We start from the raw sequence: 110,092 nt of genomic DNA on the forward strand, positions 1-110,092 counted from the left end.
ACACACACACACACACACACACAGAGTTATCTGGAGTTAAATGAAGCGTATGTGGTAATGTGGGGTGTATCATACAGGTGTATGTGGTTGTTTGAAGTTACATGGGAGATATATGGTGACTTGAAGCCTGAAGTGGATGTGGGAGGTGGGCAGAAAGGAAGGCAGAAATGTGCCAGCATGTTTCAAAGCTGAATGGATATAACAGCCTTTGGCCATCTCAGTGGGGGGGCCTTTTTGATTAATGGTATTTTAATGCTAATTTAGCTTTTTAGCACTCCAGCTCCCAAAGGCTCTGGTTGTTCTGATAGAAGCAAGACTCCCTCTCCACAAAAACAAATCAATGATTTTACAGATTCCAACTGGTGTCTTTCAGGGCAGGAAGTTAAAAGCCAGGTGTGTGCATCTGGGCCGGCTGCAGAGGGGGCTAACCTGCAGAGCAAGGTGCCAGTGCTGGGAGAGGCCTCTAGATGGTGCAGGTGAGTCTGCAGCGAGGGAAAGCCCCTCCGTAAGGCTGTTTCCAAACTCGCAAACAGGACGGGAGCAGTCAAGGAAGAGTTCCCGGGAAGCCCTTTGGAACAGAAGGAAAGTGGGACTGATAGCAGAGAGGTGCCTCGCTCCAGGCAGCTCTGCCGGCCTCCAGCATCTGCTTCTGAGAACCCTGCCGAGTGGCCACCTGTGAAACCTGGTGGCCCAAAACAGGACCGTGCCTGGCTCTCTTCTCAGACCATCTTCCATCTCCTGCTTGGATTAGAAACTTTCCCTCCAACAGGGTCCAGGTAAGCCTTGATCCTTCTCTTTGGTTTTCTAAACTCTTAGGCTGTGGATGAGACTGAGGTGTCAGGGGCTGCAAAACAGCCTGGGTACATTTTTGAAATGCGTGTCATATTTGGGTTGCGTTTGAACAAGCTTTTCCGATTACTGTACGTCTGTGCTACCAGTTTTAAGACCTGAGGTTCTTCCTTTGTTTTCAGGAAAACATAAGAAAACCCATTTCGCTATTTGGCTAGTGAGCCAAACTCTGTATGCGCTTAGCAAGATTTAAGATTTGGCTATAGGACAAATGGGTGTCTCCAAGAGAGCACGAAAGTGTGTTTCTCCGGTTTTCCCCCAAGCCTGGTCACAGGACGGCAAGCAGCAGCTGGGACTTTGGCTGGGCTCTGTACCTGCGTCCCATCCCGAGTTCTCACAGTGCCCTAAGAAACCTTTCAGGTGTGGTTTTGAATCAAGTCTGAGGCCCGATGTCATGACCCCTCAGTTGGGGATGTGTGAGGGGGTGTGTATGCATTCGACGATCAAGCCTTTCATTTCCAGCCAAGAAGTTCTTCTCAATGCACCGACAGATCCCAGAATAGTTTGGACTCCTACACGAGGCCTGGTTCTGATTTCCCAACATCCTACAGCAGTTGCTCTTACACTGCGGAGCTAGAGGTATCAGGGGAAGGAGAAAGCGGGCAGAGGGCAGCGGGCAGCGGGGCAGAGAGGACAGTAAGCGAAGGTTTGAGAGGGAAAATTAAAGCAATAAGGGGTGGGGAATGAGATGACAAATCATCAGGGGAGAAGCCCTGTCAGTCGGAGGAACTGGACAGTTAGTGGGACACAGGGATGTGAGATGATGGGACTGAAGAACAGAGAGAAGGTGGGGAGCAGACGAAGACCAGCCCCCTTCCTCTGCTCTCCAGCTCGCCACTGTGCCGTGGCTCCGAAGTTCCACCTTTCAGATACCTCTGGCCAAGAGTAAAACTGCAACAAATTCAAAATATTAAAGAAGCGAAAAACCACAATGGATTAAAGGAGAAAAGGAATCAATTCAGGTAATTAAGATAGAGAATATTTCTCGCCTGAATTTGAGCTCTGAGATTTCTGAGCCATAGCCACTTGCAGCCTTTGAAGTTACATTTTGACAGAGTCCACCATAAACAGTTACTTATCAAAGCTGAGAAATTAGCATTTGTCCTGAGGATGGTCCATGTGTGCCCTTTGTCACTGGAGAAGATTGGGGGCCCCAGTGACAGTCAGCTGAGGTCTCTGCTCTCTCTCCACCCTTGAGTGAGCCAGGCTGTACTCTATTAACTAGTGGTGGCACCTTAGGAGGGTAATCTTGGAAGCACATGTTTTGGGGAGAAAAGAGTAAATAAGATTTCTCTGAATTGTTTGACTTTTACTCTCTGGGCACTACCAAGTTTCTAAAAGTAAACAGGGTCTTCACTTTGTTGATGACATGTGTTTACGAAGCTCAGAAGTGTCAGGAGCCCACCCTTGTCTCTTCGGTGCCGTAATGCCCCTGAACCTAGCACAGTGCTTGCCACAGGCAGCAGCCCAGGGTTTGCTTGGGGAAGTGAAGACAGACCTGGTATTACTCCCTGACTTCCTCATTTCAAGGGTGCAAAACCAGGCCGACTCTTTTAACTGAGGAGCATCTCTCGTCAAAGTTCCGTAGGTCTCAAAGGACCACAGATAGCCAGAAACCAGGTCACCTGAGTCTCCTTCCTAGGTTCAGGAGAGTGACTTTTGTGGTTTCCAAAAAATGGAATTCATTCTCAAGGGAATGCCCAGGAACCCAGCTTCAAAGACTCAAGAAAATCTGATATTCAAACACAGTAGCTGTAAACAGGATGGTGTTCTGGAAGCCAGCCCTATGATCAAACGGCTCAGCCCCTCAGGTGGGTTCCCTCCCGGCCTACTCAGTGTCCTGCCGGCCCACCTCTGTGCAGCTTTCCTCCTGGCCCTGGTTTTCTCAATTATCCCAGAGATACCTGCCTGCTCTTTCCTTTGATGCTGTTTTAGGCTCTGCCTAGGTAATTCCACCCTAGGTAATAGCATAATTAATTAACTTACATTAAGCTCACTTAGCGCATTAGATCAATTAGGAAACAAAGGCCCATCAGAACCTACTTTGCTGTCCTTGAGTTCACGTATTGTGGACAGGAGTTTTTATTCAATCCCCAATTATTATTTTCTTAAAAAATAAAGCAAGCCACACTATTCGCTGGCCTCCTGTCCTTATCAGAGGCCAGGGCTAAAGAGGAAACGTTCTGTTTCATTCTTCGTGAGCCATCCCAGTAAAGGATTGGCAATCGAAATATTGGAGTAGAAAATATGAAATTGCTGTTTGTATATAGCCTAAACATAGTCAAATATAGGTGATATCAAGTGGTTCAATCTAATATAGTCTAGTACCTAAGAGAAAATTTCGAATGGCTTTCGGAATTCAGGAATCCCAAAATAACTCCCCTGTTAGTACAAACAAATGAGCGTGAACTTAATTTTTCATGAATGTCTGTCGTAAGGTCATCACAAAGCATTGTCCAAGAGCTAGTAGAATCACAGAATCAAATCCAAGGAAAAGCCTTTGCCCTGGGTCTTGGCAGGAGGGTCGTCCTACAGTTCATCAAATAGCGTATAAAGGACTCCTATAATCCAAGGTGTCCTCTGTCCCAGCGTCCTCTCTAGCACATAGTGGGCACTCAGCAAAAATATGTCCAACGAATGAAGGGGACCCTTTGTGTCAAAAAAAGGTCACCAGCTGTTCTAATCACACAGTGGGACAATGGGCTGCCAGAACACCTAAGTACCCTAAGTCAACAAGCAAACAGATTCCAGTTAGCAAATCTACTCTCTCTGGGTGCAATGACACTTGTTATTTCTTAAAGGATGGGTACCCGAAGACGTCAAACACACTGTTTGCATACATGGTAGAACAGATACAAGCTGGTGAAGCTGGAGGCTCTTGTCCTCTGCTCAGGTCCTCCTGAAGTTCCCAGAGGCCTATGCACATAGCTACATGCTTAACTAACCAAGAGGCCTTTGTTTTCCATTTTCAACAAATCAGAAGACTGTGGAAAATGGAAAGGTGGTAATGAACCTTGTATATGGAAATGGATTTGCATGGATAGCCACAGCTGTGCCACCCAGTGAGCTCATGTCATCTCAAGTCACTTCACCAGCCAGGAAATCAGACTGCGCTCTATACACGGCAGGAAGGTGCCTTGGCTTGTGAGTCCTGATGGAATCAGTAAGCAAACCAGTCACAGCCACAGTCATGTTGTCATTACTAATAACAGTGAGGCCCGGGGTGCATGGAAGCTAAGCTGAGCTGTGGTATTTCTAGATCCCTCAAGATTAAGACTATTTAATGATACAGTTAAATGACTGGATATAAGCAACTAAAAAGTGAGCCCAAATACTGAAATAAGACATTAGTCTCTTGAGAATAATAGGGAGATAATTCTGCCAACAGCACTCTAATCCTCATGTGAAGCACTTTCTGAGGATATAAAGAAAGACACACAAATCTAGAGTGCAAATGAAAAATGCGAGGTCACAGTTTTGACAACTATCAGACCATTAACAAATCTTTTCTCTTAAAATGTCCATGTTGCCATATTTTCAATTCCATATTCCTTAAACTTCATGCACAGGAGAGAGAAGGAGGTAGAATTTCACACTGGTTTTAATATACATTCATTCATTCAACAAATCTTTTCTGAGCCTCTGCTGCGTGGCAGGCACTGTCCTGGGTTTAGTGACACAGAAGTCCCGTGGGTAGTGAGAGCAAATACCCCACTTTGTGGCGCCCACATGTTCTAGTACAGAGAGAAGCCATCGTACATAGATGTGAATGTTAATTTCAGAAAAAATCAGTGCCATGAAGAAACAAATAAGCAGAGCAAGCAGAGAGAAAGTACTTGGGGTGGGGTTAAGGGGAACCTCTCAAGAAGATGACACGTGAGCAAAACCTAATGAAGCTAGAGAATGAGCTGAGCAGAGGCTCCCCAGGTGGCAATGAATCTGAGGTGTCCCAGCACCAGCAGGAAGGCAGTGTGGCTATAGCAGAGGGAAAGGCGGGAAGAACAGGAGGAGACAAGAATGGAGAACCAGGAGCCAGGCATGCTGGGATAGAGGCCACGGTTAAGTCTGGGCTTCCATTTAGGGTGTTGGGAGGACAAATGAAACTATACATTGACTTAGGGCAGAAGTTCAACTGCAATTGTTCATGCCTCATGTCATTCTGGGACCATCGGTGCCCACAGCATGCCAGCTGTTATATTTTGAAACCCATCCTGCCTGCACCACCATGAGTCAGATGTCCAGGTAGCCTTTTCCTCAGAGGGCTAGTTTCGCAGTGGGAGAAGTTGGCAGGACAATGGAATGATCCCTTTCAATCCAACATCTGTTCCCTTTGCAGTTAACGAATGGCAAAGGGGCCCTTTCTGAGAAAAATTTTAAAGACTCCAACTTGAAACACATGCTTACATTTTTAAAAGTCTCAAACTACAAAGAAAATGCTTAACGTTCTTATAGAGTCAGACATTGTCTTCTGCCCCTTTACAGTCCTACCTAGTATTCCCACAGCCAACCCAGAGCCCACAGCCCTGGCCCGCTCCATTCACTCCCCATTTCTCACTTGTAGAGATGGAGAAGTACTTGCTGGTGTAGGGAGAGAGGTAGAGTTGGGCAGACAGAGAAGCACGGACAGGTTCAGTTAGGAAGCCTCCTCTTCCGAGAATGCCATAGGGGAACAAATTTGGAGATCGGTTTCACACCCCGTTTGGCATTCCAGAGCTGTTCCTGTCTGTGGCACATGGCCCTTGTAGAACTCCGGGGAACCCGGCTGCTCTGCCCCACCCAGCGTGTGACTGCCCAGCACCTGGCAAGTTCAATTTACTTTTAAGTTACAGGACCATGGAGATCAGTCGGGCAGGAAGTCAACTGAGGGGAAGAGACTGTGTCTCTGAGAAACCCAGGGCAGTGAGGGCACATAGGTGGGACAGGAGGGAGGAGTTGGGCATCCGGCCAGGATCCTGACCCTGTAAAAAAGGCCCAAGACCCCAGAGGGTAGTCAGATGGGATGCAAATGTCTATTGGTTTGGTTAATTTTGTTTACCTGGTAGGTATGGTTTTATGGTTTAATAGTTTGGTTGAAGCTCTGTGTTCTTGCATAACAAACATTACTTCTGGCCCAGAAAAAAACTCTAATCTTTAAAAATATTGAAAAGCACTGCACTATCTTAAAGGCATCTCAGAGGATTCTTCAAGGTTCATTTCCTTTAAGATTTAATACTTGATAATGGCTGGCGATGGCTGTTCCTAAAAGTTCCTGTCCATACTAAGGAAAATCAATCAAAATGGACACTTGGGAGATGTGGCTGTTTAAATGCACCATGAAAGGGGGCAGCAGCAGCTGGGTGCAGAGCAGCATTTGAAAGGCACAAGGCAACTGCGCATCATTAGACTTGCAGAGTGTTGTTTTCTGCTGATGGATTCCTTTATGAGCTACAAAATTTAAATTCAGCAGAACCCTTTTTAAGCTTTAGCCATTCTTAGATTTGGAGAGAGAGATCCATCGCTAAGATATGTGAATAGACCGCAGTCCTCTGATCTCTCCAGGTGGCCTCCGGCAGAGGCCAGTCCTTTTCCTACAACCACTGCGAGCTGAGCAAATGTCTTGGTCTCCCTTTAGCACTCATGTAAGCAATGTTGCTCCTCGTTTTGTGAACAGAGGAAACCAAGGCAGGGATGAGATGTTCCAGTGCCTTGAGACACTTAGTTTGAGTCAATCTGAAAACCAAGAGACCAAACTTTCAGCAAAATTGCTGCCAGTTGGTTTCCACTTGAAAAACATTATCCAAACAGACCACACACAGCTCTCTGACTTGACTTCTGAGATTGGCATATATGAGAGAAATGGAGCTTGAGAATATTATCATGATGGTTATCGCAGTTGTTGTTTTTGAAGGCAAATATTTATTTTTATGAAGATTGCAAAACTAAGAACAGTAGAATGTTGAGCTCCTCCTTATGTTTACAGAGTAAACAGATTTGAGACACTGACAAATGCAGTGTCCTTTTTTTTCTGAGGATCCGGCTGTTTGCCTCCTGCAGCGTCAATTAAATAAGAGCAGGGGCCTCTGGAGATGCATGCCCCTGTCAGCTGAGCATCCTTCCACTTGCCCAGGTTCTAGTCAGGAGGTCACAGGCTCCCTGAGCGTGGGCCGGATAGTGGGTTCGGGGGTCCATCCTTTTTGTTCACCCTGGTGGCCTGAAGAATACTTCTCCAGAGCCTCCCTGGATGTTTTCTTTGTTGAATTAAAGAGGCCACTGGATTTCCCATAGGATCATGTGCCCAAACCTTGCTCAAGTTTTTAAGAACTAAAAGAAATAGAAGGAGGCCTGGTTCCTGGTCTCATAGCCCATAGTATCAAAAGGAAGAAATAGTAAAAATAGCACATATTCACACATGAACAAAAACACGTATTCACATAAGAAATAGAAATAACAGCACTTAGCACATCGTACTGCATTATAATTAATCTCTTCAACATCTCTGTCCTCCATTATCTGAGCAGTGTTTTCTTTGAGGACAGAGAGCATGTCTCTATAGGGAGTACCCTTCTAGTCTCTAGTATCTAGCACATGCATGGCACATAGTAGGTACTCAATAAACATTTATTTAAACCAGCCATTATTGAACACTTATTACCTTCAAATGTTTTCATTTCATTTAATCTGCCTAACAATCCTGTCAAATAGAGACTATCACCACTGTTTCACAAATGTGCAATTAAGGCTTAGAAAAATGAGGTAATTTGTCCAAGAGCTCTCCCCTCGTAAATGGCAGGACTTCAACCCAGGTTCATGGACTTCAACTTGGTGTCTTTTCAATGAGCTCCTTCAGAGATCAGATCTGGGATGAGGTGTGTTGTTACAATCAGATTGAAGTTTAACTTTATGTCATGTTCATTTCAGGAACAGAGTACAATTTCTACCTAGACAGATATCTAAAACCCCAAATATCTCTGAGCTTCCCAGATACCTCAGCAGACACTCTTGAGCCTGCACAGGTGTTTTTTTTGCGGGGGGCGGGGGGGGGGCCGTCAGGTGGTGGCAGCTAGGGCACGTTCTCTTCCTGTTTTCTCAAGGCCAAGAGCAGACCCAGCGGCTTCGCAATGGTGGTGTTGGAGACTCGAGACAAGCCATATCTATTTCAACTTCAGTGGCCTTTCTTCTCTTCTGAAGTTGGGCTGGACATGTCCTATTGGGGTTGGATTAGAGTGGGCATGGCCCAGGAGGTAGGCACAGCCTCAGGAGGCAGCACAGCTTGGGAAGGGATCCTGGGGACAGAGGCAGTGTAAAGGGTGAGTAGGAGCATAGCCTCCAGCCTCCAACAGACATGGACCCAAATCCTGGCTCCTCCATTTGCTAGTGATGAGACTTTGAACAATCATTGGGTAAATTCTCTCAGTTCCCTGGGAAAGAATAATAATACTCACCTCATGGGGTTATTGTGTGGATTTAAGTGAGATGAGGCAGGCAAGAACTTCGAACACTAAGTCCTGACAATGTTCTGTATGTACTCACGGACAGAATTTAATATATCAGCTAGGCCTCTGCTTATCACTTAATCACTTTGGTTTCATGGAGATCAAGATCATCTGATGTGTCCATCTTTCCCTCAAGTAACCTATCAATTTGGCCCGGATCCCGAATACCAATAGGACCCTGCAGTTAAGGGGCAGCTACACCAAGGAGGACAGAGCAGGGTCTACAAGCCCCTTGGAGCATGGCATCTAGTAGCCACCCCCAACTAGTGATACCCCTACCACTCTGGCCACATGGCCTTCCTGATGCACCTCAGAGAAGCCACAAGGTTCTGCATCTGCTGTTCCTTCTGCCCCAAATGCTCTTGCCCAGGATTTCTGTTTGTCTCATTCATTCATTCCCATTGGGTCTCTGCTGACAAGTGACCTTATCACAGAAGCCCTACCTGGCCCCACTCATATAAAATATCAGCTCTGCTCCCCACCCCAAAGAACTTCTGTGTATAGCACTGATCACTAGAAGACGTACTATATATACAATACAACATAAGCACTATCATATGTGTGGGAGCCAACTTGGTGTGTAAACAACAAATTTTTTAAAAACATGGACTACTGCAGAGCTCCCAGGCAGGCGTGCGCAGCAGAGCTGGAGAGGGGGTTTCCTCCTACGTGCTTGAGACCCTCATGGAGGAGTTTCACTCTCCCTCCCCCGCAGAGGTTTTGGGATGTGACTCAGGAGACTTCCTGGGATTCTTTCATTGCAGACTTGTCTGAAATCAATGAAGCAAATAGATAAGAGGAGAAAATGAGCTGAGGTTAAAAAGCAACTAGGAGACATCAACACAGTTGGGTTTCAGGTTAGGAAGACAGGAAGTTGAGAGTGACTAATCCCCTCACCCCATGCCTACTCTAGGGAGTCTCCCAATGCCTGGTGTTATTAAGTGCAAGTGTCCACATCTTGCATATCACGCATACTCACAGCGAGCCTTGGAGGCTACTTACCTTGTCTCTGTCACAGGTGGTAGGGCTGCAGTCCCCGCACCACCTGCCCCCAGTTCCCACAGACCCATAGAGTTCCTGCCTCCCAATGTGCTGGAAGTCAGAGCTCAGGCATGGTCGGGGCCCATGTTGGATGTTGGATGGTCAAAATGAAGAAACTTTATTCAATGGATCAGTAATGCTAGAGGTGAGCAAGGTTCAGGGGCCACAGCTTCTCCTTCTTGAACATGCAGTAATGGCTTTTGGCCTATTGACTACTGTTGCCTAAACTCTGCAAGAGTCCTGTGGATCTTCAGTTCTTACCATCTATATTCTCCATCATTAATCTAACCCTGGATAAGAAGGCAGAGGCAGCTTTTCTTCCCCACAACCCTGTGTCTCAACAGACTTCCTCAGCTTCCTCTAGCTCCTACTGTCATCTGCCATCTTCCCACCCTAAGGAATTTCTTTCCCACCCTTCCCTCATTCATTCTCATTCATCAGGTTTTGAGTAAACATCTCTTCTGAATTATGCAGTCCCTTTTCCAGAATTCCTGGGGAGGGGGCTACTTTACAATCACTGCTCCCCACCCCCCATCCCCAGCTGCTTTGGGGTGCTGTGCAGTGTACATGCATGAGTCTGTGAAATGCGACAACCAAAATAGCTTGGAATGTGGCTGGGACCAAGCTGAGGAAGTGGGAGAAGTAAGGGGCAGAAGATATCTCAGCGTGAGTCCCAACAAAGGAGATGTTGGAAGGGGCACAGGTTCACTTAACAGAGACAGCAAATCTGGCATTGACCTGTATGATACATTCACTGCCTGCATACATGGGATCTAAGCTGCAGATTCTTTCTTAACCATCAGCAGGAAAGGTCTGTTCTTAGGCATGAGTTAAATAGTTTGGGAAAATGGTAAAGGAAAGCAATGGAAGGTAGAGAGGGGCTTTGGCATCCTCAGATGGTTCAGTGTCTCTTGAGTTTTAGGTAAATCTTGTTTTCTACACCACTGAACATTTTTGAACCCAGCATTTCTGAAGCCTTACTGAGTAGACACCTGAGCCCTCATTGGAAATGGAATGTCTGTTCCTTAGGCACCCCCTCCCCTGATGAAAACTCGAGGGTTAATCGTTTCCTTTTGGAAAGCTTTCAAATTGTATTCATTTGAGTTTACATTATCAGCTTCCTTCTCTTCTGCCTGTGGATTACTCTCCTGTTGGGTTTAATTTAACCAGATTTTCGGTTGTGCTAACAAAGTCATTGATGCCCTCCTGCTTTCAGAATGTAATTTTCTGCCTTTTCTCTGGCTTTACTGATAGACTGTCTCTATACTGAAAGTCTCCCAGCACTGGGCACTGTTTGGTATTCCTGTTGCTTCAAAACCCATTCCCTCTAACCGTACTTCACTGCATCACAGATTCTAACAAGTTAGTTCTGACATTTGAATAGTCGAAATTAACAATATATAAAATCACTGTTCAAAACAAACAAACCAACAACAAAAAATGTGCTTCCGCTGGTGCTGTCAACATCAGCATCTTTTATTGGACAAAGATGGTTGGGGTTCCTCTATTATAAATAGGCACCTTCAGGGGTGTTATCTGTATCCATAGATGCCATAAATCCTGTCCATACATAAAAATAAGCACATGCATTAACCCATTTCCCGCTTAGAAAAAAAAAATTTCAGTTCGCTGCCACCGTTAATTTAATTTTACATAAACATGCTCTTTGAGGCTGAAGCAAATCTGATTGGTTTTCAATGTGACAATAAAATATAAAAACTGTTCTTGGAGTCATTTTTAAACAGAACTTGTCTCTAATCCTAATGTAACAGAAATGTATACATAAATCAGATTCCTCAAATAAATCTTCAGTAACAACTGTTTGAGAATGATGTTAACATCTTGTGTAAGAATTCAACGTTTTCTAGGATTTGACATTTTCACAGATTGAGAATTACTATATTTTGTAAATGGAAATACCACTGCTAAAAACAAAATGCTATAAATAGAACGATGTCATTTATTTGCAGACTATCGATAGACTAGAGTCGGGGTCCCCAACCCTCAAGCCGCAGACCGGTACTGGTCCATGCCCTCTTAGTCACCTGGCCGCACAGCAGCAGGTGAGTTGCAGGCCAGCGAGAGGAGCTTCGTCTGTATTTGCAGCCGCTCCCCAGCACTAACATCACCGCCTCAGCTCCACCTCAGATTATCAGGCATTAGAGTCTTGTAGGAGCACCGGTCCCTGGTGCCAAAAAGGTTGGGGATCTCTGTATTAGAGCAATGTGAAAATAACAATAAAAGTGAGATATTTCATGGCAAACTTCGGGGTAAGTTTAGGACAATAATCTGTAAGTTATCTTGGGATAAACGCTGCAGGTGCAAGTGCCACCAGTGAGTATTCTTGGGGCAAACGGGAAATGGGTTAATAAGGGCTTAGAAAGCGATTAGTTTGTATAAATGAGAGTTGAACAAGAAAAGAAGAAAAAACGAATGAGTTTTCCCCCTCTCAGCAGGAATTATACAAAGGCCCAAAATAGCCCCGCAGGCTTTTCACACACTGAAGCCTACTGCCACTTGTTGGCTCTAAAGTCTTGTGTTCATCAGAGCCTTCCAAGCTTTCTCATCAACTAAACAACAGAGACTCTTTCAATGAGAAGGTAAATGTGTGCCTTAAAGTTGAGGAAGCAGGTGCTGGAAGAGAGGAACTTCACGTGCACCAAGCCCTTCGTAATACCTGGGATCATTTTTCTACTTAAAAAATACTAAGAAAGGGTAGGTTCTTTAAGGAGCCAAAGGTGAAAGGCCACCAGCTCTCTGAGGGAGGCCACAGGGGCAGCTCTGATGAGCCCCATACGCAGACTCTTGGCTATAAGTGCAGGGCACTTCAGACTTGTTCATTCTGGAAAAGGTGAGGGCAGCTGGTGGAGGCCTAACAGCATTGCCTGTGCACAGTCGTTAACCTGCTATCACGGCACAGCCACCTCCACAAAAGTGAGCTCCTTCGCTACACTTGGAAGTAACAGGTATTTCAGAGCACCCTCAGATAACTCTTCATCTTATCCAGAGCCCAAGCCCAGGTTTATAATGCTAGTCTCGATAAAAGAACCAGAGTTCCTTGGAGAAATGTTTATCCTGGTGTTGGGCAGGAAAAATACAAGGCGAGCCTGAGCTTCTTATTATGTCAGAAAGTAAGGAAGTACTCAAAAATAAATGGGGTATGTCAACAGGACACAGGACCACCTGAAGTCGTTAAAGCTGGAATGCTTTTAGCAATAAATAAGAAAAAACTGGATTATAATCCAAAGTTTAAAATAAATATCCATAGAGATAAATGATTGCACGAATAAATAAAAGAATGACTAAATAAGTTCATGGAGAAGAGACAAATCTTCCATACTGAAGAAATTGAAATAAATTATGTCGATAATCCCCTTTCAAGGAGGTGGAACGTAACACCCCACCCCTTGAACGTTCCTGCTTCCTTCCAAAGAGGACAGTAGGGAAATGGGACGAAAAAGCCTAGCAGGCACTGCCTCAGCCAGGTGATCAAGGTCAGTATCAGTAGTGATAAATCATGTCGATGAAATGTATATGTGATTAAAAGAGCACTTTACCTCTGTAAGGGGTAAAAGATATTTTACTTCTTTCTCCCCAAACCCATAAACCAGTCTCATCATGAGAAAAACATCAAACACAACCCAATTAAGGACATTCTACAAAACATTTGGCCAGTCCTCCTCAAACCTGTCAAGGTCATCAAAAACAAGAGCATCTGAGAAACTGTCACAGCCAAGAGAAGCCTAAAGAATCATGACAACTGAAGGTAATGTGGCCTCTGGGATGGGATCCTGGGACAGAAAAAGAACATTAGTTAAAAACTAAAAAAATCTGAACAAGGTATGGAGTTTAGTTAATAATAATGTACCAATATCAGTCCATCAACTGTGACTAATATATCATACCAATGTAAGATATTAAAAGGAAAAACTAGGTAGGAGGTATACAGGAACTTTCTGTACTATATTTGCAACTTCTCCATAAACCTAAAACTATTCTAAAGGAAATGGTTTATTTTGATAAGAATCTCTTGTTTAGACTCAGATACTTCCTCTTTGCTCCTAGCAATTTTCCTCCATCCGAACCAAAACAGCTCTGGCCAGGCCACCACCATCTTCCCCACTGGCTCCTGGGGCACATTCAGAGGTGAGAAGAGCCAAAAAGTCAGAAGGGCCCTGGAGCCAGACCACCTGCCTCTAAATCTTGGTCTTTCCGGTGGAAAACTCAGTGACCTTAGGCAAGTCGTTACTCAGTAGCACAGTTTCTTCCTCTGTAAAATGGGAATAATAATGCAAAGTCCTGCCTTCATGAGGACTATATATGATTTAACTGGTACATGGAAAATGCTGAGAACAATGTACGGCGTGTGGCACTTGCTCTGTATACGTCACTCTAATTCTCTTTTATCGCACGGCTACTTGGTAGTCTAAATAATTGCATATTACCTTCCAAGTTAAGAACAGGGTGGATGTCCTGCCATTTTGCACTACTGCCTCTGGGCGTCATCTAAAATTCTAAGGCTGGAGCAAGCAGTTTGTGTCCCCCAGGCCATTCCCACCAGCCACCACTGAGCTCTAACTGGAGGTTTTTTTGCCCAAGGCTTTTCCAAAGCTTCTTATCTCCTAGACCCCAAGCCCACACCACGCATTGCTCTCCCAGGCCTGTTGGTGCTGGCCACCCACTTCCTGCCTTAGGACTTATCATCTGGCTTCTGGTGCTGTGATGGGGGCAGGGTGAGCTGTCCTTGCATATCCACCCACGCCTCTACTTACTCCTGATCCCATCCTCTCAAACAATACTTATGAGCACCTGCTATATGTCAGGCTCAGGGTGGGGCCCCCAGGGCAAAGAAGACACAGGTCTTATCCTCACTATTCTGGTCTCTTCCATTTTTCTCCTGACCCACTCTCCAGCCCTCTCCTGGCTCTGCCCACAAGGCTGCCCTGCATGGGTTGCACCAACAGACTCCCTCACCCTCTGGCCTCCTCTGGATATCGCCAATAGAAGGCCTGGGCAGGAGGCAGAGACAGAAGGAGGCTGATGTCAGTGCGTCCATGCCTGCCTGCTCCCTGTACCTCTCTGCCTGAGGTCTAACCCTGGCTTCAGACCCACTCTCTTCTCTTGCCCTTTTAGGCTTAGTGGAGGTAACAGCTCCTGGGGTGCTGGCCCCAGGGTTCTATATCATCTCTTGCCCCCTGAACCCTGCCTAACACCTATCGGCAGTGTTCTTGCCCTCAGGGCTGACTCAAAGGAAAAGCAGATTCAGCGATGTGTGTTGGTTCTCCAGAAGAGGTGTAAAGGTGATGCCTATTGAAGGAGGCTGCGGAATAGCTGCCCGAATGGTCTAGAAAATGATTGAGTTACTGCCTCTGAGTCCTCCTAAATCCCCACCAGAATTCTGTAAGCTCCAAAAGGCTAAAGCCCCTGTGCAAACTACAGCTGCGCAGTGTGTGCCCGGTGAGGCAGTTTGGGGTGGAAAGAGTTAGAATTCCACCTTTGCCAGTTATTAGCTATGCTAAGTTCTTTCTCCCCACTGTGAGTTTCAGTTTCTTATCTGTAATATGGGAATCACATCTGCTTTTAGTATAGACTGAAACAATGCTCCAAAACATGTATTCCAGCGTCTTAACACATAATCCACAATTAATATGTAACAATTTTAATTTTAATTACTGCTTTTATTTGGAAAACAAATGGATAAGAAGGTCTTATATCTCTCAGAGGTGGAATGCTGAGACTTTTGTGAGCAAAGATGAGGCTTACAGTTCCATACTTAGTTGATAATGGGTAAGAACTTTGTGCCGAAAAACATCCTAGGGCCTGATCTTGAACCCCCAGAAGTCGTTAAATTATTTACATAAAACTAAAGGCCAATGGACATCCCCAAAAGCCCAATATTAAAGGACCTTTTAGAATTCTGATATGGTTTTTGTTCCTTTTTTTTTTTTTTTTTTTTTTTCACCATAAGATGGAAGCCAAGTTCGTGGCTCCAAACAAAACAGTTTCCAGTGTTTGCAGTCAGGGTGGCAGTACGAGCAAGGTACGTCTGCCGTGCACAGCCCTGGGCTCTGAACAGGCTTTCTGGAAAGTGCATCCTTCAGAGGCAGCTGGCGCCTTGGCAGGCAGAGGAAGACGGGCACTGGGAGTTCCGGGAGCCACCACTTGCAGGCTGGGACTGTTCCAGAGCCAAGCAGAGAGGCATGGGCATTTGCTCCTTGCCAGGAGTCAGGCCCAAAATTCCCCTGGGCACTAGAAAACGGACTGTGCCAAGTCCAGGCCTCTGCGTCTGCCTTAAGACTGAGCTGCTGTGGGGACACGGCTGATAGCCGCTGCTCTGTCAGCACCTGGGCCAGCCCTTAAGCAACCATCCCGCTTCTAATGGTCCGTTTTCGCAAAAGGCAGGGAGGTGGCCTTATAAACACCTGGCAAAGCACCTGCATAGGAAGTTCCTTGGACTTGGGACACATGTTTCTGTGTTCTGGGTATGCCAGCTCAGAAAACTAAAAGAAAATTTAAGAAAGCAAAGGGGATAATCTAGCTAGCCTGGGCAGGACAGGTGGAGCACAGCTGGAGAAAGGGACGGAGCATTCCCAAAAGAAGCTGTCCTTGCCTGATGCCACTTTTGCTCACCTCCTTTATGGGTCTCGGCATCTACTTTCTGGGCTTTGGGGCATTGTTAGGTCATTAACAAATCAACTGGATGTTGTTTATGTGTTTGTTTTTTCAAATTAGCCAGACAAGTTCTCACTCCAGTGCTATCAAAGCCATAGCTACAAGACAAACAGAGTAGGGAAAAATCCTTCGACCTTGTTCAGACACTGACTGGGCTTGCCAACCCTCGGCATGCGGGCTCAGACGTCCTGGTTACAGTCTCTCTTCTGCTAGGCTGCCTCAGCCTGACCCAACCCTGCCCCCAGCACTCCCACAGCCTGGTGAGATTGGAAAGGACAGTGTCTTGGAAGCCAGCCAGAAGGGCTACAAGAAAGAGAGAACCACAGCATGACCGCGTGTGATTGGGATGAGTGAGCACACTACCCCAGTGTCTTGCTTCCCTCCACATTTTGATTTCATTGTTACCTTCTGCATTAAGTCTTAAGTTTCTAAAGAACTAGAATCAGCATGTCTATTTAAGTTCTACGAAACAGAACTTAGTGATATGTGGATGTCTCACTGGAGTGTGGCTGAAGTAGCAGAGGACTCAAAGGCGAAACACCCAATTGCCTAACAAACAACCCAAAACTTAGCAACTTAAAACAACAGACCTTTACTGTCTCACACAGTATTTGAGAGTTAGAATCAGGGAGTGGCTCTCATGGGTGTTTCTGGCTCAGAGGGTCATGAGGTTGCAGTCAGCTGGGGCTGCACCATCTGAAGGCTCGACTGGAAGGCTGGAAGAAGACTCACTCACATGGCTGCTGGCTGGACCATCTTTCCATTTCTTCATCAATACAGTAGATGGAGCAGAAAGTTTAGGTCTTGCTATGATTTTTGGAAGTCTTTCACAAGTTTGTTTTACTGAACAGCAGTTATTTCCACAAGGAATGAAAAGGATGAGATTTGTTATTTGTATTTGTTCAGTCTTATAATATAGTCCCAAGATGAAATTTCTATTGTTTAATGAGCCTGTTTTTATTGATGCTACTAACAAAGTGTATTTTCTAGGTTTATGAAAATTCTAGCAATATTTCTTTCAATAAAAGCTGCAAGTAAACCTTATCTATTTTTTTTTTCCTTTCTCGCTAATGGTTTTGCTGTTTTCTCTGTAAGTCCCCTTCTTGTCCCCTGAATAGGGAGAAACTAGAAGATTCCCAGAACCTCTGTTCTCAGCAGAACCCCCGCCCCTCCCTGGCTATTCTCTTCCCTTAGAGCTAATCTCCTCCTGGGCTCATTGCTCCATGTGAGCCAGCCATGCTCACACCCACCTCCCAGCCCCGACCTGGCTTCCGAGGGCCCGTCTGGGTGTCTCCACATAGTGCTCTACCCTCTCTCATAAGTCAGGATATCCAAAATGACATCAGGACTATCCCAACTTCATAGCTCAACCCCTAGTTGAGTTCCTGGCTTCCAGGTTCTCTTCAGTCTAATTTTATACATCATTAACAGATTAATATCCCTGAAATATTTCCTTCACCCTGTCACTGATTACAGACACCTCCTGGTTCCTCATGTCCTCAAGAAGTGCTTCTCAGATTTTAATGTGCACCACTTGGGTGCCTGTGAAAATGCAGATTCTGATTCAGTAGGTCTGGAGTGGGGCCTGAGATTGTCCGGCTCTATCTAGCTCCCAGGATGGTGCCCGGGTGAGCTCCCCAACAGCTGACAACCGAAAGTGCCCCATAATCTGGCCACATCCCACCCATCCCACCTGTCTTCCACATGGCAGCACAAGACCTCTGTCTGAGTCAGACTCTTCACATCACCAGTAGCTGAGGCTCAACTGTGACTCAAGGTTTCATGTGCTATTCCTCCATTACTGTTTGGTCTTCCTGACCCAGATCAAATTCTAGTTCTCTTTGAAGACTTCTCTGACTGTCTTCTTTTCACCCCTCTGGGTGCTTGCAAAACTTTGTTCTCCGCTGCTCTTTTGCTCTTAATCACACTCTGCCTGGCATTATTTCTGTTTTCACATGTTTCTGTCTTTCCAACTAGATGCTGAGGCCCCAGGGATTGTGGCTTACTAATCTTTTACTTCTTTTGTATTTCTTTCAGCACTGAAATGGTGCTGTGCCTTTATTAGGCACTTAATACATATCTTTTATTAATTAAGGTAAAATCCCCTTACTTAAATAAAGGAAATAGAGATAAATTTTGTAACATTTATCAAATTGTATTATAATTGTCTGCTTTTGAGTAGACATCCCCACTGGGTCCTCAGGGCTGTGACCCATTTGTCCTTGGAGGCCTTGCACAGTCAGGGTCTGGCCCCATAAACGCTTGACAAATGGATGATTCATGAGTGAGCTAACTGCTCTCTTCTCGCTAGAGATGTAAGCCATCTGTCTTCAGCTATCACATCCACAAGTCATACAAATCAATAGCAACAAAAACAAGACCACGGGAAAAATGAGTAAATTCAAATGAGATCGTGGAAAGACGGAATTTTATTGTATATCTAAAATAGGCATGGTAGAGGTTGAGACTGAAAGCAGAGAGAAGAGCAGAATGAAAGAAGGGGAAACAGCAAACTAATTTGGGGCTCACCCATTCTCTTAAGCACATCAAACCAGAGGGGACCTTTGTCCTATGCACTTTTTTCTCAAAGACAGAGCCCAGTCTCTGAGATAAAGAGGGGCCATAAAAGCAGGTGCACATCCTCACCAGGTCTCTTAGAATCTAACTGAAAAGGAGCTGAATCATGACTCTCCTACAGCGTAACTAAGTTTGTACCAGGGATCTATTCAGCTTACTAATGGGGGACACCAAGGGGTGGCAAAGCTGTTTCCAAGAGCATCTGAGGAACCGGACATTGAGAGGCATTTTTTAAAAGAATGCCGAATAGTAAAACTGCTTATGGTCCTGCTGAGCAATGAAATCATTATCTTTTCTATGAGGCCAAAATCTGTCACTTACATGTAACTTCACAGTGATTGGGCACTGGCCACACAATCTGAGGCAGAACCACACCCGGGTAGCCTCCCTCAGAGAGTTAAGTCATCTAGGGCAGTCCAAGCTCATCAGAAGGGTGTGCTGCCCTTCTAGGTTGCCTCATTTCCAAGTGTTGAATAGTTTTTGAATCAGGGTTAAACTGTAGCTCAGGGTAACCCAGAGGGGTAAAGGGAACAAGCCCTCTGTGCCCGGTGAATGGAAGAAGGCGCCAGCTTGCTTCTGCAGCTAGAAAGAAAGCACCATGCTTATTAGCAGGACCCTGTGGACAGAGACACCTCACTTAGGCCAGAACACCGCCTTGTGGTGCTGCTGAGAGCATCCCCGACCCCGATTCCTGCCTGGGGGATGGAAGGGACTCCAGGAAGGCTATTACTGGACCCTCCCTCTTCAACCCCCAAAAAGCCACAGCAGGCTTTATGTGGTCCGTGTTCCCTCACAGCCCCTCATGTTCTCTGAGGCAGAGCTTCCCGTCACTGCCATAAAATGCCGCCACACGGTTTTCAAAGTTTAAACAATGAAAAGGATTTCGGCACCATTAGAAAATAAGCATTGCTTATTTCATCTTAAACCTCCTACTTTTTATTTTCTATATTTATATATATTTATAACATACATAACGTATTAGTATAATAGGTATAATAGGACATCATACATACGATGCTTACTCTTTCTTTTTTTTTTTAATTTTACTATTAGGGATGTGCAATCGAAAAAAAAAAAAACTTAAAGATCTATGCGCTAATCGATCCCATCTCAGGTGTCAGTGCATATCTGAATCACGTAGGAGTCTGATCGTGATGCAGGTTCTGATTCATTAGGTCTGGGAGGGGTGGAGACACCACACTTGTAATAGGCTCCCAGGTGATGGTGATGTAGCTGGTCTGTGGACCACACTTTGAGGAGAGAATGGGTTTCAGCTCCTGGTCTTTAGAGCGCTGCTGACCCAGAGGCCCACCTGTAGGTGGTGCACACCTGAACGCTGGGTGTGAGTGAAGTACTCACCACCCTGCCTGGCTTCAAGGATTGGCAGCTGCTGCTGCGGCTGGGCTGCTCTTGAAATTTCCATTTCTCTTGTATCTTGGGTTCAGTGTTCCTCCCAAAAGCTGGTACTTAGATAAATACCCAAGATATCATGCATTAGGTTTACACACCATGAGTGAAAATTCCCAATCTATTGCTTATTAGTTATTATTACCTTAGATAAATTACGTAGTTTCTCTGAGCCTCAGTTTCCTCATTTGTAAAGTGAGGTCAATAACAGCACCTCCCTCATACTGATCTGTGAAAGTCCAAAGATGTAGCCCACGGGCAGGGTTTGGCACAATACCCAATGAGGGTATTGTGAGGGCCTCTGGGATGCAGGACTCTGTCCAGGAATGGTTGGTCTCATAGTCAATGCTCAGTACCATGTCCATATGCTCTATCCATCCATCCTGTGTCCACACTTCATTCTCTAGGTGTCTCTCCACACGTGTGAGGGAACACAAGGCTCTGTTCTGTGAGCACGGGCTCGTCTCTGTGACTGGCTGCTGGGTAAGGGGGCTCTCTGTTTCCACAGAGCCGGATTTGACGGGTCTTAGACTTCCTAATCTCTTGGGTTTTCTGGCTTTTGTCTCTGTGAAGTAGCTGCTGTCAGTAATATCGTTACATGAAGAGGATTTTATCTTGATGTGGGCTCTCACTTTCCTTTTTAAAAAATCCACGTATGAAACCCTCAAACAAATACACGGTCTAGTTTTATCCAGCAGGTTGTGTTATCAGAAGCTTTGAGGGAAAGAGGGAAAGAAATTGGTTTATGAGGTAAAACTGAAGCAATTAAAAGATCAGACCTACCTTAAAGTTTTCTACAAAGACACACTTTCCATGCATGAACAGCACCTCGTTCATTTTAAGTTTTATTGCCACCTTGTTTTGGCAGAAAAAAATCAGGAAGTTGCTTATTGCACACAGGACTGTTATAAGTCTCTTTGATAATAAAAAAGGATGAAAGGACAAGCAAGAAACACGTAAACATTAACTTTAAAGACCTGCTCTCTCTCATGGCCTATAAGCCTTCAAACCGTATTTTCCACAGTATATTCACTGCAGCCTCGGGGAGAACATGAAGTGTTGAAGTAAAAGAAAATTCTCGCCTTTGATATTCTTAAATGTTTTTCTGGTTTTCTCTGTGAAATATGAACTCACAACTGATTCTCCTAGACCTCAAAAATACAAGATTGGCTGGTGTCCTGCTCTGCTCCCTTGCTCTTCTACCTACTTAGGCTTTGGTTATCATGTTTGTGGAGGTGTTTGTCTTATTTTGCTACTTAGCCAAGGACAATCCACATGGCTCCTGCGGTCGGCGCCCTCCATTCCAAGGAGGCCAGTCCTCCCCGCCCTGTTACCTTCGAGGGCTGGCTCCTGGATTTCCTTGAATGGAAACTTACAAATGGTAGCTCGGAAGAAGGGCAAGCATGAACCCTACTCCCTACTCCACAGGTAGAGCCGACACAGCTGGGGTGGGTGTTCCTGAAATTAGGTGGGCTCCCTTACTATTAGATTGAAGTAGAATCAATAGAACTCTTGTGACTGGTGGCCAGACTAGAGACAGTCTACTCCTCGTGGGCTCTTGGCATTGCCTTGAGGCAAGAGATCACAGGCTCCGCGTTCTGGCCCCACATTACCACACAGTGGCCCCATGAGACATCACATAATGGCACTTACTGTGAGCCATGAGGAATGTCATCCCAAAGGGCCTCAACCTGTAATGGGCCTCCGCTGCACTTCTTAAAGTTTCAAAGTGACTTACTGCCACTCTTAGCATAGTAAATCCTTCACCCACAGTCCATGTGTTCATTGTAAAGATAATCCAATTAAAATATTAATAACAGAAATAACCAAAACAGAACTCGAGCAGCTAAAAAAAATACTACATGATACATTTTTGAATGCTTGAAATTTAGTACATGAGATGGAATGGGGGCCAAAAAAGACCAGGAAAGGATTGCTTTAAAGTCAGTCTGATCAAAACACTTTGATATGCTAATGGCATAAACAACATTAGATCCAAGGATATGGTGATGTCAGATGCTTTAATTGTGCGCATTAAGAGCCCAGTTGGAAAGCAGAAGGTGTCACTCACAGATAAGGGAACTGGGCCTGAATTTATAACCTAATTTAATTAGCACAGATCTGAGGTTGTTAGTACCTGGTTTTTCCAGTTTTCAGGAAATATATCTTTGCCTGGGGGGTGAGGTGGGTACAGAAGGAAAAGTTGGAGGGAGCACGAATACAGGAAGAGATGGAGGAAGGTGGGCTGTGAGACATAAAAGGCCCCAATATTGAATTTTATCTGTGATGTGATAAAACCTCAGGCCTCCTTTTCTTCACCTACCAATAATGCACAGAGAGCCACACCTCTCCTACATCAAACATTCAATTACCATAAACCCAAGGAAGGGCAAAGGAGACTTAAAACTGTAGCCATAGCTAAATGGATAATGAAAGAAGTGCACAGTCTCCCAAAGATAAGAGGAAAATACCCAAATCCCTCTAAAGCCTGTTGGCACTCAGGAGGAGAAAACCCTTGCGGGCTAAAAGCCTTCTAAGGGTCTTCCTATGTTTGCCATTTCTTTCTCTTGGTAGAAGACCTATATCTGGGGACAACTGGGACATTTATGGTCATTAAAAGATATAACCCCCACCACCACCACCACCACACACACACACAAACACACACATTTTCCGATTTAGTGGGACAGTTTTTAAATGTTTGAGGGAATATTAAATAACAGTTTTTAGGACACATAAAATAGGTTGCATTATTGAAGATAAAGAGCCTTAGACTATTAAAAATATATTTTTAATTAAGCTTAACTTTATAGTATTTAATTAGAAATGCATGAATTATTTTTTATTATAAATGTACTGTTAAGTATGTCTTTATCATGCTACATGGTTGGTGGGATTTTTTTCAAACATGTCATGTCTGTAATTCTCTAGAGCCTCATTTGATGAGAAAAAACTAGGTTTCTTGGTAGAAGCCCACCTATGGGCTGGTGCCATCACTGAATGAGCAATGAGCTTAGCCGAACACAGACAGCATCAAAGCAGATATTTTGTAAGCTCTCATGGATTTATCTTCGACATTTTCTCCTAGAATTGGCTTGCTATTTGCTGTTCCATTTTGCTCACAGAAATCTGGTTCTTTAAATAGGAGTATCTTAGTTGTTAAAAAATTATCCTCATTTCAGTTACTGGTTACGATGTTTGTTTCCCCCCGCCCCACCACCCCAACACCACCACCACCCCAAAGGACCTGCCTTTATTATAGTTAAAATGAGAACTTTTTTTTTTCTTCACATATTTAGTGTTTCATATTCAGTTCAGGGGAAGAATGAACAGTTCGATGACTTGATTTATTTTCATCACAATTGAAAGTTGGAGGGATTGCTGTTGAGCTGTGGCAGAACACAAAAAGGACCGTGATTTGACCTAGAAGTCACATGACTAGGGGTGTACTTCCAGCTCTAGAAGAGATTCACTGGTGTGACCTCAGAAGAGTCCCAGGTATCTCTGAGCCTCAATTTTCTCAGAAGGAAAGCTCACTGCCTATCCCATAGGGAGGCTAGATGGCCCATCTAGACAAGGACGTTTTAATTATAATATTCAAGAGATGGGAGGGATCTGGAAAACCATCTTTGTCCTGTGTAATGGAGTAGCCACTAGCCCCTTGTGTCTTTACATTTAAATTGATTAAGGCTAATTAAAATGAAAAACTGAATTCTTCAGTCACACTAGCCATGTTTCGAGTGCTCAGCAGCCTCATGTAGATAGTAGCCATCCTATTGGATAGCGCTGGGCTCAGCTGCCTAATCTTATGAATTAGAAAAGTGATCCAAGGAATAAGGGAAGGACTGGCCAGCACTGAAGCTGGGGCTGGACACTCCTTGCCTTCTAGTCCATTGTTAGTCCAGAGGGTGTAGACATTTTTTCTGCCTGTTCTCACTTTCCTCCTTTTGCTTACGTCTTTTCAGAGAATGGTAGAATGACAGAAAGCAGGCGATCCTTATTTTCAGGTCGCAGGTCAGGTCCAGATGCACCCATGAGATTCTCATCCTGGGAATCACATCGGATTGGTCAGAACATCCAGAAGAGCCCTCGGTTCATTCTTCTGCTGAAATGGCAACTGGTTTTGAAGACGATAGAGTTTTATAAAATGGAATCTCTAAAAAGTCCTCTTGTAACTATTCTATATCCTGACTGTATGAAGGTCGACACTTGACTGAATAGGGTGATAGCATAGTATAATTTTGCAAGATGACACAGGATCTTTCTGTATTATTTCTCACAATGGCATGTGAATCTACGATTATCTCAAAACAAAAAAAGGTTAATTTTTTAAAGTGTCCTTTTATTATTCTTACAACTCAAATCTTTTTAAAGTTTATGTCTTTTATGGGCTTAGAAACAGACTATAAACAGCTTTTAAAAGCAAATTGAATTTTTTTCTCATATTTCTATGAACTTCAATTTTTCTAAATTTGGAGTTTCTGCAGATCTTTTTGCTTAAAGTAGCTATTTTACATTTACCCAGAATTTCAAATAAGAATATACAGCATAAAACTTCATAATGCAGTTTTCCACAACTCTAAAGCATCTCTATTGTTGGACTTGGGCACACGCTCAAGTGATCAAGGTTAGGGAGCACATGAGAGCTCAGAGCCTCTGATGTTCCTAGATACAGGACTGTGACAGAAATTGACCTCGACTGACATGCAGGGCCACAGAGGTAAGAAACAGCAACCACAGTGGCAAACCCTTCCCTTGGCATCTCTATGCCTGTCTGCAGTTATCCTAGGCCAATACTATGAGTGTTTGTAGATCTTTAACATAACCATTAAAGAGTGAGGATCTTATCATTTATGCTTTTAATTCAGTGTAACTCTACTCAGTCTCTCAGACAAAGTGACAATGCGTTGGCCTTGAGAAGTATGTGTGCTAAGGTCACGCTGACGGAGGAGCTGCGTCGTGGCTACTGGGAAGGACGTTAGCCTTGGGCGGGAACCTCTTGATTCGAGTTCCTTTTTCATCATTTATTGGTTGTGTGAACTTAGACAATTGATCTAACCTCTTTAATCTTCCATTTCTTTATCTGTGAGATAAGCACAACAAAACCCAGCTATTTCATAAGATTTTCATGAGCAGTAACTTCAGTTAATATGTGTGAAACGAAATGAGGGACCAAGTGACTTGTCAGAGTAGGCAGCACACTGTCACAGCTTCATGAAATGCTAAGAAAAGGCCTGGTGGGGATGCCCCGAAAGTATCCCACATGCTGGCCCCTGACAGACTTTATAATCCCACTTGGAACATGTTTGTAGATTTCTCTTCTGTGCTTTACGGATAGAGTAAAATTCCTCTAGGATTTTATCCAAACTCTTATATCCTGGGAGAGGATATTGGGAGAAACCACTCATGACACATCTCCCAGCTGCATTTCCCCTCGTACGTTTCCCTGAACACAGCTGGGCTTTTCTTACAAATATCAGCTTGGAAAAATAAGAGTTGGCCTGCCCATGCTTGACATAAATCCATTTCTTCTGTCTTCTTCCAGCACTGGGACCACTCATATGAAACAGTGGGCCCTGCGCAGTCAGACTGCAGAGGGTACAGCAGCAGGTCAGAAGACCTGATTCACTTCTGACTTTCTCAATGAAGCCCCCTAATCCTCGGCCACCCACCTAAGGCTGAGCTGGGCCCAGTGCCCCTTGCATGAGAATTGAGTTCATTTTGACCACAGAGCTTCAGAAAAGAAAATAACTATCACACCTTCTGCCAATGAACAGTCATTTAATAAAAGTATCTGTGGTTTTCAGAATCTTCATAACCAAAAAGGCAGTTCTGTCTTTATTCTTGCATTACAAATCATGCTCATTCTTCTCTCTGGGACTCCAAAATCTAGTTAGGGCCAACAAGAATCCCCAGAGATAGCCGTTCTGTAGACTCTACCCCATGCCAGCAAAGTAAGACAGGCACTGATGGAGGGACTACCAGGTGGCTGAGTTCTCCTGCATCCGTGGATCTTTGACTCAACAATTTTGCCACTAGGAATTTATTTATTCTAAGGGAAGAGTTTGATTGCTTTACACTATGTGATTTATGTACATTGTTACATTAAATATAATAGTGGAAGACATTGGAATAAATGACTGTCCATCCTTAGGAGATGGATTAAATTCTCATGGCTTATTCATGTGGCGAACTACTACTATGTAGCCATGTTCTAGAAGAATATTTCATGACAAATAGATGCTTATTAAATTATTAAGCAAAAAGGTTAAAAAAATCTATATGTGATATGATTCTCAATTATATATGTATATATATAATGGAAGGAAAACTATCAAAATCTCAATACTGTGGTAGGACTACAAGTGAGTTTTAGGTTTATTCTTTATACTTTTATGTATTTGAAAACTTTCTACAATTAGTATATACTGTTATATACTGTTTTCACAGTCAGAAAATGATGAAAAAATGTCAATAACTAAGGCTATTTTTCTATTTCGTGAGAGGGCGGTGTAGAAGTGTGTACTCCATGCTGGTTCTTCATGCTCCCACCCTTTCAAAAGTTCTAGAAAATACTTATATTTGATGATCTACTTTGGGGAAATTCTGATATCCACTATTTTGGAGGAGCGTAAAGGTTGGTCTTTAGAGGCGGCCACCATCAAGATCACCTTGTTAACTCAACCATTCTCCACTAAAATTTTAAGTGCAGATCACCTGTTCTCTGTCCAGTCTTCAAAGAAACTGTCAAATCAAGTCCTAAAAACACAGTTAGAATCTTTTGAAATCATCAATTGTGGCTCTCTCATTCACCAACAGAGAAACTGTAGCACAGAGAGACCTGCGATTGCTTAAGATGCCCAGGCTGAGCCAGAAGGAAAGCCCACCCTCCTCCTTCCCAGTCTGTCAGCTCTCCCTGTGAGCTGCCTTCAATCCTGGCTGCTGGCTGGGGGCACCCTTCCTCCCTCCCAATGTTCTCTCAAACTGCCAGTTGCTTCTCGGTAGTGTATTGTGAAATTGATTTAGTGGGTAAAGACTAGATTTTTTTAATGGAATGAAATACGTAGTATAGCACTGTATAACATGGACTAGAGTAGAAAATATCACATAGAAAGGGTTAAGTGTTGTTTTATAATCTATTTCAGGTAGATATGTATGTGATTATATGCATGTGTAAGTGTTTTAAAAAGAGGCTCAAGTTCCATGGTGTCAGACCTGTGGAAAAGTTAATGTTTCAAAAGACACATCTTCCTAATTTTCATACAGTGTTTTGTGCCAAGCTGTTGAATTAGTCGCAAACAGTTGGCTCTAGTCATGCAGACATACTCTGAGGCAAGCCTCAGCCTCAGTCGTTTCTGTGAAGCTGATTTCCCACCATGACTACCCATTGGCCCCAGTAGCCGTTCACTGAGCATCCAGGATGAGTTCTCAGGGTGCACTCCACATCCAGGTGCTGGCCTGGCTGGAGGCCCTAACTCCTCCCTCAGCCCAGCGACTGCCATGGGAAACTTGGTCTCTTGGAAACCATACAACTTGAATCATTTTGTCACAGCTTTTGAACATCACAGAAAAACAAAGCATTGGGGGATGCACTATTTTGGTCATGAAAAATCCAGGAGGACCCCAAAGTGGACCAGAGCATGGTGAATGCTGTGTTACAGTCCCCCTTCACCTGAGAACATGACACTTTAGCTTCTCCCAGCCAACATTGGCTCGCCCTCCCCCCATGCCCCACCTTCCTCTGCTCTTTCTCAACACTAGCTAAAAGACAGTTTTGTTTCCACGTTTTCAACTCACCTCCCGGCATCTGGCCCACTATATCCTCTGCATCACAAACACTGGGAAACTTTAATTTCCTTTCCATCTGTCTTGCTCTCTGGAAAAGCAAATTGCCAACTCCAGGTCACTTTGTATTTCATCCTCCAGGCTATGTGGGTTCCCTAATTCCAGGGCAAAGGGCTACAAGGAGCATCATTGGCCCCTCTACCAGAACTTTAACCTCGCAATGACCTCATTGGCTTCCCTGAAGCCTTTGCCTCCCCTGAATCGCCCCCACCTTCACCCTCCATATACACACTTCATCAGGCATTATTCCAACATGTTCTCATAGTCAGGAATTCATGAGAAGCCACAGAAAGCTTGATATTGACACAAATCATTCTCTGGCTTGACCATTTTCTAAACATGACGTTGAGAGCAGAATCCCATTCTCTGTGAGTGCCAATTCCAATTGCCTCAGCCACCAGCCACAGAGACCAATTCACTTTGGACTAGCCAAAGGAGGATGGTGTTTCATTAGGTGGCTGTAGCTCACAGATTCTCTCTCGAACTCTGTTATCATCCTGCCCCAAACCTAGTGTCTTTTCTCAGTCAGCCATGAGGCTGGAGAGCCCACTCTCCCTGTTGGTCTTTCTCATTGGCCTTAAGATCATAGCATCCCAAACTACCAGAGGCCTCACTCTTAGGCTTTCAGGTCCTCTGGACCTCCAAATATCTCAGAGCATTCCAGTAGACCGACATGCAGAGGCCTGAGAGCTAGATTTTGGCCACTTATCTACAGGAGTGAGTAGTCGGAGAAACAGGTACCAAATTCTCGGCTTTGCAATTTCTAAGTGAGCTGTCCTGGAGCAATACTGAGGTTGTGAGATGCCCTCCAGCTGCCCCTCCTGTCCCAAACAAGCCCTCCCCCGCTAGCCTTTTAACCTCAGCCCACCCGCTAGCCTTTTAACCTCAGCCCACTGAGTGCATTTGTCTGTTTTTATTTTACCTGCTGAAGGAAGGAATATTTCATGGTTGTTAATGAAAGTGATAGCAATCCCTGTGTATTTATCTTAGATTATGTGGTCGTTATAAGATGAAGCACGTCAAGCAACCAGTCTGCGGTTGATTTGAAAACAGACGAGTCTCAACAATGAGCTTAAGGAAAGGTGTCAGGTATAAATCTTGTCTTCAAACAGCCAGAGTGCATTCCAGACTTCAGAGACACTTCTTTGTACAAAGGTGCTTTTTTTTTTTTTTTATCCCGCCTTTCTTTTCCTTGGGCCTGGAGGAGGATGAAAGTGCAGGGGTGCATGCATTCGTTTGGTCTGATAATGAGGGCGAGGCTCACAGGCACGGTTATTTGGCAGCTTCCGCACTTCCTGTAACAGTTTTTTTTTTTTTTTTCATCCAAAGTCTGCTTAAAGACAAACATTTTTTGTTAAACTGCTGGTAGTTCATTTTCTGCAGGAACCGTGCAATTAATCTTGTTTATATTAAAGAGGCAGGTTGCCTTTGTCAGCTTTCCTGGGCTATAATTAATGAAGATCAAAAACATTACAAAGACATAATATTTAGCTTAATGCATATGAGGCTGGGCAGCAGCTGCATCAATTAGAGGAGCAAAAGAGAAAACAATATCCTTTCCTTTGGAAAAACTGGGATACACTAAAAAGGGAGGATCATGAGCATCTTCCTTCCACCAGCCTTCCTTGGTAGGCCTGGTGAAAGATGAGGTTTGGACATCAAATGGTTTGTAATGCCCCATCAATTATGCTTTAAATGCAGTTGAAGGCACCAAACATCTCTCCTCATTTAGCTGAAGTTTATCCAGGTACATGGCTGTGGATCAGAGACTTGGAATCTGAGAATTTCTTCATGGGGAAGGTGGTAAAGAAACCAGGACAGCAGGTAGAACATGATAGAAACATGTGGCCCACTGGGGGCACTAAACAAAGTCAGGGGCCACTTTATATAGAGCCCTCTGCTTGAAGGACTGTTATTAGGAAAATCCAGAGTTGATGAGAAATACTCAAATGGGTGACATCAGCTGACCTACCTGTGACTTCCTCACCTGGTGACTAAGACATTTGGCTTCCAAACGAGAGTTTAAAAGGGATCACCTTCTGCCTATAAACAAAAGAATGTGGGCTTTCATCTGTGTCATGAAGCCAGTGTAAACAGCCACCTGGGAACCCACCAGGAAATTCCACGGAGATCTAGAGTGTGAGGGCTGGAGCTGGCTGTTGATGGCAGCCAGGCCAGTTACCTCACTCATGGTTTGAGGCCTGGGGAAATTGTGGAAACTGGTGCAGAGCCATGCAGTTAGAGAATCATCACCTTTTCTGCTGGGCTTCACAAACTGTGATGCTAATTATAAAAATCCAAGATGAGGAGGAAAATACGAAATAAATTATAAACCAAAGATTTTCAGCAAATTCTGGTGATGCAAGATGGTAGCTAAGCCGGTAGAAGGAGCTGCCCACAATCCAATATCTAAAAGGTAAATGTTAACCAGTAAACCAGATAATCAGCCAAGAAACCAGAAAGTACCCACGGGACCCCAGGTACTAAGCTGCGTATAGTGTGGTGACTATGCAGGACCGACAGACCTTCTGATCTAAATGACTTGGTGCATGGCTGGCAGACAGTAGGCAGAAGACAAGAGGTGATCTGAGCGGCATCAGGAACACCACTATTTAAAAATAGACTGTGTTCTTACCCGAAACCAAAACAAAAGTCATGTCTGGGTTTTAAAGGGTGCCTCTACTGATGTCATTCTTATGTATCAAAATCTTACGTCTTAAAATCTCATGCCCTTTAACTTCATGTAATTGCGCATTTTGGAATTTATAAGAAGGGCATCATCAAACCAACATAAAGATGTTCCTTGCACAATATTTATAATATTGAAAATTGAGAACTGACCCAAGGGTCTGATACCAGCCATACAATGTACTAGTTTTGATCTATTAAAAGAATGTAATTTAAGAATAAGGCTATAGGAAAGGGAAAAGGTAAAGTACAAGTTGTATGTGCACTGCTATCCTAATTTCATTTAAAAGATATCTATGTCTGTACAAATAAAAAAAAAAAACTAAAAGAAAATGCATCAAAATGGATGGCTTATGATTTTTTATTTCCTCTATTTTTTATTTTCTAATTTTTTTATGATTGGAATAACTGAGAAACAGCTTGAATTCATTAGTACTTACTATGCACTAACACTGTTCTAAGCACTTTATACATATCATGCCACTTAATTCTTGCATTCCGAGATAGGTTCTATTAATATATCATAATTTTACTAATGGAGGCAACCAAGGCACAGAGATAATTAAATTATTTGCCTAAAAATCACATAGCTAGCCAATGTTCAAGTCAGAATTTAAACCCAGGAAATGTGACTTCAGGGTCCTGTGCTTGTAATCACAACTTATAACGCTATTATTAAAATTAGTCGTAGGTGCCTCCCTAGGGGAGATGTGCCAATCACTCACACCTGGTATGAATTTCTGTATAAAATTCTCTTCCCATGACAGCTGGCTTAATAAGGATCACTGAAAAAATGGTTAGAAGAAAGTAGTTAGAGAATTCAGAGGCCTAGTAAAACATCATATGAGGCACAGGCCTTTGAGGGACAGGCATTGACTAAGATGAAAGAGCAAAGCCTGTGTTTCACAATTTTGCCAAGAATTGGTGCAGAGCCTTTTTCTAAGCATAGTTTTCGGGAAGGTGACTGCTTAGCTTGAGTAGAGGCCTTGCCTACCCAAAGTTAGACAGGTCTCCAAACCTGGAAGAGAGAAGGCAGGTTGGCTTCGGAAAGTCTGTTGTATAATGAACCATCCAAAGAATAAACACATTCAGATGTGGGAAATTATAGCTCATATATCATAGGTCTTGATGTATAAGCATCTGCCTGGCATACCACTATCCTCCTGCTGGCTCTGGAACAGGAACCTTTTCTGAAGAGAAAAGGGTCCAGGACACAGAATTCATGATATAAAAATGCTTCCTGTGCTATCAGGGCTGCCATAACTGAAGGGAGATACCCAACCCTACAAGGAAGAGCAGACAAAGCCCTCTAAGATGTGTATTTCTTTTACAAGGGCTGAAGCCAATTAAGAGGAGGTCAGCCCAGCCAGGGCAAGAGTAATGAGGAAAGTGCAAGTGACTGTTTATTCTTTCACATTTCAACATAGTGTGACTGAAGGTAGGACAGTATATGACTTCATACTGCGTGCCACCAGGGTTCTGTGTCTATGTTTCTGCTGTGACATGCTGCCATCTGTCCTCACCTGACCTCTATTGGAGCTTTCCCTCAGCATTAAATCTCTGCTCCCATCTATTTTTTTTCTCCCCAAGACTCTCTCTGAACTGGAAATTTATGTGCAAGATGTTTGTTAGGGAGAGCTTTTGGGATCAACAAGCAAACTGCCTCAGCACTTCTCCACCCTTCCATGCGTAGTGCCAAAACCTAAAATTCTCTTCTCTGTCCCAGGTCCTTAAGACAATACCAAATACCACTTCGTTCATGAAACTATCCAAAGTATACCCAAACAGAAATGTGAATTTTCTCTTTTGATCTCTTATTCTCCCACTACTCTCAAAAAAACAAAGCAACAATCACAAGGGAAAAAAACCCTACGCTTGTGCTTCCTTATGGAAATATTCTCAGTCCTACTTTTAAGGTCATTTGTCTACTATCTAAGCCCTCCTGTAAGACTGACTATAAGAGCCTCCAGGGCTGGTCTATGTCTCACTCACCTTTGTATTCCATTTGATAACCAACAGCTCCTTGAAGGATTATGATGTTGGTTGAATTAATTGAGATATAACTATGAAATGATACAGGTAGTCAGTCCATAACTCAGATATTTGTGCTGGCAAGAGCTTTTGCTGCATATCATAGATCTAATCATGGATTGGTAAAAATGGAATAACCTTTAGAAAGGACCTAGTATAATACCTTCAGTTTACAACTGAAGAAATTGAAACCTCTTAGTGAAGTATCTTATCCAAGGCCCCACCTGGGTCCAGTGCTCTTTCCTCTAAAACCTCTATCTATGTGCTTAGATCTATATAAGATTATAAATAAGATTATAGGTAAAATTTGAAACAAAAAATTCAGATATACAGTTAAATTCTAAGACTGATAAGACTTATCTGCCTTCCATCAAGATGTACTTCATATTGAATTTCCTTCAATTCTCCTAAAGTTCACTATTTGTTAGTTAATAATCATGTAAGACTTCCTGCCTTTCTGGTTGAGTTCTTGTTATCCCTGACACAGTGCTGGCCAGAGAACAGAAATTACTAATAGTTCGGCTCTTTGTGATTATATGCTAAATTTAGAGTTTCTTTATTATTATACTGTGGTGTGGTCATTGAAACTAGATTTCGCTCACCTGGACATATGCAGAAATGGATGTTGAGATAATTCAACACATAGCTCCTATAGGGAAACTGAACTAGTATAAACTGGAGAATGGGAAAGAGGGGACTCCCTTATGATAAGAGCCTTCTGAGAAAGAGCTCCAAACTACATAGAATCCTTTTATGATGCAGAGAATCTCCCAGATTAGGTAGTTAGCAGCCTGGTGAGCAAGCACAAGAAATGGGGGTAGAGCACAGCCTGTGGTGTGTACCTTCCAGTTGCTGGAATGATGGATGGCAGATGGCTCATAGCTGAGTTCCCCAACTTAACTGCCCTTGGGTGGAGATTGCTGCCTCACTTGAGGTCGCACCCCTTCTTGGGGCCAGCCCACATCCAATGCCTGGCTGATGTGGGGTGTTAAGGCCTGCTCCCCTTGTTCCAATTCAGGACGACTTTGATGGGCACCCTGCCCCTTTGAGGTCTTTTCTGGGACTCCATTGCAGACCAAATTCTCACGCCCATAAGTGTTGATCCCAAAAGCTCTCCCTAACAAACATCTTGCACATAAATTTCCAGTTCAGAGAGATTCTTGGGGAGAAAAAAAATAGATGAGAGGAGAGATTTAATGCTGAGGGAAAGCTCTGATAGAGGTCAGGTGAGGACAGATGGCAGCATGTCACAGCAGAAACATAGACACAGAACCCTGGTGGCATGCAGTATGAAGTCATATACTGTCCTACCTTCAGTCACACTACGTTGAAATGTGAAAGAATAAACAGTCACTTGCACTTTCCTCATTACTCTTGCCCTGGCTGGGCTGACCTCCTCTTAAATGGCTTCAACTCTCGTAAAAGAAATACACATATTAGAGGGCTTTGTCTGCTCTGCCATGTAGGGCTGGATATCCACTTATGAGTGTTGTAGTCACCTCCCCAGGTAGGAAGCTCCTTCCTGTGGTCAGAAACCATGCCAAGAGTGCTGCCTCCCCACAGCACCATGGTCCAGGCAGAGCTCAGTGAATATGAACATCTAAAGAGTTAATTGGTCCAGTTTCCTGCACGCAATCTTCACAGTTCCAGAGAGAGGAGCTCTACCTACTCCTAGACACATTAACTTGTTCAAAAAACCTCAGGAAATGAGGGCACTGGCTTCAGTGAGCTCATAGAATCTTTAATTTGAAAGGGACATTATTTCGAGGTCATTTTCTAGTCACATCTGTTCTAAGGCAACATGAATATCTAGCCCATGATAAATCATGGGCTGTGTACATCCTTTCAACTGAGTCACTGTTTGGAGTTTGGGAAGAAATGAGAACATTCGTTTTCCATATGGCATACAGGGCTCAAGGGGTGGGGCGAAGGTCACCCAAGTGGGCTCTCTGGTTGGTGTGATTAGTTCCTGCAGCCCCAAACCAGTCCTTGAACCTCCAATGATTCTTTTCTATGGACAAGAGTAGTAATCTCATCATAATTGTTAGAAAAAAAATGTTTTTATGGTAAAATTAAACACTATACACTAGTTTTGAGGCTGGTTTCTGAGAAGCGATGGTGTCAGGAAGATGATGTTCATGCAGAGTAATTGGTTGTGTCATTTGATGTCATTCTGAACTGACGGGCTGCAAGGCCTTGGCCAAACATAGCTATTTGTAAGGATAGAATGGCCAGACTCACAGTGGCCAGGTTCTCTCCTCAACTAAAAGACAAAATCATCAGATATTTCATGTGTGTGTGAATATCAATGACATTGCTTTTTTTTCTTTATGATAATTATTTTGTTTTTTAAAAAAATAACCTATGCTCATAGAAAAAAAATGAAGCAATATAAAAAAAGTATGAAAAAGAAAGCAAGAAAAAATTTTCTAATTCTCGTACCCAGAAGCAATCATTACTGACATTAAGTGGACATTCCAAGTGCTTACGTGCAAGTGTACGTGTGTGTGTGTGTGTGTGTGTGTGTGTGTGTGTGTGTGTGAAGTCCTCAGAGTATCTCCAATAAAGAGTTTTGCTAGTTCTTACACTGAGGAAAGTAAAGAAATATATAGTATGTGAAAGAAATGTAGTAGAGAGTTCTACTTAAAAAAACTTATATTTTGAGAATAATTTACTTTAAGACAATTTTACCTTTTTAGAAGTATTTTTGAGATATAATTGACATAGAACATTGTTAATTTCAGATACACAATATAGTGGTTATGTATTTCTATATGTTGCAAAATGATCACCACAATAAATCAACATTTATCCCCATATATAGTTAGAAATTTTTTTCTCGTAATGAGAATTTTTAAGGTTTAATCTCTTAGCAACTTTCAAATGTAAAATACTGTATTTTTAGCCATAGTCACTATGCATCACTTCATATATTACATCCCCAGGACTTATTTAATTCACAACTGGAAGTCTGTACCCCTCCACCCATTTCACCACCCCATCTTCTCCTCTGGCATCCACAAATCTGTTTTCTGTTTCTATGAGTTCCATATGTCAGTGAGATCATACAGTATTTTTTTAAATTCCACATATAAATGATTATATAGTATTTGTCTGTCTCCATCTGACATTTCACTCAACATAATGTCCTCAAGGTCCATTCATGTTGTTGCAAATGGCAGGATTTCCTTCTTTTTATGGCCGAATGATATTCCATTGTGTATATATGCCACATTTTCTTTATCCATTCATCCACTGATAGACAAGTAGGTTGTTTCCATGTCTTAACTATTGTTAATAATGATTCAATGAACATGGGGGTGTAGCTATCTTTTTAAGTTAGTGTTTTCATTTCTTTCAGATAAATACCTAGAAGTGGAATTGCTAAGTTCTATTTTTAATTTTTTAAGGACTCTTCATACCGGTTGCCCAATTTACATTGCCGCCAATTTTACTTTTTAATTAATCTATAAAACTTTTTTAGTCTATAAAAACTTTAGTATAAAGTCTCTTTGGCCAGAGAGCCAGCTTTTTAAGGATCATTTGGTGCTTGCATTATTCCTGATATCAGTGCCTAAGAGGTTATCTTTATATGTGATTCAATTCAACAAGTTTTTACCCCTACTGTGTGGGAGGCCCTGTGCCAAAGGCAGTACCCTCGGTGAGTGTCATTCCAGGATCTGCCTCCTGTCACCATTACACAGAGCTGCCCAGCCCTGCAGGTGCCGAGATCAATTTGGAGCATGTCTAAAAGCCCACCATTAAGTGAAGGAGAAAGATGGGAAGACTTTCAAGGCCTTAGAATTTCAAAGCTGAGAATATCGGGTGGTGCCCAGATTCATTTTGTACCATGACTGCTTCTCACGGCCAGCATGTACTCTGAGAATATTTCACAGGAGCTGTGGAGGACTCCCAGGAGGAGGCGGCCTCCTAAATGGCTGATTCCTTCATGCCTGAAGGATTAATGCTCCCAGTAGCAATGCAGAGAAATAGAGTGAGAAAATGAAATGTAGACTGGTAATCATCAGGTTGGTTGACTTGTCTTTTACTTAGAGGAAGGGTCAAATGGAAGGATAGGATGGGATTGACATCCTCATATAAGTAAGATCCGTTAGGTCTGCACCCCTTGTGGTCTGACCGACCCCCTGCTGTGGTGTCCCCACCAATCCACTCTGGCTCTCACTGCAGTCACAGCTCCTTGCTTCCCCTCCACACAAAAACTGAAGCTAAGTAAGCCCCAAATCTGCTAATATGCAATAATTTGTTTACCTTGTATTCAAATCCATGCTTTACTTTCCTTCTGGAAAATCTTCCTGTCCTTGCCCTTTATCCACAATTCTCACCCCTCCTCTTCAGAACTTCCTCTAGTCATACCTGCCCAGGAGCTATTCACCGAGATCGTCTAGATTGCAGTCCCCTCCCTTGGTCTGTGCCTGCCCTTACCAGGAGGCTGAGCCTTAAACATGCCTATTCGTACAGCACAGCCGTAGTTTACACTTGCCAATTTCTCCTCTTTTAATTATACTTGCATACCCCTGGCCTGTGGCCCCCTTCTGAGAGCCCATAGGTGGTCAAGCAGGAGAGCAGCTTAGCTTGTAGAGCTTCGTGAATAAACTGAGTCACAAGACTGCACACCTGACCTAACGAGCCAGGTTCTCCAGACTTATTTTACAAAGCTCACCAGATTTGGAGGAGCCCAGCCAGGTTTGGAGACACTGGGGCACTTCACTCCCAGAGCTTGTCTCAGTCTCACAGGGCCCCAGAGGGCACACTTTGCATGTCCCTTCATGTGTGCATGAGTGTTACTTTCTGACTCTCTCCTGAGGGACTTTAAATTTTCCAAAGAAATAGTCCATTTTCATGGAGAGCTTTCCAACTAAAAAGCAAGGGTCAAAGTCTTCAGTAGGAATTGGGGGCTCACAGGACATGAGAGAAAGTGAGCATTAGGGGTCCGAAGTTCCAGCTTAATTAAGAAGATGGTGTAAGCTGGAAACCCTGGCCACTCTGTCTTTCGGAATGACATTTCTGGGTAAATTACCATTGCTTTTGCCATAAATGTAAGCCCACATTTGAGTTTCAGCAAGTCCTTTGCAGTTTTTGTATGCTACACTGCTTTAAAGCAATCAGGCTGAGCCCACAAAAACCATTTTGAAAATCCATTGCCAGTCTATGGCCGTGTCACCCTGAACATTCCTGATCTCGTCTGACCTCAGAAGCTATGCAGGGTCAGGCCGAGTTAGTACTTGGATGGGAGAGCACCTAGGAATACCAGGTACTATAGGCATAAAAAAAAAAAAATCCATTGCCATCCCCTCTCCCAGCACCTTTGGACTTCATCCTTTTTGAATCACTGATTGCCAAAAGCACAAACCTCTGACTTAAATTACACAACTATTCAGTCAAAGAGCATTATTAAAAATGTGGTCTTTTTAAAATAGCTGTCAACTACCCAAGTTGGAATACTTCCAGTTCCAATCTGGTTTCCAAAAAAAAGGTTCTATAGAGTTGGATACTTCCAGACAGGTGGTGGACATGTCATAGAAACTGAAACTAGAAGTTGTGCTTTTTTGAGTGATGACAAAAGCCCAAAGGAATGAATGCCCAAGGCCAGCCTGAAGAAAAATCTTCACAGGAAAAAAAGAGGACTAGAAGACATTATTTAAGAAAGAAACTAATTCCCAGCTAAAACAGAATCATTCTCATTCAATCAGAAAGTAACATTAAAAAGCAAAGGAGACACCAAGTCATGGGTCCTGTCCCTGTCAGCCTTCCTTGCATTGTTTCCACTAAGCAGCCTGAGCACCGAGGCACTCATGGCATGAACCCACTCTCAGATTGTGACAGGGTCCTGAGATCCTGGACATAATAACGTCTCCTTTAATGTCGTCAATGCACACATTTTCATGTCTTCCGTCTAGCCAGCTTTGGGTGCAAGCCAACTCAGGGTCAAGGAATAAAATGACCACTTATAAAGTTAAATCACTCTACGTTCCAATGAGAACTATGGCATTTTTTATTGTGGTAAAATATACATTAAAAAAACATTTACCAGTTTAACCCTTTTAAAATGAGCAGTTCTGAAGGAGAGAAAAATGGCGTAGATGATAGAGGCTCTGTTCATCCCTCTGGCAACAAAATCAAAGTTGTGATAGAAACAAGGAGCAGCAGCAAAGAAAAATCACCTGGGATCTAGATGAACAAGCCATAAAACTAGGGAGAAATCCCAGAAAGCACCCTGCTATGACGGAAGGTAGGACGGGGCGAGGACGTGGGGCGCGGTCTAAGTGGCTAAGTGAGACGGAGGCTGCGGCAGCAGCAGAAGGCTTCCTAAAGGGGCTACATCCACGAGCGGATTTTCGGGGTGACGGACCTGCTCACTCTGAGCACCAGTGGCTGTTCAGCTGCACGCGAAGGCATGAAGGGAGATATTGTCGGAGTGAGAGTTGAGACGAGACTCACTCAGTACAGAAGTGCTGGTGGTAGCCATTGTTCCCTGTTGAGCCCTCCCCATCCCAGTGTGCAGACACAGAGTAGCCATAGCTGTTACATCATCAAACTGGATAACAAAGGTCGCTCCACCAGAGGATTCTCTAAAAGCCTGCCTCCCCCAACCCGGGCCCCACCCAAGCCATATCCAGGTGTATCCTCAGTGAGTCAGGTCTTTCTTGCTGAGCAGCACCTAGACTCCAGCTGGCCTCGGTTTCTGGTGTGGCCTTTTGAGACAACTATAAGCACAGCGTCTGTGGATTGCTTGTTGAATTTTAACATGTGGCCCCAGAGGGGCACAGGCTTGGGCTAAATTTGACCTGCAGCTGAACCCTTCTCAGGACTGTGTCACTGGACACCTACTTCACAGATCCATACTAATAAGACTGGAAGACTTAGGAGTTTGGCTTAATATATAGAAACAGACATGGAAAGGCAGCCAAAATGGGAAGACAAAGAAGCAGAAACCATATAACAGAACAGAACAGAGATCCAGATATAATGGAGTCAAGTAATCTAACAGGCTCAGAGTTCAAAACACTGGTTATAAGATGCTCAGTGAACTTTTGGTAAGTGTAGAGAACTCCAACAAAGAGATAAAATTGGAAATGGAGATTATAAGAAGGAACCAGTCTGAAATGGAGAACACAACTATCTGAGATGAGAAGTATCTTAAATGGAATAAACAAAGGAATAAGCAAAGTGAATAAAGAAGAGGATCACATGCCCTACCTAGAGGACAGGAAAGCCAATCAGGACACTCCAACAGAATGGCAAGAAAAAAGAGGCCAAGACTATAAAGATGATTTAAGGAGGATACGGGACACTGTTAAAGCTCCAAATATTAGTCTGATCAGAGTAACAGAAGAAAATCAAGATATTGAAAAGCTGTTTGAAGAAATAATAATGGAAAACTTCCCTAACCTGGTGAAGGAAATGGACAAAAAAAACCAGGAAGCTCAGAGAACTCCAAAAATCAGGGAACCAAAGAGGCACACACCAAGACACATCATAATTTAAATGCTAAAGGTCAAATGCAAAGAAAAAAATTTTAAAGCAGCAAAAGAAAAACAAATAATTATATATAAGGGAACACCCATAAGACTGGCGGCTGATTTCTCAAGAGAGACTATGCAGGTCAGAAGGGCTTGGATAAAATATTCGACAGGATGAAGACCCAGGATCTACAACCAAGAATAATTTATCCAGCAAAGCTATCATTTAGAGTTAAAGGACAGATAAAAATAAACTAAAGGAATTATCACCACCAAGCCAGAATTACAGGAAATGTTGGAGAGATTTCTTTAAGAAGAAAAAACACATATCAAAAACAAGAATAAAGAATAATAACAACTACATTCCTATCAATAAGTACTTTAAATGTAAAAGAATTAAGTGCTCCAACCAAGGGAAGGAGTGGCTAAAAGGATAAGAAAACAAGAACCCTACATACGAAAAGGAAAGAGATGGAAAAAGATATTGCTTTGATGAACCTAGAAGGTATTTAAGTCAGATAGAAATATAAACATTACATGATTTTACTTATATGCCGAATTCAAGGACTAAAAAGAAAAAACTAATCAAAAACAGATCCACAAATATAGTGGACAACTGGTGATGAACAGAGGGGAGGGGGATTTGGGGGGCTGGGACAATGAAAGGAAAGGTTAAAGAAGTACAAGTTAGTAGCTGACAGATGGTCACGGGGATGGGGAGCACAGCACAATGGATGCTATTAACATTGATACATTGGCTAGGTCAGGGGAGGGAGGGAGCAATCGGGAGGATCATTTTACTAACAATATAGATGGATAACCAATATACTGTACGCTCGAAATAATTAAATTTTTTTTTTTAAATGTGCAGTTCATTGGCACTGATACTTTCACACTGTGGTGCAACCATTGCCACCATCCATCTCCAGAGCTCTACGTTATCTCCAACCAGAACTCTGTCCCCATTAAAAACTAACTCCCCATCTGTGCTCTGCTAGATTCACAAACACCACTCTCTATGAATTTCTGTCTCTATGAATGTGACCACTCTAGGGACCTGACCTAAGTGCAATCATACAATATCTGTTCATTTGTGACTGGCTTATTTGATTTAGTGTCATTTCTTCAAGACTCACCCCTGTTGTAGCCTATGTCAGAATGTCCTTCCTTTCTAAGGTCGAGTAGTCCATTGCATGCCTCTTGTTTATCTATTTGGGATCCATTGCATTTTAAAATAAACTATCTCAATTTTTTATTAGCTGTATTTTTATTTTCAAATCATTTTCAATCCTTTTTTCCTGGTATTCTTGGTGGTTGACATTAAAATACTGGCAGTCCAAATAAACTAAATTGTATTCATTCTACCCAGACCTCTAATTAGCACCCCTTAAAACTCAGAGACATTTTCCCCTTTTAAGAATTTAATATTTCTTTCTAATTAACAAGATTCTGTTGTTGTTTTTTTTTTAAGTTTCTGTTTGAAATGTTTTTTTTTTAATTTTTATTTTAATACACTCATACTCTAGTTCCAAATACTTTGGCATTATCTTAGGATTCTTGGCATGGGAATAAATGACATTTGAACTGATAGAGTAGTGAGATGCATAATGAAACACCTCATAAAGGTGTCTTTAAATGTTTTGCATTTGGATTCACTGGCATAGCTTTCCTTATTGGCCCCTGGAATAAACAGAGTGCTCTACTAGAGCAGGAGAACTTCGGGGAGTACCACGGGGGAGGGACCCAGCCACAAACACTGACTTGGTTTGGCTGATGGCTTGCGCCCGAGTACACCCTCTATTCCCTAGGCACAGAGGGTAAGACTGCCTCAGAAACAGGCAGCACTGCAGTTGCAGTCAGCTTTCTAGGATATTCCAGGGTCTGAAAGCTCCAAACTGCACTAGTTAGTGCAAACCGAAAAGTACGGTTACAATTTTCTGAAATCACCAAACCGGTAAAACATGGTGGTCCTGGAAACCCTCGCCTTTTTCTACCACAAGAAATGTCAGAGCTGTGAATGAGCAGGGACACTATGGGTGCTCTGCCCATAGGCTTCCCAGACGTCAGCCCCCTGAGGGCTGGAACCACATCTTTGGCCTGGGAGTTAAGAGCTTGGCCTCTGCACTAGGGTGTCTGGCTCCACCACTCTCCCTGACCCTGTGACCTCAGGAAGGTCCATACCCGCTGGGTGCTACAATTTCCACATCTGCACAGTGGAAAAAGTAGCAGGACCTCCCTCCTAGGCTGATGTAGCAACTGGGCTAGTGCCTGCACCTGGCAGTGCTCTAGGAAGGTGAGCTGGCTGTGCTCCCCCTGCCCCCAGCACCAAGCACAGCACGTCTTTATCAAGGTCTGCTGAGGAGCCCCCCAACAACCCAGGAGCCCCCACCCCACGCAGGCTGAAAATGACAGCCGTGGACTCCGTGTCAAAGGCAGCAGCATGGGGTCTATGGCCAACATCCTTGTAGTCATGGCCTGACTACTTTAAATTTTCTCAAAGAAAACATTCCTGCTGAACTGGGGGGTGTCTGCCCCTGTGTGGCTGGACAGCAGTTGCTTGCCCACACTCCTGAGTAACCGCAGTGCACATTCAAAACACTTCCACATAAATTCATCTCATCCTGCCCCTGAGAATAGGGCAAGTAGGGAACCCTGGGTCCCCATTTCAGACCCAAGATAACTGAGGCACAGTGAGCTGAAGTGGCTCACACAAGGCCACCAGTCTCAGGCCCTCTCTAGTCTTTGTGCGGCCATTGTGCAGATGAGAAGACAGGGCCCTGTGGTGGACACGGGCTGTACTGCCCGTGTTCAACCCATGGCTGGGGCGGGCCACGGCCTGCATAATGTCCACCCCCATCGCCACTCAGCCTGTGACCTGCTGTAGGGCACAGATCACAGCCACTAGGAGAAGAAGAGTGTTCAGCCTGTGGATTCGTCTGCCACAGCCTGGAGAGCAGACACCAGCACCCCCAGACAGACAGAGCCAAGTGCAGACTTAGGCTGCTACTCCACACATCGGCCAAGGAGAACAAACCACCGTCTTTGCTCTGAAAAGTTTGTTCAGAAACAGTAAGCTCGGAAGCAAGCTCTCACAGCCGTGGGGTAACTCTTCATGTTGTTTCTGGAGCATTCAGACTAGTTGCTACCTGTCTCACCTAGGGCAGTGCCACTACTTTCAATGTCTTTTAAAAAGGAGGGTATTCAAGACTTCAGAAGTGACCTTAGCTCCTTCTTCTTGAAGCAGGACACAGGGTGATAAATACGATGTAATTGCAGTATAATCTAGATCACATTAATGTATAATTTAACTACATGAAGAACAAATTAAGCCATGAATAAGAGTTTTTAATCTCAATCCAAATGATCCCCAAGCACTGAGGAGTATAAACTCTTCTTGGTTTTCCAACGGTTCATCAGAGTAGGTTCTTCTCAGGTGTTCTTGATAAACCTACAAGGCACATTTGCTAAATGCGCCCACTTCAAGGCTTTCCCGTTACTGTACTTGAACCTGAAAAATGAATCCTCTTTCAAACCAGTAAAACAAGACCCTGTGTTTGACAGGAAGGATCCAAATTTACACGTTACTTGCTTCAAGCTGGGACTTGAATTCAAGGAGAAAAAAAGAGCCTCTCTGAAAGGGACATTTAATGGTTATTTATAGCCTTGCATCATCTGGGTCACCTGCCTGATGAAATGCCATCTGCGCTGGGTATTTCCACATCAGTGAGACTGAGTCGGGAAAGGATGGTCTAATCCCAGGATTAAGAGCAGGGAGATCATCAACATGCTCATGAACAAACAAATAAACAAAACCCTGCCCACTAGAACTTCAAACACTAAGAAGCCTTTGTGGCTGCTGTTACTGTTCCTAGTGCCCCGCCTCTTGGAGTTCTCAGGGCATGAACTCTTCTCTTCACAGGAGTCCAAACTGCCACGGGTGTGCCTGGGATTTAAACATCCACGGAGCTGTCATGATGTTGAAAGGAGAGAGGAGATAACAGAAATCTGCTAGAACCAAATGGCTCCAGAAATCTTCAAAGGGTGTGGGGGGCGGTGCGACCCTGACTCCGGCCACATCTGGTTCCTTGTGGTTCACCTGGCCTTGTAAAGAACTGTACAATTCTCGTAGGTCCTCACTCAGATGAAACCAGGTCCACATTACACTGATCTGGCCTCCTTTACTGACTTGATGCTCTTACTATCTCCTCTCCCAGACATCTTTAGTCTTTGTCTGCGGCTCCTGGGACCCCTGTTTCTGAGGCTGAGTAGGATGGTAGAAAGTGGAACAGATCTGAGTTTGTGCCCAACTCTCCCTCCTCTGTGTGGCCTCAGGCAAGTCACTCAACCTCTCCAAGCCTCCAACTGGCCCACTTCCTAACCTTGGGAGGATTACACAAGCACATGTGCCCAAACAGAACTGGGCACTAGGTATATCTTCTATAGGTACTCTCAGTAGGCTGAGAGGACATCCACCCGCAGCAAACACATCAGAGGGCTCCATTCCTAAACACAGATACCTGAAGAAATCCAGTGAGGTTTCTCTCAGGAACTCACAGGTTCATCAGATAAGGGCCACAGAACCTGCACTCCCTAACTGGAAGGAAAACTCTGAGTGGAGAAACCTCTCCTTGCAGCAGAGTTTTGCCAGCTATGACCTGATAAACTCATACCTGCCATATGAGTCCTGGACACACGTTCGGTCCCAGCCTCACAGGCCCCAGAACCACAGCATCCTCAGCAGTGAGGGCCACGAGCATGCACTGTGTGTGCTTTTCCAATTCCATATAAGCATAAAACTTATTAGGATAGAAGAAGTTCGTTGAGCATGATTATTTACCAGGGTGAACAGGCTGTTATTTTCAATATACTAGCAATTTTTCTGAAGTGAGTTTTTGAAAAGCATCCACTGGGGTTAGCTCTAGGCAAATGCTATCATTTTTTCTTCCTCTTCAAACCTTTTGTTTTGGCCACACTCACTGCTCGTGTTGGGAGGGGAGGCAAATTTATTTGTGGATCCTCTAAACTTGGGATTCTAGAAACATCTCTGTGGCAACCACCAGCAGGGAAGTCAAAGTCACTGACTTGCACAATGGAAATGTGTGGATTTTGTGGTGAGTTGATTATACTTCCATAAAGCTGGTTGTTTTAAAAAAAGTATAGTCTTAGCAATAAGAACCTAAATTGTGTGCCATTAACCAGAACAATAAACTCTCAGTTCCTAGGAGACATGTAGACTCTGAGAACATCGCTGCAATCATTTTGAATTATTTCCCATTTGGATGTGCCTGTCCACGCATGCGCCATAACATGCATAGCACATTACATGTTGCAATTGTGCAATAATAGAGCTCACTGCTTCTTCCGCACATAATTCCACACTCATGTTGTGTGACGATGCTATTAGATTGTTAGCACAGAAAATGAGTCGAGGACCTGCCCGCCTTCATCTCCAGACTCTTTCTGAAGCTCCTGGCTGCCTGAGAGCCTGGAGTGCAAAGGCCACACATGGCTGCCTCTCGGCACCAAGAGCCTCTCTTCTCTCTGGCTCGAGACTTCAAAGAGAGGCATGCAGGGGTAGAGCCCACTGTGAGAGCGGGATCAGGGCTCAGGCGTTGAAGAGCTGTGTACCCTCTGCCTGCCTTCTGCATGCCCTCACTTCACCTTTCCTTTCAGACAGCTGCTCCACCCCCACCCGGCTCCCACCACCCATGCGGGAGCCACCTCAATGACTAACAGCGATGCTGCACGGAGAGCAGCAGGCCCTCTGAGGGTCCCTCAGTAACAAATAGTCATAGTGACAATTTCGAGATCCTTCTTGTTGCATCATTTGATTTAGAATCTATTAATCCCAGGTTTATTTCTTCAACTTCCTTTACTTCAAGGATATCATCACTAACAAATTAATGTCTTTTACTTAGCTGACATGGTTTGAGATTCTAGTAGTGTGTCTTACAGTGATTGTCCTTGTTTGGGTCGTGCATGTTAAGCAAAACTGGTGTAATTGAGATACATTTGTGTATCTCACCTCCCTGAATAGTGTGAATGTTTCTCTCTCTCAGTCTCTCTCTCTCTCTCTCTCTCTCTCTCTCTCTCTCTCTCTCTCTGTCTCTCTCTCTCTCCCTTTCTCTTTTTTTAATAGTGTGAATATTTTAAGGTGCTAACTCACTGTTCTCTAGTGGACTCCAGATATAAGAAACTGGATTTGGGGGTGACAGGGTGGCCCAAATGTATGACTTTCCAAACATATCTGAGCTGATAGGAACAAAGAAAACAAGAACGATGAGTTGAGGGAGAAGCCAGCAGAGTAGTCTCTTGGCAGAAAATAAGAATTTTTTTTTTTTCATCAGAATGCAGTTTAGAAAATAACTCATAAGAGAAGAGGACAGAGCAGTTACCTGGAGGGAATCCACTGCCGCTTTCGGTTGTCTAAATGGGACGTGCTCTCCCCCAAGCCTGGCCCATGCTGTTCCCTCTTCCTTTTCCTCTTCCTTTCCACCGTAACTAATGGCTAACTCCTGGCCGTCCTCCCTTCTCCGGGTCTGGGACAGTCTCCCTGACCTCCCGCAGGAAGTCGGGCTTTCCCCACTCAGGACACACGCCCATGTGCTCCCACCGCACCCATCACTCGTTGCCCCCTTCTCAGCGTTTATCTCACAATGCTGTTCGCCGTGGTTTCCACCAAACGGTGAGGCTCCACCAGGGCAGGGATTGTTTCGATTTGTTTGTTGTTCAACCTGGTCCGAAGTAAGTTTCCAATAAACATCGCGTGCATGGGTGGAAGGGCGGGCGGACAAATGGAAGGATGGCTGGCATGCACGTTACGGGGCTAAAGAGCTGCTGCCATTATGCTGCAATGGAAGTCCATGTTTATATGTTCATATGCTTTAAATTATGAAACCTGTGTTTAATAATTTAAAGCAACACATTTAGTTAAATAACTTTTCTGATCTCAACTGGAGAAGGTTTTCTCTTGATTTTAATAAGACAATACAAGAGGGATTTAAAAAAAAAAAAGCTTCATCATTCTGCAAGATGCTTTCAACTCTGAGGCATTAAATGAAATAGAGTGAAACTGAACGCATAGTTTTACGGCAGGATATTTGGATAAATGACTGCTCTCGTCTGAACTTTCTGGGTGGCTACTTGCTGTCCACTTTACTCTCATGAGCAAGGCTTCAAGACGGTAATCACATCAAAACACCACATTCTGTCCCAAATGTAGGAGAGCGCCCTCCTCTTTGGGCTCCAGCCCCAGGTCTATCACTGCACAAATGCATATGCACCTGCCTAATAACATAATTAATATTCTGAAAATCCCAAGCCTACTTTGACAAACGATAATAATTTTAGTATTTTATAAATGTTCTTAGGCCACAGCTGTCTACAACACTCCAGAAATAATTACTATCGTCACTGGTTTATTTGTAGGAAAATAAAAACTGTCAGGAAAAGCAGAGTCAAATAAAAAGACGAGAAGTGAACAGAAATGTCCAAAATACTGGTTTTCTTTGTTCTTTATTGCCTTTCTGGGTTCTTCTGCTGAAGAGCTAATAATCCATATAGAATTCGAAGTAGTTTGACATGCTCATTTGTATAAGTAGTGATGCTTCAAAAGAAAAACTGGAAGTAGTCCAAGATAAATAAATGCATGGTGTTTATTCAATGTGTGCAAGAAAAGCTATTTTCTGAGTATTATTTCAATTAAAACTAACAAATGAAACTTAAGGACTCTCGTTTTAAATCTTCAACTTAAGTCACCGAACAGTTTGTCAACATCTTCAGGGAAGGCCCCATCCAAGGGTTCAAGCCCAGTGTTTTGACCTTATGGGTGCCTCTATGATGAAAGCCCCCACTGCCTCTGCCCAGAGTAGTTCACAGCACCACAGGCTGATGTGAGAAGTAAAAGCTGGAGCTAGAATTGTCCTGAGAGTAAACTACAGGGGGTGCAGCCAGGTGGCACCAGAGCAAAGGGCCTCCAGAGGAGGTAAGATCTACGACCTTAAGAAAAATTATATACACATATATGTAATATATTTTTAATCAAAAATATATCCTTAGCGGAGTGTATGGACACTGCCCACTCCCCTTGAGATGTTGGTGGGGGTCAGTTTACCAGTCACGGCCCTGAAATCTTCACCAAGGAGTTTCTAAATGAAAGTTTCCCAGTGCGGTGCTGAAGAATGGGGACTGGTCTTTAAAACCCTCGTGTTATGTTATTTAAAGCTCTGAGATACCCCAATGTACTCCCGGTCAGTGATTTCTCTCTCAGCCTTCAGTCTCTATCCTCTGGGATTCCTCTCAAGTCTTCGGGGTAGGAGAGGCGCCTGTGGGTCTTGACAAGACTTGGAGCCTCTGCTTCTTTTTCTCAGCTCTCCCTGACCCTGGCCACAGTGCCCTGCGTGACCTTTTGTGGGGAAGGGCAGCCCAGTAGTCGGCCCGTGTAGCTGCCTCACTTGCCCAGACAGAGTGGCTGAGAACAGGATGGACTATTTAATCTGCAGGGCCCAGTGCAAAATAAAAATGGAAGGCCCCTCCTTTTAAGATTACTAAGAATTTCGAGATGACACGCTCAGGGCCTTTCCTACACAGCTAGCCTGGGCAGGAGGCAGTCCCTCCCAGGATGTCTTCCAGACTCTCACTAGTTCTCCAGTGAAAAAGATCTGACTAAAACAGAAGTGAAAGAGAATGAGTTAATCTCTTCACAATCTAGCATTAATTAGCACTATCCAACTGAGAACAAGGAAGTTTACTAGGAGCCATAAATCACATCAAATGGAAGTGTTTTCGGCTGCTCTGATAATGACCTCCACAGGTTCCTGGAGGGTAAATAAAGCTCTGTCTTAGTTGGTGGGAAGTGGGGAGTCTGAGGAGCAAAGGAATGTGTTGATGTGTGGGGAGGAGGCCACCAGCAGCCTTCCCTCAAGGCCTCCGTCTGCAGGAGGGGCACATTGTGGGAGGCCGGGTAGGAGAGGGTAGTGTTGGGGTGGACAGGGAAAGGAAGCCAGCTATATGGCCACCTCCCCAGAACACAGGCAGCTGCCAACACCTCACCTCTTTTCACAAAGAGCTTGGTGCTGAGAACCCGGGAGTGCAGGCCATAGACCTCTCTTTTCTCCCTTTCTGTGATATGGACCACCCTGGGGACAGCACTGTGCTTCCTGGGTGGCCTCTGCCCAGTCACTGCAACCAGGTGAGGATGGTTAGCACCACCTTCTGAGTACCTTCTCGCAGGTGAGCACGCTAGAAGAGGGAAGGGGCCGAAGATAGAGGGACCCCCACCTCCTTATACACTTAAGAACGTAACTCTGCAGGCCTCATTCCTGCAAAGGCCTCTCACGCTGCCTTCCCTCAGTCCCTTTCCACAGGTTGAGGATGAGCAGTACCTAAGCTGTGGCTCTACAGTTTAATCTTGCCTTCCCAGAGAGAAGAAGCCTTTCGGGGAGAGGCGGCATCTCCATATTCGAGGTGGTTAGATGGAGCCAAGGAGTGGCCCAGCTGGATCAAAGAATGTGAAGCCCCCCAAGGCCCAAGTGGTGAGTCTTCAGATTCCTGGGGCGATGACTAACACAGAGCACAGCCTCCTTCCTACCACTGTGTATGTCTGCATTCTGGAGGCAGCCACAATGACGGTGTCCACTGAGGCAGAGCCACCCCTCCCAGAGTGAAGGCTATCCCAGGAGGCAAGCTGCACTGCAGGACACTGGACCCAAGGGAGTGGGCTTAAAAACGTAGGAAGTGGCCTAAACTTTGTATAATTTTGTCTTCAGTGTCTGTTTCCTGGACAGATAATAGGGTACAGACGTTATCTGTTGTCACTGTCCCCAGGATATAGGATCGTCTATAGGACAGTAGCAGCTCTGCAAACTTTGCTGAATAAATGATTAATGAATGAACCAACAAACGACAGCAAAGAAATCAGTGTCTAGTGCACAGTACTCCATGGGGTGATGCTAAAGCTAGCATTCGTCCCTTAGGAGAGGTCAGAATTGAAGTAGGGAGAGACACGGGAAGAAATAAATCCTTGTCTGAGTTTACAAGAGGGAATTAAACAAGGCCATGAATAAGATGCTACTAGAAGGTCATCTAGATCAGGTTTTCAAACTTTCCCGTGCATACAGGGCGCCAGGGGATCTGGGTGAAGCACAGACTCTGATGAAGCTGGTCAGGAGGGACCTGAGGGTGGGCATTTCCCATAAGCTCCCAGGCGATGCTCCTGCTGCTGGACCCAGGGCCCCATGTTAGGCAGCAGCGCTGCATGGACACTGCTCTGATATTGTCTTCTGGTTTTATCTTTATTTCAGCCTTGTCTGAATATCCAGACTAACTACAGACTTAGGGAGAAAAGGTCAAGTGTGCACTCAGCTGGTGTGAAGGGAAAGCAGCTTGCTTCCCCTTCCACTCCGGTCCCTCCTGGTGTTACAGGCTCAGTCATCCAGGCAAAAGGCAGAGCTCGCAACAGCCCGAGGGTACAGACAGCCTCCTCCTTCCCCTCTGACCCTAAAGACACTGGTACCTCTCGTGTCACACATGTTACGAATTATTCAATCCTCAAAGCAAGGCTAGCACAAATAATTCTTACACACATACATGCAAGATCCTCCCACACTGCATATGTTTTTTTCAATGGGTTAGAAATATCACAGAGAGCTTCTGAGAAAACCTTCAGCAAGGCAGGAGGTTGTCTCCTGGGGAAACTGCTATGCTCTGTGGTCAAAGGAACAGCAGGCTGGGTGCTGACAACAGACTCATCATGCCTGGAGCTTGATCTTAAACAAGACACATAACCTTCCTGAGCTGCTGCCTCTTGGAACACAGACGTCCCACTATCCAACCCATCCTCCTAGGAACCCACGTAAGAGAAAGTGCATTGAAAACTGTCAGATGGTCTTGCAGAAAGTATTACTGGTTGTTTTGTTTTTTGTTTTTTGTTTTTTATTTTTCATTTTTAAGCTGCTCATGTAGATGGTAGTCACTCCCAGCTCTCTTCACAGAGCTAAGAAAGTCGACCCCTTCTTTCACAATCTGAGTTGTTGCTACACAAGAACCACTGTGACCTGTTTGCTAGAAACACTTTCACCTGTTACCTTTAGAGTGTTTCCAAGCCTGCTAAGCCCTGTCACACTGGGGGTGTCCTTGATTCCTCACAGGGATCACTCGGTCCGAGAAGGGGCTGCATCATTCCATTTTCATAGAGGAGAACGTGTGCTGCCCTTTGAGGAGGCGTGAGATCACCGAGCTGGTCAAGAAAGCAAAACCTCCTGAAACCCACCCCACTAGAACCTAAGTCATCTGTGTACTGTGACAACCACGTCTCTCCCTTGCTCAGATCTTTCTCCCAAGCTCCACTCATGTAGGCAGCCCCCTGAGCCCGCTTCCTCTTGAAGGTCCTCCAGGCCCCTCAGTCTGCCCATGGTCCACGACACCTCCCACTTGCCTCTGTTTCACGCGCACCCAACAGCCAAACGGGGACCTGGGCCAGCCTCTGTGCTCTGCCACCCCTGACACCATCACCTCCTGACAGGTTTCCACCCTCCTTTCTTCCCTTGCCTAAGTCAGTGGTTTTCGGATTACAAGTCCTATCCCAAAAATGAGTCAAGAAAGCAATTTCGTGTATTGCAACTACCACCATTTTTTTAAATAGAGTAAAAGTAATAGGACAGAATAGATTATATTACATTGCATGCAGTAAGAATAAACGTTGTTTCATGCAAGTTTTGTCTCTATTATATTGGTAATATGTACGTGCTGGGTCTCATTGTGACATAGTTCCTCTGTGTGTCTCCGCTTCTTTCACTGCAGTAGAAAATTGGTCCTGCCACTCCTTTGCTGCATCGCACGGCCTTTGTACAAGTCCAACATTCCAACTTCATCTGACCTCATGCTCAGCCCTCTGGTCCAGCCCATGACTTCACCTCTGGCCAATTGGGCCACCTGCTGCCCCTTCCTGGGGGACCTTTTTTCCATTGTTTCCCCAACTAACTCCTACCTGCCCTTCAGGACTTAGGTGAGACTCTGCCTGCCCTGATCTCCCTGAGAATAAGTTAGGGGCCTCTGAGAATGTGGGCCACCAGCTCCCAATAACTTCTTACCAGATCTACATTCAGTATCCTGGCATGGGGAGCTTTAATCAGCAGCTAAAAAATGGCCACAGGGAGAGTATTTACAGCACAGAAATAGCCAAACATGACAAATCAGGGCCTGAGCATCTTGTACCTACAGCCCCAAAACTGTGGGTGACCCTCAGTCTCCAATCACCTGGAGCTATGCCTAATTCTAGTGAAACTCACCCCTAGCCCAGAATTAGTCCAGACTGGAGATGCTTCATAAATAGTTTTTAATAGATGTAAGAAAATCGTGCAGAGTTACTGTATCTAACTACACCCCTCGAGGTTAACAAACCACAAGCTTGCTGACGACTCCCCGTCTGTGAGCGACCAGAATCTTCTTTGTGCCAAGCACCAGCCTCACCCTAAGGCAGGTTTTAGCAGATGCTTGCCTGTTGATTTGAGGACCTGGGGAGAGATTTCTAGATGGATGCCCAACTTCATATTTTAGGCCTAAGCGTATTTTGAACTTTTATCCTGATTGAGTCTTAATTGCTATAGCTTGTGAGAGAGGCTTTACGTATTAGGAAGGGGTACAGTTCCTGGATTTTGGAAGACAATTCTGTTTTACTTTTCTTCCTCAGTTCCAGAGTTTAAAAAAAAGGGCTTGGGGAGGAGAGGGCAAAGTCCCAGCTCTGCTCAGCCCCTCAGCACCCTCCAGAGCACTGGAGGACTTAGAGCCAGACACGAATGGTTGTTCCCAGAGCATCCTCCTCAGCCCAGGTCTCCAGACATCAGACTGCCTGGTGCTGGCCAAGGACTTGCCATAACGGGATATTGTTATAGCAAAATCTCATGCCAGAAAAGACCAGGCTGGGACTGAGGTGGTGGTAACAGAAGGAGAGGCCAAGTTTGAGTTCAGGAATACCTGGGCCTCCCTTCCTCCCTCATGTGAGGTAGGTATTCTTATTATGCCCATTTTATATGGGAGGAAACTGAACCACTGACAAGCTATATAACTTGCCCAAGATGTGATTCAGTTCTTGCTTTTAATCACTACACTATTTTTTTTTTTTTTTCTATTTGGTTATTAGCAGGTCTGGGACCCCTGGCTGAGGTCATAGGATGGCATGGAAACAAAACACACAAATAATTCCAGTAGCATAAATCTCTCTAAATGGGCCCATAATTCCAGCCCATTCTCCCCACTGACCCTAGATTTAGAGCTCACACGGGAGTGGTGAAGAGTGCCTGGGCAAGGGTCAGAGTTCCATAATTACAAGCTGTTATTTTTATCGCTGTGTTATTTTAGGTGGACATAGTATTGGGGAAGGAATGGCCAAAAGGAAGAGAAGTAAAGACTCTGTGGGAGGGAGGAAAAGCAATCAACTAGGACAGGGTCGGCAGAGCTTAGTCACAGGGTCTCTGTGGTAGCAGGACAGTGGCCACAGGCACTAGGACACAAGAGGTGCCGTGAAATTGTGTTTACCATGTGGTGGCCTGTTTGCAGACCCCTGAACTAGTCAATTTCACAAGTTTAGAAGCAGCCTTGTCTATCAGGTGACCGGAAGAGAGCTTTCAGCACCCTCTCTTCCTCACCCCGTCCCCTGCCCTGTTTCTCTGTCACTCTCACAGTTAGGGAGGGCTCAGAACTCATGCCAAGCTGAGAGCACCCCACTCAGGTCCTTCCACTGGCACCTCTGCCAGCTGGTGGGCAGAAGCCCTGTCTTGCCCGATGTGGGGGGTGTTGGGGATAGCCAAAGCCAAAACAACTGGGACATCACTACTGGGAAGAGCTCAGGCCCCATCAGCCGCCAGGCTGCACTTCCTCCGGAGTGCAGAACTGCTTTCTGCCAAGGCCAGGCAGACCTCGGGAATGGAATTCTAACCAGAAGGCTGCCCTCAGCTTCCTTCCCGACCCCACTTGCCATCTTAGAGAATTGATAATAATAATGGAAACCCATCCAAACATTTTGTTTGGCTTTGTATATTTATTTATTTTCTTCTGTTAGCCTGGGGACACCTTTAAGGAGCATTTCAGTAAATGCTCTTGGTTGACACTGAAGTGAGACCCAGCCCTAGTGCCTACTGGGAAGCCCTCCCAGGATCAGCTATAATTAGAAGTCAATTAAATTAGTACCCTTAGCAATGTTCTTGGAAGGCTTCCAGGCAGCTTTCCTCAGGTGAGCCTCTGGCCCAGCTCAGTGGAAACCCATCTTTGCTGCCCACCATCCTGAAGCAAAAGCCAGATTGTCAGCCAAGATGCTGGCTCCTAAGTTCCCTTTCAACCCTTTGTTTGCACCTTACCCTCCCTCTGTCTTCCACCCTGCCTACTAGGAGGAAAGCACCCAGGGTTTCACTGAGGGTAAGTTGGGTGCTCTAATTTCATCTTAGTACACTTAGTGTTTTTCAAATGTAAATGTGGTTGTGAATTGCAAGACGGTGTGCTAGAAAGTGCAAAAAGGCAGCTTTTGTATCTTTTCAAGAAATTCCTTGAAACCTTTCAAAGGCCACCTAATGGTACTCACCAGGTGAGAGACTTGTCCAATAAAACTGTGCCAACAGGGGAAAATCCTGGGAAAGATCTGGGCACCCTGTGACGTCCTTCCCCAACCCGTCCTCTGAGCAATCAGAGATGTGCTTCTTCCCAAAGGAAATGTTTTTCTTGCCTTCCCACCCCCCCCCCCCCCGAACACTGAGTTCATATGTACTCTTCTAAATCATTCTGACTACAGGAACTCTATCAAAAGGGAATGTTCCCCATAACCTCCCTTCAATCCTTAGTTACCCCACCCTATTTCAATTCCTGCCAAAAAATCTTTGTTGAAATTGTAGTGGATGTCACTCCAGATCTGCTTTTGTGTACACACACACTTTTACAAATATGAACCCAGGCCGTTCTACATGAGTATTCCTGGAGTGCCCCTGCATGGTGCTCCATTGGATTTTTTGTTAGTTATACTAATAAATAAGCAGGATAGCTAAAGGCCCATTCGATTTTACCCAGTCTCTTATGGGAAGCATGAGTACTTGCTGCTCCAGGCAAGAGGCAGGACCAAGAAGCGTTGCCACTGGACCGGTGTCCTTGGGATACGGGGAGCAGAGCTACATGCTCCCTGGAAGGCCAGCAAACCTGGGAGGCAGGCGGGCTCAACGCTCTTCTGGTCTGTCCCTCACTGGCCTCTCGCTACAAATTTATGTATGGGGCAATTCTCATATATGTGCATTCTTTTCCCAGAATCTCACAGAGCAAAGTGCTAAGTCTTAGGGTAGGGGGCGTTTAGAAAAGAAGACCGTGTCTGTATGTGTGTACTCTCGGGGAGTTTCCTTCTCCTCAGCACCAGCCCCACCCAGCCGCCCTACTAACTGGCCCCTGGCTATCCTGCCCCGACCCTTCCCAAACCCCTGAGTTACAGAGCCCTCTTCTTTCTCAAAGTTCACCTCCTTATTTCCAATAAATAATTTTTTGACTGCTTTTCTCTTTAATGCCTTTAAGATATTCTAAAGACAAAGTTCAGGGCTTTTCTCCTTAAAAGAAAAAAAAAAAAAAAGAATGGATTTCCCATTTCTCGGTCTCCTGCTTGGAGTTCTTACAGTCTTTTTGTGTGTGGTATTTGAGGATTGTGGGTTTCCATGACCAATGCTGGCTCACCAAGAACAAGAGGATTCACAGGGGGAAAGGTCAGTTTGACGCACGGTCTGAGTCAGTGGTTGATTCTGAAGGTTTCTCACACGACCCAGCTGTCAGAAGGCGGCATGCTGTTTTTTCACTAATTCATCCCCAGTGTCAAAGCAAGATGACACTGACCCAGTGTGCGGCAACTGGGGGACTTAGGCGCTCACAGGAGCACACTATCTCTCTTCGTATAGCCAGGCTCCCTGGTAAAATTGCTTTGAGTTGGAAACATGTGTTTCCCATTATGAAAGTGGAAAGGTGAAAAATAATACCTCCTCCTTTAAAATGGTGCATGACTTAGTGGTTGGGGGAAAGCATCTGAGCACCTGGGCTGTAGCCTTCCTCTGTCCATCAGCTGTGTGACCTTAGGCAAGTCGCTAACTTCTGTGGGCTTCAGTTGTCTTGTAAAGTTAAAGTTAAGTGGTTGGACTCATACACCCTCTCAGTCACTTTGACGAATGACCTATTCTTCGCAAAGACAAGGAAGAACCTTATGAAATGGGCTAGGAGAGCAGGAAGTGGGGCTGGGAAGGAGTGGGCTGGATTCTGATTCCTGGCACTGTCCCCAGGGGCACCCTGGAGTCAGGGGATCAGCAGACTCTCCCAGCAGGCAAAACACCTGGTCTTCGTGCTACGTTAGCAGTGGCCCTCAGGGTGACCTGGTTCCTCCTGCCAGGAGTTCTTTCCCAGGGATGAGGTGATGCTAGGGGGACATAAATGGAGTCAGTCTGAGGGGCTCGAGGCTCAGCTTGAATCTGCCTTTTCTTTTAGGGTGTCTCTGTTCCCATTCTGGTTGCTGGAAGGTCCCTCATTCCAAGTGGGGTACAATGAAGGCAGCTGACCCGGGGTGGGGCTGGGCCGGCCAGTCCTGGAGCAGCCTCAGGTTCTGCAGGCCCCGCTGCTGCTAACAAACTGTGTCTTTCAGGTGAACCCACAGAAGAGGATGGCCTACATGGGTGACTGCAAACAGATGCCCTGGCTCCCTGTCCTGGTGGTAAGTGGGTCAGAGCACCTGCCCCACATTGCACCCTCAGCTCAGGAAGTGCCCATGGCGGCCATGGTGGAGGTTCCAGTGGGAGCTCCCGTCCGGGCTGTGTCCTTCACTAGCCACACTGCTCTGGGCCCATTCCTTGGCCTCTAACACCTCAGTTTACAGAGCTGTAAAATGGGAACAACCATAAAAGCACCTCCTTCACTGAGTTCTGAGGGTGCAAGAAGATAATATCTGCAAAGCACCAAATAGTGCCCAGGGTTCAAATTAGACTTCCTGGTTGATGGCTCCCTTTATAAGTTTTCATAGATAGAAATGTCCTGAAGTGTGTATTTATGTTACTATATACACAATCCAATGCCTGCATGGTGAGCCACAATGGGGGCCACGCAGCTGAGAAAGCTCCAGGCCTCTACCACAGGGCTCCTCTTTGGAAGAGAAGAGGCACCGTGTGGCGGAAAGACCTTCTGCTCTAGTGGTTGGGAGAGGGCCTGCCTCATTCATGACTTTGGAAAGAATGGAAGGAGGATTCCATGGGCGAAAAGAGTTTGGATCAGGCCTTGAAGATGGATGGACGGGAGGGGAGGAGGTGGGAGCGAGGCCAGACTATGAGCAGGGCAGCCCGTTCAGTTTATTAGCTAAAGTTCCTGGGAATGTGGCACCAACTGACTGAGCAGGGCCCCCACCACCAGGCTCCTTCCTTACGCAGCCTTTGGGGCTGTCTGGGCGCCGACCCCAAGTAACTAACTATATATGTGTCTTCAGGACCTATGGAGGCTAAACGACCCCTTTCTTATGGCAGGTGTCTCTGATGTGTTCAGCCACAGCAGAATACTCCAACTGTGGTGAGAATGAGTACTACAACCAGACCACAGGGCTGTGCCATGAGTGTCCCCAGTGTGGACCAGGGGAAGAGCCCTACCTGGTAAGGCACGCTTCCTGGTTGCCAGACCACGTCTCCCCTGGGCCTGGTGAGCTCTCCCTTCCTCATGGGCCATCATCACCTTACCCTGTGTTGCTCTACATAGGATCCCCAAGCTGAACCAGTGCTGTGTACCCTACGTGCTCATGTGACTGATGCACCCTCTGTGCCCAGTATGCATAGTGTACCCAAAGACCACAGGTATGCTCATGACAGGTGCAGCCACTGTACTCACCTGTGTCGTCTGTCATCTTCCTCGGCCAGGCCTGTGGCTATGGTACCAAAGATGAGGACTATGGCTGCGTCCCCTGCCCGGCAGAGAAATTTTCCAAAGGAGGCTATCAGATATGCAGGCGCCATAAAGACTGTGAAGGCTTTTTCCGCGCCACCGTGCTGACGCCGGGGGACATGGAGAACGACGCTGAGTGTGGGCCTTGTCTCCCTGGGTAAGCATGGGACTCTGCCAAAGTGCATCTCAGGACACTTGCTGCAGAAAGCCCCGAATGTCCCATTGGTGAGGATCCCTGGGAACATAGCAACTCAGGGCTACAGTATAGCGTCACTCTTGCCATTCATTTGTCCTATTCTGGGAGAGCAGCTTGGCAGAGAGGAGAGCATGTGTCTGGAATCGAGAAACATGGCCTCTCAAATGGCACGTCCTACCTCCTTTCATGGACGGGCAGCCCACCCAGGCTCAGCTTCTTTGTCTTTTAAGTTGGTATCGGTCATAATGATTTCCTCTGATTACCCAAATCAAGCGTATTTGTTGAGTACTTACAATGAGATAACACATGGAATTTTTTGGAGAAAAAACTAAAATTCCATACAAAAGTATTCTTTTTAGTATTCTGGAAAAAATTGAGGGTAAAAGCCACTGATAGAAATATTTGAGTCAAATGGTGCCTGTAATTCCACCACAATTCGGTTATAGATCAAAATCTTTCCAAAAAAGCAAGTGAAAATGCAATTAGGTTGAAAAACACTGAAAGATAGAACCTTCTTTGGTACAGACAGGACACATTTGCAAGTTCTACTTGAGATGAGGAAAGTACAGCCTTGACAGCCAGTGAACACCAAGCTACAGCTGTTGCTGCTGCCTCCCTCTAGTGGCCACACAAAATAATGCTTGCAGAAACCAAAAGCGGTGGTAAAGGCTACAGAGTGGTGGGTGGTAGAGGTGGTGGAGGTGGTGATGATGACGGAGGTAGTGATAGTGATGATGGAGGTAGTGATGACAAAGGCAGAGGTGGCAGTGATAATGGCGATGATGGTGGAGGTAGTGGATGTGATGGTGATGATGATGATGGAGGCGCCAATGGTAGAGGCGTCAGTGGTGGTCATGGGTGGCAATGGCATTTTGAATAGTTCAAATATATTTAATATACTTTACAACCTGCTTGTGCACATGATATCTCACTGTGTTGAACGGAGATGAAGAAGAAAATAAGAAGAATGTATCCAAAAGAAAACGATGGGCATTAGTCTGTAAGAAAAAGGAGGTACAAAAAAGGCAGAAAGTCCCTCCAGTTGAGGAATAGATTGAAAGTGAATAACTCTTTCAAATTGAGAGATAGTTTAAACTCACAGAAATTAACCTTGGTTCAAATTTGTTGCTGAGAAGCACAAATCTTCATAGGTTCCACCACCATCTCTCTGCTGGTGACCATCCACCCCCACCTCCAGTCTCCCCGGGTTTTTGCTCCCATTCAGCCCTACCTCCTGAGCTACAGACCTACATAGCCAAACATCTGCTGGACAACCCCATGTCAATGTTCTTGACATAGAGCATGATTCAAACATATTTTTCAAATGAATAAAGAGATATTGGAAAACATATTGCAGAATCTTATGTTTCAATATACAAAAAAGCAGGTAGCTATACCCAAGGGAGATATTAAACTATTCTCTTAGAAGATATAACAAAAATAAAAGTTCTCTAGCTGGGTAATCTTTTTATAGCCATTTAAAAATTTTTTCAATTACAGTTGATAAATAAAATTTTACTTTTAGGTATGTAACATGGTGATTAGACATTTATATAACTTATGCAGTGATAACCCTGATAAATTTAGTACTTGTCTGACACTATACATAGTTATTTTAATATTATTCACCATATTCCCTATGCTATACTTTACATCTCCATGACTATTTTGTAACTACTAATTTGTACTTCGTAATTCTTTCTCCTTTTCCGCCCATCCCTCCACCCATTCACCCATCTAGCAACCATCAAAATATTTTCTGTATCTATGAGTTTGTTTCTATTTTTTTCATTTATTTTTTTAGATTCCAAATATAAGTGAAATCATATGGCATTTGTCTTTTCCTGTCTGGCATTTCACTTAGCACAATACCCTCTACGTCCATCCATGTTATTGTAGTGGCAAGATATCAATTTTAATGGCTAAGTAATACTCCATTGTATATATGTACCAGCTTTTCTTTATTCATCTATTGATGGACACTTAACATTACCTCCAAATCTTGGCTATTGTAAATAATGCTGCAATGAACATATGGATGCATATGTCTTTTCAGATTAGTATTTTGGGTTTCTTTGGTTAAATACCAAAGGTGGAATTGCTGGGTCTTACTTTGTCTCTTGCTATAACCTTTATTTTACAGTCTATTTTGTCTGGTATATTATTGCTACCCCAGCTTTTTTGTTTGCTTGTTTCCATTTTCATGAAATATCTTATTCCACTCCCCTTTATTTTCAGTCTGTATGTATTTTTCGATCTAAAGTGAGTCTCTTGTAGGCAGCATATGTAAGGGACTTGTTTTCTTATCCATTCAGCTATCCTACATCTTTTGATTGGAGTATTTAATTCATTTACATTAAAAGTATTGTTGATAGATATGTAGTTATTACCATTTTATTATTCATATTTTTTATATTTTCTCTTCTTTCTCCTTCTCCTCCTCCTCCTCTTCCTCCTCCTTCTTCTTCTTCTTTTAGCATTTCTTGTAATATCGACTTGGTGGTGATAAACTTCTTTAGCTTTTGTTGTCTGAGAAACTCTTTATCTGCCTTTCAATTCTAAATAACAGTTTTACTGGGTAAAGTAATCTTTGTTGTAGGTCCTTGGTTTTCATCGCTTTGAATATTTTGTGTCAATTCCTTCTGGCCTGCAAAGTTTCTATTGAGAAATCAACTGACAGTCTTATTAGAACTCCCCTGTAAGTAACCAACTGTTTTTCTTTAGCTGTTTTTAAGATTCTCTCTTTGTCCTTAATCTTTGGCATGTTAATTATGATATGTCTTGATGTAGCCTCTTTGGATTCATCGTGTTTGGGACTCTCTGCACTCCCTGGACTTGTATGTCTATTACCGTCACCAGGTTAGGGCAATTTCTATCATTATTTCTTCAAAAGGGTTTTCTATTTTTGCTCTCTCTCGTTCCTCCTTCTGGTACCCCCTATGATGCAAATGTTGGTACACTTGATATTGTCTCAGAAACCTCTTATACTAGCCTCATTTTTTGGTTTCTTTTTTCTTTTTGCTGTTCTGATTGTGTGTTTTCTGCTACTTTATCTTCTAAATTGCTGATTTAATCCTCTGCTTCATCCAATCTACTGTTGATCCTCTCAGAGACCCACTTTTCATTAGTTATTATAGTCTTCATTTCTGACTGGTTCTTTTTGATGCTTTCTATCTCCATTTTTATGTTTTCTATCTTTTGTTGAACTTCTCACTGAGATCCTCATAATCAGTATTTTGAATTCCACATCTGGTACATTGTTTGTCTCTATTTTATTTGGTTCTTTTTTTTTTTCCATTTGGGACATTTTTTGGTCTCTTCATTTTTTCTATGTATTACATAGAGCTCCTACATCATCTAGTCTTGGGGGAATGCCCTTATGTAGTTGGTGTCCTCTGGGGCTCAGTGGCACAATCTCCTTGGTCACCTGAGCCAGGTGCTGGATCCAGGTGTGTCCCTTGTGTGGGTTATGTATACCCTCCTGTTTTGTTGAGCCTTGATTGCTTTTGGCACATCAGTGGGAGGGACTGATTAGTTGTGAGGAGTGGCTATGACTATAATGAATGAGTTGTTTTGTAGGGGCTGACTCTATGGAGCAGGATTCCTTTAGTGGGACTCTGATACCCACTGAGTCTACCCTTTGGATATATCATTTGTGGAGGTGGTTGGGCATTCTTCTAGTGTGGGCTGAAACTGGCCACCAGGTATACTGATTCTAGAACTTCTTGGGAGGGCCTCTGGTGCAGGCCAAGGTCAGCTGCTACCTATGCCCTGCCTAGGGCCATTTGGTATGAGCCACAAAGTGATATGCAGTAGGTTACCACTTGTGCTGGGCTTGGAGGTACACAGGAAAGGCTAACCTGTGAACTGAGGTTAGCTACCACTAGAGCTGGGCTTGGAGCTGCTTAGCAAGAGTTAAGGGGCATGCTTGTTTGGGGTTTTCAAACCTTTAAGAGATTTTAGGAAAGTTTGTAGCATGAGCCAAGACAGGCTGTTTGTATGGAAAAGCCACAAGAAGCAGCTTGAGTGGGTCCACAAGTTAGGTAAGGAGGAGGCTCGAGGAATCACCAAGGGAGGGAGAATGGTGTTAGCTATGTTGATAGAGACTCAGATATGGCATCTGCTTAGTTGTGCAGGTTGGGTTGGGGGAGGGCTCAACAAAGCAATGATGGCTTCTGCCAGCACTCTGTTTGAGAGAAATCTACCGCTCCAGCCTTTGCCCTGAAGCCAGACAATTCATTTCTTTTGGCACCCACTGAGCTGCTACCTCAGATGGAGCTTGGATCGAATGAGTCCATCAGTGAGTAAGTCTGTGCACAGGCCCTTTAAGAAAAATGTTTGGGACTGCAGCCCTTAATCTCACTCAGCCACAATATACACTGGTTTTCACAGCCAGAAGTTATACAGACTTTATTTCCTAGCACTAGATCCCTAGACTAGGGAACCTGGCGTGAGACTGGATCCCCTGACTCCTCAGGGGGAGACTTCCATAACCAAGATACCTTTTCTAATTTTTAACTGCCACACAGAGATGTGGGACCAGCCTGTTCCTCATCTCTACCCCTCCTACTAGTCTTTACATGGCTTTTTCTGTATATCCTTAGTTATAAAATTTCTGTTCAGCTAAACTTCAGGAAGTTCTCAGTGATGGTTGTTCTGTAGTTTAGTTGTAATTTTTGATGTGATTGTAGGAGGAGGCAAACACAGCATTTACCATCTTGATCAGAACTCCTCTAGCTGGGTAATCTTTAATTTAATTTAATTATTGAAGTTGTTGTGTTGTGGGGGCTCCACCAAAAGTAAGGTGTAAGGAAAAGAACTGATGCATTCCCACCTCCTTACACAAATGTCCATTGAGAGACTGCTCTGTGCAGACACTGTGCTTAAATGAGAGAAACTGAGTAGGATCTTGACATTAGATGGCTAGAATCAGTCTCTGATTACTACATAGTTCCTAGAATGTTATCTTGATTGTTTTTATTATTGGTATAGATACATAATTCATGCAGTTTCATGGATTAACTATAGATGTGCTTAGAAAAAAAAGCATCCTCCCCTTGCCATGCTCACCTTGAAAAGAAAATAATCCTCTTTGCAACTAACCCTCTGCAAAATAACTTCAACTTATTTTGAGAGCCTCCCTGTGTGAGAATCTGACTTCGCATTCACAACCTAGCATAACAGCTCTGCACTTATTTTAGTAAAGCTTTGAATTAAGGACCTACCAGGTAGATACTAGTGAAACAAAGAGGAAACGCATGGTGCCTTCTTTTCAGTGGAAGAATGATACAGGAAAACTAGTGACCACACATAGTGTTCTACAAATTGAGGAAGGGCCATCACTCCATGGCTGGGGTCAGGAGGGGTCTTAGAAGACTTCTTGGAGTCACACTGGGATGGGGGCGAGTCCATCAAGCTAAGTAGTGAGACAGAGGAGTGGAGATGCTCAAGCCAAAGCTCAAAGGGTTGAACAATGTGACAGGACATGGAGCTGTGGGTTCCTGTGGTCAAACGGACAAAGCATGAAGGCAGATGTGGAGAAACTAGCTAGGGGAGCGGAGACCAGATGGAATAGGGCTCTGGAAAATGTTGCTGAAGACTCGAGTCTTTAGCTTGATGCTGATATAGGTCATAACACAGATGTATAAGCTGGTGTAGGAGACAATCCAGCTGTGCCTTAGAATGATTCTTTTGGCAACAGTGAAGAAAACGTGCTGAGTAGAAAAGATATGAAGACCAGAGATAAGGTGGGAAGTTGTGAGGACCAGGACAAGGAAGCATTGGAAGTTGGAAAGAGAGGAAAAATGTGAGAGCTTGTTAGAAGATAACAGTGACTAGAGTTGCAGACCAAGTGCATGTGGGATATAGAAAAGGATATTTTGAAGAGGAATCTTAGATGTCTACTTTGGCCAGCTGCGTGGACAGTGATGCTATTTGCTAAGACATAGAATACAGGAGGAAGAAGAATTTGGGTGGAGAAGTGGAGGGAAGATGGAAGAGTTATGTGTGTAATTCAAGGTGCTTGTGACATTCAGACCAACATATCTAATTCATAGATGGATAAACAGATGTGAAGCTCAGGTTGGATATGGAAGTCACCTACCTATTAATGGTGTGGGAGCCACTGCTCCATATAGACTCCTCTAGTAAGGCAGCTCTGTAAAGGGTGAAGAGAGATGGGTGCGAAATGGAGCCTGGCCCCTCGCCATTACTGGCTCTGGCCCAGCTGTGGTTCAGAGCCATGTATACATCCCCCAGTGGTCTGTGAGATTCAGCCAGATTTTATTTCAGATCCAAAATGGGCCGTGAGTACACACAGTGAGAAGCTTGTTTCACTCTTACTGAGACTCACAGAGACTTTCTAGCCAGAAAGGGCAAGACCTGGGACCAAAGCAGTAAATAACCCTGTCCTGTAGACAAGTACCAGCTCGGTCACTAGAAGGGCTACTCTTTGGCAATGAAGACAATTTGCTTGGTCCCAGAAAGAAGTTTGACAATGGAATGGTCATGAACTCCCTGCCTGTAGAAAGCTTCAAAAGATAAGAATGACCATGTATAGAATTAGCAGGGATGCCGACATCTGTACTCTTAAAAGAGTCTTTTCAGCTCTGAAATCTTGAGTAACTCCCTTTGTGCTGCATGAGAACAGCAACCTGCTTCTTCTACACTTTGTCTTCAGCACCCAGGACAAGGTGAGGCCTGGAGCACTCACTGAGAGAATGAAGAATATTGTGCAGGAGACACATCTTAGCACATATCTCAGTGTGTTCTTTCATTGCTCCACGGATGTGAAAATGTATAGTCAGTTTCCAGTTTGGCTCGGTGCTGTGATCTGACTTTTCGAATAATTTACTCCCAACCTCAAAGCCACCAAAATAGAGGGCCCCTACTTAACCTCCAGTCCCCTAACTCCTCATTCTGGCTCTAATGAGCACAGTGTTTTTTCAGGTTAGGACCCCAAAGGCCTCCCGCTTTTTATTATATGCCTTAGGTTTTGAAAATAAAATGAAGCTTTCATGCTATGTCACAAAGGAGGATTATAAGGAATTTTGGCAAGTTGGCGTTATCAGCTCCATGAAAGGCTATTTTCATTTCTGAGTCCCTGTGGCCCCTAGGCTATGGATACAGACTGCATCCTCCTTGTCTCCCTGACATCACAGGTTGCCTTGGCCCTCTCTCCCTTTTGGGTTAGCAAGTACTCTCTCCTCATTTCTTGCCATCTCTGCTGTGTATGTGTATGTGGCCCGGACACTGGCTGAACAATGAGCAGTACACGGGGCTTTCCTGTTGAGAAAGACTTGTGTGGGAGGACCAGGGAACAAAACCTGAGAAGAGAAAGAAGTGAGAGGTGAGATTTCTTAACTTCCCCGAGGGCATCATGTCACCCATTGGAGAAGCTCCTGCTGGCTGGCTTCCATACCACATCCATTCCCTTCAAATAAGTCGTTCAAGGATGGCTGGAGGACAGGGGCAATGGACACAGTGGTTGATTCTACATGCCAACACTGTAGAGGGCAAAGTGAGTGTCCAATAGCTCAGTGGCATCCATTACAAGCTCAGGAACCCTGAGAAAAGAGAATCTTTGTGGGAAAATCTGTATACCTACCTATTGTCTTGGAGGCAGTCAATTTCTACATGGAAGATTCTAGAGGACTCATTTAATCTGAGCCTTGTCTTGGACTCCTCATTTTAATCAATCCTTGAAGAAAAGCAGGGGGAAAAAAACTAGGTAAAAGTTAAATGGAGACCAAAGAGTAGGAAAGCACACCTCTACAGAAAGACAAAAGGACTCTTTAGCAGGGCACAGATTCCTAAACGAACATCTAGCTTCATGTTGAATGAAGTCTGTCAAATGGAAGAAGCGAAACATTTACTCTCCACTCCAGTATGGCCCAGGAGAGATGTGGATATAAACTTCACCACAAGGAGTCGCAGTTACTCCTAAAGAGAAAAACCTAACATTTAAAAATGTTCTGTGCAATATGTGCTAGGAAATGTGTGAGGTATTCACACCCTCTTAGACAGTATGATTCCCTAACAGCCTCCTGAAGCCAACATTTTAAAAAAATTTTAGCCTTTCAACATTGTTCCTTCAACTAAGTTATTTTCTTACATTATACAGCTTGGTACAGACGCATACTCAGGACAAGGCACATAGCTGCAGCTATGGGAATCAGAGATGCTCACTCAGAATAGGAGCAGTCAGCCTGCCTGAGAAGGAGCCTGTGTGCCCAGAAGAAGCAGCAGAGTGGTCCCGGGGTGGAGAAGCCCCCGGTGTGCAGAGAGTGTCGTGGTCCCAGGGACCCGTTGGGTGCCCGGTTCTAAGCCCAAGTATCCTATGCCCACTTGGGTGACTGTTGGGTCTTCATCTAAAATGAAGCTCAGCACCAGGGTGCTAACCAGAATGAGCTTGGCTGTGGTTCTGGTTTTAGAAAAAGGAGGAAGGATGAGCTAAACACCCTCAGGGCTTCTGTCAGTCTTGTGAAGAAAAACTTGGTCTCATTAATTTATTTTCTAATTAATACCTGCCTAGAACCTTCCCTCCTCAGTACCTAGCACAAGATACTAGGAGTACAGATATGAACAAGGCTAGTCCTGAGGTACTTCCAGACTAGGAAGAGAGACTGTCACAACTGTGGGGAGAAGAATACGCTGGAGGGAGAGGTGAAAAGAGGAGCAACTAACAGTGGTGTCAACGAAAGGTTCTTGCTACCAGTCTAATGACAACAAGAGTCCCCAGTCCTGGGTATAAAGGAGAAACTTTATTCATGTAAAAAGTTTGCAAACCAGAGAGACCAGAGGTGCAGTCTATTGAGACAAAGGGGAGGCTGCATTTTATAGAGAAAGTCTCTACCTTCGTTCCTGTTTGGCCCATTTTTATGCAAATGATGAATTTGAATATGCACTCTGGTGCAAATAGCGCTGTCCTGATTGGTCGGCTTCTTATGTTCTGACTGGTTGTTATGAAGCCACTCTGATTGGTTAGATGCAAATGAGGATATAGCTGCATAGTTTTGATTGGATGGAGCAGGTCTCAGCCCACTAGTCAAAATAGAAAATCAAGAACTCCTTTATAAAGGTTGACTGAGCCTGCAGGAGCACGGTGCAGGAGGCTGAAGGCTCAGTCTATAGCTTTCCCCTGAAATGCAGTGTGTGTGAGAGGCCTCTGTCAGCTCTGGCTTCTGGATTCTGGTTATGAATTTGTGCTCCGTTAATCACGAGAAGCTCTTCTCAGCAGATATATTTCTTCTCAAGGTTTACAGTGGCAACACTGGGTCTGGATATTAGGGAGACTGGCCTGGCTGATCGGGAGCCTGTCACCTTCATGAGGCCACATGCAGACATGGACCCCAATATCGCTTTCTGCTTCTGGAGCACAGATGGCTTCGGGAGGGTGGCAGAATGTGTTTTTGAGAGAGGCTTTTTCCAGAACACTTAACTGTGAAACTGGCTGTTGGTGGCTTCTCTGAGGGGTATTTTTAGATTGGTTAATTAATATTTATAAGATATACAGGGATCTGAGGATAAAAGGCTCTGAGGAAATTCAGGTAATTATGATTATAATGGTACTGGCAATGATCAAGCTAATGGCAGCTAGAACCTGAAACTCTCCCAGCACTCCTGGACCACGCTACCACTTACCACTACAACAGCAGGGCCTAGCTGTGCACAGCTAATTAAAAAAAAAAAAATTAAAAAACAACCACAGAAAAATCCAGTAGCAGAGAGAGGGTTTTCATCTTCTGAAATTGTAATAAGGAAGAGCATTGGCATCAGCTCGCTTTATTTAATTGATTTCTCACCATACAATAAATGGCTCCATGATCACCACTGAATGTGTGCTTATGGAAAACAAGCACATACCAAGAGAAGTGTCAAAAGCTGCAGGTGGAAAGGCACCTGAGCTGTGATCCCTGGAGGGGAGGACCAGAGGTGGGATGACCTACAAAGAACGCAGACCCTCAGTGGCAGAGCTCTGTGGGTAGGGCGTTCTGAGAGACGGCATGGTCATAGGGCTGGCATATCGACATTAGAAAACTCAAAAGGCATCATGGAACATTGTTGGGGGTTAAAGGACTTCAGACTGTCTTACCATGAATGATTTGTCCTTTTCTTTAAGTGTGTGCAACCCCAGCATAAACTAATATAGATGTTGTCAGTCAAATGTTTCCTGAGGAGGAAGCAAATACATATCAGTTATGACCTGACTGTACTTCAGGCTATCTCTGAGGTCCTCTGTATTGACCTGTCCAGACACTGCTGTAGCCACACTTTGCCAGCCAGTTCCATTCAATCTTGGTCAGCAAGTACTCACTGGGAGGCGCCAGTGTCCCAGTTATAGACGCATCTGCCAGTAATCCCACTAGGCTTTGGCTATGAGATGGGCACTCGCTGAGGGGTTGCTCTTCCTCCAAAGGTGCCTGGGTCCCTCGTTGGCAAGATACCCAGAAAGCTGAACAGGGCATACACATGATGGGCACACAGATATTTCGGGTGGATGATGTTGAAGAAGATGGTGATGATATGCACACACTAAACAAACTCATCAGTGAAAGGAACCAAGAAGGGAAGGAGATTTTAGAAAGACCCAAACGGGCCAATATTAGAAAAAGAATACTCAATTCCAAGCTGAAAACCCCCAAAGAAACTCAGTGATCAAAGTGGGTTGATTTCTCAACAGGGCTCCTGATTCCCATGGTGTCTGTCTCAGGCCCGGCTTAGATCATGTTTTAGTTGTGGGCATGCCAAGTGGTCAGCACTTGTTCATGGTAACACCCGGATCACCAGTCTGCTTTGTCTTGTCTTGCCCTTCCTGTAGCTACTACATGTTGGAAAACAGACCCAGGAACATCTATGGCATGGTCTGCTACTCCTGCCTCCTGGCGCCCCCCAACACCAAGGAATGTGAGTGCACTTTGTCCTTCCATCAGAATGGTACTAGTTCAACATTCATGTCTTTCGTTACATGATGTGGTAGGCAACTAGACAAGTTAACTACAGTGAAGGCATAAACGAATTGCTCCCATGGCCTAACCAGTCAGCAGGTCTGTGAAGGAGCTTTGCTATAGCTGAACCATGAGTCGGAGACTCAGGTCAGTCACCTTAGAAAAATGACCTTGAACAAGTCCCATAACCTTTATGAGCCTCAGTTTATAATTTGTGGGCACTATAATCTGAATTATTTATCTCATGCAATCGTTGGAAAAAAACAATGAGATCACAGATGCCAAGGTATTTTGTTGAGTACTACAAAGCTGTAATGAATTGTTAGTTCTTGTACATGTATTTTTTTAAATAAACGACGGCCTCCTAGATAAAGCCAAGGGAAATATAAGGAGTGATCATGTAAAACAGATTACACAAAGCACATGTAAACAATGAGTCTCACAAGTTTAGAGTCTCTCCTTGGGCTGTTTCTTTTCTGTTCTCATTTGGTTTGACTTTTGTGGGCACGTTTATGAGGAAGGGCCAGGAACTTCTGCTCCCAAAAATGTATTGCATTGTCTCTTGGATCTGTGATCTGGAGAGACACTCATGAGGTGTCTCTCCAGATCACAGATCCAAGAGACAATGCAATACATTTGCAATATCTATCAAGGTGAGATAGATGTGCAGCTGGGAGGAAACTGGAAAGCCGGTCCCTGGACCACAGGAGCACTTGTTCTGCTCTCCCTCCAGTTCTCTCCCTCTCCAGGGCAGAAGAGATGCCCACACTGGAACCTGCCTCTCCTGAGTCTCCATGAGGCCCTGTCCACATTGTTTGCTCACAATAATCTTATCCAGGAGAATAGAATAAGGGCTTTCCTCTTGAGAACCCGAGGAGGAAGGGAAAGAGAGTAAGAAGAGGAAGCATCATCTCTGCTTGCCCTCAGGTTCAGTTGGAGGAGGTGCTCTGGGAGGTAGGGCAGGGATGGTTCCCTCCCTTCCAAACTGCTTAAGTAGAGGAGATTGGCAATAATGAATATGCACATCTTTAAAGCTGAGCAGTCCTATCCTGCCATATGCTAATTAATTCATCAGTTAGAGGAGGCCCAAGGGCTCCCAGCTGCCAGCTGGACTGTGATGAAGTCAGCTGCCGACAAGTCTTCCGCTGGGGACTCTAAATCCATACTGTGCCAGATAGTTCTGGGATGAAGTCCTCATCTGGGAAGATGTCAGAAACTCGCCACCTATTTAGAAAAGGTTCTATGCCTATGGAACCTGGAAAACTTCTTCATGGGACCCTTTTGTTTGAAAGCTCACACACGCAGGGTGTCCTTGTCAGTGCCCGGGGCTTGCAAGCACAAGAGTCTTGGAGACTTTGAAAATGAGTGTGTCCCCCTCCCCAACCCCTAGTCCTTAATTGCTCAACTGAAAACCAGCTCTCAATAAGGCCTCCTAGTGATTCATAGAATCCAGCCCAGAAGGAGGCCAGCAAAGAAACCAGAACCAAGAGCCAGAGAGCAAGCCCCTAGACCTCTGCCCACCTGGGAAATAGGGGAGATGCAACCAGCTAAGCATTGTGGGTGACATGGTGAATGGAGCCCTGCCTGGGTCAGGGTCTCAAGTGTGGTGGTGAAAGCTCTCTCCAGTTCCAAGATCTGCACTTCCCCCTGCACTGGTTCTCAGTCCAGGGTCCTGCTCAGGAATCAGTGGACAGGACTAGAAGGTCAGTTATGACCACAGCCTCCATGAAGACACTGAGGCCTAAATTTGCAGAGTTGCTATCAGCAGCTCACCCCCCCCCCCCCGCCAAAGCCAGGAACTAGATGAGACCTCATCGGTCAGGACCCCAGTCCACCATTTGGCTGCTCAGACCCCACCGAGCTCTGCCTTTTCTGAGCCCATAGTCAGTGGTCAAGAGCTCCTTTTCCTCTACCTGAGAAGCTCACTTTAGTTTTGTTTTAATGTGATTTATGTGGGCCCCTGCCATGCGAAGCTAATGCTTTTGATACCTAAGTCAATAGATAGTGGATTACACAATCCAGAGTCAAAGAGAACTCGGCATGATCCCCAGGGAAAGCATGTGACACAGACGCACATATATGAAAACTGTAGGGAGTCAGGGGTCCCAACTGTGTAGAAGTGAACCCTGGGCTGCACAGACTGAATCGGCACCTGGGGGCTCGGGTACAGCGCCCCCTTAAAGAAACAGCATCTTCTATGAGGTGCAGGACCATGATTCTCATAAGAGCCCCGAGGGCTGTAGTCACCCAGGGCTGGGGCTGCCCCTGACTCAGCAGGTCCAGGTGGGGCTGAGAAGATAGGCTAACAGGTGCCCAAGGGCTGCCAGGACCACATGGAGAGCCCTGATGGGCATTATGGGCCCTGCTCTGGAACTTCGCTGCCTGAGTTTAAATTCTCGTGTAGTGTAAATAAGTTATCTAACCTCCCAGAGCCTCGGTTTTCCTCACCTGCCAGATGACACCGGCCTTACCAGCTATGGTATGGCTAGAATGAGCTGAACTCCTAGAAGCGGCCACAGTGCTCATTAGTTTGTGGGGTCTTATCCAAATACCCTCAGGAGGAATGGCAGAGCACCATACAGTTATTGTTTAAATGGAATAATATAATTCTAGTTTCTGAGACTGCAAAGTAGCAGCACGAAGGAAGTCAGAGGATGGCCACTGGTCACCACTGGTCCTGCCTTTGGGCCGACTGAAATCCTCATGCAAACAGATGTGTGTGGAGCTTAGGGTGGAGCCTGGTACTCTGACTGTAAAATGCCGTGCAAGCCATAAACCTCCCTCGGTTTGTTTTCCTTCCTGTATAATTAAGAAAATAACATCCTCTCAGTGTACTAATCATGTTGTCACAATGTGCACAAAATGCTTTGAATATTGAATGCACGAAGCAAGCATAAATGACAACTCTTTCATAAACCACGGGAGTGTAGCAGGGACACCCCCGAGTACTCAAGAGCTTTGAAACTGGGTCTCCTCCTCTCCTGCTTGTGACTTGCCCATGGGGAAAGCTTGAAGCCTCCCTTCCTGGTTGCTTCAGCTACAGCGAACAAGCACAGCCTTCCCCACCTCCAGTTCCATCAGCGTTTGTGTCCTGGAATTGAGAGAAGAAGCCCTTCAGTTCTTTTTCAGTTACATCAAAGAGCAAAGTCCACGTGGTGCAACCAAAGCTTTCTGCACGCGCCCGTGGGCTGCCAGGTAAAGGAACCGGGGTCCTAATGGCAAAGAGGTGGCGTGGTATAATAGAGGAAGACAGAGTGTGACATCAGATTTAGTTTTCGTTAGAGTTTCTGTTACCAGCAATCAAGTATCAGCATTGTGGGAGAGTCGCGGCTCTGTCCTTGGATTCCCTCACAAAAGATTTAAGTGGAGGTCTGATGCTCTGAGAAGGACAGCAAGCAAAGAGCAGCAGACAGAAGCAGAAGCAATTTTATTAAGTAAAGCAAGCAAGCAAGCAAAGTACACTTGGGAGAGAGTCCACACGGGCAGCTCGATGTAGAATCGAGTGTCCAGACAAGCCAAGGGTTGGGGTTTATACAGGCCATACGGTTTGTTCTCCTTCTGTCCCTCCTACCTCAAAGGCCATGAATTTTCTGCTCCTCTCTTAGACCTGCCTTCTCCAAGCTGGGGCCTGCGCAATGTGTACCCGTCGATGGGAAGTTGTACACCTGCGCCCTGAAGATTTTGAGGGTAGGCTCTTGCGCAGTTAACTAATTTTGCCCATACCGATTGAGTGACCTGGAGTAAGGTCATTAATGGTTATTTGCATTTAACTGACCAGGGGAAACGTGGTGGGGAGAAGAGGGCGAGGAAAGTGCCAGGCGCTGCTAGCCTTTTCTTGCCTGCCTGTCTGGCTTCTGACTTGGGGGAATGCGGGAGGCTCCACAGGCCAGCCAGACCTCTGGCTGTATAATTTCTTCTGTTGAGCTGGACTTGGGGCCTCGTTAACCCTTCATTGTCCTTCTCCCTCTGGCTCGTATCTACCTCTCTACCTACCCTGCCACCTTCACTTTGGGGAAAGTTACTGCATACCTCAGTTTCCCCATCTATAAAATGGAGGAGTTCTTCTCATAAGATTGTTTGGAGGCGATGACGTCAAGTGTGCATGAAGTGCCCACTCCTGTGTGCATGCAGCACTCAGTAGATAGCAAAGCTTTGGTCTAGCAGGCGAGCGCCCCGCCGGGCCTCCCAGAGCCTGTGCAGCTCTGCCTTGCACAGCTGACCTCCTGCGCCTCGTCAGTGCGCCTGGGACACGGCAAGCGTGCGTCCCTCCCCCACAGACTGCTGGAGGTATCCATGAGATCATGGTAGATCTGGCACCCAGCAATTGTTCCTCATAATTGTCATTGTCCTTTTCATTACTACTCATCAGTGACTATGACCCCTGAGTCAAGTCCAGGATGGACATGCCTTCTGGAGAATTCCACTCTGTCACCAGGAGCGCTGTGGTGCGTTTTCCCTCAGATGCCAGCGCGCGATGCACAACAGTGATGTAACTCCAGCGTGAAGCCTCTGCCTCCCCGGATGCATGTCCCGCTGTTCCCAATGAATGTTTCTAAAACTCGAATGTGCACACTCATCACCAGGGGGCCTGTTAAGAAACAAATCCTGATGTAGCAGGTCTGTGGTGAGTTCCAAGATTGCCTTTCCAGCAAGCTCCTAGGGACCCCACCCACACTGAGTTGCCAAGTCTGTCTCTGCCCATTGTTCCAGGGCTGGCCACCAGGGGAGCGCTGAGCCTGGGACACCCTGGTTGACAGCTGTAAGAATCAACAGACAAATCATTCCTAAAAATCCAAGTTGTTTGCCCAATGTAGAGAATGCCAGCCATCTCTAATACATACTGGCACATTTATAAATTGTGCAGATTAAAAAACCTCAAAGGTGTAACTACAGTAAACCACATGCTTACAGTTCTCAGAATCCTCCTGAGGAAGATAAGTGAACTCCGTGGAGATTCCCCACCTGCCTGGACCTACAATCTAGAGCCAGTGCTGCCTCGAACTCAGACTCCACCCTCTTTCTTTTTAATAGAGACTCCGTGTGGAAATTTCTGCCTATTTTCTGGGACTACAGTTTCCACCAACCTTCCCTTAACCGTTATAAAATACCTCATCTTTGCTTAAAGCATTATGGAAAGTAAGATGGATTAGTGGTTGACCACCCAACAGAAACAACACTGAGAAACGTTTTCATCAGTGATCTGTTCCACAGAGGCCAAGCGAATTAAAAAGACATGGCATGTGTTGTAACAAAGGGAAACCTTCCAGAGACGAAATATTTTTATTTGTGCTGAGTTAATCCTCATTAGACCAGAACAGAACCTGGAACAGAACAACGTGCTATGCAGGGTCTTAGTGGTGATGGCATTCTGTCCTGAAAGGACGTGCCCACAGAGATAGACCTCTAGTCATGCAGCCTTCCTGCCCGCTCTCCCTCTTACCCTTGGATGTGCTCAGAACACAGCTGTTCAGTCAACACCAGCTGGAGTTCACTTGGGGGAAATGCCAGGTAAATCAGGATAGTAGCATGGCCCAACTTGCCACCTGACTGAGGGCAGGCAGGCACCCGCCAGATGCAGCGAGGTGTGCATTACTGATGTGCAGTAGCCTGTAAGCATTGCCTGCCAACCAGACCTGCCAGTTGGGTGCAAAGGCATTTCATAAGTCCGAGTGCTGCTAGGCTGCTCTCATCGTCCTTCTCTAGGCCACAGGCATGGGTATATTTATATCTCCAACCCCAACCTCTGTCACCTGGCCTTTGCCGACAAGCCCCAGAAGAAAGGGACAAGAGAGACAAAGATGACCAATATCCACAAATAGAGCCTATAAGTAGTCTACATCACTTAATCTCTCTTGAGCTCCTCACAAACAGATAGATTAGCTTTGTTTTCAATGTCATATTTGCTTTTGAAAAGGAAACTAGTTATGCCTGAAGCAATGTCCTACCTTGCTTTTTCTCACCTCACTGGATAAAGTTTGATAGGCTGCTTCCCAATGCAATGAAAAATCTGAAGCTAAAACTCTGAAGTCCATCTTATTGTTCTGGAACTTTCAAAGGGAATCTGTGTGGTGTGTGAAGATTGAAAGGCAGAGCCTCCAGCTGGGTCATTTGACAGCGAGTAGCTGTCGAGAAATATGCACCTCCCCCGGGGGAAGCACACACCTCCACCAGCACCTCCTTGGTAGGCCACTGGTTCTGAGGCCAGATAGGCAGGCTAAATTAATTTAATCTCATTTAAATCTCATCTAAATTAGGAAATTTATTATAAGTTTGGGAAGTGGGGTGGGGGAAGCCATTTATCCTCCAGAAAGGCAAAGAACCATCTCTCCAAGCTCTGAACACCAGCAGGGGCCATTCTCAAGGCAGAGCCAGTACGGGAAAGCCCAGGAGAGGAAGCAAGAAGAGCTGCACCTTCCAGCTTTCATCAGCGACATTCCTTCTCCAACCACCCGCCAAGTCCCATGTCCCAGTTCCCGGCTTCCTGCCGCCTCATTGACTGTCCATTACAGAAAGAAGGAACAAGACCCCAGGGACATAAGCTAGGGTCCTGAGAACTTCGATGAGCCCTCTCTGTTCGTTTCTGCTCACTTCACCTCTGTAGTGTCCGTTGATTCACAGGGCAGCCCTTACTGGCCTGTTGCCTCAGTGTCCCTTATACCACTCAGCACTCTTCGCTCTCTTAGTAGAAAAGCTAAGAAGCCATCCCTATGACGACAGTTGAGAAAAAGAAAGCAAAGAAGCGGGACCCACAGAGCTCACCATGCCCTGCAGAGAGAAGGGACTGCCCCATCTGTCATGCAGTGGTCCAGTGGCACCCACACCCATGTTCGTGGCAGTCCCACAGGCAACTGAGACCAGGCAAGGGGGCAGAGGCCAGGAGCTCCCAGTAAGTGAAGTCCCTGGGCTCCAGAAGTGGCAAATCCCCAGAGAGGAGACACCTTTGGTTCTAAGAGCGCTGACTCAGCAAGTGTTTTAAATGACATGGGAAACTGCTCCAGCAGAGGCTGGGAGGGCAGCAGAATGGCACCAGCAGCTCGCACCCTACCCTGCCAATAAGCCTTCTTGGGCTCCCCAGGGCCGGCCCCTGTCCAGGGTACTAAAGAGGGCACGAGCCTTCTCGCCCTGCACTGCTCCTTGACATTCTGGTTTATTGCCTAAAGAGCCAGCATGTTTGCCCCTCAGCTAGCAGGTCGTATTTCTCATGTACCCATAACGGTTTAATTTCCTGTCCAACCTGAGCAACGAGCTTCCCCTGAAACATCTGGCGCCTCATAGAAATGCAGACTTACACCAGGAGCCAGTCTTCAGCCTGTCTCCGCCCCCTCCCAAACCACCACCTATTTTATTTGTAGCATTTTCTATTTGTGTTCAAAGACGTGAGAATTAGAAGTTTCTGACCCTGCTCTCCTAGTATCTTCTCTACGGACTGGATGCAGATGTGTAGATAATTCAGCAGGACTTTCCTCGTCCGGCTGGCTGTGGTCACTGTCTCCTGAATTGCCCCAAGCTGTGTGCAGGTGGCTTTAGAAATACCACTGACAGAGCAGGTGGCTGTGTTTCTCCTGAGAGCCTTCTCTTAAAGAAAACACCCCCGTTTCTCACAGAAGCCTTGCTGACCAGGCTGCAGGCATCGGAGCCATTCCTCCAGAATGCGCTACCTGGAGGACCAACATGTCTTGATTTTAGAGATGCCACTCACTTGTCCTAACTTAGGGCAACCCGCTTCCCCCGACTACTGCAGAACCGGTAGAGACAAAAGTAAGACAGGAGGAAACTTATTTAGAATATGACTATTTTCATTAACTGTAAAACTCAATTCCAGCCTAAAGGAAGGTTGACCATCAGGGCATCATCTTTTCTGCGATAGAACATTTTTGTTAATTTTGTTAATTTTAACTGAACAATTTAGCAATTTGACTAATGCTAAAATCAGCAGCCATTTCATCTCTGCTAAGTGACACTTTTTACATAGAAGGAAGGGGAGTTTTATGAATCACAGTTTTGAGGGAAGACCAAGCTCATGCCTGCTCTTCAATAGTTTGGTGACAACCGTTTTAAAAACACATCATAGGAAAAATCCTAGAGGGGAAATACAGCAAAATGCCAACTTTAGACAGTGAGGCTGTGGGTGATATTTTTACTTCTTTCTTGTATTCTGATTTTTTCTAGATTTTTAAAACAATAAGCATATATTATGTTTATAACATATAGTACTTCTAGGAAAAGTATTAAAAATATATTCCTGTTCTATGTAATTGAGTGAATTGCTCAAGTACTACTTTCTTCTAATAATGCTTTTATGTACTATACGTTCCTCATTTTTGTATATTGCATACATTTTATCTTTATTCATAGGAAAATTAAGTTGGGGGAGGCTTGCAAAGTCCTCAGCTCCTGCAGTTTACTTTTGGCAGCATTCTCCCTCTGTGTGTCTTACTCAAAGAATAACAGCCCTTGAGAGGTCAGAATGTATTTTGGGGATGATTAAACTCTAGCCCATCCATAATCTAGGATTTTAGAACAGTTAGCTCTGTTACCACATCTTGTGTTTCAGTGTTGAAGGTGGGGCTTCTGCAGGTCATTTTTGAGAACGCACAGTGCTTGTTCTCTTTACAGGTGTGGGAGCCACTTCGGGGGTTTCTGCCAACTTCCCCAGCACTTCTGGCAGCAGTACCCTCTCTCCTTTCCAGCACGCTCACAAAGGTAGGGAAGGCACTCAGGTATTGATCTTCTGGAGTTAACCACCTAGATGTGAGGCGGGTGGGGGTTGGGTCAAGTGGAAAGGAAGAGAGGAAATAATGATCAAGAATGACTGTGGAGCCCGTCCCCACTTCAGAGCACCTCCCTAAAGTGTTTTAATCACACTCGATGCTCCCCAGTTGCTGAAAGTCAGTAATTATCTCTGCTAGGAGTAGAACTGATCACTCCATGGGTGTCTGGGTCCAGTCGAACGTGCTGGTCAGGAAGGCACCTTCCCAAGGTCGTGGGAGTGGTGCTCAGGGCACGAGTGGCCAGGGCGAGAGGGAAGCCAGCTTCCTGGGCTTCAGTTAAGCCTGATATTGATAGCAATTCTGTTGCGGGCTTTCATATAAACCTCCTGACCTCAACACTTTAATGTCTATTTCCAGTAACTACACTTCACCCTCCAATCCCTTCGGGATGGAAGGATGGAGGAAGACTCCAAGGTCCACAGTTTCTCTCAGAGCAAGACCTGGTGCAGGCTCCTCCTGCCCTCTCACACTGTCTCAATGACATCTGTTGTTTAAGCATATTTAAGGCTCAGATCCTCAGTGAGGGCTGGGGTGCCTTTGGACTCTCATGGTGCACTCAGCATGCATGCCAGGTCCCCAACTAGTAGAACCAGGGGCAAGCATCCCAGGAACAACCAAGCAAACCTAAACCATGGTGTTCTGGTAAAGTCTGGATTTGCTTTGGTTGAGATCAGCAAGGGGGAGCTCACGGGCAGTTCTGGTGAGATAGCCAAAGCAAACTTGCAGGGCTGGGTTCTCAGACTAGGCCAGCATTTTTTGATTCTGAAGGTTCTCTGGAAGTGTCCCAGTGGCGGGGCCATTGCTTAGAGGGCCCATGGTCTTGAAGGAGAAAGGGCCTTGCCTGATGGAAGGGTTCCTGTCGGGACTCTTGAGCCCTAAGTCATTGCCTTCTCTCCCCAACTTCAGCAGAGCTCTCAGGCCAAGGACACCTGGCCACGGCCCTGATCATTGCCATGTCCACCATCTTCATCATGGCCATTGCCATTGTCCTCATCATCATGTTTTACATCATGAAGACGAAGCCTCCTGCCCCAGGTGACTGTTCCCCAAAGCTCGCCCCGTATCCCTTCCTCCTTGGACAGCTTCATCAACTTACCCAGTCAGTGAGCCTGGCTACTAACACCTTTCTTTTTCTTCAACCAGCCTGCTGCACCAGCCACTCAGTGAAGAATGTGGAAGCCCAAGTGACCAAGGAAGAGGAGAAGAAAGAGGCCCAAGGTCTGCAAACAGAGTCCTCATGAGCATAATGTCTGTCTACAGGGTGGAGATTTTCTACCCCTCTGGCCACTATCCCGGCAGTCTGGCCTCCTAGCTGGCTATGCTCTCATGCTACTTAGAACAGGGGTCTCAGGAAGAGGAGTCAATGAATCCACATTGCACTTAATCCTTAGGGCAGTGCGGTTTAGTCACCAGGCAGGTCTGCTAATGAGGAAGTGATGAAGCTCAGAGCTAGAGCTGCCTCTAACTCCTCCTTCTCCCAATCATCCCATTTACCTACAGACAGTGTGGTGATTTTCTCTGAGAAGGATGAATTTGAGAAGCTGACAGCAACTCCAGCAAAGACTGCCAAGAGGTAAGGCAAGCCAAAGCAGCCCCAGCAGCCCCCAGCTCCAGGATTAAGTCAGAGGGTCCTCAGGGCTCCTGAGTAGGAAGGGGAACTGGGCATACCAGACCAGGTGTGCACTGAGAAGCCTGGCAACTGGCCTGGAGGCTGTGCTACGGACAGCTCCAGAGGGAGCAGGGCCCCAGGGACAGTGAGGCAGTCCCAGTCAGCATGGCGTCTTGGCCTCACTGCTCACTTGCAGCAGGGGCGGCCAGGCGTTGTTAGGGACAGGGGTTAACATCTGCTTGCTGCTCTGGGTTGGCCCTCCTGCCTTCCTTCCTCCAGGGCCAGGTGCCCCTGATCTTCCTCTTCAACATCCACACTCCTCATGCGGACCCCAAAGCTTCTGTGTGCTGCCTTCCTCTCCAGGAGCCTGGTTAATATTACTGCTGCTCCTGCCAATATGAATGCTGACACCTTAGTGCTAATGCTAGAACTGAAACCTCCATAATACTGTAACGGTGGTGATGATGGTGGCTACCAAATGTTTGGTGCTTACTACCCACCAGGCATGAATGTGTTACCTCTACAAGTTCTGTGAACTAGGTGCTAACATTAGTTACATTTGTAGGAAGCCAAGGTTTGGAAGTCGTCATGTGCCCCTGGTCACACACCCAGTGAGTGGCAGGGCTGTGGGCCAAGTCCAGGCTGTCTGGCTCCAGATCGTGTTCCACAGGCTTTGGACCAACCACTAACACTTCATGAAATAACGCCTCTTAAGGAAGGGTTTAACACATGACATCTTTACCGTATTTACCACACACGCATTGAATTGCGGAATCATCCCCAGCTTTAACCTCTAGGGCGGAGGGAAGTAAACTTTTTATTCACCTCCTTGTATGGTCATTTGGACTTAGTCCTGCTTAGGTCCCAAAAATCCACCCCACACACAGTAAATGGTCCCCTGCCAGGCCTCCGCCCCACAGCCATCCCAGAACCCCATCCCCCCAAATGCCCCTGTTGCAGATGGGGGCACAGAGGCCACGAGCGGTCACCAAACAGGTAATGGGAAGAGCAGAAGTTAAATACCTCCTCTCTCAACCCCTGGTCTGTGATCTTTCCAGGGTACATGGACTCTTGCAAAGCTTTACATTTTAGGAATGATAATGAATCCAAATGTTTATGTAGAGTTTTGACATTTATAAAGCACTACCAAACGTGTTCTCATATAGAAAACTCAACATTTCTGACACAAAGGCAGGAAGCTAATTTAAGCATGAAATTTTTGGAAACTGGGAAAAGAAAGTGGATTGTGTGTACTCAATTCAACAGTCTCTCAGAGAATGGTTGTTTCTGAGAAGTGCCTATGTTCACAATGGTTATTCTTTCAAACCCCCGGGAACTTGTGGTCTGTCCTTCCAGCCTTTTCTCAGTCTTAAGAGGAGAGAAAAAGCACACTCAAAAGGGCAGAGACACATCCTATGACTAAAGTTTCCTCTAAAAACTGAGGAAATGTTTGGGGATCCTATTTGGAAAAATAATGCTTCTTTCATACACAAGCACTAAATAAAAATTTACACTCAATAATTATGCTTCAAAAGACAAGGCACTGAGCTTTCATCGCCTCTGCCTGTCTCAGGTCTTAGGGGACCGACCACCTGGGGCTGCTCTGCGGTTCGAGACAGCAGTGCTTTTCCACCTTTCCTGCTCTCAGGTGGGGACAGTGGCAGGTCGGCCAAGTCCCACAAGGCCTGAAACTTCAAGAGCTTCACCCACTATTTTTGTTTTCTTTGTATCATCCTGTCTCTAGGGGTATGTTTGAGTGTGAGCTTCATCACTGTAACCCAGTTACTAGCAAATATAATTCTGTATAAGTCTTCAGTCAAACCACAGGAAACAAGCCTACAAAAAATAATGTTGCTCTTCACATATTTGGAACCAATTGAGGATTTGAACTTCAACCTACATGTGCCCATGTGCCTGGACAGTGTGCAGTGGTGTGACATGAGCCTGCCTGCCTTTCTGTGCAATTTTCTAGAGCCTCTCACTTGACTTACTGCGGCCCCCCACTCCATGGCACACACATCTCAGCCGGTCACCCCCTAGTCAACAGGAGGCTCCCCAGGCTCTGGCTCTGTTCAGCTTTGTTTTCAGTTATTTCAGAGAGCTGGCACGAGTTCTGTACTGGCCACATCAACTTATTCACTACATGAAGACGTGAAGTTGAACGTGGTGCTTCTCTTGATGAAATATAACCAGCTGTAACATAGTCAAGAACCCTTTCCTGAACTGGGTGGGGCGGAGGGATGAGCAGATGCCGTTTCACTTGTGTCCCACCTCCCTGAGGCACCCCCAGATCCCCATGCAAGCCTCCTCACACAGCGCCCGTGGGCCACCCTGCATCCAACTTCTTTGTCTGGAAAAAAGCAGAGGGCAGGCTGTCTTTCTCATGTCCCATGCCTCATGCCCATGAGCTGCCTAGTAAAAGCTTGAGGAACCGGTCACTACATCTCGACTGTCCCCACCCGTGGGGCACTGCTGACAATCCCCCTTCTTGTTTCCACAGCGAGAACGATGCCTCATCTGAGAATGAGCAGCTGCTAAGTAGGAGCATGGACAGTGATGAGGAGCCCGCCGCCGACAAGCAGGGCTCCCCAGAGCTGTGCTTGCTTTCGCTGGTCCACCTGGCCAGGGAGAAGTCTGCCACCCCCACCAAGTCGGCCGGGGTGAGGCTCTGGTGGCCTGTCCACACACCTTATGATTTACTGGTGCAGCAGGGCAATGCGCCAAAAGACGTGACCTCATTATTGCATAAGTTCTGCAGTGTGGTGTGGTGGTACTTCCACAAGCCCGAGCCGGGAAACCTAGATGGAGTGACAGGTTTAAAGCAAGATATTTTAAAAATGCAAACCTTATTTCTTTCATTATATAGCTTTATAGAGAAAATGAAGAATAATAAGCAAAGACAAAAATTTTAAATTTCTTGGAATGCCATAGGACAGAAATATTTAACTATTATATATCTGGTTGTAAACAAACTAGTATATATATTCCAACCAGATGTAATAATAGTTATATATAATAGCTAAATATAACTGTTTATACAGTAATCTGTATATCGCTATATGTAGATATAATGTACATTTTTCATGTAAAAATGCTCCACATGGTTTGTCACCTGAAGCACACTTCCTTGGAATGTGCCATGGCAGGGGGTGTAGACAAAGATGAGCAAAGCCCTGCCCTAGGCTACCTGAGTCTAGCATGAGGTTTACTGGCAGCCCGATCCAAGCATCAGGGCAGCTACATTGTTAGGCAGTGCTGCTCATGGTGATACGGTACCTGATTGAGAGGTTGGATCTGGCGTGGGTCTTGACAGGGATGTCACGCTCTGGGCTGCCCAGTTCCATGACCTCTGCAGTGGGGCCTATCACTTGCAGGACCCTGGAGGTCTGTGGAGTTGTTCGGAGAGGCACTGACTCCAGTGGGGCATGGGGCCTTCCAGCCAAAGCCACTTTTGCACCTGTCCATCATGGGCCTCATTTCCTGGCTGCCTGCTGGCAAACCGAGGTCTCCGACATTCCTCCTTATAAACAAATGCCAGATGCAGCCTCCGGTTGTCTAGGGAGTCTGAATGTCCAGTGGAGCCTAAGAAGTCCCTCACTCAAAGGATATTTAAGGTGCTTGAGTTGGATAACCCAAGAACGGCTTTTTCTCTGAATTATGGAGAAGATGTTCATATAAGGACTTGATTCAACGTTTCTGATTGAAACTCAGGGCAGATGGAGTATTGGTTCTTTGTTTCTATTTTCTTCCTTTCTGAAAAATTAACATTCTCTTAACTTTTTTCATAGGTTCAAAGTCGAAGGAAAAAGATATTGGATGTGTATGCCAACGTCTGTGGAGTTGTTGAAGGTGAGCATAAAAAAATGGTTCTGGGGGGACGCTAACCCCAGGTTTTCCCCCAGGACTTTCTTTCCAACTGTTGGCAGTGAGAAGAAGGTTCTGACAGGAGTCCTGACGCTCCCAGGGAGGGACTGAGAAAAGTTGCCTATCCAACTTCTCACGTTCCTCATCAGAATGGCTGGCTGAACTGACTGCAGGGTGGAGGGACATGGAATCTGGCTCCAAGTATGTTTCCTCAGCATTTTCTATTGCCCATCCATCACAGGACAAGGAGCCAACATCCAACCCCAGTGTAGGACCTCGCTTTAGGGACATGTGGAGTCAGGACACCCAAATGCTCTAGAGAACGAGGGTAGAATGAACTAGGTGTCCTGTGCCCCCCAGATGCTGTCTCTCCATTGCGGTTATCATCTTCGGAATCCTTGATCATCAGTCACTTATCCAATAGTAGCTGTCTTTGCCCCTCCCCTCTAGCAGTTTGTGACATATGGACAGTCTCCCATCGTGAGGATGTCTCCTGAGCAAGCTGAGTCAGACTGCCGCACCCTAACTGCAGCGGGTGATGGTCAAGGATGAGGCAGTAGGACTTGGGTTTACATTCTGATTATATTTCTATCTGAAACTGGAATCCACACTCCCAATTTCTTTCAAATCCAGTCTCTAAATTACCTTCTTATTAACCCAGGAGATAAAAACTCTCATCACTGAGGTTATGGAATTTTTCCTTAGCTTCGTCAGGCCACGTGGTTCTGTCTCACTGGCTCCTTCCATGGACTTCCCCATCTGACCTGTGGCCCTCTCATTTCTCTACTTGGGCCTAGCCCAGCACCCTGAGCCTGGGGCAGGCTTGCCGGTTGGGTGCTCTGTTGGCCAGAAATCATCACTTAGGGTGAGTTCAGGGGCCAAACACTCTACTCGGCTGCCTGCTGAAATGTGGCATCTCTCCATAAATGCTCACGCCCCAGGGTCAGCCTGTCTGATCCAGCCTGCATGTCTAGGAACCATCAGCTGCCCAGTGGAGGACGGTCTAGATTTGCATTCTATCACCCTAGAAAGCTCTTCTCTGCTCCAAAAGATGTCTTGGTTTTAAGAGCCCATATCCTGGGGACGGTGGTTTTCAAATTAATTTTAGGAAAGAGAAACCCCTCCTGTGAGACGAAGTGTGTGAAGAGCTTGAAGCCCTGTGCACTCAGCCACCCTCTCCTGTGCCTTATGACTGCACAGTGCTGCTCACGCAGCCGAGCCCGAGAGCCTTAGACTAGCGGTGCCTAGCCCTGAGTGAACACTGGTTACTTGGAGAGTCTTACGCGACCCCCTCTGTTGGCCTGTCCTGAGGTCCTGATGTAATTAGTCCAGGGTGAGTCCCAGGCGTCAATGTCTTTTGCTTCATTGTGTTTTTAATTAAACTTTTTATTTTGAGATCATTATAGATTAACATGCAGTGGTAAGACATGATACAGAGAGATCCTGTACTACCCTTTATGCAGTTTCTTCCAATGGTAACATCTTGCCAAACCATCACAACCAGGATATTGACATGGATACGGGGAAGACAGAGCCCACTCCATCACTACAAGGAGCCTTCTGGTTGCTCTTTCATAGTTACACCCACTTCCTACTCCCCCACCCCCTCTTTAGCCCCTGCCAACCACTAACCTGTTCTTCATTTCTATAATTTTGTCATTTCAAAAATGTATATAAGTGGAATCATACGCTAGTGTAACCTCTTAAGAGAAAAATAGCTTTTTTTTGTTTTTTTCATTCAGCATAATTCACTGGAGATTCATCCAGGTTGTCGTATATATTGTAGTTTGGTTCTTTTTACTCCTAAGTACTAGTCCATGTTAAGGATGTACCACAATTTGTGTAATCATTCATCCATTTAAGAACCTCTCGATTATTTCCATTTTGAGGTCATTATGAAGAAAAATGCTATAAATATTCATGTATAGGTTTTTATGTGAAAATAAGTCATCATTTACATACCTAAAGAAGTGGTCACCGTGATAAGTCCAGCATCTATCTTATACTGTACAACACTATCACAATATTATTGACTATATTCCCTATGCTATATATTACATCCCCATGACTTACTCGCTTTATACCTGGAAGTTTGAACCTCTTATTCCCCTTCATATTCCCCCTACCTTTTTTATTTTTCAATTACACTTGACATTCAATATTATTTTATATTAGTTTCAGGTATGCAGCACAGTGGTTAGGCATTTACATAATTTACGAAGTGATGCCCTTGACAGATCTAGTACCCACCTGGCACTATGCATAGTTATTACCATATCATTGACTATATTCCCTATGCTTTACTTTACATCCCTATGACTATTTCATAAATAACAATTTGTACTTCTCAAGCCCTTCACTTTCTTACCCAGTCCCCCAAACCACTTCCCATCTGACAACCATCAGCTTGTTTCCTGCATCTATGAGTCTGTTTTTGATTTGTTTATTTTCTTTTCATTTATTTTGTTCTTTAGATTTCACATTTAAGTGAGATCATATGGAATTTGTCTCCCTTTGTCTGACTTATTTCACTTGGCATAATACTTTCCAGGTCCATCCATGTTGTCGCAAAGATTTCATTCTTTTTTACGGCCAAGTAATATTCCATTGTATATATGTACCACTTCTTTATTCAATCGTCTATCGATGGGCACTTAGGTTGCTTCCATATCTTGGCTATCATAAATAATGCTGCAATGAACATACAGATGCATATATCTTTCCTAATTAGTGTTTGCATTTCTTTGGATAAATACCCAAAAGTGGAATTGCTGGGCCATAGAAAATATATATATATATATTTTTTTTTTTTGAAGAACCTCCATACTGTTCTCCACAGTGGCTGTACCAATTTGCAATCCCATCAACAATACATCAGGGTTCCCTTTTCTCTATATACTAGCGAGCACTTGTTATTCATTAATTTATTGCTGATAGCCATTCTGACAAGTGTGAGGTGATAGCTCATTGTGGTTTTAATTTGAATCTCTCTGATGATTAGTGACGTTCAGTAGCTTTTTGTATGTCTATTGGCCACCTGTATGTCCTCTTTGGAAAACTGTTTTTGGTGTTAAGTTGTGTGAATTCTTTATAAAATTTGAATATTACATTTTATCGAATTTATCATTGGTGAATATCTTCTTCCATTCGATAGGTTGTTTTTCCATTTTGTTGATGGTTTCCCTTGCTGTTCAAAAACTTTTTTGTCTGATGTAGTCCCATTTGTTTCTTTTGTTTCCTTGGCCTGCGGTGACATATCAGAAAAAATATTAACAAGAGAAATGTCAGAAAGCTTACTAGCTATGTTTTCTTCTAGGAGTTTTTAGTTAGGGGCCTTATAATTAAATCATTAATCCATTTTGAGTTTATTCTTGTATTAGGTGTAAGGTGGTCCAGTTTTATTTTTATTTTTTGCATGTATCTGTCCAGTTTTCCCATCACCATATATTGAATAGACTATCTTTACCCAGCTGCATATTTTTCCCTCCTTTGTCATAGATTAATTGACAAATTCTGGGCTCTCTATTCTGTTTCATTGATCTATGTATCTGTTTTTTATGCTAGTAGCATGCTATTTGGATTACTACAACATTGTAATGTTTTGTTATCAAGTTTTGTGATACCTCCAAATTGTGGCTGTTTGGGATCTTTTGTGGTTCCATACAAATCTTAGGATTATTTGTGTTCTATGAAAAATGCCAATGGTATTTTGATAGGGATTGCGTTGAATCTATAGATTGTTTTGGTTAGTCTGGACACTTTACTGATTAATTCTTCCTATTCATGAGCACGGTATATGCTTCTGTTTATTTGTATCTGAATATTAATTTCGTATCCTACTATTTTATTGAATTCATCAATCAGTCCTAACAGGATTTGGGGTGGAATCATCAGGTTTCTCTCTGTAGTATCATGTCATCTGCAAATAATGAGTTTTACTTCTTCCTTTCCAATTTGGTTGCCTTTCTTTCTTTTTTTGTCTGATTGCTGTGGCTAGGACTTCCAATATTATGTTAAATATAAGTAGTGAAAGTGAGTATCCTTGTCTTGTTTCTGATCTTAAGGAAAATGCTTTTAGCCTTTCTCTACTGAGTATGATGTTGGCTGCGGGTTTGTCCTGTACGGCCTTTATTATGTTGAGGTATGTTCCTTCTATTCCCACTTTGCCGAGAGTTTTTATCATAAATGGATTTCATCAAACACGCTTTCTGTATCTATTGATATGATCATATGATTTTTATCCTTCATTTTTTAAAATGTAGAATACTTCCTTATTATAGCAGTATATAAAACAAATATAAATTTAAATGTTTATAACCACACCAACTATACGTTATCATTGTGACTGATGTTATTTGGCTCATTCAAATTTGAGTAATAGCTTATATAATTCTTGAAATTCACTAACCTTCATAAAAATGTGGGATTGAAATGCATGTACATGTTTTTATTAAAGAGTATATATAAACGTTACTTGACTTTATTCATAATCTCAGCATTTTTGTACATTCTCAGATAGTTAACTAAACTTGAAGCCTTTTATTGTCAAGAGAACTAGCATAATTATATTTGCCAATGGCAACAGCCTTAAGAGTTAATGAATACTTGTCAAGATGGCGGGTGTGCCAGGCTTTTTCATGCTGGAGACACACAAACATGGTACAACTCCTGTCCACAGGAGAAGGCTCCAAGAACCTGGTGGGATAGATGAGCATGCATGCAACACCTGGGAAAGGGGTAATCACTTCCATAAAAAGAGTCTTGGAGCCCAGAAAGAATGCCTAGTGCTAATCAAGAAAATCAGGGAAGACTCCTTGCAAGTGATGATATTTGTGGAATGAACAGGTGGGAAAAGGTAAGCAGAAGAATTGAGGTATACCTCAACCAATCAATACACAAATAGATGAAAATTTTTTAGTAAAAAGAATCAAAATGTGAAGAGGCATGAAGATCCCAAGATTCATAATGAAGGAGAAGAGTTAGCGGGTGGCAGGGCTAGAAAATTTGTCCAAGGTCAGGTTATTCTGGGCATTGAATGCCAGACTAAAAATAAATAAATTTAGTAGAGTACTATGTTTTTACTAAAAATGAAAAAGTAAAGCCCACCAGGCAGAGTCTGGAGACAACTTCACAAGCTCTGGTTCTGTGGGGTCCTCATCGGGGCACCCAGGACTGATAAACAGCATGCCGCTTATAGAGGCTAAAGGCAGGATCAATACAGAACAGCCTTCCAGTGTCTGGGTTTGTCGTGTCAGCATGAGAAGTTTGGGACAACTTCGCCTGGCAGGAAAGAACTCTGAGGGAAAGCGACTGGAGAGAAAGCTTTGAGGACAGAAAAGGCCACCTCTGAAAAGGAAGTAAAGCTGAAGTCCCTCAAAGAGAAACCCGCAAGTTGTGTTTACAAGATTGAAGCCAATAAAGAGACATGGGTGGTTGAAAGGGAGGTGCTTTAAAAAGCTCTTTAAGAGGCTGCAGAATACAAAACAGTCACAGGGATGTGAAGTACAGCATGGGAAATACAGTCAGCAATATTGCAAGAACTGTGCACAGTGCCGGTTGAGCACCAAACCAATCAGGGGACCACTTCGCAAATCGCGCAAATGGCTAATCCCTTGAAACCATCAGAAAACAATATTGAATGTCAACTCCAATTGCAAAAACAAAAAATTTGAAGAGTTAATAAATAATAACTGATAGGTCACCAACAGATTTTTGACCTAGTTCCTTCTTCCTTTAGAGCAAAAAGAACTTTCACCTGAGCATCCAATCTAACCCCTAAAAACTGACAATATCCTTCAAACAACTTCTTTAAAAGCACTCTAAATGGTCACTGATATTTTAATAGTTCAGTGAGGATTATATCCTTCAATCTGAAAGTTTTCAGCCTTTTAAAGTCATTGATTGTCAACTTTGAAAGGATTTGGAGCTTTGGGAAAGGCCTTGGTTCTCAATGAAGCTGCATTTTCAGCAGTTCAGTGTGATTCAGAAAAATGTGTGCCTATGGCAAAGCGTGTACAAAGTCACCTGGCTTCAGGCGGTGATGTGTGCAATCATGAAGGAGCAGGGAATATTTGGCAATGTTGAAGGGCACACTCAGGCCCATGTCTGCTGATCTCTGGTACAGCTGGCAGGACAGCTCACTGTTCACCACACAGAGCTGGCAAAGGGCATGACAGAGAGGCAGGGCCATGCGAGGAAAATCTTTTGGATTCCAAGAACACAGGATGATTCTTCTGTCATCGGGGTTGGTTTTGATCATGTGTCACCTTTTGCTATTGGTCTGCTCCTTGACCTGAGTAATCTGAATACATATCTTTGTCTTCTGCCCCCCAAAGACTTCCACCGAAAGCCATAAACTGGGTCTAAACACCCTTCTGTTCTGCTGGAGAATCCCAGGAAATTGCAGGACCTGTTCGCATCCCAGATTATCACTCCTTTGGCAACAGTTCTTTAGCATTTATAGATCCCATGACAAATTCCTCCGAAACACCCTTCCAGAATACACGTTTGGTTGTCAGCAGAAGAAACTCATCTCTCAGGATGCAGTGCATCTGCATGCCGAAAACTAACAGGGTGCCGGTGCTGGTGCTATCATCCCTCTGGAAGCCACGATGGAGAATGTGCTCCATCTGCCCCAGATACTGCAGCTCCCTATGGGGCTGTGGCTGGGTTCCCCACTCCTGCACCGCCAGCGGCGACAGTGGGTGTGGCAGCACGGGCGTGGCTGCAGAGACCAGGACAATGGCGGGAAGCCCTATCCTTCGTTTTGTTTATGTGGTGTATCATGTTAATTGACTTGCAGATATTGAACCAAACTTGCACCCCAGGAATAAATTCCTGATCACAATGTATGATTTTTATAAATGTAGTACTGAATTCAGTTTGCTAATATTTTGTTGAGAAAATTTTTGCATCTATGCTCATCAGGGATATCGGCCTATATATTTTTTTTTTGTGGGGGGGGGAATGTCTTTGTCTGGCTTTGGAATCAGGGTAATGGTGGCCTCATAAAATGTGGTTGGAAGCCCTCTATCCTCTTGAATTTTTTGGAATAGTTTGAGAAGGGGAGGTATTGATTCCTCTTTGAATGTTTGGTAAAACTCCCCTGTGAATCCATCTGATCTAGGACTTTTGTTTGTGGGGAGTTTTTTGATTACTAATTCAATTTTATTAGTAGTAATTGGTCTGTTCAGATTTTCTGTTTCTTCTTAATTCAGTCTTCGAAGAGCATTTCTAGGAATTTATCCATTCTTCCAGATGTCAAATTTGCTGCCATATAATTGTTCATTATTTTACAATTTTTAAGAAAGGTTTTAACAATAATTTTAATGATGCTCAGCTTCTGTTGGCTGCCATTTGCAGTGTCTGACTGTGGCCCTTCATCTCACAGGTCTCAGCCCCACGGAGCTGCCATTTGATTGCCTTGAGAAGATGAGCCGAATGCTCAGCTCCACGTACAACTCTGAAAAGGCCGTTGTGAAAACCTGGCGCCACCTCGCTGAGAGCTTTGGACTAAAGAGGGATGAGATTGGGGGCATGACAGATGGCATGCAACTCTTCGACCGCATCAGCACGGCGGGCTACAGCATCCCAGAATTGCTCACAAAACTGGTACAAATTGAACGATTGGATGCTGTGGAGTCCTTGTGTGCAGACATACTGGAATGGGCTGGGGTCGTGCCGTCTGCCTCCCAGCTACCTAATACATCCTGAAGAGCATGCCTGTGGACTGTCCTTCTTGGGATGCACCAAGGATCTAATGAGGGCGCTGGAGCTGTGAGTGGTGTCAAGAGACTGCCAAGAATTACAGCTTTTTCCTGCTACGTCACCAGGGTATACCTTAGGCTGTTCCAATGAGCCAGGGGAAATGAGGCCTGTCTTCCAATCTAACTAAAGACAAAAGATTACAGCTAAGATACTCCTAGTTACCCACCTGCGCCTCCCCAGATGGAATGAATATGTATTCATATAGCCAGCCCACCCATCATTAACTCATTCAGGAATATTGTTGGGTCCTCAAATGAACCAATGTGGGGATGACAGAGGTGAAGAATCTGGTTCTTGTTTAAGAAGTTTACAGCTCAACGAGAGACAGAAGATATGTCCACAAACCCTTGTGCTAGAAGGCATCAATCAATCTGAATGAGGGGAGTCTAAGAAAATGCAATAAACATTCTGAGAGAGGGAGATGGCTTCCCACTGAGGTGATGAAGGGGGCATCCTCACGAAGAAAGCAGCTCAAAAGTTTAGTAAAATGGCTACAAAATTCAGACACCCAACCCCCTGCATTGTTTCTGGTTCAGTGCATGTGGCTTCATGAGGATAACTTTGCCTGTTCTTGGGTCATTCATATTCCCACAACTCTTCTAGTCATTAATGGAAGAGCTCACACTGTAGTCCGCTTTATTTCACTGATATGCAAGGCATGTATTTGTCCAATCAAGTAGACCTGTACAGTAGTCAATTTCATGTACTGTGTGAGCCTTGCACCTGGGAACCCAGTTGTTTTTTATTATACATGAATTGCCTTCCACTCTCATTCTCAGTCATATTTGACCCTTTGGAAGCAGTAGAACTCAAAGGACCCTAGCTATTTAAATTATGTGTCAGGCTGTTGTTGCTTCAAAGAGAAATGAGTGGTCAACTCTGCTTAGAAAGGGAAATGATGACTTCCTAAAAGCTCAGCCATGCATAGTTCTAGATGGCCAGAGTGTTTGAGACTTGTGGATGAGCCACATGATGAGAGAGTTTTAGACTGCATTCTTCTGAGCCATTCAGGGGAAGTGGAGCCCCCTGTGCAGGTAGAGTCTGTGCTTGGAGTCCAGGAACCCGGTTCTCGTCAAGCCACCTTGGGTCATTTTCTTCTCCCTCCCTAGGCCTCAGTTTGTCTTCTTCGAATAGGAGGTTCATCTGTGATACTATAATCACAGGAAAAGTTAAGGTTTGGGCAAACAAAAAGAAAGTGGAGCTATAGGAAACGCCAGGCCTTTGAGATGCTACAAGGAAATGGATACAGTGTGAGCCACCAAGCAAAATAGGGGTCAAAGCAGAAAAACTCACATTTGGAGTTTTCACAGTAACTGTAATCACCTGGCGTACATTCACAAATAAAGTTAATAAACTGGCATGGCTCTTGGCAAATTCTCCTACAATACCTGCAAATGCCAAGAGCTTGGGAGCCAGGGTAATGATCACACCAAGCGGTTAATTTGGATGGCACTGCTGAGCTCCCTAAAAATGGGTCTGATTGTAGTTATTATTGAATTAAAACCAACCTCTCACTTATAAAGCAATGTTTTTAAAAATTGTAAGTCACATGGCTGAGCAAATGCTTTTGGGGAAGAAATCAGTCATATGTTTCAAGCCAACAAGCAATTTCCCACCAGTGAATGTAGAATATACTGTGATAGGATCATAATTAGGTCCTGAATATTTAATATCATCATTTACTATGTCTGTTTGCTGTTGTTTGTCAGAACCTATTTGGTATATCCTGCAAGCTAAATATGCCACAGCAAAATTTAATTACCATTTTTAATTCTTCTTGAAATCCTTTGGTGCCCCTTTCCTCTGCTTTGTGATAAGGATGGTGAGAATCTTCCTCTTAATTATACTGCAAATGTCACATGTGATGAGCATGCTGTTCCAGGATAATATCTTGTAGCTTCTTTAGAACAACATTTTTAGTGAAGGAGCAGGCGTGGCTATTCTCTGGCCTGGGAATGCAGGTGTCCCTTGTTTTACACTATTGGGATTCTGGGGCCAGAGGTCCAGCAAGAGTCAGACCATATTTGTTTGACTCTCAACCTACCATTTTTAGGGAGCTTGTCATTACAGACTTACATATTCCTTTGTCATTCACTTATTTGGAGACAAATCCAAGAAAAGTTTACTTTTATAAGCTTTAGCCTATATATGGAATTAAAATTAGTGAGACCATAATGATTATCACTGACCAAAGATGGGACTCCACCCTGCAATTTTGCATGGAGATAGTCATTATTTTGTTATACATAAAAACATTTGGAAAACACCAAGGCTAGAGCTATGGCCCATAGCCAATGAAGTCTTGTCAATTCTTTGTCTAATTCTATATGTATAACTTATTGTATTTTATAGTTTCAATAAATAAACTAATAAAAAGGAGATCTACAGATTGCTACAAAATAAGTCTTCTGGGGATGGGAAGAGGTGGGGAGTGGAGAAGGTTCTGATGCTCTGATCCTGGTTATTTCATTGTTTGATGACTCTATAGGGTTGGGACCAGTCAGATATGAATTACCTAAAATGTTATGACCTGAGCCATTCACTCAACAGAAGCAAGCATTACAATGAGATCATGTAAAAAAAAAAAAAAAAACACTTGGAGTATTGCCTTTCAAATTGCCACCATTAGTTTACAAGGCATTGATTCACTTAGTTACTGCTGTGTAACATACTGCCCCAACATTCAATGGCTTAAACCTGCAACCACTTGATTATTACAGCTCACAGGGCAGTAAGGGTCCTAGCAGATCTAGATTGGGCTCAGATGGTTATGGCTCAGCTGGGGTCTCCAGTAATACTCTAACTGGAATAGCTCTGCTTCTGTGTAGCTCCTTCCTGTCTTCAAACCAGTCATCTAGCTCAGGCATGCCTTCATCATGGCAATGATAGAAGCACCACAGTGAGTAGAGACACAGGAGGTTTCTTCAGACTTATGCTCAGAACTGGCACACCTTCAGTTCTAGCTTATTCCGTTGGCCAAAGCAAGTCATATGGCCAACCCAGTGTCAAGAGTAGGGAAATAGACCCCACCCAATCTGTGTGAGAAACTGTAAAGTAAAAGGACAAAAGATAAAAAAAAAATATTGGACAGATAATGGAAACATCCACAGGTATATTAGTTTCCTATGGCTCTCGTAAAAAATCACCAACAACCTAGTACTCATAAATGATCTTACTCTTCTTGAGGTCAGAAGTCCTAAAATCGAGTTTTCAGCAGAGTCATGTTTCTTGTAGAGACTTTAGAAAAAGAATCTCTTTCTTTGCCTTTTCTAACCTTGTCAGTTTATCTGTATTCCTTGCCTTGTGGCTCCCTTCCATCTTTCAAGCCAGCGATCACATTGGTCCAACCTCTGCTTCCATCACATCTCTCTTGCCCTCCTGCTTACCATAGTCCATTACGAGGACCTTTGTGATTCCACTGGGGCAACCCAGGTAATCCAGGATAATCTTGCCATCACAAAATTTTTAACTTAATCACCACTGCAAAGTTCCTTTGCTATATAAGGTCACATAATCACAGTTTCTGAGAATCAAGAGGTGGGCATCTGTGAGGGGCTATTGTTCTGCCAACCACAGTATGTGTGCAAATTGTTGTGGAATCTAACACTGTAACACCAGCAGGGGAAGCACTGTCAAAGCATAGTTTCCAGCTAGGTCTATTTTCCATGTGGCTAAAATGTAAAATAAACAGAGGCTGCTTTCCTGGACAGAGAGAGAGGATGAACAGACTGGTCTGCAGGTGCTCAGGAACAAGAGCGCCTTGTTGATGTTGAAAGAATAACTGGGTAAGTAGAACTGATTGGGGTGGGGTGGGGTCTCTTCCATCTATAACCCTAAGTGAAGGGAGCAGAGCGCTGCTGAGAAATGAGCTGCCAACGCTGAAACTGTGCTGATATCCTTGTGCTTCAGTCTATGTATCTATCTGTCAGAGCCCACAGGACAGAGATGGTACTCAGATCAGGACCAGGTAAGGAGGGTTTCATGAAAGGTCAGTTACCAACATGTGGCCACACTGTAGAGGCACAAATACAGTCCCAGGCCGGCTGTTCCCCGGACATAACCTATTCAGGTTTTTAAGTGGAACTCAGTCCAATCCTGGCCCCAGTTCATTTTTTAAGCCACACCCAGTCTGACTCTGGCTGGTAACTACCAGCAGTTCCCCGTGTGGAATCTGGGCAGAAGGCTGAACCTGATTCCACAGACCCCAAAGAATGAGGACTGCAGACTGAGGTTCCACACAATGGGGAAGTGTGGACTGCTTTTCAGATATTACCTCTTTCAGTCTCCAGTACTGTTAGAGTTAAATACTTGTACTATGCCTAACATATAGATAGGGAGATGAAGTTTTAGAGAGGTTAAATCTAACCTCTTTCCCAGGGTTACACAACCAGTGTCAGGGCTGGGATGGGACCGGCATCTGTCAGATTCCAGAGCCTGGCATATGTACAATTCTCTCCTCAGAATCCTTTGGCTAGTGAGGAGAGACTGGATCCAGGATGCCCTGTTATAACCTCACTGGCTATTCTAGAATCTTCTGTTATACCCCTTCGCCCCTCAAGATCCACTCTCCGTTGTTCCCTGGGCCTGGGAGGCTGACCTATGTGGCTTCCTGCTGAGGTTGGCCAACAGGGAAAGTCGCCAGGAGGTGGGAGGGCATGTATTCCTCCAGCTCTCTCCTGCGAAGTCCCTGAAACCAAGGGGATCCTTCTGTCCAAGGTCACAGCCCCATCAAGCTGCCCCTCTATACAGCACCCTCTGGAGCCAGGATCTGGTAACTGCTGCCTCCCCTGACCTTCCTGGTTTCGTTAGACCCCATTCCTCTCTTTTTGTAAATAGTTCCTTCATAAATCACTCACCTTAAGGGTGTCTTTGTTTCTTGCCGGAAGCCTAACTGATTAACCAGTTTTACTCTTAAATTGTGTGAACTTGCAAGTCACTCATATTCTCTGGGCCTAACTTTCTTTACCTGTCAAGCAGGGATCATGATGTCTGGTCTCCCTTGTCATGGAAGTTGAAGGAAGTAACAGGTGGAAAGGAACTTGGGAAAACACAAGTAATGTGAGCTAGCGATTTAATTCTGAGAGGCACAGAAGGAGCCCTTAATATATAACATGACTTGAATCAGAACATTTTTTGTGAGGAAAATGAGCCTCTGAGATGTTGAATGTTTCTATTCTGAAAAAGCCTGATTAAAGCAAAATAGAGGGAAAAACATTGCTGAAGAGAAAGAGAAAGGAGAACTTTGTTTTGCATTTGCTTTTTGATGGTGGTACTGGTTTATTTCAAAGCCTCCTTTATTTAGGAATCTGTGAGAAAGCTACACAAAATAAAAACATGAGAAAGTCAAGGTTGGTTTCATCCAAGGTGATGGTCTTGGCTGAGAAGCAAGGAAAACATACCACTGCTGTCCAAGCAGGTCCCCTCTCGGTGAGTATGTACCAGAGGACATCCCCCGTGCCCTACCAGGAAAGAACTTGATGGGAAGAGCCACTTGGCATTTTCTTTTCTTTCAAAAGCCAGGCATCTGTGAACCCAGGCATGCCACCCTAAGTGCAGGTGCAGGAGTGGAAGGGGTGCCTGCCAAGCAAACTCTCTCATCCAGAAAACCTTTGCCCCAGGGCCTGGTGTTTCAGCTCCTTCTCTACTCCCTGTCAGCGGATGCTTCTGGAATTTCCCTGTCTGTAGAATGAGAACAACTACACCAATATTCCTTCCCCAGGAACTAACTGGAATACAGCCAATAAAAATCTTTCCAGCAGATTGATGCTGAGATGCTGAATTACAATTTAGCTTCTATAGTTTACAATTCAGTATCTCCTTTCCAAGAAGTCTGTTGGACAGCTCAAACCTCCAACTATTCTTCCTATTCACTCCATCAGTATTTGACTCCTGAAGATGAAGTTGTGTCAAACAAATGACACATTGAAGGACGTTTTATTGTTTTTGTTGAACCAAATACATTTCTTAACATTATCATTAAAAATTGCTCTTAAAAATACTTCATATGTTTTAAACAAACAGGCTTTAGGTCTCATTATCAGAATTGCATACGAATTAAAGAGCAAAACTTTATAGCTCCTCAAGCAGTTTTTTTTTTTAATTTAGATGTGTTTTGTCTACCAATTTAATAATTAAAGGTGACTTCTACACATCAGAAAGTTTAAACAATTGTCTAGCTGTATTTTGTATGTACAACTGTCCTGTTTTCTTGGGGAAAATGCTGTGAGTTAAGGTGATTAATTCTACTCAGTACAGGATTTTTCCCCATCTTGTTTTTTAATTGAAGGTTAGGTTGAGATGGGTTTCTGATGAATAACCAGCTCTGAGCAGGAGTATTTTAGTGAACACAGCTGACACTACCTATTTGCCTATATTCATTCTTCCCTCCTGCCTCCCTAACAAAATTCTGAGTTTGAGAGCAGCAATTTACTCAATTAAAATAACTCAGCTTCCCAGATCGCCTTTCTGTTAGGATTGCTACGTGACTTGCTCCGGTGATGAAATTATGTGGCCTTCCAGAAATGCTACTGGGACTGGTTTCCTCCCTGTGCCCATCCATCTTGCCTACGGGATGGTGGCTGCTACACATCATGCAGCACATGAAAGTAATAGGAGCTTAAGTCTCTGCTGGTCATACCCTGGACTGCTCTCCCCTCCAAGCTTCTTGTTACTTGGGAGTGTTAAAAAACAAAAACAAAAACAAAACAAAAACAAAAACAAAACAAAAACAAAAACAAAACAAAACAAAAACAATAGGCCTAAAATGGAGTCACTTATGCTAAGCCAATGTCATCAAATTGAGACTTAATACCTATCCTAATTGCAGTTTTAGCCTCTCCCAAGAATGTAATCTTAACCAGTCAGTCTGGAATTTCCTGGTCAGCGCTGGTGAGGTGATGCATTTGATAGACCCCTTCTGTTCCCTAAAGGAAGGTGACTTTGCCTGAAGCAATTCAGTCTTTTCCCCCTTCTGCCTATGAAAGCCTCTTCCATTCTGTACAGCTCCTTGGGGCGCCTTTCTATCTGCTAGAAGGGATGTTGCCCAACTCAGGAACTGCTGGATAATGCTAATTTGAACTTTAAATTGAATTTTGTTTTTTAACAGATTTGGTGGCAATGACAGAATCGGACATAAACTTCTGACAGCTTCAAGGGCAATGAGAAGCAGGTGTGGTACCCTACAATCCCTGAGTTCACTGTCTTTCCCACTGTTGCTGAGGCCCACAGGCCTCTTGGTTCTGAGCATCACTCTACTTTGAGCTCCTGATCTAACTGGCTTTCCAATCAGTTTCCTATTTGATTTAAAATGCCCACCCTTGGCTCTGTTCCCAGATTCCATGCTGGGAACTGCTGGTAAGTCAGTCCGCAGTTCCCCATTGTGTGGAACACTGGTCCACTACTGCATTCACTAGTGAGTTTTATCTTCACGGTACTGTTTAAAGAAAGAGAAGGCTCTTCCAAGCACCAATTACACCATCCTTGGACCTTGACCTCACACCCTTTCAGCACTCTCATATCTATGCACAATTCCATCTACCGTGCAGAGACTGACATTCTTTCAGATGCTCATCTCTCAGTCTCTTCCCAGGCCAGCTTAGAATTTCAGTAACTTAGGGAATCAAGGGGTTATAAAAAGATAGCAGGAGAGAAAGAAGATGCCCAAGAAGAGTGGAAAATGAAGGGGCATTTGGACGTCAGAAGGCTAAGGAAGATGATGTGATAAGGAGGAAGTTAGAGAAAAGAGTTTCAGGGGACTTTATCTGTGATGACATGGCAGATGGATCCACAATGGGTGGAGAGTTTGAATAGAGAGAGAGAAATAAGGCCTATGGCTTTGGCCAATGAAACCTTTTCAGGATCTTCCACTTCTGGAGAATTTCCAACCCTTAATTAAAACCCTTTGTTGGCACAGGAAAGAATTTGAGACTTGTGTATCTTCCTCAGAAGGACACCAACTCTACATTTTACATAATTCTCCCTGGTATTCTGTGGTCCTGTGATATCTAAGCCCAACCACAGCAGCGACAGTGACTAGCTCAGTCTCATGCATTGTTGCCACCTGCATAGCAGGCTTACTTCCCACCCAGTGCTTTCCTTGCCTTTAATGTTCACAACAATCCTATGGGGTATCGATACTCTAATTTTCTTTATTTAAACAAAACCTTTTATGTGAATAATACACATGCACAAAAGTGCCTAACATATAAACGCACAACTTAGTACATGATTATAAAGTGAATGCCTGTAATAACGACCTCCCATGTCATGAAATTGAACAACTCCATCCCCCAGAAGTCCTTCAACCACAAACCCCTCTCCAATTGCACACCACACCCTGTCTTCTGGATAATAAACTGTAACTCAGAAATATGATTGCTCAAGATCACACCACCTGGAGCCCCATGAAAACCCAAGTCATCTCCTTTACATATCAAGCATTTTGCAGCCAACCTGCCACTTCTAGAAGCAAGATTCTGGGCTGGGCCTTTTCCCGACACCACCTAAGCTGTCAGGTTCATACGTGGACAAAAGCAACTCCTTGATTCTCTGCTGACCTGAGGAGCCTCTCACTCAGAAACCTAAGTGGTGAGAATCAGTTAGTTCCATGCTTCTAAGAAATAAGTGGCTATTTTAGGTGGCAAGCTGAGAAGTAGAGGTGTGAGCTGGTACAGGAGTTGAACAAGGCTTGTTTGTGGCTTTTCTCATGTTGCCATAGTGCTCTGACAAGCATTCCCACAGAACAAAAACAGGACAATTAGGAAGAGCTTTTCTTTAGGCCTTGCTGAATCATCTTTTAAAATAGCCAACTAATACACAGTGTTTCCTCCCTGTATAATTCTAAAGTATTGTGTTTTGTAAGATTCCTGAATATTATCCTGCATGAAACTCTTCTTTTCCTTTCTGAATAACTGGTTGTTACCCATATTCAGACTTAGATAAAGTTGGACTACAGTTCAACCTCACAAAGAACAAGCGATGGGAAACTAGACTCTATCACTGTCTGAGCTTCTCCATGTAGAGAGCTTGCACACAATCTCTGTCACTGATGGAGCCCAGATAGCCTTTTAAACAACCTAATAAAGTTCCTTCGTCAACTCTCAGCCAGCCTCAGAAGTCACCAAGCACAAGAAATCCTACAGTTGGTGAAACTGCAGATAACCAGCCTTGCCTGTATCTACTTGATGGTAGAAAAATGTTTGGGGGAAATAATTTAACAGTGTACCTGCCAGCACAATAGATAACTGGATTGAACATTTCTTTGTGCCCTTGTCTTAATCCTGTTGCACTTTGCCACAGTGAACGTTGAGCCTGAATGTCAAGGGCACCATGGAGTGAAGGGGCCCTGGGTCAGCTATCCAGCTCTGCCCCTTATCTCTTCCTTCTCGGAGCCTCTTTTTCTGCATCAGGAGAATGGGGATTCCTATGAGTCTTCTTCATGGTGTGACTGAGAGAACAGATGAGATTGAGTATGTGGATGTGTTTGGAAATTGTCATCCTTGGCTTTACATCTCCTGATACTTCCACAGAGGATGAAGCCCTGAGCCCTGTTCCATACTTAGTATTCCTTCATCATTTATCACTGTCTTAATATACTTTGGGCAAGTGGGGGTGGGAGGGAGGAAATGTATGAGTGTATTATGGTTATAATGGAACCAGTTCATCAATTAGAAACTACGTAAACATCCATTATGGAATTTAATTCATGTAAGAAAAATAGAAGAATCTTGAAAAGTTTCATAGTTTTTATTTTGTTTCCTGGGCCTTCTGTTGTTCCAGTGAGCTATTCCTTATCTTAAATGGGAAGCACTACCTATATAGCCTGGAGATAAACTCACCTTCAGCATTATGGTTTGTAGGCTACTCTTCCCAACCCTAGTCATAGCTTCTGGGAGATTAGAAGTCCCATTCATGGCCAGCCTTCTTGCCACACAGCTATGTAGGGTTGCTTTCCACCTACATCACTTTCCTGAGTGTGGGCTTATCACTGCGTTTTTCAAAGAAGTCTAGCCCTGGGGGTTCCTCTCTTCTTTCTTCACCCACCCACGCTGCAGTTAGGACAGCTCCCGCTACTGGTCAGCTCTCACCAGCCTCAGCTGACTACCTCTCAGCCTCAGTCTGACCATCCAAGGACTCAAACATTTCCACTGTCGATGCATCACAGAAGACACTTCGCCGGGCAGTGCTGTGCAGCATATCCACGTTACCATGTGCATTTCTCTTTAAGAATCACATAGCATAACATCCCAGACCACACCCAGATAGTCCCTGCTTTCCCATTCCCATGGATTTTAACAGATTTAGTTTTCACCTCTGCTCTGAAACTATCTGTGACTTTAATTACCTCTGTCTCTCTGTCTCTGTCTCTTTATCCCTCTGTCTCTGTCTGTCTCTCTATATATACATACACGCACACAAACACACACACGTTAACATATATATAATAAATGCTTTACACACACAACATAAAATAATGGAAACATTTCTTTTACAATTAGAAACAAATTGAAGACGTTCTTTATTACTATTGCTTAATACTGTTCTGGAAGATTTTGCTAACACAATAAAATATAAAGCAAGTAAGAGGTATACCTGATATCAAAGAAGAGACAAAATTATTTTTAGATGATCTGATTACTGATCCAGAAAAACAAATCACTGAAACAATTTAAAATTAATAAGAGAAAGCAGAAAGATGGCTGGATCAGAGCACAAACAGGAACCGCATACCGACCACGCACTTGTGGTTTCTCTCACACTAGTGTCAGCGTAGAAGAGGAGCGGTTTCTACACTTGGCCCCTGCAGCCCCATCCTGTCTCACTCTTCTCTGTTTCACCTCTCAGCCATTCGTGTGCTAGATCTGGCTCCTACCAGTTTATGAAAGCTGGTTGTTAGATTTTCAAAAATTTTGCATGCCAGTTAATGTTACTGTGGGTAGCTTAAAACAGGCTATGGGGTAAATGTTTTCTTTTCTTTTCCTTTGTTTTAAATACACTTTATTTTTTAGACAATTTTTTATTTACACCATGGAAATTAGCAAAGGTTATAGATTAAGGCATAAGACTATCCTCATCTCAACCTTCCCTTGGACTTCACTATCAGCAGAACTCAAGCCTGGTTTCACATTTAGAATTACCCAAAAAGCTTTTACAACATCTAGAACATACCCCAGACAATTAAATCAGACATCTGAGGGTGAGACCCAGGCATCAGCACTTTAAAGCCTCATCCAGGTAATTATAATGTGCATACAAGACTGAAAAATCATTGCATTAGATGAATGACTACTAATTGATGAGAAATGGGACTAAAAGTAGCTGAGTTTGCCAGCCCACTTTCCAGCTGTTTTTGTGAGAGATCAAGACCAGCGGCTTCCAAACTTTTGTGATTACGAAAAAAATGTTAGAACATATTTCCAATGTGTATGTAATTTATAAATTGTATACATGTACAAAAATACCTTCAAACAAAAATGAAAGATAAAAATGAAAACAGAAGTTCTATTATTTTCTTTCTGCATCCCAGAAGATCTAAGTTGATCTTGTACAGCATATGTGGAGACCACTGACTTAGATCAACACCTTTATGGGCTCTACATAAGCATCAGGTCCAGGTATCCAATACGCTTGGTGGAATACACAAGATCTAGATAGAACATTCTCTTTTCAGGGTGAATATCCAGAAAATCTAGGATGGGAAATGGAACACCCCTGGAAGACTCAGAAAACAAAAATATTCACGAAAATTAATTGCTGCAGAGAGACCAAAAGTAACAAGAGTAGAAAATCATTTAAAAAAAAAAAAAAGAAGTCATTAAGATGAAAAACTAGGATTAGACAAAAAGAAAATTGGGTTCAATGAAGATTTTTAAAGAAACTAAAAATGCAGTATAATAATGTAAACCTTCATTGGCAATAATAAAGCCCAGAAAAAATACACTGAGAAGGGATGTAAGCAGTATGGTGGTGTGAGAGGACCTCCAGGACTCTCCCTTTGAAGTTACAAGCTGGACAGCTATAATTCAACAAAAAATTCCCTGCTCAGCACACAAACATGTCTCAGAGATCCTTGCATTGAAATATATGTGAGTTACAGGGGACGAGGGAAGGGAGAAGGGCAGAGATGGGTGCCATGGATGCAGCCTGGAGCTCACTACCGTCCCAGCAGACTCGATAGCAGGAGAGATGTCGGGTTACAGTACAGTCATGCGACAGCTGTAAAGGAACAGAAAGGTAGAACCAACATTCTTGCCTGGATGGTGAGAACACACTGGAAAGGCAGAAATATTTCTCCTTGAGCAGTGGGCATACACTGTGGCTAAACCTAGTGACAGTAGTGGAGATACAGCTGAGACCTGGCAACCACAATTACTAAAAAAGAAAAGCTAAGCCACGAAGGCATGATCCAGCCTTACCCCCACCTACTCATTACAGGAGAACCAGGTGGAGGCACCAGGAACACATCAGGTAGTAGAGCACTGCTGGTAGCATCTAGTTATTTATTGCACTCAATGCTGGGGTCTCACAGCCCCAGAGCCCTATCGCCCACCACATTCTCCCATGGGGGTCATGCCCTGAGATCTTGGTGACCTGGTCACAGAGAGGACACACACTTCCCCAGGGAATACAGGGCAGTTTTCCACAGCTAAGGCAATGCCACTCCACAGAGATTCAGGAAGCCCCAGCAGTGCAGGTAAGAGAAAATAAAAATTTGTACTTAAGCGGCACCTACTGGAAAAAGAAAGACCTCTAGTTATCAACCTGTTAAACAGTAAAGTGTCAAAGTCTTCAAAAGGCAGCTTTCATTTCCACAAATTCCCAAATAATCCATCAAGCACAATGAGCAACCAAGATAACAGATAATTCAGAAAAATTAAACATCTCCAGAAATTAAACTTCAAGAGAGATGTGATTTAAATAACAGAAAATTCAAGATCGTAGTTCTGAAAAAAACTCAACAAGATATAAGAAAACTCAGAAAAGCAATTCAATGAACTAAGAAGTAAAAGCAATGAACAAAAGGAATATTTCATTAAAGACTGAAACAATTAAAAAGAACCAAACAGATATTCTGGAGCTGAAGAACTCAATAAAAGAGAGGAAGAATAAACTAACAAGCTAAGGAAATAGAGCTGACCGGATGGAAAAAAGAATTAGTGACACAGAAGATAGAAATCTAGTAATGACAGGTGGAAGAAGAGAGGATCAAGAGTAAAAAAATGAAAGAACTCTACAAAAACTATCTAACTCATTAGAAAGAACCATATAAGAATAAGGGGGTAGGTTGAAAGGGTAAAGATGGTGGACTAAGTAAAAGCAGGGTTCACCTCTTCTAAGTCTGCATTAAAATGACAACCAAATTATTAAATAATCAATGTGGATAATCACCTTAAGTCTAGCTAATCATAATATACATCTGATGATAAAAAGAAGGAGCCGCATCAAAATTGGTATGAGGGGCAAAGATGTGAAACGGGCTGGACTGTACCAGTATGTGGTGGTGGAGCACCAGGAGGGAGAGCACAGCTGCAGAAGCCCCCTGAAAGAGAGGGGGGTCCTAGCCGCATTCGGGGGCTCCCCAGCTCAGGAAAGCGGGGTTCACAAAAAATTCGACTGTAAAAATCAGTGGGGATTCTAGCCATCCTGATAAAACGGGAGACTGAAATCCCAGATGCCACCTATAAAGGGACCACGCACAGACATGGGCGCCAGAGGAGGGACAGAGGCTCAGGAGGCTCAAGAGTCATACAGGGTAAGACGACAATACATGCTGGAGTGAGGGCTGGAGGGGCAGCAGCCATTGTGCCTTAGTTGGCCCATCTACAGAGCAGTTTGCAGACAGGTGCCAGCTTACCGGTGCTGAAGCCTCCAGGGACATGACTGGTTCTGAAGCTGCATTGGCCCAGATCCACCTGATCCACCCAATCCACAGATTGCCCAGGGAGACCCGTTGCCAGGCAGCCACCCTCGCCCTGCCCCTTTCTGGGGCCGAACATTCCTATGCAGTTGGAAATCCACGTATAACTTTTGACTGACCCAAAACTTTACAAATAGCCTACTATTGACCAAAAGCCTTACCAATAACAGAAACAGTCGATTAATACATAGTTTGCGTTATTTGTACAATATATGGTATTCTTAAGATGAAGCTAGAGAAAAGATTAATCATGAGAAAATACATTTACATTATTTACTGAAAAAAATCCTCATATAAGTGGACCCACACAGTTCAAACCTCTATTGTTTAAGGGTCAACTGTACTTTGTTCCATTCCTCAATGGAACAAACTTAAGCTGGCTATGGACTTTGTATTGTGAACTCTTTCCTTCCCACTACTTTGCTATTTTGTGTTGTCTCTTTTTCTGTTGCTCAATCGTAGACGTTTGTTGGAGTCTTTCAAAGCACCACCTTTCAGTATTAATCCTGTTTTATATATTTTTTTGTTTTGTTGCTTTTTTAAAAAATCTTTTTAATATTCCTTCTTTCCACTTTATATTTACTTTGTTGTTGTTCTTCTCTCTTCTTTAGATGTTTGGCTCACATATTTCCAGCCTTTCTTTTCTAATAATTCAATCCCACATTGGTTTTAAAAAATTAGTTGGCTATGTAATGGAAGGTTTAGAAAATAGCATATCTGTTTAAAGTATTTTCTAATTGCCCATATGATTTTGTGTTTGACCCTTTGGTTAAATAAAAGAATATTTTAAATGCTTTAAATATATGTTGCACTGCAGTTAGAAAATGTGCTCTTTTTAACATTTCGTTGAAACTTATTGAAACTTGATTTATGGCCTAGTATAAGGTTTTTGGAAATGTTCTGCGTGCATGTAAAGAGTGTACATTCTCCAGTTGTTCTGTCAATGGGCTATATATTGCTATTAAATTAAGCTTATTGTCTTGTTCAAGTAAGCTATATGCTTAATTTTTGCGACATGATTTATTGCATATTGAAAGAGATAAATTAAAATCTCCCACTATAATGGATGTTTTACTGAGTTTTTAAAAAGTTTTCCTGTTTATATTACAAGCACATATGTATAAAGTTATGATATTTTCCTGGCAAACTGAAATTTTTATCAAAAGATGTTCTATGTCTGATTTTTAAAATAAGATTTATCATCCTTCTTTTGGGTAGGTTTTGTCTATCTTTTTTCTCCCATTGTTTTATTTTCACTCTGTGTTCTTGTTTTCAGAATGGCTCTTGAAAACAATTTATAGCTAAATTTTGTTTTTAATCCAGTCTAATAATCATTGCTTGTAACCGATTTTAATCCATTTACGTTGATTGTGGTTACTGATATATTTGGATTCATTTCTGTCTTACTTTGTATATTTGTCTCATTTTCGATGCTTTTTCTTGCTTTCACTTTTAGAGTCTCTTTCCAGTTTGATCAGTTTTTAAATTGTCCTGTTTTTAATCTTTAGTAGTTCTTCTACAATTTGTGCTAAGATATAGATTTTTCTCATTTTTAATTCATTGCTCCTTGAACTGAAAGTTCATATTTTTCATCAGTTCTTAGTAATTTATATTCAGCCATTATTTTTTCAAAAATTATGTCTCGTTCCCTCCTGGAACTTATTTACATGTGTATTAGACCTCTTTATGCTTTATCCTTTATGTAATAAAATCTTTTAGATTCTTCTTCTCTTCATTTCTCTATGGGCATTCTGTGTAATTTCTATGACCAATTTTCTTTTTAACTTAATCCACTGAATTTCTAATTTTTCAAACTTTTCTAGTCAATTTGGTTACTCTTTTTCTTCATATTTCTAATTACCTGTTTCTTTACATTGAACACCTATTGTATTATGATCTCTCAATTGTGACTTTTGTTTATAATTTCTGCTCTCAACTGCAGTGGCTTAGAGCCGCGTGTGTGTGTGACTGTGAGCTCATGTTCCTTGGCATCTTATCTGAGGAAATGTTTAAGCTCTGGGGTGGTTTTACCAAGTACCTGAGGGTAACCAGTCTGGGGCTGCTTTCGCCCAGATTCCCTTCTTACCTGTTCTAGCCATCAACATTGTGTGAATTCAAGTCCCATGTCATGTAAGTGTGACTAGTAGTTAGGACCAGGGAAAATTTCCTTCCCACTCAGAGTCCAAGTTGACAAACATTCCCATTTTCTCTCTATTGTAGAGCAGGGATTTTCCCTAATTTTACTACACTTGTTGCCCTTCAGGGATCCTGACTTTATGACAATCTACCATCTTGATTGTCCCTAGTCTTTGTCTTCTCCCCCATATGCCTACTCTGGCTCGGGGCCACTAGGGATTGACAGGCACCTGAGGGAAAACACTGGGCTCTAGTCTTCAATTACCATTTTGATTTTATGTTTCATTGTCATTTCTGGTCTCTAAGGAATTATTTTACTTTGCCACCTGCTTATGTGTGTCCGCAACATTCTTAGTTGTACTGTACTTGGAAGATAAGTTTAGTATACCACACTGCTAGAAACAAAAATATTCTATTTTTCTTATTCTAAAAAGATTTTTCCTCTTATTCTAACAGATTTGGAGGTCGGAAGAGAGGAGGAAAGTTCAAGGAGTTGAGCCATAACTAAATATGGGTAAAAGTCTAGTATTTCAAGTTCATTTTCATTCTCTATCACATAGCAGATTAAATTTGAGCCACAGAAACAACAGCGGCTTAGTCACTTAGGTCTCCCTAAGCCTGTTTCTTTTCCAACCTGTAAAATGGCAACAATTATAAGACCCCTTTAATCTTATAAGGATTAAATAATACTACATGTAAAAACTTAATGTCTGGTACTTAAAACACTCAACAAATACCAATTATGGTTATTATTTTTTTAAATTCTTTAATCTTGGCTGTTTATTTTTCCATATGAGCTTTAGAATGATTTTTCCAAGTTCAAAAAAATTCTTTTGGAATACTGCTTAAAATTAATTGTAGTTGAAATGTATAAAGTATTTTAGGGACATACGATATCCAAAAAAAAAAAAAATCAAGTCTCTGAACCCAGGAACATGGTGTTATGTCTCCACTAAGTCTCTTTTGAAATCTCGCAACAAAGTTTGACAGTACCTTGTTTAGGTTCTGAATATTTATTCCTATTTTATAAAAGTTTATTATATAAATTCTTAAGTTTATTCATAGAATATTGAAAATTTTTGCTTTTTATGTTTATAATTGGACATCTTGCTGAAGTTTCATAAGAATCCTACAGTTTTCCAAATAATCAAACTGTCTGCAAATGATCATTTTTTTCTCCTTTCCCAAAGTTATGCCTCCTTAAATACCCGAGTGTATTACATAAGAGTAACTAGTGGACTTCCTAATTTTATTCCTAACCTTAATAGGTATTTCTCTAGTGTTTCAGAGACAATTGATTTTATATTCCTTTAAACATACTGTAATAAGTTTCATCAGGAATGCAAAATTTTTAGGCAATATAATAAAGATGAGTGTATAGTTTTCCTCCTTTGCTCTACAAATGAAATAAAATATAATTTTCTTACCAGAAAGCCAACTTTGTACAATTAGTCCTTGAACAATGAGAAGGTTAGAGGCACCAAACACCATGTGCAGCTGAAAATCTGTATATAACTTTGGTTCACTAAAAACTTAATAGCCTACTGCTGACCAGAAGCTCTTACTGATAACATAAAGTCGAATAACACCTACTTTTTTTATGTATTATATACTGTATTCTTACAATAAAGGTAAAGAAAATGTTAAGAAAACCATAAGGAAGAGGAAACACATTTATTATTGAAAAAAAAAACAAAAACCTGTGTGGTTCAAACCTGTGTTGTTGAAGTGTCAACTATATTTCTAGAATGCGTGCTAGACTACTTGGTCATGAGTTAATGTTTCTGCGATATACAGCTGGTATTGATTTATTCATAATTCTTTAAGATTTTTTTAATCCCATTTATTCTTTCTTACTTCGTCATTTTTTTGGTACTGTGTACATGCTAACTGTAGAAAATAAATTAGAATTTTTTTCTACATTCCAGGACAGAACAGCTTTAAGTATTTCCTCCTTGAAACGTTAAAACAATTCATCTGTAAAACACCTGGACTTGATGTTGTTTTAAAAAAGAATTCTTCCATAATTTTATAAAAGGCTATAATGATTTTCTATTGCAGATTTCTTGAGATAATTTTGATAATGTGTATTTTTCTAGAGAATAGTCAAGTTCATCCACATTTTCAAATTTATCAACACAGGGCAACACAAATTTTATTTATAATCTTAGAAATTTCTCTTATTTATCTTAAATACCTTTCTGTTTTTTACATGTTCTTGGCTTTCTATCTTTTGCTATGTATTTGTAGATATATTTTTCTTCTTCAATGTTTTGAGAATATTTATCTTGCTCTTAATTTTCATAGTAGTTATCATGACATTTTCCAAAAGCATTCTTTTATCCTTCATTTTTCTAATTTCCTGAGTTAATACTGAAGTGGAACATTCTGGCTCTATTTCTGATGAAAATATACAAAACTTTGACTTACTAACTCCTCCATCTCTGCATTTCAATCTCAGGGTCCCATTTACCCTCAATTTTTAACATCAGTTAATACAATCTTACTCAAATACTAATAAATTATTGTTTTTCCCATTATCGTTTTGAAGAATTTAACATTTTATTCTATTTTAAAAACAGATTTATAACAATTAGTTCAATGTATTTAAGTGGTGCCTGTGTTCACTACAGTCTTTTGGAATAAGGTTGATTCGGTTCATTCGATTTTCGTTCATCTCTAAGTTGCGTAGAATAATCTAAGTAGCTACTTTTCTCAAGGACAGTACATAAGTGGTATAATTTCCAAACACATGCACATCTAAAAATCTTTTTCCATTGTCTTTGCTTATTAAAGATATCTTCACTAAGTATAAATTCTTGGATTAAAATTTCCCCTCTCCAAAAGTTAAGGGCATAGTTCCCTATCAACTTTTGGCATTGTATCAGGCTAGCTTCATTTTT

At 43.8% G+C, this 110,092-nt stretch overlaps 1 protein-coding gene, 1 long non-coding RNA gene and 2 pseudogenes across 14 annotated transcripts; 2 read left to right on the plus strand and 2 right to left on the minus strand.

Moving 5' to 3' along the window:
• Positions 1 to 450: 450 nt before the first annotated feature.
• EDAR (ectodysplasin A receptor) lies at positions 451 to 93,512 on the plus strand. Of its 13 annotated transcripts, XM_036224663.1 has the most exons (14): positions 454 to 776; positions 12,974 to 13,128; positions 43,983 to 44,104; positions 49,485 to 49,596; positions 56,709 to 56,777; positions 57,577 to 57,699; positions 57,961 to 58,142; positions 69,001 to 69,086; positions 77,744 to 77,830; positions 78,805 to 79,116; positions 79,399 to 79,471; positions 82,008 to 82,167; positions 83,296 to 83,356; positions 90,762 to 93,512. In XM_036224663.1, exons 4-14 carry the CDS (start codon positions 49,537 to 49,539, stop codon positions 91,082 to 91,084), a joined length of 1,536 nt encoding a protein of 511 aa, XP_036080556.1. In that variant the 5' UTR covers positions 454 to 776; positions 12,974 to 13,128; positions 43,983 to 44,104; positions 49,485 to 49,536; the 3' UTR covers positions 91,085 to 93,512. The 13 variants fall into 13 exon arrangements, with proteins under 13 accessions (XP_036080561.1, XP_016018479.2, XP_036080556.1 ...); XM_036224662.1 differs by lacking the exon at positions 43,983 to 44,104; XM_036224664.1 differs by lacking the exon at positions 12,974 to 13,128.
• LOC118605669 lies at positions 37,748 to 37,866 on the plus strand (annotated as a pseudogene).
• Positions 70,922 to 85,466, minus strand: LOC118605284. The gene is made up of 3 exons (XR_004952040.1): positions 82,196 to 85,466; positions 78,995 to 79,118; positions 70,922 to 77,872 (listed from the first exon to the last, which is right to left on the minus strand). It is a non-coding gene; the product is annotated as an uncharacterized LOC118605284 (long non-coding RNA).
• On the minus strand, positions 87,613 to 90,141 carry LOC107519858 (annotated as a pseudogene).
• Positions 93,513 to 110,092: the final 16,580 nt, after the last annotated feature.

This window comes from Rousettus aegyptiacus, unplaced genomic scaffold, assembly GCF_014176215.1.
Source record: "Rousettus aegyptiacus isolate mRouAeg1 unplaced genomic scaffold, mRouAeg1.p scaffold_m13_p_7, whole genome shotgun sequence".
Taxonomy (NCBI): domain Eukaryota; kingdom Metazoa; phylum Chordata; class Mammalia; order Chiroptera; family Pteropodidae; genus Rousettus; species Rousettus aegyptiacus.

Coding starts and splice junctions, on each gene's coding strand:
- EDAR (XM_036224663.1), top strand. CDS start 49,537: ATGGAGCCAAGGAGTGGCCCAGCTGGATCAAAGAATGTGAAGCCCCCC. Junction 56,778..57,576: donor CCTGGCTCCCTGTCCTGGTG/GTAAGTGGGTCA, acceptor TTCTTATGGCAG/GTGTCTCTGATGTGTTCAGC. Junction 77,831..78,804: donor TTTCCAGCACGCTCACAAAG/GTAGGGAAGGCA, acceptor CCCCAACTTCAG/CAGAGCTCTCAGGCCAAGGA.